The 124,297-nt window shown below is 43.7% G+C and overlaps 1 protein-coding gene and 2 pseudogenes across 8 annotated transcripts; 2 read left to right on the plus strand and 1 right to left on the minus strand.

Annotated features, from left to right (window-relative positions):
- The first annotated feature begins 5,972 nt into the window (after positions 1–5,972).
- LOC143964680 (U2 spliceosomal RNA) lies at positions 5,973–6,093 on the plus strand (annotated as a pseudogene).
- Positions 6,094–10,492: 4,399 nt separating this feature from the next.
- On the plus strand, positions 10,493–101,326 carry TNPO3 (transportin 3). Of its 8 annotated transcripts, none has more exons than XM_077469495.1 (24): positions 10,495–10,895; positions 26,534–26,734; positions 29,082–29,155; positions 29,288–29,444; positions 32,688–32,831; positions 39,028–39,203; positions 62,646–62,784; positions 65,273–65,419; positions 67,195–67,302; positions 71,809–71,900; positions 72,474–72,527; positions 76,408–76,547; positions 82,347–82,538; positions 83,572–83,663; positions 84,396–84,472; positions 84,944–85,019; positions 85,129–85,284; positions 86,583–86,699; positions 88,488–88,582; positions 96,482–96,638; positions 97,213–97,380; positions 97,984–98,096; positions 98,602–98,696; positions 100,622–101,326. In XM_077469495.1, exons 1-23 carry the CDS (start codon positions 10,767–10,769, stop codon positions 98,660–98,662), a joined length of 2,865 nt encoding a protein of 954 aa, XP_077325621.1. In that variant the 5' UTR covers positions 10,495–10,766; the 3' UTR covers positions 98,663–98,696; positions 100,622–101,326. The 8 variants fall into 8 exon arrangements, with proteins under 8 accessions (XP_077325628.1, XP_077325621.1, XP_077325623.1 ...); XM_077469497.1 differs by having other exon boundaries at positions 85,144–85,284; XM_077469496.1 differs by having other exon boundaries at positions 84,944–85,004.
- Positions 101,327–107,647: 6,321 nt separating this feature from the next.
- Positions 107,648–109,630, minus strand: LOC143961991 (CLOCK-interacting pacemaker-like; annotated as a pseudogene).
- Positions 109,631–124,297: the final 14,667 nt, after the last annotated feature.

A 124,297-nucleotide genomic window follows, 5' to 3' on the forward strand; every position in this document is an offset into this window, starting at 1 on the left:
TCAGTTAAAGCAACGCAGTGCCGCATCACAAAAAATGGTCTGGTCAGGAAGGGGGCAGATCCTTCTGGGGCTGAAGTGGTTAACCACTTGACCACTGGGCACTTAAACCCCCTTCCTAACCAGACCAATTTTCAGCTTTCGGTGCTCTCACACTTTGAATGACAATTACTCAGTCACGCAACACGGTACCCAAATTACATTTTTGTCCTTTTTTTCACACAAATAAAGCTTTCTTTTGGTGGTATTTACCGTATTTATTGGCGTATAACACGCACCTTTTTCCCCTTAAAATCAGGGGAAAATCGCGGGTGCGTGTTATACGCCGATACTCTGCGATTTCCACACAATTTTTGGGCTCTGGGCGGCTGAAAGTTGCCCAGAGCCCTTCTCATGGATTTCGGCCGCTCTCGTACCTTCTCGGCGGCTTTCGGCCGCTCTCGGACCTTCTCGGCGGCTTTCGGCTGCCGAGGTCCAAGAGCGGCCGAAAGCCTCCGAGAAGGGCCAAGGCGGCCGAAAGCCTCCGAGAGCGGCCGAAAGCCGCCAAGAACTTCCGGGTGCCGCAGAGATACGCGGGACATCTCGGCGGCGCCATTTTTAAAAACATAAGCGGACAATGCACTAAGACGGACAAGCTGCATGTCAAGGCTGCAATGAGGACAGGCTGCATGACAAGGCTGCAATGAGGACAGGCTGCATGACAAGGCTGCAATGAGGACAGGCTGCATGACAAGGCTGCAATGCGGACAGGCTGCATGACAAGGCTGCAAATGACGCTGACGAGGGTTCAGATGGACACTGATAAGGCTGCATTGATGGGCATTTAAATGTAAGGTTTTTTTCCTTAAATTTCCCTCCTAAAAGTTTTTTCCACAAAATTCCCTCCTAAACTTGGGGTGCGTGTTATACGCAGGCGCGTGTTATACGCCGATAAATACGGTAATCACCACTGGGGTTTTTTTTTTTTTGCACTATTAATCAAAAAAATAAATAAATAAATAATTTGTTTCTTTTAAAATGTATTGCAGAGTATTGGCAGAGTATTGACAGATTATTGCAGAGTATTGCAGAGTATTGCAGTGTATTGGCAGAGTATTGCACAGTGTTGCAGAGTATGGGCAAAGTATTGCACCGTGTTGCAGAGTATGGGCAGAGTACTGCACATTATTGTCACTGAGCAGCGCTGTGGGCACTACACATCCAGCCCACAGCGCTCGGTACAGAGAGGGGAGGGAGGAACCGGCGTCATGACGTGTTTGTTTACAAGTGATCGCTCCATCATTTGACGGAGCGATCACTTGGTAAACGGCCGCTATCAGTGGCCGTTTACCGTGATCAGTGATGTTCCCAGGTGCGTGCCCCAGGGAGCACGTGGGAGCAAGATTCTGGGAGGATGTCCATGGACGCCCTCCCAGAATAAGCTGACCGCGATGTAGCCATATTTTGGCTATGGCCTGGTCGGCATGTGGTTAATCTCTGTGTATCACCTGAGGCCAGTCACTTCGCTGGGTATACATGAGGGTTTACAACCACTTTAGGTGAACCTCCTATTATGTAGTATGGTGGCTGTTATCGTTGGCTTATTTTTGAAGATACAGGTTTCAGCGATATGGTATAATCTTGATACTTCTATATCTGGTGAGTCATGAACCTGAAACAATCACGCCTATTGCAGCTGTCTAGGCACGTACTAGTTTCTAGTTAATGACTTAGCAAATAATGAAGCAAAGATAAAGATAACTGACTCTTAGCCCTTGTACACACGGTCGATCGTTCCGACGGAAAATGTCCGATCGGACCGTGTTGTCGGATAATCCGTGTGTGGGCTCCATCGGACCAACAAAGTTTGAGAGCTGGATATAAAATTTTCCGACAACATGATCCGATTTGTAGAGAGTTCCGACAAAGTGCCACGCATGCTCAGATCAAATTACAAGACCAAAGCTATTGGCTACTAGCCTGAACATAGTCCCGTCGTAACGAACAAATGTCATCACATTCTGAACGATTGGATTTTCCGACAACTTTGTCCGACGGTGTGTATGCAACTCCGGTTTTGGACAAAATCCGTCAGAAAAAATCAGACGGATTATGTGGTCAGAATGTCCGCCGTGTGTACAAGGGCTTATAATTTTTTCAATTTCTTCAAAAATGTACTTAGTATTACTGTCTTACAGTCCCTAGTGCACCAGATCTCAGACCGGGAGAGGGACAGGCAGCATAAATAGTCAATCACACTATTATTAGAGAGTGAAGTAATAGAGAAACAAGCTGCTTCTCCTTCCACTGTCCAGTCACAAGTAAGCAAAGATCTGTATACTTACCTATTTTCAGCCCGCTCTGGTCTGGTCACGTGATTGGCTTCCCTCGATCAGCCGTAGGGGAGAAGATGGAGTACAGAAAACAGATGGGCCATTAAAGCCTATGGGAGACATCAAGGCTCAGGTATTAGCAGCCATTGTCAGTGCGCTCTATCCTCTCCCCTGCAGCCGGCGGACACAGGGGAAGTCACATGACCAGACTGGGCTGGCCTGAAAATAGGTAAGTATATACATATTTCTTACACAGGAATAGGTGTTTGTAGTGGGTGGGAGCATTTTTAAGATTAGTTAGGGTTTGACCAGAATTCTACTTTAACTACCCCAGGCCAATTTCTGTCATGCATGTAAGAATCAGCATTTTTTTTTTTTGCCATTTATTAGAAAATTATTTAGAACCCCCCAAACATTATATATATTTTTAAATTAGAGACCCAGAAGAATAAAATAATGGTTGTTGCAATTTTTTTTTTTTTTTGTGCATGATTTCTGCACAGCCATTTTTAAAACACAAATTTTTAGGAACAAAATACTGTACACGTTAGTGAATTATAGTGCACACAAATGCAATACAATACAATATAAAAGTTGATGTTACACCGTGTAAAAAGATACCTAACATGTCACGCTTTAAAAATACCTACGCCCCTAGAAGGACGACAAATGAGGGTACCTAAAAAAAATCTCCATAGGCGATACTAAGTCTTTACAGGTTACCAGTCTAGAGTTACACAGGAGCTCCAGAACTCTTGCTCTGACATTTGTGGCGATACCTCACATATGTGGCACGATCACTGTTTACATATGCATGCGGGACTTACGTAGGTGCTCGCCTTTTTTTACTTTTATTATTTATTTTAATTAAAACTTTTTTTGTACTCTGTCCCCTTCATTTTTTCTTAGCAAAGTTATAGCTTTAACAAGGAATGACCAACATCCCTTGCGATAGAAAAAGGCATGACAGGTTCTCTTTTTGGAGGGATCTTGCTGACGCATTCCTGTTTTGCTGGCGGGGAGTGTGGGGAGCCACCCCCCCATTGGCAGAATACAATGATCACAGCAGCGATCAGGTGAGGAAAACTTGACAGGCTGGATTAACTTTAGTACAACCAGCTTGCCAATAGACGGATCGAAATTTCTGGCTTTAGCCTTTAACTGTATGAGATTTAGGACCATGTCATATGATCTTGTCAATGGCTACAACTCAACAGCACCTGGATCACTAACAAACCCCCTGTTTTAATGGAGTCACTTCCTCGCTAGCCAGACCAGCAATATTACTTCTTCACTAGTGAGAGAGATTCAGCTGCATTCCAGCTTCTTCTTTTGCTAGCAGCAGCGATTCCCATGTGATGTCAGATTTATTTACTAATGCACTGTTTATTATAAAGATTTTTTTTCCAGAAATTACTAGCCTTGCTACTTTTTTGTCCTTTATTCCATCTCAATGTTGCTGATCTCCTTCGGTCTCGTGAGCTACTTCCTGTCTACCTGCATGTACTCCAGCAATGGCTGCATGGCATTTCTCAGGGCTGGTGTTCTGATGGTTGACACAGCCCCTTGTAGGCTCAATCACAAAGCCACATTACAAGATGACAAAGAAGTACAATTGGGACACAAGGACAGTGCTGTCACCTTATAACAGAAAGTGCCAGAAGCAGGACCTTGTGGAAGGAGCACCGGGCATTTTAGTAAAAGCTGCAGATATAAAAATATTGAAAATCATTTTTACAATTGAATTAACATTTTAGTGCAATCCTGTCAATATTGGGTCCAAAGTAAAGTAAGGGCAGCCAAGACAATGAGATCATATAATATAGAAACATAATAGAGAGATGACAGATAAGGACCAGGCGATCCATCGACTCTGCCCTCCTTTTTTTTGTATGCTTACCTTTCCAGGGGCCCGTGTCTTAAAACTCTGCCATGTTTCAGATCTCTGGCAGCTTCAGGTACGAGACTTTCAGTTGTGTTGAATACCTGCTTCCCTGCTGCATGCTGTGGTTTCTTCCACTGGCCCCTATATTTATACAAGAAGTATGATACAACAGAAATAACCATAGAGCTTAGCAGGGTAGCAAGTATTCACACCCCAGAGGTCTCAGATACTTGGAGTTGCTGGAGATCTGTAATGTAGTGAAGTTTAAGATGCTGGTAGCAGAAAAGTAAGTATAGATCAGGGGTGTCCAAACTTTCTAAGCAAAGGGACAATTTACTGTCCCTCAGTCTTTAGGGGGGCTGGACTTTGGCTATTAGGCATAGAAAATGCCCCAGCATCAGCGTCCCATCATTGGTTTTAATAGGAGAAATAGTTTCCCATTGAAGGTGTCAGTAGGGGGAATGGCGCCTCATCATTGGTATCAGTTGGTGGAATAGTGTCCCAAGGGCCAGATAAAGGCAAACACAGGGCCACATCTGGCCCCCCCGGCTGCAGTTTGGAAAACACTGGTATTGATCATCGCCTTTTACAGGCTGCCTTTACTGTGCACCCCCTATGACAGGGTCTTTTTTTAACATATTAGCTCCCATTCATGCATCAGATGATTTTTAAGCCTTCTTTGTGCATGAATGCAGTTTTTAATGTGTTTCAAGCATCAGGTATTTTTGTTTTTGTCAATGGAAAACAATATCATCTATGACATCGTCATCTTTGTATCTGCTTCACGTTTTTTCTGTGTGGTGTGTTTGCTCTGACAGGGCTCTTGAGCCATGTCCGCTATGCTTATCTTTTCCTCAGGACCTCTGCCCCTTCTTGCAATGGGCATCACTGGGGTCTGTAGAGATTCTTGTGGGCCCTTACCAGCATGGTCATTCCTAACTCCTCCATTTTGGTCTTATAGTGGCCATACATGCTTCAAAATTTTAAAACATCTTCGATTTGATCAAAACAATTGAGGCCAGGTTCACACCGGAGCGATGCGGGAACGCCGCGAATCCGCTGCGTTTTCCCGCATCGCATGCCTCCCGCCGGCAGTTCACACTGCCCTATGCGGACTGCTGGGAGTGTCAATGAAATCTTAATGACACCCCCAGATCAGTCCGCATGTCGCAGTGCGATCTGCAAACTCGGACAGGAATCGGATCGCATGGTGTGAACACCCATGCGATCTGATTCTGCTGCGGACCAAAAAAAGGGTCCTGTGCGAGTTTGTGGCGGGTGCGATGCGAATTCAGCCATACTATCTGTATGGCTGAACTCGCATCGCACAGAGATCGGATGTGATTTGCACTGCAGTGCCGTGCGAATCACATCCGGGTCTCCCACCCGCAGCGGTGTGAACCCAGCCTGAATCTGCAAAAAAGGAAATAGCCACAACTTCTCTTCCGATCGATTTAGGCTCAAACTGAATCGATGGACCAAGGCAGAAAATTGTCGATTGTTTTACATCTGCTGGCAGAAATGAAATACCTTGTTCATGCATACAATCATATTTTGATCAATCAGATTATGTGATTCTAATGGAAACAAAAATGCTACTGATGACTTATGATCACATCAAAAATATCAATCAACATCCACTTCCCCGTATGTGGTGCATGGATGAAATGGGTTGTCAACTACAGATCAATTATTCCAATCAGAAGAGATAAGTCCGAAAAGAAGTTGATCATTTATCAAAGTGTGTATGGGTACCTCATTTTCAGGTGCTCCAGTTGGCTGCTACTCTGCTTTTTGGCTAAGATCAAGTGTAGCATCTGTTCTTTTCAGTGTGCAGTAGGGGAGCTCCACTATAATTCTGCCCTTTGGGCTGAGATGGCTGGCTGTATAGTATCCTTGCTTGTATGATGGAGGTCCTGAGGGGCCCTCCTTGTGGGAAGGAATATGAACTGAGCACCTACCTCATTTTTGTACACTTCAAAGTTTTCTTTAAGAACAGTGTGGGTTCAAAAGTAAAATAAAAAATGCAAGTCTGTGGTGGCAAAAACATACATTTCTGCCATATACTTGTTTGCGCAACAAGCGGCAGCACGGAGCTCAGGCTAAATGGGAACCATTGAATATCATAGGAATCCTCATGCCTAACATCACAAAATTCATAACAAATGGCTCCGGGGGGAAATGGTAGCTTACTGATTGGGTGACAAAGAAAGCTTCTTTGGCCTCAGGCCGACCTGGGTAAACAGCTTGACCCGGAGGACTGGCAGGCCATGACCAAGGCGTTGTCTACATGCTCCAGAAATGTTCTCTTTCTGGAGAATGCGTATAAGGTATTCTATAGGTGGTATTACACCCCGTCGAGGCTGGCAACATTTATCCTGTCTTGCCCCCCCCTATGTTTTCGCGGATGCTCGCAGGAGGGCACTATGGCTCACATCTGGTGGACCTGCCCCAGGGTGACTAGACTATGGGTGAGAATATATGCTCTACTTCGTACACTCTTTCATGTGGATATTAGGAGAGACCCTTTTGAGGCCCTCTTGTGGAAACCGATTGCAGAGCTCCTGCGTCCGGAGCGTCAGCTAGCTGCGCATCTCTTTAATGCAACCAAGCTCACCATAGCAAGGGCCTGGAAGACTCCGGTTCTTAGCTATGAGGCAGTTAAGAACTGCATGAACGATATTATGGTGAACGAAAAACTGACGGCGATAACATCAGACACCCATGCTAAATTTCTTCGGGTCTGGCAGCCCTGGGTGGCTTATACCCGCCCATCCAGATTTGATCCGGTACTCCTCTCCCTTTGATCGTTGGATGTCCCCCCCGCTCCCCCCTCTTCCTCTCCCCCCGTCTTTACCCCATTTCTTTCTTTCTGCCCCCTTTTCTCTCTTTTCTATATCTCTATTGCTATCTCTTTTCTCATTTGCTCCCCTTTTTTTATTACATCTGTCTCGCAGTGCACTCAGGCTGCTCACTGGCATTTCTGACCAGTAGTGGGGGTTTCTTCTTATTCCCCTTTTGAAAGCAGCCCAACTCCATCTGTTCGCTGTGTAAGAGTTTTGCTTGCTTTTTTACCTGTTGTGTGGTTTTCAGATATTGGCACCTCATCGAATAAATGAACTCTGTCCGTCCCTACGCCCCATTAGCTTTGCTCTATGGGGTGCGGCTGCGTGTCGCGACCAGCTTAGATGCTCCTATATGATTATTTTAGGCCGGACACGAGTCCACCATTGTTATGTCCCTATGTAACTCTTCACAGGTCTTTGTAATATTTTTGGCAGATTTATGCTATCTTTGTAATGTCTCACTGATGTGAAATTTTTCAATAAACCTTTTGTAAAAGAAAGCTTCTATGGCCTCATGCACATTTGCAGGCATTTTATATGTAGTAAAATTCAAGATGTTTTCCTGTATCCAGGGGCCTCAGCTGGCATGTACATCCTGCCATACAAGTGAACAACTGTATGCAGCTGCAGCCATAGCCATGTAAATGCTGATGTCTACTCGTGCATAGGTTTTATTTCCCAAAAGCATAGCCTTTGTTCTGGGGAAATACCTTGAACATGCATGCACAGGTAAATGCCAATGTACAGAAGCATCGGCATTTACATGACTATGACTGCATACAACCATTCACTTGTATGGCAGGCTGTATGTCAGCTGTGGCTCTGGCCGGAGTCGGCAACTTGTAGATTGGACAGGTGACTGGTAGAATGTAGTCTGGTCTTGCTACCCGCCATCCCCAAGCACCAAACAGAGCAATGCAGAGGGACTACTCTACTTGTAAAGTTGGAGCTGTAGTAGGGAGCAAGAGCTGCATGAGACAATGCCTCCTCTGTAGGTCTGGCTCCTGTCCCATGAGGAGTGATACCAACTGCACTCCACCTCTTATCCTGGCTAGTGATCTCAAGAGTGGTGTCAGCAGCAGGAAAGAAGAGATCTTCAGATCAGTGTGAAGCAATACACTGGGCATAATAGTATAGGGCTGCTTTCACACTGATGTGTTGCTGTTTAACCACACCGCGGGTGCAGTGCACCTACAGCTTTGCCATAGACTTCAATTATATCCTGAAAGTTTGGTGCACTTTCTGAATGCGGGAGTTTTGGTGCGCTTTCAGAAAGTGCACCCCACATCTCCCGGATTTATTAGAAGTCTATGGCAAAGCGCAGCTAACCGGGTGCACCGCGCTGCACTCATGGTGCAGGTAAACTGCTGCACATCATTGTGAAAGAAGCCTTATAGGGATCTCAAAACAGTTTGGGGATGGCAAAACCCTATAGTTAAGATGTGCTTTTATCCTCCTCACCCCTACCGCACCCCCTTTAGCTGCAGTAGCCAGGGGTGTACACAGGTCGCAATCACAGCAGGAATTATACGCCTCATCATGGTTGGTGTAGCACCTGCCAAGTATGACCCATCCAAGTGAATAAGGCCATTCTGCAAGCGCCCTGCAACCTTGTACAGTACAGCAAACAATGGGTTAAAGCAAGCAGTGTTGTGTTGCTTTTTCACCACGTTCTACCCCTTGGACCCTGCAGAAGCATGCCATTGCAGGGCACATGCAGAGTGGCTCCATTTACCTGAATGGGTCATGATGGGCAGGCAGTAGCATCCACCAAAAGCAATAGGTGGCTTAAAGTGGAGCTCCAGACGCCTTCTGAAAAAAATAAAAGTCAGCAGCTGCAATTGCTGTAGCTGATGACTTTTAATATTAGGACACTAAAACCCCTTTTACACTGGGGCTGCGACTGCATTAGTGCTAAAGCTCTGCTTGCAGGGGCGCTGTAAGAGCGCTGAATACAGCCCTCTCAACCTGCCCCAGAGATGCTGCTTACAGGACTTTTTTTCCTGTCCCGCAAGCCCACTGCCCCAGTGTAACACTGGAATAAATGGGAGGCGTGTTTCAGGTGCTTAGGAGAGGCTATTTCCAGCGCTAAAGTGCCTGCAAACTGCCCCAGTGTGAAATGGGTCTTACTGGTCCACGAATCCAGCGGTGTCATCCCCTGAGCTAAAATTTGAATTGGCTATCGGATTCTGCCGCCACCATTTCCACTAGGAGAAACTGCCAGTGAACCTTTGCAGCCTGCTCCCTAATGCGCATGCATGAAGTGTGCTGCACTTTGTGAATAGTCCGGCGGAGGGGGAAAGAAGAGGGGAGCCGAACTTCTGTCTGATTTTGCTGCCGCTGGATCAGCCAGACGTGGGAGTGGGTACCTGCCAAACCAGGTACCTACTCCCCCTGGAAAGGTGCCAAATGTGGTGGCGGAGGGGGGAAGAGGTAAACAAGCAGAGATTCCCCTTTGGGAGGAGCTATTCCATGTGTACACCTTTGGCTGTTGGCTCAGCAGCTAAAGGGGGTATGGATTGGGAGTGGTAAAGCTGCGACACAGCCGCAGGGTTTTACCACCTCCAACTTTACATGTGAATGAACCCCAGGGGTGCCGCTGCCAATTGCAGCTAAGACCCCTTTCACAGAGGTGTTTTTCAGGCGCTAAAGGACAAAAAATAGCGCCTGTAAAACTCCTCCCCTACAACCCAAGTGTGAGAGCCCCACTGCTTTCACACTGGGGTGGTGCGCTTGCAGGTGATTGGAAAAAGTCCTGCAAGCAGCATCTTTGGAACAGTGACCACACCGCTCCTCCACCATCCCGCCTATTTGAAATGAATGGGCAGCGCTGCCAAATCGCTTACAAAGTGCTTTGGCAGCGGGACATTTAACCCTTTCTGTGACCGCGAGCAGGGGTTAAAAGCGCTGCTAAAATGATGGTAAAGCACTGCTAAAACTAGCAGCTCAGTGTGAAAGGGCTCATTCACAAGTGCAGCAGGCACTGCTGTTCCTCTGAAAAGGTGGCGACATGTTGCCTCCTCACCAACTGATTTAAACCCATGATTGCCATGCAATTCACCCGATTGTGACACAGTAGTAAGGCATTAGAAGTTTAAATCAGGAGTGAGGAGGCGACACTGTGCCCGGGGATCTTTGACTTCTGCCATGTTGTCCTGGGAGATCTCCACCTCCTACCCCTGCTCTATGGCATTGGAAAGTGGCAGGAATGTTAATGGCAGACATAGAAAATGTCTGCAGACTTCCACGTGCTTGAAGCCCATGAGTGCATGCCATGCAATGCTCCTGCTTATGTTAATGCCACTGGGGTTAGGTGTAGAACATTGACACTACAGGGTGCAGCACCATGCACCTTCCTCTGTGTATGACACACACTGAGTAGAGGAACCTCCCTGCCGCCCTCTCGTCACTCAGGGACCGGCAAGAAGCGCCGGATGACGTACTTCCTGCCCGGGAAGCAACCTCTTTCCTGGGCTGCCCCTGGAGAGGCGGGGAGGTTTGGTGTGACGGGAAAGGAGGCACACAGGAGCTGGACACTGAGTCTTCCGGTATCCCCCCCTCCCTGCACAACCCGGGGGGAGAGAGAGTGTGAGAGAGCATCCGGAACGCTGTACTGCAGAGCTGTGCTTCCCGCCCGGACCGAGTTTGCGGGTGCACAATCCCATTGCGGCCGAGGAGGAGGATGAAGCCTGGGGAGAGGCGGCTGTAAGACACACGGAGAGCAACATGCAGAGAACCATGGAGGGGAAGCCCGGCCTGCAGACCGTCTACCAGGCCGTGCAGGCCCTCTACCATGACCCGGATCCCAGCGGGAAGGAGAGAGCCTCGCTGTGGCTGGGAGAACTGCAGAGATCGGTAAGGGGCCTGTACACACATGTGGTAGGGGGAGGGCGGTGTATGAGGGGGATCTCCCACATGAAGGCCATGCTGGGCCTCCCAGACACGAAGGCTCCCCCTGGTGGTGGGGGGAAGGGGGGATCCGGATGTGTCACAATAGATGTGAGATCTGGTGTGTGTCTGCAGGGCTGGGCATGGACTGCTCATATAGGGAGGGTGCTGGATCTAATCTCACCTGCCAGATCGGTACTGCTCTCTCCCCCCCCCCAGTGTGTGATCATCATGTCACATGTAATCCTGCCCCAGATCCATGTGGGGGCACAGACAAAACTTTCCTATTTAGATGGGGCAGGGAAGGGTTACACCTTTTTAAAAGTTTTTTTTTTTTTTCTGGCAACTCATCAGGAAGTGAGAGGAAATCTCAGGGAGTGGTGACCCCATTGAAAGATCCCCCCCCCCCCCTCTATCATCATCCAGCACCAATTGCAACACTCTTTACTTTTTTTTTTTTTACTTTTTTTTTTTTTTTTAATTATTTTAACAACTTTATTGGAATGCCACACGTTGACATTTTATTAGGTTCCATTTGCCACGGCATGGTGCAAGGCGATGGATTACCTTGTGCTGCTGTGCAAAAAAGTAGTAGAAAAGGTGTTTTGCCTCGTCTTATGGTGGGAATTTGCTAGAGGAGCTGTCCTACCGCATCTGGTGTGAATGTACCCTAAGGGCTGATTCTCCCATGGATGTGTTGGGGCTACGCTGGTGGTAATTTCCAGTACGTTCCCAACCCGTAGACTAGGCACAATGACCTAAGGGGAGTTACTAAGACTGGAGCAGCTGTGGATTATAGCCAATCGGCATCTAGCTTTAATTTTCAAAGCTTAACGTAGCGTTAAAGGCAAATCATAGGATACAGTAGAGGAGGGTTGTAACCCCGTCAGGTTTTTTGTTTTTTCTTATATTGCGTGCACTATTGGAGAGATTTCTCTTCATTTCCTGCCCCGTAGCCAAAACAGGAAGTGAGGGGAAATCCATCTAAAGCAGTGTTTCTCCAACTGTGTGCCGCAGCAGAATTGCAGGTGTGCCGTTGGATCATTCATGTTGTTCGCTAGGCCCGGCGGTGGCTGTGCCAGCGCCGCACCACGAGGCATAGTGCTGACTGTCTCACTCACTGAGCAAGTGTGCAGGCCTCATACGGACACGGTCATCTGTGCTGCCTGGCTTGTGCGCAAATTTGATTGGTTGATGTTTGCAGCCACCAGACCCCGCCAATCCGCATCGCAGATATGATTAGGCTGCGGCCTGGCTGCCAGCTGTGTGCCAGGACAGGTGCCCGTATAAGGCGCTTCCAGCCAATGAGGTGCTGAGCGCGGCGCTCCTCAACGTGACATCATTCCCTCCTCCAGTCCTACCCACAACAGAGCATAGGAGCCCACAGTCCCTGGCTGTCCCACGTGGAGTGGAGCTGAGAAGGTATAACGAGAGAAGAGATGGGGATGGACCACCAGTGTGTGATTATATCAGCGGTAAATATAAGCAGATGTCTTTTGTGATCCTTGTTCCCCAATACTATATCAGCAGGAAAATACAAAAGCAGCAGCCTTGTGTGATCCCCAATATTATATAGCAGTGATATATAATATTGGGAATCAGACAAGGCTGATCCTTTTGTATATATTATATTTTTCTGCTGACTACAAAAATTGTTAAATCTTTTCAGGTGTGCCATGGAAAAGTTTTAGATACTTTCGGTGCTACGCAAGACAAAAATGTTTGAGAAACACTGCTCTAAAGTGTAGAAACCACTTGTTGAAGGTTTACCCTTTGGGCCTGTTCTGGCAACAATCCAAAATTTGTGACTCATCTCCCTAAACAGGAGAAACAGAGGTGGGCACAGACAGCAGTAAAAACTACCTGTTCTTTTTAAATAAAAAAACAAACAAAACAAGCATATTATACTTGCCTGCTCTGTGTGGTGGCCATGAACCTCCTCTTCTAAGGTCGCTGGCTCTATTGGCTCCTCCTCTTCTGAGTGTGCCACCGGAAGAAGCAACTTCCCATGGTGGCACACCTGCGGGCTCAACCCTGAATCGGGCTGTGTGTATTGACACACTCAGCGTATCTCAGCCCTGTTGTTTGCTCACTGGATTTTGACAGCAGAAGGAGCCAATGGCTCCCATTGCTGCCTCTGAGCAGAGAGAGAAGAGAGCCACTAGATTGAGTTAAAGCTCATGTAAGTATATGAGGGGATGATACAAACACCCTCTCAAGAAATTCATTAAGGAAGAAGTATAACCCAAACCATTTGGGCTATGTTTCTCCTGGGGATCACAGGAGTGCAGTTCATTCTGCACTTCTGTGACCAGTCTTTAGTCGACAGCGGTCTAAAGTTGGCTGATGTCACTCAGCTGTTCCAGGCTTGGGAAAAATCCCAACTTTTTTTGTCAGGCTCCAACCAGAAGCCTGGACCAGCAGCTGACTCAGCCTCTCAGCGAGCTGCAGAGTGCCCAAACCAGTCACCCCAACTCCACCACGCCCTGGCGCTCCAGTGAGTACTGGAGGGGCAGAGATATGCAGTGGTGACTGACAGTCACTGCTCTCTCTTCACTGAAGGCTGAGAACCGAGCGATCACCGGTCTTTGATCGCTCGGCTCTCAGTCTTAAAAGCAGCGGGGGACAGATGCAGCAGCAGATTGTTGCTTCATCCACCTAGGTGAGTATACATTTTATTTTTTTTATTTTTTACAAGCCAATATTTCACTCTAAGGCCCCTTTCACATGGACCATTCATTGCTAATCATTTCGCCTGTGTGAAAGGGGCCCTAAGGTATAAAATGTCCCGGCCTTGAACCTCTTTAACTGAACAATAAGAAGATATTTGTTGCTATGCACAACTGCTCCAGATTCTGTTAGCACCTGGTTTAGTAAACTCCCCTCTTGTTTCCTATGCTGTCAGTCTATAGCAGTGGTTCTCAACCTCAGTCTTCAAATACCCTCAACGGGCCATGTTTTGCGAACTTCCCTTAGATAAAATATCTCTTATGAATACCATATTATTGATTTAAAGCAGCTGCGCAAAGTAAAGGAAAAGGTACTTGAGGACTGAGGTTGAGGACCACTGGTTTATACCATAGCTGTGTGCTTAAAATAGTACTCCTCTTTTTAAGTACAGTGGATTGCAACACAAACCACCACATCGCAACACAAACCACCACATCACAACACCCCTACAGTGAAAGAAATTGTATTGAAATCTTACTTTTTTGACATCTCAACAAAGTTCTTTTGAAAAAAGTAAACTGCAATACAGCTGTGTGTCTCAGAGCACACAGCAGCACCCATGCTTTCAGTTTTACTATCTGGTGTAAAGGAACCCTAAAACTTTTCCCACCACATTGTCTCTTATTAAGTGGTCAGAAGGACAAATAGGGAAAGTGAATCTCTCTGAGGCACAGATCGTAATAAGAATCTGACAGATCCTCACCCTTACCTATTCAGAACATATTTTGTCTATGTGTACACTTTATACTGTAAGGGTGTGATCACACCATGTCTGTTCTGCACACCGCTGCATGTGTATGGTGTGAACAGGACCCATGGGAAACGTGTTTCTCCCGAAATGTGTCCACTGGTGTGCAGACATATGCAGCTCAGCAGACATGGTGTGATCACACCCTTACAGTATAACGTGCACACATAGACAAAGTGTTGTGTTCTGAGTAGGGAAGGGTGAGGATCTCGGTCGTGTTCTTGTTGCGATCTGTGTCTTGGCTGAGGAGATTCCCTATCCAAAAACATAATTTGTAATTTAGTTTACTAATTAAGGTTTTTTGTTATTGATGATACTGTATGTGCCTGGATTGAAAACTGGTTGCGGGAGCGTGTCCAGAGGATGAGTGATTTGACGTTTTTATGATTGGTCTATTGTTGTGAGTGGGGTACCCCGGGGCTCTGTCCTGGGACCAGTTCCCTCTTTCATTGGCTGGGCGGAGGTGACATTACTCCCAAGCATGCACGAGAGTGTAGTCGGCTTTGGCATTGCCAAATTTTCACAGTGAGCTTAGGCTGAGAAATTAAAAAAAAAAACATCCACCATTTGGAAGGGCCAGTGAGCTGCAATATAGAAAATGTTTGTTCTTGGTTTTAGGTATCCTTTATAAGACCCTCATTTAATCCAGTTATGTATTCATTAAAATCCTTAAAGTGGTGTTCTGTCCTCTTCCTCCAAAAATTAAGTCAACAGATACACATACTGGAGCTGCTAACTTTTATTATTGGGACACTTGCCTGTCATGGAAACCAGGGATGTTGGCACCGCAGCCAATGTTTCCATCGGATGCTGCTGCCGCTATTGCCAATAAGGGAACCTGATAGTAAAGCCTTGCAGCTTCATGGCCGGTTCCCTTCTTTCAGCTGCGCTGTCTTATTGGGCCAAACTTCTGATGTACCTTGTCGCAGCAATTTCTAATGGAAGTGGGGACAGGGTACCTGTCAAACTGGTACCCACTCCCTCCTGAAAGGTGCCAAATGTGGCACCGGAGGGGCGGAGGCGACGGATAAGCGGAAGTTCCACTTTTGGGTGGAACTCCGCTTTTAATGTAATTGTAAACCCAATCACTAAAATCTTATTTAAGTATTAATGTGTTGTAGTTAAAAAGTAATCAATATTTTTAAATCTTCACTTTCATTAAAGTTATCCCTGGGGATCCTGCTGTGAAGGTCCTTGTTCAGGCATTTCCTGTTAGGCTGACAACACTGTGTTCCTGTCTCCCAATTGTGTTCCTGTGTTGTCACCCTGTTACATAGACTTCTGACGGAAACCACAAGTGTCTGTTTTACCATACATTGTACTGCTATTTTCCACTGTTGTCACCACCAGGGGTCCAGGCCTGGGACATGCCATTGCTGGAGTGCTTGTTAAGGGGAAGTGTCTGCAGGAGATCAGCAACACTGAGATGTAAATGGGGGGGAAAAGTAAAAACAAATCGGTAGTTTAACCACCTCAATACCTCACATTCACCTTCTTCCAGTCTATGCCAGTTTTTAGGTTTCAGTGCTGTTAGTTTGACAATTACTCAGTCATGCAACAATGTACCCAAATTTTTTTTTATGACTGCTTTCTTTTGGTGGTATTTAATCACTGTATGCCATTGGCTCCTGCTAATGTCAGTCAAAGACAGGGAGCCAATGAGTAGAAAGTGGGGGCGGGGTCGAGCAGTGGCTCACTGGGGGGGGGGGGGCACTCTGCAGGAGGGAGGGGCCAAGAAGGCAAACGTGGTACACGAGATGCGGAGGATCCGGGTTGTTCTGTGCAAAACCAGTGCACAGAGCAGGTAAATATAACGTGTTTGTTATTTTTAAACAAAGCAAGACTTTACTATCACTTGAAATATCCCAATTGGAAAATGGACATCCCAAGCTATTGCATTTTTTGTTTTTTTGTCACTATTTTTTTGGAAAATTAAGAAATTAAAACTTTTTTTTTATTTTCTTTTTTGTATCAGTTCACCAGAGCAGTATAGCAAAGTCATACGATGTGTGTGGCAGATTCTGTGAATGAATGAGCTATACTGTCTTCCACTGCAGCAGAAGACTAGTAGCTCTCAATGAACTGTGAGGGCGCTAGTGAGCGCTCACATATTTCATTGACACTTTCTACAGCTTTCAAACACAAAGGCGTGGGCAGTATCTGCAGGTGTCTGACATAGCACCCACAATCTGCCGGCTGCAATGCTATGCAGACTCCTGAGGAGAAATGAATAAATGCACTTTTTTATTAACCTGCAAAAACGTGTTTTTTTTGTTTTGTTTTTTCTTTTTTTCACAAAATGACGCTTTTACAGGCTTTTGATAATATAAATAAATATATATATTTTTTTTCAGTCTGTGCCATGCACACATAGGCATTTGCAGGCACGTTTGAAGAGGAGTGTTTAGAGGCTGAAAAAAAGCGCGCTACCAGCATGTTCAGGAGAGGAGTTGAATGCACAAGACACATGTAAGCCCACCTAAGTGCTGTGTGCGTTTAGCGCTCGAGCATTCATTCCAATGCCCAGAATATTTTGGCCAATGGAATCAATGAATGCTTGACACGCCTAAACGTGTGCAAAACTCGGCTTTCAGTGCATTTTTTGAGCTGCTTCTTTCCTGCCAGGAGCAAAGGCATCCAGGGGAGGGGAAAAAAACCTCCCGTGGGCATGAGGCCTAAATCTTGTGATCATGAGGAGCGTGTACTCAACTTTCTACAGTGCAGCACTTGGTACCTGAGCAGCAAGTCATGTATCAGCCGAGAATCATGTACAGATCTGTGTACACTTCTGTTTGCTCAGTAAGTTGAAATGTACACAGGCTTCTCTAGTAGCCTGGTGATGGTGGTAAGTACTGTTACTGTAAGTAATATACTTTAGGGTCTCGTGTAAATTGAGCCTTGTACCTTTTTTGATCCTTTAGGTAAATTTGTGCAATAAACCTCAAGTGTGTGCATTTAATGTAACCATTCTGGTAAAATATTAGGGCTAGGTTCACAATCCTACAATACGATTTTTAATCCGACTTTCATAGCGATTATGTAGTGCTTTGATGCAATTTGCATGTTCTATGGGGCCCAAAATCGCACTAGAATCCCACCAAGTACAAGAACCGTTTTCAAAATGGCGCTGTGCTGAGTCAGACATCATTGAAAACAGTGATTTCCCCTGTCATCCGATTCTGTGTGACTCAAGCCAAATCTGAAATCGCACTAGTGTGGGTTATTTGCACTCTTTAGCCAGAGCACACCCAATGTACTGTTTTTGATGTTCCTGTTTGCTAGCTTCCAGGTTGGATTGACTGGTTTCTACATTATGTATTAAAGTGACACTGTTGTCTGTTAAGACAACAAAAAAAAAAATCTGATGACTGGTAAACAGTGCAGGTACCCCCATACCTGCATGCGCTTTCATGGTCTGCTTGCAACCAAATGCCAGACTATGCAAGAATGAAATGACTTTAGGGTCTACAAAAACCTGCTGCATCTTCTTTGAAAAGAAGAAGCTCTGCCTTACTCATGACTTGCTGTAATCTGATGTGCTGGCCTAAAGTATTTGTACAACGTGCAAATGATCTTTCAAGGGCTTTAGTTTCGCACAGAGAAAAAAAATAACTGGTATGGAAACCTGAACAATCAGTATCCATTACTTTCTAAATATACCATTACAAGCATATTGTTATATATTTTTGACATGTGCTGGAAATATATACTTGTCGATCTTGCCACGTAACTTCCTGTGTTCTCTGCCTGTGCTGCACACTCATCAGAAGGAAAGGTAATGTGTTCTGTTCTAGAGTTACAAAGCAGCTGCTCAATTGATACGTGCAGTGGGCATTGGCACTCTAGGACAGGAAGTGTTTTACTTGGTAAGATGAGCAGGTGAAAATAAAGGAAAAAAGCCTGGAAAAAAACCCCCAAAAACAAATGCATTATCGACATTTAAGGGCCAATAAGTTGCAATTTTGTTTGTTTTGGGTTTTAGATAAACATTATGTGACTTTTACCTTAAAACCCCTTTAGCGCTAAAAATAGCGCATGTAAAGCGCCTGGAAAATGCCCCATCTGCAGTCTCAGTGTGAAGGCCTGAGTGCTTTCACACTGGGGCACTGTGCTGGCAGGATTTAAAAAAGTCTTGTGAGCAGCATCTTTGGGGCACTTTATGAGCGGTGTACACACCACTCCTGAAGCATCCCTGCCCATTGAAATCAATTTGCAGTGGCGCTTTGCGAGTGCTTTTTAACCCTTTATTTGGCTGATAGCAGGGTTTAAAAGCGCCCCACTGGTGGCTGAAAACTCACTTTAAAACTACTAGTTTTAGCTGCGATTTACCGCTAACGTGGCCGCGCTGTCAGTGTGAAAGGGCTCTAAGGCTTCAACGGACGTTTAGGAGCAGTTGGGCATTTTTTTTTTTTTCAGCTGCCCCTGAACTCTCCTCTGTTATTCTATCAATACATGTACACAGGGCTGTTTATAGTCATTTCTAGGCAATTGAGTTTAGAAGCATTTTTTGGAAACCAAAAGCGTTCAGGACCGATGTTCAGAGCCATTTGAAACGCCAAATGCCTGTAAGGGCGTGTAAAAGTGGTAACTCGTGTTTAGCCACATTTGGTTTACAGGCATTTTTAATGGAGATACATTTTTAACTATTTGAAAATAAAATAAAAAACGCGGCATATAAATGTGGCAACAAAGACGGTTTTAAACGTTGGTTACTATCTGTCAAGTTAAATCACTCAGGAGAGGTTTCAAAACGTCCCGTGTACATTAAGCCTAACACCCCTTTCAGACCAGGGCGTTTTGCAGGTGCCATAGCGTTAGAAATAGCGCCTGCAATCCGCCCTGAGGAAGCTGCACCATTGTGTGTAGTGTGAAAGCCCCGAGGGCTTTCACAATGCAGCGGTGCGCTGGCAGAACGTCAGAAAAAAGTCCTGCCAGCAGCTTCTTTGGAGCGGTGAAGGAGTGGTGTGTTTACCGCTCTTCCACCGCTGCTCCCCATTGAAATCAATGGGGCAGCGCTGTATCACCGCCGGCAAAACACCGCTATTTCGGTGTATTGCCGGTGGTTTTAACTCTTTTGCGGCCGCTAGCGGGGGGTAAAAGCGCCCGCTAGTGGCCGAAATGCGCCGCAAATCCAGCGGTAAAACGCTGCTAAAAATAGTGGCGTTTTACCGCCGACGCAATGGGCGGTGTGGTGTGATAGGGGTCTAAAGGGATTGTAAAATCAGAAAGTTTATCTTAATGCATTAAGATAAAAAGCCTTCAGTGTGCAGCAAACCCCCCTCAACCCCACTAAAACTTATCCGATGTCCCAGAGTGTCTCAGCTGTCTGAGATTTTCCCTCCTGATTGGCTGAGATACAGCAGCGACGCTATTGGCTTGTGAGGCATCCCATCCTTGTTTACCAAAGGGTATGTGTGTGTATAAAGTGCAGTATCTGCACTTTATCTGCACTTCTTTTGTTCTTGTTAAAATGACTTGGCCACTTTAATTTATTCCTTTCATGGACTTTTAATACCCCCTATCAGCATTCACGTCCTTGCTGCTTAGTTAGAATCCAGCTACTTTAAAATAGAAGATGCAAGAATGAATCACTTGCTGCTAGACCACAGTACATTTAGTGTGTGCAGGCAGCATGGTCAGGATCGTGTTAATTTACATCAGCTGGTGGGCATGCAGCGTGCCATTCTTGCAACAGCTGTGTCTGCTGGATGCAGCTCCCAGTACCCAACTGCTTTGAGCTCTCAGGGCATGACTTGATTGCTCTGCAGTCGCATGATCACAATAGAAACACAACTGTTATGAATGGGTTTCATTCATAACATCTGTGCTTAGTATTGTGAAGTTGTGATCGGCCCACAGCACATGGTATCTGGGCCAACCACAGCACCCTGTACCATGTGTTAGCTGTGAGCCAGTCACAGCACACAATAGTAACCACGGCTGTTATGAATGTAACCCATTCATGACAGTTCAAAACATTACTGTTACAGTGATCAGAAGGTACTTTTCTGAATTTACAATGATTGCTTTCTTTTTGGATAAGAGATCCATTCCAATGTCAAATAGTAATGAGCTAGTTGTTGTACAGCAAACCAGCCTAACAAAGTTCTGCCGCTGTTGGTAATCTGGTGTTCTGGGAACCCCGGTTCCTGAGCCTACAGATACACATGCCAGGTTTTCTCACTTGTACCCATTGTAAAGGTCTTTTTGCCATCTCTCGGATAGAGAGATTACATGGCGGCACTGTATCATGCAATATACTCCTGTACTTCTACCCAGAAGCATATAGGTGAAGCTTTCATAATCTGTCTGCAGTGGTTTACATAAAACTGATTAAAATGAACAGACCTGCTGACTGCAGTGCAAGGTTCATGTTCCCTGGATAATGTCAGGACTCTGATTTCACTTGTTCCCTGCCGTCGCTAGTTTTTTTTTTTTGTGTGTGTTCAAAATAAGACTGTGGTGACATCTGTGAACACTTCTCTAATAAGATTTTCATCCTCACCTCTCGGGCTGATGTTTCTGCAGTAGCTCATTGTGCCGCCTTCTGATGGCATGCTGAGTAGAAACACTCAGAAGAGAAGTGGACGTGGAATATTCAGCAAGAAGTAGTCTCTCTTGGCTTTTTAAATGTTAGACCCCAGGTAGCTCTGCTTTTCAGCGTTTTCTGTCCTGGCACCATTTGGGCTGAGTTTCTCAAAGGGATAGTGTAATGAAATTTGTGTGAGCACATATTTTGAGTGATCACCCCCCCCCCCCCCTCTTCTTTTGCCACATTTGGAAATTTTTGGGGGGAGGCAGGTACCTGATTTTGGCAGGTACCTCGGTCAGATTGCCACGTTATCTGAGCAGAATTTCGGCCCCTTCTCCTTTCCCTACAGCCTTCTGGTACACATCGCAGGTCCCAGGAGACTGCGGGTCCTGTCACAAAGCGGAGCGTGGTGGGAAACTGTCTGAGAAAAGCCACAAGGCCTGTAACCGGGCCACAGTGATGCACTGCAGGAGGTGAGCGGCTGATAAACAAAGTGGCTTGATGTTTCTTTATAGCCACCCGCTGACACAGGATGGGGTGGCGGGGGAATTTGAACCCCCACCCCAGTGTCCCACCCAGCAGCTTCCATCCCTGGTGATTGTGGTACATCGGCTGAAGAGGATAGAGGCGGTCTGAAATTAGAGAGGAATTTGTAATCTCGTGGCTATGTGTCTTTCAGGACAGGGTATCGGCAAGACCGGGACAATGCCATGGCACCCTACTTAAATATTGCCTGTGCACAAATCGGCTCCAATATCGGCTAAAACTGGTGTAGGATAGGAGTGCTTCCTTTTCAGAAATAAAGTGCAATAAATGCTTACTCGGGCTCTCCACAAGCAAGCCAGCTCCCCACAAGGTCCTGAAATTCACCACCTTGCAGCTGCCACAGAGTGGCCTAGTCATGAATGTTATTAAACCTTTCTTCTTCACTAATGGGCTTTGAGTACCTGAAAAGGATATATCTCACTAGCTTTCAGGATGGTGGATCAGAAGCGCGAGGGTTGCTCCTCTGTCAGCCATGCTAGTTTAGGATCTTCTAACAATACTGGGGTGGCCAGCCGTAAGTTCCCTTTAATACTGACCACATGGGGCTTGGGGGGCCTTTAACTCTGTCAGGTGCGCTTCCTGCCTTTATTGGGGATGAATTCTTCTCCATCATTGTGCACTTCATGGGGAAAGTCATAGTTAAAGTGGTTGTAAAGTCATAACTTTTATATACTCTTTTCTCCTATAAGTACAGTGTATGTGTTTATTTTTTTATTTTTATTTTTTTATTATAATTCTAAATACCTTCTTTGCTCAGGACTGCTGTGTGATGACATGTTGCCCTCCCTTTGCTCTCCTTCCCAATCTTAACGGTGTACAGTGAGAGGGGCTGAGATTCCCCTCCGACGTATGCAAGCTAGCAGAGGGAAGACACGTGACCACACAGCAGTGCTGGCCAAAAAAGGTGTTTAGCATTATAATTTTAGAAAAACACAAGCACTGTACTCCAATATGTTCCTGAAACAGAGAGAATAAATGTATATAATTGATGTGAATTTATGACCACTTTATAAAAAGGGAGGAGCAGCAGAATACTCAATGAAGACAGGAAGGGAGGGACAGGGAGGAGTTTGGCTTTGCAACAGACTACGGAAATGACAGAGGGAGGTGGAGTGGGGGAGATGCTGAGGGGAGAGGAGGATGTCAAAGGCACGTAAACTGATCACGCTATCATCGATCAGCAGCCACGATTAGCGTACTCCGTTTATACAGGGGAATACAGAAACAGTCAGGATTAACCAGGTATTGTACAACATGGAAAGGGATAAATGACACTACAAAAGCACAATGCAATAAATCATACCTTAAAGGGACAGGAGCATTTTCTTAGGGTCTTAACCACTTTAATGATTGCTGACTCAGCGCAGGGGTTATATTATTTTGCACCTCCCAAGGCATTCTCTTTTTGGCCGCATTGGGGCTTGTGACATCATCCACCCGCTACTTCACCTTGGCCAATCGGAGAACACCTTGTATTCCTTGATAAATATACACATACAGTCACTTCCTGAATAGTTTATTTACCAAATGACTGACATTTCCTTCCAGTCACAGAAGGGAAGTGTGTAGGACTTGGAACAAGGGCACAGGTTATTCTATGTAGCCCAAGCTGTTGCACTGTTACAGCCTCCACAGCGGATGAAGTGTTTTTCTACAGTATTCATTTCAACCAATCTGACTTTTGAAGTCACAGGAAACTTGGAGTTCCGGTTTAACTTGTAAGGAACATTTTCTTTGTGCTGCAGAAGGACAAGGTTGTGTTGAGGCGCACGCCATCATTTTTGCCTAAGGTGGCTTCTTCTTCCACCTTGGGACAATTCCTTTTTACATTTGCGTCGTCATCTAGTCACAATTTTGCTAAGGAAAAACGAATAAATATGTGATTCGGGGTACATCAGTTTGTGTGTGTCTGTCTCTTCACTACGGTTCCTTTTCATTAGTTTACACATCAGTTTATGTCCACAAAGGTCCCGGCCGTGAATCATTGGCTGGGACTTACTGACATGCTCCTGCTGTGTACATTGGTGGTGGGTGGTGGCAGGGGGTGCGCATGTGCGTGCTCTAAACCTGAAGGAAGGCAGTGACATACGAGTACGCTGCTTTGCCTGTGCTGGCCGCCCGTTCGCAGTATATTGCTGGTGGTTTGCAAGTAGTTTTTTTTTCCAGGCAGAAAATGCTCCGGCCAAAAAAACACTGATAAAAAGCCTGTGTGTGCATGGACACCTAGAATACCATGCTGGGGAGATTACTGGTTGTAGAAAAAAATGCCTGAAGCCAAAAACAGCAGCTGTAAAAATGCCCAGTATGTATAAGGCCCAATAGCCAATATCTATGCTGTTATGCACAGATCTTGTTGGATAGGAGGTACCTTAAGCCTACATTCACACTGATGCAATGCGAGTTGAATCCATTTTGCAGTGAAATTTTAAAGCGTAACTTCACCCAATCAACATTGAATATTTTTACTCCTTATGCTGCTAGCATTAATAAATCAGAAAGTATATCACATTTACTTGTTTTAAACTTTTTTTATTTCTTCAGTTACTTCCTGGTTTCCATGCCTAAGCAAATGATGTCATACATCCAAAGAGTCTTCAGGAAGGTGGGAGGGATTTGGTTTTCTCAGCTAAGTACACCCTCCTGCCTGCATGCCTGAGCTAAGGGCATATGGATTCCAGGAAGTAAATGCTACATGACTCATCTGCCCTTACTCAAGGTGACCGCAGCCATAAAGATTGGGGGGGGGGGGTGTTTTTCTAAGTGATTTGTCAGAAAAATAAAGCATCAAGACTGATCTGAATATTAAAATGAATCAAATAGGGGTTTCGGTTAGTGGTGCTGAGATTCAGAGTAGTTCCACTTTAAAGCTAAACTCGGGGGAAATTTCTCAACAAAATAAAGCATGAAGACATGGATGGATGGGTGAAATTGCTTTGAAAACAAAGACTTGCAGAAAACATGCTGGAATCGTCTTAATCTAGAACAGATAAGCGATCTGCATGCAGTTTACTTTCAGGTATAGGGAGCTACAAATGCATTGCAACGCATTGCTGTAAAATCTCACAGGATCCTTTTTAAAATGTCCTCGGATTTGCGCTGCATATAGGTGAACAGCCTCCACTAGGGCTGAAACAACGAATCGATTAATTGACAAAGAATCGATTAATTGACAACGAATCGATTACTGTTTTCATAATCTATTAATCGGCCTGTAACATAATGGGGTTAAAAAAACTAAAATGAGCCCTTTATAGTACAAAAATATAATCACTACTGTAAATATTAATTTCACTATTCTACAGTAAAAATAATGAACCCCTTCCAGTAGTGATTATCTGCTTTTTTGTACTATAAAGGGCTAATTTTAGTCTTTTTAAGCGCATTATGTTACTAAACGTCTTAGACCTGATTCACATCTATGTGTTTAGTGGTGCTTTTTGCAGAAACGCACTACAGTTCATTTACATAGTTTCCTATGAGACACGTTCATATCTGTGCTTTTTTTTCAGCCGCTGCATATTTGGAAAGGGTCAGGGGCTTTTAACGCAAAACACTGCTTTTTTTGGTTCAATGTACTTCAATGGCGAAGCTGCAGAAAAGAATATAATGTGTTTTTGCAGCAATTTGTGTTTTTTAATCTGCCCCCGAAAAAAATGCAAATTGCAGTAAAATCACGTGCGCAAAAATCAAAACGCACAGCAAAAAGCACTGCAGAAACGGATAAAAAAAACTGCATAGGTGTGTACCGAGCCTTATGCTGGCCTCACGGATCAATTTTCAGGTGAGAATATTCAGATGAAAAATCTTTGTACATTCGCTGAATGAAAGAATTTTGTTTGAAATTTTCACTTCATTTCTGAACAAAAACCACATATGCTGTCTGAAAATTCCTTTGACTGAGAAGTTTTCTATTTCTAAATTTTCCCGTCACTGTGGTTGAAAATGAATGTCAATTTGATCCACTTCTTCTTTTTTTTTTTTTTTTTTTAAAGGTTATTAACCGGTTAATCGAAACAATAATCGGCCAACTAATCGATTATGAAAATAATGGTTAGTTGCAGCCCTAGCCTCCACACAAATTCATGTTGGTTCACTTGCCATGTGATTCCATGCATTTTGGAACACATCAGAAATCGCATGTGTGCACCAAGGCTTAAGAGTGCTTTTACCTCCTTTTTTTATGCAGGCGCTCGGGATGACTTTTTTGACCCTTGTTATTGCAGTAAAATTAAATAAAGAATTTCAAGGAATTAAACATAAGCAATATATAAAATAATTACATTTATACACACAATCACACCTAATTAGGATGCATAGATATACCCAAATACCTCTTGCGCTGCATGTTAAGTATCTTTGGAATCATTTTAGTGCCCGTTCACACAGGGGCGACGTGACTTGCAGCGCGTCTCACAGACGCGACCTGCACACGATTTCAGCGGCGACTTGCAAAATGACTTCTGTATAGAAGTCAATGCAAGTCGCCTGAAGTCGCCCCGAAAATACTACAGGAACCTTTTTCTAAGTCGGAGCGACTTGAGTCGCTCCTATTAGAACGGTTCCGTAGTACAGAACGGAGCGCGACTTGTCAGGCGGCTAAGTCGCCTGACAAGTCGCGGTAGTGTGAACCGGCACTTAGGGTGTTGTCTAATTATAATGTAACAAAATGCTTTAGTGCTTTTCTCCTTTTCAGTTTTACACAAATGTACATTTTAAACGTGTGCGTTTTTTGAAAACTTTGGAAGATTAGAAACCTTGTTATGTTTTATCAGTTAGCATTTTTGTGGGCTTATGGAATATATTATATTATGTTTTTTTATTTAAAAATTTGCTCAAGTCTATGGTATGTGTAAAATCAGTAGTACCATCTTTTATTTCCACAGATCCTGAGCTTAAAAAATAAAAAAATAAAAAACTCTTATGAATGTGTTCAATGTCAAACTTTGTTTTGCCCATTTGGAGGTGAAATTTAAGGATTGGAGTCGACCAGCTAAGGGGTTAACCTGTGGGTTAGTGCTGGCTAACACTTTTTTTCTTGTCGTTTCTTAGGTTTATGCATGGGAGATCTCTGACCAGTTGTTACAGATACATCAGGATGTCGAGTCCTGCTATTTTGCTGCACAAACCATGAAGATGAAAATTCAGACATCATTTTATGAGCTGCCCGCAGACTCCCATTCTTCCCTGCGGGACTCCTTGTTATCACATATCCAGAACTTGAAGGACATGTCTCCTGTTATTGTAACTCAGGTAAGGTTTGCTTTATTGCAACACTACTAAAGCTTTAGGCTGACAACTTTTTTTCAACCAGGGTTCCTTCAGGGGTTCCTTGGCAAAATGCCCAAAAATTGCCCAAAATTAAAATTTTTGAATTGTTTTTGGTTTGGAAGAATAAATCGCCTCAAATGTTGAGTGTCCCATGCTGCTGCAATATGTAAAACTATTAGTTTAGTTTTTTACATTTTAGAATGGGGTGCCTCGGGATTGTGCAGAGTTTGAAAGGGTGCCTTGACTAAAACACTGTGAAATAGCTTAAAATGATGCATTCTATGCATTAAAGCGGAGTTCCACCCAAAAGTGGAATTCTGCTTTTGATTCCTCCCCCTTCTGGTGCCACATTTGGCACCTTTTGGGGAGTGGAGCCACAGTGAAGTACGTCAGCAGCTAGGCCTCCCTCCCCTGTTCCCGGACCAGTGAGAGCGCAGCGCGCTTTTTGAAAGCACAATAAGGACCCGGCAGGGAAGCTGAAAGGCTACACTACAGGGTTCCCTTACCCGCAATGGCTGCAGCAGCACCCGACGGCTGCGGTGCCGACATCGCTGGACTCCAGAACAGGTAAGTGTCCTAATGTTAAAAGTCAGCAGCTACAGTATGTGTAGCTGCTGACTTTTAATTTTGAAAGGGTCAGGCGGAACATCTCTTTTAAGGTGAAAAACATTTTTTGTGCTGCAGACCCCCTCCCTCTTCTTACCTGAGCCTGATCCAGTGACGTGCACCAGAGCACCAGCTCCTGCCTTTGTCTCTCTTTCCTCTTTGGACAGATTGATGAACAAAAGCTGTGGGGGGGGGGGCTTGTTTGTGTCGATTTGACGCTTGGGACACAGAAGTAAACCTCCATGGAAAGCGGCTTTCTGTGGGGGCACCTGACAAAGAGGAGGGACCTGGAGCGCCAGCGGGGGACCCCAGAAGAACAGGATATAGCTATAACAGACCTAAAATAGTGGTCTTTGCAACTTTTATGTCACACAGTATTTGCACAGCAATTTTTCACGCGTTTTTACTTATTTTTTTGGAAAGAAACTGTTTCGCTTTTTTTTTTTTTTTTTTCATGAAACTAAAGTTAGCCAGATTTATTTTTTTGTATACTAGGAAAGATGTTACGCAGAGTAAATGGATACCTAACACGTCACGCTTTAAAATTGCGCACACTTGTGGAGTGGCACCAAACTTCATTACCGGTACCTAAAAATCTCCATAGGTGACTCTGTAAACATTTATTTTTATTTTTTTACAGGTTACATGTTTAGAGTTAGAGGTGGTCTAGTGCTAGAATTCTTTCTCTCGCTCTAATGATCCTGGCGTATGTAACCATTGTGTATCTGGCTCTGATACTAGCAAGTGCCTTACCAGCCACTGACCTCGCTGCACGTCCATAGATATAAAGATTATTATTATTATATAGGCAATGAATGATGCAAACAAAATCTGCTTTAAGGGCTTCCCAAAAAAGTGTAGTATATAAAATCTTCTGAATGTAGTGCAAAACATAGGTCAAAAAATTGCCAGCACTTACAAATGTGGCCGCTACTCGGTCCATGTAGCACTTGATGTCAACATTCTAAACTCTATTCAACGGGCTTTGCGATCCAGCACATCCTCATTTTGTTTGTTTTTTTTCACAATTCACACAAGTTGAATGAAGTTAAGGAGGAAGTTATGCAATATGTTAGGAATTGGTGGACTCATTATACACATTGATATATGGGCTTATTATTTGTTCTCTTATTTGTTTATCATTTTTTCACATTTTGTTTTTCTCATGAATTTGGTTCTATATAATAATTTTCATTTGCACTGAGTTCTTTTCACTGATATGTTATATATTTTTAGATGTTAAAGTTTGTTTAGCACTGCACACACACATTTTTATATACACTGAGGGGAATTTGGGCGTATTATTCTCTGGTGCTAGCTGCTTCATTTGTCCACCAAGTGCTGACTCAACTTTTTTACTCAGTATGATAGGTAATAGCAGTAAAACAGCGGATTGGTTCATGTGCTGACAGGAGGCTTGCTGATAAGAGCGCGCAGTGTGACAGAAATATGAGTCTCACTGTTCTGCTTCTCCTTTAAATCCTTTAAACCGAGAAGACTTAATACATCTAGTTCTATGTAATTTATTAATGGGCTATTCATTTGTTTTTCACTTTTGAGTAGAGCTCTGCTTTCTTAGCCAATTAATAGTAGTAGGGAAGAGCATGCACAAGATGTGCTGTGTGTGTGTGTGTGTGTGTGTGTGAATATGTATATATATTTCCAATTATTCTCTCATCAGGTGTGCTACAAAGGTTTAACAAAAAAATTTTGTTTTTTGTAGCTGGCTTTAGCAATAGCAGATCTTGCCCTGCAGATGGCTTCCTGGAAAGGCTGTGTACAAACGCTTGTAGAATCGTAAGTACTTACAGTATATGCTGAACCATCCAGACTTGTCTGCATGTTTTGTGTCACATGTGCCACTTCATTTGTGGGTTAGTGATTGTATCTTACATTTCCTGTCTGATGGTTTTTGTTTTTTCCTTCTAGCTATGGTAATGACCCAGCATCATTGTCCTTCCTCTTGGAGATTCTTACTGTGCTACCAGAAGAAGTCCATAGCCGATCTCTGCGTATTGGTGCTAACCGACGATCTGAGATCATTGAGGACTTGGCCTATTATTCTAGTACTGTAGTGTCTCTTCTGGTAAGAATCTGTGCAAAGTGTTTGCAGTATAAGTTTTGGCTATATGTTTTATTCTGACCATGGATTGTATTCGTACAGATCGTGCAGTGACAGAGTGGCTACTTCTTTAAAATTCTGTGGCAGGCAGAGGACTATCATGGCCATTATCCCTCCCGCAACCCCCCCCCCTTTTTTTTTTTTTTTTTTTTTTGACTATGGTTTGTAAAAATTTTATAGGTGACCAGACACCCCACCTGCCACACACTTCCTGGGCTTTCCTGGTGGGAATTTCCTAATTCAGAACTATCAGATCCTGACCCTCTGTGGATAGTTAAAAAAAACTGGTAGATTTCTGTCCCTGATTTGCTTACTCTCTGTGCAGGGAAGTTAAGGAACCCGTAAGTGCACAAAAATCACATGTCAGTCCCCTTGGGATAATAAAGTTAAGCAAAAATAATTGCTTAGATCAGTGGTCTGCAAACTTTGGCCCAGCGGTTGGACGTGGCCCTTTGCTTGCCTTTATCTGGTTCTTGGGGGCACTATTTCTCCCATTGATGCCAGTGATGGGGCACCATTCCTCCCAACGATGCCAACAATGGGTCATTATTCTTCCATTAAAACCAATGATGGGGTATTTATTCCTATTGAGATCATGGCATTTTCTACTCCCACGGGCCACAGTCCGGCCCCCCTAAAGCTCGAAGGCCAGTAAACTGGCCCTTTGTTTAGAGGTTATGGAGACCCCTGGCTTAGAGTAGTAATACATAAACTGTAGATACCAGCCCACACACATAGGTGAACACATGCAAACCTAGGAAGCACTTGGATACATAAATGCAGATCGCACAAAATATATTTGGTATCGCCATGGACACAAGAGTGAACTAAAAATTTGAAGGCCATCATTTATATCATGTACTCAATACCCTACCTAATGTGTTTTTTTTTTTTTTTCCCCCACTCATACCAGTAGTGCTGCTTTCTTTTCAAAATACATACTCATCCCCTCAGTGATTCGCTACAAATCCACTGTTCCGATGACACACACTGGGCCCCACTCTACAGTTTTGGTCCTCTTCAGTTGGCTGCTTCTTCCAAGTGCAAGCAGACAGCTACTTGATTACGCATTGGGCTTTTCTGTGTGCTCAGTCATGCAGCCTCCTGAGAGCAGAGTTAAGCTGGCCATACATTAAACAATTTTCTTCTTCAGTTTCCTTTTAACTTTTAACTAACTATGTAGTACAAGGGCCTGCCTGAGTGCATACAAATTGAAACTGTTTGGGTTTGACCTCGTATTATTTGGTTTTGGTAAATTAATGGAAAATTGTATAATGTATTGTCAGCCTTAAGTTCTGCTTAAAGTGGTTGTAAACCCTTACAGCACACTTTGACCTACAGGTAAGCCTAGATTAAGGCTTACCTGTAGGTCCAAGAAATATATCCTAAACCTACACGGTTTAGGAGATATTTGCCGAAAGACAGGCACTGCTGTCTACGACGCATTGAGCGCGGCATCGTCAATGACGAAGATGCCGCGCGTGTCGGCTCCCGTGCGAATGCGTGGGAGTGACGTCATCGCGGCTTCGCTGAATGATAGCGGCGGAGCTGCGAGACCCCACCGAGAAGTTGGATGCGCCGAACTACAAGGGACAGCGGTGACTTCGCTGGCTCATGTGTCAGGTAAGTGACACATAATGGACTACTATGCGATGCATATTAGTCCATTATGCTTTGCCTTTGCAGGGAATGAAAGAGGAAGTAAACTCATCAGGGTTTACTTCCTCTTTAAAGTTTAAATAGATGAGCTGAAAAGTAATGTATATTTTCTTTTTTGTCTGTGGACAGTTTTGGGCATAATTTAGTTTTGACCATTTCTACCTGAGTGCATGCAATTTTAAGGCTTAACATATTTTGATGTTTATTTACCCTGCACCATTGGAAATTGGAGATTATTTTGTGTTTTATGTGCACAAAAATTTTATTTTGAATGTATTTGCAACTGAATTGGCAACAACCATATTTTTTTCTATTTTACATGTTATGTATGTAATATATTATAATAATGATAAAGAATGGTGTTGCGCTCCACACAAAAACTAAATTAAATCCAATAATAGTGAATAAATAATCGCATACAAAATCTAAAAAGCACACCTATGCGATTATCACAAACAATTAATTTAAACTATATCAATATCCTATATACATAAAATCATTATAAAGTGACTAGTGAGATATTCAGGTAGTAAACATATTCCTAGTATCATTTATAAAGTGACCAGTATTGAAATTCAAGTAGTACATATATTCCTAATAAAGTGCAAGTGAAACAATAAGTAGCGGAATCGCAGGTAATAATCGATCGCTAGCTGCTGAATCCTTGTAATGCTTAACACACTTGTCACTTTGCAGCTGCTCTATAGTCTCTTCATCCAGTACAATGGTATGATTTAAAATGTAATACCCTTAGATTTAAAGTGGCTGAACAAGCTGAAGTTAGAGGCTGACCAATCAGATACGGATTGCTATTCTTTCGACAAATAGAGACACTTTAAGAATTTTTGGGATTGTGTTTTATATTTAGTTTTACTTTTTTGTTTATCTATTTGTTGGATCTTACTTTTATACAATTTTTTAACGTATATATATTTTTTTCACTCGGATGCACTTTTATGGATTGAGACACATTTTGGATTGCCTGCGATTACCTGCGATTCCGCTACTTATTGTTTCACTTGCACTTTATTAGGAATATATGTACTACTTGAATTTCTATACTGGTCACTTTATAAATGATACTAGGAATATGTTTACTACCTGAATATCTCACTTGTCACTTTATAATGATTTTATGTATATAGGATATTGATATAGTTTAAATTAATTGTGATAATCGCATAGGTGTGCTTTTTAGATTTTGTATGCGATTATTTATTCACTATTATTGGATTTAATTTAGTTTTTGTGTGGAGCGCAACACCATTCTTTATCATTATTATAATTTGAGGGGAGGGTTTGCACCTCTGTCGGTGTTTTGCTGCAACCATATTAGCTCTTTTGTCTAACCATTGTAGCGCGAGGATAACCAACAATTACCATGTAATATATTATGTTTAGGAGTTCTAAGTTTATTTTCAAGCCTGTAAATTGTGTTTTTTTTTTTTTTTTTTTTTTTTATGTGTATGAAAAATTGAAACATTGGTCCAACTGTGGAAGGGTTAAACCAGTAATATAATTTTGTACTGTTCTTTTATTTTTTCCAAGATGAATTGTGTGGAGAAAGCAATGGACAATGAAAAGATGCTGATTAAGACATTCAAATGTTTAGGCAGCTGGTTTAACTTGGGAGTCCTAGACAGCAACTTCATGGCTAACAACCGTCTCTTGATGCTGCTCTTCCAGGTCCTGGTAAGTTAAAGATCAATTGGATTGTGTGTCTAAAAATAGGCAGACAAAGACTAGTCAACAAAATTGCCTGTGATCCCCCCCCCAATTAACGACCTACCTTTCTTTTTGATCTGCACTGTGTTTCTTTGTGGAGGTGGCCATCTTGGTAGAGGCAGAGTCCTCTTGGCAGCTGTTGTCAGAGCCTGCAGCAGAGGAGTAACATAACAAAATCTCACTCTAGATCTCCTAGGAGTACCATTTAGACCTCACATTGCAGATACACAGGCGTGGCTAGGCACCCTCGTACCAGGAAATACACGGCTAATATTCAGGAATAATTGGAAACACAGGATACATTATTTAGGGCACTGCATAGGCACAATTCACATTTCTTATTGTTCCTTATAACTTAGAAAATCTTCTTCACTTTTTGAGTTCAGCTGGAGTTGTCTGCATAATGCCTCACTCAAAGACCTTCTCTTCAGTGACTACACAGGTTAATCACTCAACGCAGCACATATTTCTTTGTAGTTCTTTGTAGTTCTGTGTAGTTAATTTTCCAATAAATCTGTATTATCTTTTATGCATGGCATTCAGTTATGTAGTCAAAAGAAACCTGAAGAGAAGAAAACTTTGATGCTGCTGCTGTTTTTCTCCTGGGCACTCTGCCATAATTTTTTCATTAAACAATTGTGCCAATTCTACCAGTTTGAATCATCTCGGGTTTATACTACAGTATATCTGAGCCCAGAATAAGTACTTTTTGAACTTTGTATATGTAGCTTCCAAACTTGGGGTCCAGCAATTTATAGAAATTCCGTCCTTTGTGTTTAAGGGCAGCATCACCTGAGCCATTGTGCCCCATGTGGGTTTGTTTTATCTCCTCCAATCATGATCCATTGCTGAGTTGAGTCCCTCTTTGGAAGCTCTCCAAAGTTGCAGAAGAGTGCTGAAGGATTTTTTTTTTTTTTTTTTTGGATTGTTTAAATCACTGTCTGAGCTGATTTAACATCTGTTTCAGCTCTTTGGTCTTTTTATTTATGATATAGTACTTGTAAGCATGCGTTTTAACATTGTATATATGTTGGTCTTTAGTGACACATTGTAACATCCCCTGTTTTGTGATTATTTTTATGGTTTTGATTCAGTTGTATCAGTTAATCTTATTTGCCATCTCGAATATTATAAAAGAGGAACCTTTTTATTTTCCAGCTTTTTCAAGCAGATCTTGACTCCTCTCCCTTTTCTTATTCCCAGATTGAGACCCATAATATGATAACCATGTTTAGACCAACTTGAGCAGGTCTCTGATATACAGATCAAACACACTTAAGATTTAACTTTTCTCTAAAGATATCAATTAAGAAAATAGGTTTTAGGGGCCCATCTATGCCTTTCCTGAGAATTTGGAATATATAAAAAATCGGTTCAGCTTCTGGGATATGAAATTCCTAAAAATCATGAAGTTCTATAATCTAGAGATTACAGCATTAAGGCTGGGTTCACACTGCTGCGGGGGGAGATCCGGATGTGATTCGCACCGCAAATCACATCCGATCTCCGTAGCGATGTGAGTTCAGCCATACAGATAGTATGGCTGAATTCGCATCGCTCCCGCAGCAAACTCGCACAGGACCCTTTTTTTGGTCCGCAACAGAATCGGATCGCATGGGGGTTCACACCATGTGATCTGATTCCTGTGCGAGTCGGCAGATCGCACTGCGATATGCGGACGGATCTGGGGGTGTCATTAACATATAATTGACACTCCCAGCCGTCCGCATAGGGCAGTGTGAACTGCCGGCGGGAGTAATGCGATGCGGGAAAACGCCGCGGATTCGCGGCGTTCCCGCATCGCAGCGGTGTGAACCCGACCTAAAGCAGAATTCAAGGATAAAACTAGTTTTAAAAATGCTCCTCCTTTTCAGCACGAAGTGGGAATTGCACATGTAGACATTAAAGCAGAGCTCCACCCAAAAGGGGTAGTTCCGCTTTAAGGACTCATTTAAGGAAACCCCCCCCCAATCTTCTGGAAAACTGAAATTTCCCAGAAGACTTAAAGTCAGCAGCTACAGTTTTTGTAGATGCTGACTTTTATTTTTTCCACAGGGGACTGGAACTCCGCTTGAAGTCATACTTAAATTAGCGTGTGCTGTTAAATGCCTCCAGCATTGCTCCTGTTGTTTGCGGAGGCTGCCTTTTCTCTGAAGCCCAGAACCTCAACAGTATATCATAAAGCCAAACGAAATCCATTGCTTTAACACTTTCAAAAAACAGTTCCATTCCTGAAATGCCTAATTGCTAACTTGCTTTTGCTTATGTCTTCAAACAAACTGTCAAACCATCAAATGACTGGTGTTAAGACTGATCACACATGCAGGAACATGGCAGTTGCAGATCAAACAGAAGCAGCTTCAAATTATATATTTTATATTTACAAATTATTATATGAAATTTGAAAGTGCCCTCACACCCCCCTGTGCTTGCATGCAAATGGGAACACTCGTGTTGCTCCCACACGCATATGTAAACGGCGGTTGCACCACACATGTGAAGGATTGTTGCGAATGTCAGAGCGAGAGCAAGACCTCCTGTGGAAATATAAACTGGTAACCTATAAAGGCTTTTTAAAGTGTTGCCCATGTTCTGTGTTACTCTGCATTGCCTACTACAAAACCAAGGACTCTCAGAATGGGGTAGGGTTATATGGAATCGTCCAGAGGGCATGTACTTCAAAACTTTTCCATTGTCCAATCACCTGAATGTACATACCTATAGCCCAGGGTCTATAAATATCAAGCCCATGTCCTGTACTGCCAGATATGGAGTTTACAGGCAAGTCAAAATTCCCTTTTTATCCATTGACGGTACACTGGTTAAACTGCATTCAACAGGAGGATTTTACCCAACAAATAAAAGCTGTAGTTCAGCCCAGGATAATTCCTGTTCTTTAGCTCTTTAATTTAGCCTGGCTTCTGGAGTACTGCATCTATACCCTGCTTGATTGGACTTTGTGGGATAAGTGACCTCCAGGTACTGGGTTCCTTGTGGATGCTTTCCAGACTTCGTTCTGGCAAAAGTTATCTGCAGAGTCCTTTTCCAGGTCCAGAGCATTTGGTATTGCTTCAGTGTTTGTGCTGCCTATGAAAACTTAATGAGTGGGCCGGCTGTACTGAGCATCGAGAGCTACCTCATTTACATATGTCACTGCCACTCGCACACTCCACGCTCTTTCCTGTCATAGAGCATCAAGGAAGCCTCTCCCCACTGCTGCCCCTTCTTGCCAAGAGCCACATGGAACTTTTATCTGTTCCTACTGCCCACTTGCAAAATGCTTGGCTTCAGGAGGTGGACTCCAGAAATTTGACATGAAATCCACCAAATCTGTCGTCTCCCCTCACCAGGGTGACTCTCTGGCTTTTGTGGATGTTCACTTTCATGTTCTCCTTTTTTCCAGCGCATCAGGTCACTCTGCTGTAGGTACCTACACTACCAGTTTCTGACCCTTCCCATCAGCCTCCCATTTGCATCTCAGGCATTCATCAAGTTGCTGGCTTCAGTCTCCATTATTGTGAGACAATCTCCTATTACAGTTGTTTGGGATTATCTGTGTCTAGTCCTGGACATAGCTTAAGCCACGGTGTTCCTTCCACAGGCGAGGCTTCAGACTCTCTAGTTTCAGTTTTTGATTCCCTAGTCCAGGAGTCTTCTGCTTTTTCAAGAGCACCCCAGGTTTGATGGAAGGCTTTTCAAAGCAGTTCAATTTGCTATTATCGTGCCAGACCCCTACAACACAAAATTCTGTTGTGGGACAAACTTTGTTTTGTCCTTAAGGATCAGCCTGTTCCTTGCTTGGTGGTTCAGAAAATCCAGCTCTGTAGTCACGTGACCCAGATTCAGTTGGCGAACAACACATTGGTAAATGAATCCTCTCCTCCTTCCTTGGTCTATACCAGTGCTCTTAGAACTATCAAGGGTAGGGTTTCTTCTCTTTCTGTTTTAATTCGTATACCGTTGGCCTTTCATTCTTTGATCAAGACTTTTGTACAGGGGTCTTCCCAAGTAACTCTCGCTATGTAATTCCCTATGTATCGATGGATCTAAATCTTTCTCTCTGCACTTCAGAAACCACCATTTCAACCCATTAGATACATTCCTCTATCTACTGTTACCCACAAGGAAGTTTTCCTTTCTCTGTAGGGTGGGTGTCTGACCTTTTGGGGCTTTGTCTTGAAAAGTTTTTCATAGGGACAAGGTGGTATTGCAGCCAAGGGCATCTTGTCTATCGTAGTGTTTCACCTCACCCAGGACTTTGTCTTTCTGTTCCTGTGTCTGGCTCCAGTTCACCAAAAGGAAATTTTCTCCCTTTTGGATATGTTTAGGGCCGCCAGTCTCAAACTGGCAGCCCTCCAGCTGTTGCAAAGCTACAAGTCCCTTCATGCCTCGGCCCGTGGCAGTCATGCTTGTAACTGTCAGCCTTGCAATGCCTCATGAGACTTGTAGTTTTGCAACAGCTAGAGGATTGCCAGTTTGAGACCCCTTGTTTGTCATTTCATTAGTCCCTGCTTGTTTCAGGAAGACTGATTCCCTTTTTGTAATCCTGGATGGACCTGGAAGGGTGCATACGCTTCACAATCCACCATGTCTAGGTGGCTCAGGCAGATCATCCTCCAAGCTTATGGTTCCAAGTATTGGATTCCATCCAATGAACACAATAGTGTGTGTTCAGTGAGTGCTTCCTGGGCTTGTTGGCATCAAGCATTCCCCAAATTTCAAGACTGCCAGCTGATCTTCTGTTTACACATGCTTCTAGGTGGACATGTCAGGTTCATCCAATGCCACCTTCAAGCATAAAGTCCTTCAATAAGCTCTTTGAACTTCAGGCAATCTCCACTTTAAAGTCCTCGGTTGGACTGCTTTATGATGTTACAAAGGTTAAAAAGGAACTTCACTGTTATAGAAATTACAGCAAAGACCCCTTTTTGGAAATTTGTTAGTGGCAATCTGCAAACAATTATAGATAATTTAATTTTTTTTAATGAATTGGTTAGATGATTTTTCTTTTCAACCTCCATTCTTTTCATAGTGACTAATTTCATGAAGGACAGATAAATCCATTTCTTTTTACTTCCTGGAGCTCTTCCCTCTGGGACATGTGACAGCAACTTCACCAGTGCTGTATGCTGGTGTGTGCTTTTTTGTAGTTGCTGTACGATTCTTTTCTTGTAGTCTATTGAGGGACACCGGTCCCATCACTGTTTCCATACTCTCGATACTGCTTTTCTACAAAACTGAGGCATGCTGGTGGTAGGAGGGGTTTACCTGGGCTCATCTACAGTTTATTTTCAATGTCCAATCCCCCTGTAGGAGGTAGTATAACCTGAAGTTTAAAGACTTGTGTTGCTTTAATGGACTCCAATTATAGGATTTTACAGTGAGTATAATAATGCTATTAAAAAAAAAAAAAGGCACCTTTGAAAAGAGGAGAGCAAGATAATACCAATCCAATCACCCGTGCCTTTGATTTTTGCTCTTTTGTAGAGATACACTGGCCAAAGGAACTTGAGCATCTGACACATTCAGCAGAGCTGTACGACCACAGCAGGACATACAGGTGTCCACCGCTCCTGAAAGTGCTTCACATGCTGAACATTCTTTGGCTGGTGTGGGTCTTCAAGAGCGAATAGGCACAGGCAGTTCTTTATTACCTCTTGGTGACTTGCTTTAGAGTACAGTAAGCAGTAATGTTTCTGTTAACTTCTGTATTTAAATGTAAAGCTTTAACGATAAGTGGGAGCGGGCTATACATTCTGTCTTGGGTTTATGTGTGGTCACCTTCACATGAAGTGAAAGCAAGATTTTCCAATGGAGAATGCAATGGTGTAAAGGGATAGAACCTCCAATAGTCTAATTTATTACAGTATGTGTCCTTTTGTGAACATTCTGCTTCTTGCTTCCTTTGTGATCACTAGAAAGGAAAGTTAAAGGAAACCTCTCCAGGGGCATAGCAGTAAAAACTGAAGTTCAAACCCTTCTATACTATACGCTGAATTGAAGAATTCATTTTGGCTGGACTTGGGCTCTAAACTGTCATATCCCTGGAAAAAAAAATAGATTTTGTATATATCTACTAGTTTATGTTGTCACACATGAGGTATATGTAACCTGCCATGTACTAAATGTAAGCCCTTTTTTTTGTTGTTTTTATGTGTTTTAGCAACAGGACCAAACATCGTCCAATTTACATGAAGCTGCATCTGACTGTGTGTGTTCTGCACTCTATGCCATTGAAAATGTTGAGACTCACATTAACCTAGGAACACAGCTATTCCAGGGAGTACTCACACTTGAAGTGGCCTACCACATGGCAGTGGCACGAGAAGACATGGACAAGTAAGAATTAATTAAAACTTAAAGTTGGTAAGGTTGAATTAAGACAAGGATCCACCCAGATCAACATGTGCGCACACAAGTCACTATGATGTCCCATATCTCTGAATTTGTTCAGTGAGAAACACATCTAATAGCTTTTTGAAGTTATGTACACTCTGCTAAAACCACTAACCGCTTTAACTGTATAGAACCCCTAAGCAGTAAATGCTTCTTGTCAAACTTCTTTGCGTGGTTGGCTGTCTCTTTCAGAGACCTTAGATTAAACCGTTTTTGCCCCAACACTGCAGTCACCATTAAAAGATTTTGTATATTACAATCATATTCCCTCCTAAGTTCCTTCTCCTCAAGGCAGAAATTTACTTTTTGTCTTTAAATCTAAGGTCCTCCAGCCCCCTTTTATTAGTTTTGTTTCCTTTCTCTGGACTGTCTCTAGTTTAAAGCGGTAGTAAACCCGCACATTTTTTTTTTTTTTTTTAAACCTGCAAAGCAAAAGGCATAATGAGCTAGTATGCACCGCATACTAGCTCATTATGAAATACCTTAGAACGATGCCCCGACATCTGGCCCGATCCACGCCGAGGGAGCTGACATGCTCCCTCTGCGTTTCTTCCGGGTATCGTGGCTCCGGCGCTGTGAGTGGCCGGAGCCGCGATATCGTCACTCCCGTGCATGCGCGCGGGAGATTTCATTCCGGCTGCCGGATTTTCAGGCCGAGAATCCCCTTGTGCGCATGCGCCGCTTCAGTCAGCGGCGCATACCTAGGGGGATATCTCCTAAACCGTACAGGTTTAGGAGATATTTTTTTTACCTACAGGTAAGCCTTATTATAGGCTTTCCTGTAGGCAAAAGTTTAAAAATCGAGTATACAACCACTTTAAGGACATAGGTGACCTGAACTGCATATTCAAGATGAGGCCAAACTAGTGTTTTTTTTTTTTTTTTTAAGTGGTAGAATTATAGTTTTGAAATCTTGATTTAAAAAAAAAAAAAAAAACCCTTTTAATGCATGATACCAGTCTGCTAGCCTTGCTTGCTGCAGCTTTGCATTGTATGCAATTGCTGAGCATGTGGTCTACATTGATGGTCAGCTTTTTCAAACCTGGACTTTCCCATAGGGATCTCCCCCTATGGATATCTTGCATACATATTTTTGCTCAGGATAGAATCTACTTCCTAGACTGAGATGATGGATCACATGAAACAATCATGTAAAATAGTGCTTGTTCACTGGCTGTGTTCACCAATTTCCTATACACAGGGTTTCCAAAGTTTTTGGTATAAGAGCCACATCATATATTTTACAAATATTCACATGCTGAAAAAGAAAAATCAGTTTTATTAATCAAATTTAAATGAATTAATGGTTTCTTTTGAAGTTTATTTTTTATATTTACATTGAATAACAGGCAAAAATTTAAGCAAATCAAAGAAATTTCTCCTTGCATAAGTCCCCTCCTTACATTAGAGGGTTGCCAAAGATCTTGCAGCAGGTCACGGTATGGACCCCTTTTGATATAGGGGAATCGGGACCTTCTTATTCCTACTGGTTGATGACCCCTCTAGTGATGACTAAAGGCCTAAAGAGAGCAATCAAGACCTCCTTCCTCCTACTGGGGAGCCCTCTATTGACAACTAAAGACCTAGAGAGTACAATCGGGACCTCCTTCCTCATGTTGGCGAACCCTTTAGTGATATAAAGATCTATATAGACCAGACCTACGGTACATAATTAGTCCCATACTACTGCCTTCTGCCCGGTGAACTGCTTCAGTTAGTGTTTCAGTCTAATCACTGGGATAGAGGACACTAGAGAGATTCTTTCTGCTGCTGACAGAAGACATTACCTCGGCCTAGGCAAAGCCATCAAAGCCTATGATGGTGTGGCAACGATATGACCGCTTCTGAATTCAGAACAGTTGCCACTCTCAGTAGGGTTTGTTAGCTTGCACTACAGTTGGGTTAAAAAAAAAAAATGTTGCAGGGGGAGTGGCTATCGGCATCGTCATTGATTATACTTAAAGCGGAGTTCCACCGTAAAAAAATAAAAATTTAGCAGCTACAAATACTGCAGGTGCTGGCTTTTATAATAACACTTGCCTATCCAAGGCGCCTGCTATGTCCTCACCTGAAGCCGACACAGTCCCTTGGCTCTGGGTGCAGGTACTGGCATCTTCAGTAGGGGAATCGGAAAGTGAAGCTTTGCAGCTTCACAGCCTGGTTCCCTACTGCGCGTGCGCGAGTTGCGCTGCGTGTTCTGAATGGTCCTTGCTGTCTTCTGGGACCTGTCTCCCAGAAGACAGCTGGGGGGAGGAATTGCGGAGACGAAGGAGGGGCTGGACATGGTGTAGCTCGCTGCGGATTCTGCGGCACTCTTTTGCCGGATGTGGGAGCAAATACCTGTGTTAGACAGATCTATTCCCCCCCCTGAAAGGTGCCAAATGTGACACCGGAGAGGGGGAGGAACCGAATCAGCAGAAGTTCCATTTCTGGGTGTAACTCTGCTTTAAATCTGTAGCTTGTCAAGCATCACCACGCCACTCGTACCTGGTCCTGCCTGCTGCATTCTGGATTGAGATGACTGCGTCTGTTGTTGAAACTGTTCTTTGAGCTACAGTGTCCGATTGGGAAAATGTGTAAATCGTACATAAAGGAGGTCAGGGCACAGTCGAGGGAGGGTAAAGGAAGTTTTTTTTTTTTTTTTTTTTTTGTGTATCGCATAGAAACTGGATTTGGTATATAAACTTATACAGAACACTTTAAAAAAAATAAAAAATACACAAAGCTTTCAACCATCACTCCACTCTTCTTTCCGAACAACAGGAGTGGAAGAGACTTATGCATTTCAGCACTGGACTGGTTTCTGTATTTGGAGGTAGAGTTAAGCGACATCAGCCCAGTGATGAGAGGTGTAGGGGTTGTTAAACTAGCAGGAGGCTTTTGTGCTTACTGGTCCTTTTGCCTTTGGTATGCTACGTACACATGTGGGATGTCACTTACAGGGGCATGCAGTTTTTAAGCGTAATGTAAAAAAGTGTCTAAGCCTATAGAACGATAAATGCCAATAGAGCATATTTTACTTCAATATATTTTACTTCTGTGCACATAGACTGTGGCTACCTCTAGACTATCTGTCATTGAAAAAAATAAATCTTGCAAAATTGTCTGAAGTGTAGGTACCCTGCATGTAATATCAAAGCTTGCCAACTTCCTTTTACCTTCCACTCATTCCTTTTGGCCCATATTGGTTTCTACATCTTATCATGACTGTATTTATAAATCTAAATTACCATGGCAAATTTGTGCAGTTGTGTATGACGGTGGAAGATGCCCCACTTGGTTTGTGACTTAACCACTTTCAGACCGGACCAATTTGCTGGTCAAAGACCAGACCACTTTTTGCGATTCGGCACTGCGTCGCTTTAACTGACAATTGCGTGGTCGTGCGACGTGGCTCCCAAACAAAATTGACGTCCTTTTTTTCCCACAATTAGAGCTTTCTTTTGGTGGTATTTGATCACCTCTGCGGTTTTTATTTTTTGCGCTATAAACAAAAATAGAGCGACAATTTAGAAAAAAAACACATTATTTTTTACTTTTTGTTATAATAAATATCCCCCAAAAATATATAAAAAAACATTTTTTTCCCTCAGTTTAGGATGATACGTATTCTTCTACATATTTTTGGTAAAAAAATCGCGATTATTGATTGGTTTGCGCAAAAGTTATAGCGTTTACAAAATAGGGATAGTTTTATAGCATTTTTATTAATTTATTATTTTTTTTTTTTACTAGTAATGGCGGCGATCAGCGTTTTTTTTTTTTATAGTGACTGCGACATTGTGGGGGACCCATCGGACATTTTTGACACATTTTTGGGACCATTGTCATTTATACAGTAATCACTGCTATATAAATGCAGTGATTCCTGTGTAAATGACACTGGCAGTGAAGGGGTTAACCAGTGGGTGGCAGTGTAGTGGTTAAGTGTTCCTAGGGGCGTGTTACTAACTGTGGGGGGGTTGGGCTTTCATTTAGTGAACACTGATCTCTGCTCCAATCACATGGAGCAGAGATCAGCGTCACTAGTTGCTAGGCAGAATGGAGAAATGTTGTTTACAACGGCACTTCTCCATTCGGCCGCTCCGTGAGACGATCGCGGGGATGCCCGCGGCGATCGGGTCCCGCGACCGGACTCACGGGGGTCCCGACCAGCGCGGGAGCGCGCCGCCGCCGGCGCGCTCCCGATGGCAGGGCGGCAAACTTAAAGGGACGTACATGTACGCCCATTTGCCTGCCCGTGCCATTCTGTCGACGTACATCGTCGTGCGCTGGTCGGCAAGTGGTTAATAGGTAACTACTATATTTTCAATAAATACAAATTTCAAGATTTTGTACCAGCATCTATAATAATTCATAATGTGATTTTCACATGTTAAAGTGATTGCATAGCGGTGTTTCTCAAACTTTTGTCTTGTGGAGCACCAAAAATCTAAAAAAAAAATCACGGCACACCTGAAAAGATTTTAACAATTTTTGTGATGAAGAACTTCTTTATTAATGTGAAGGATGTTCCTGCTTTCGAGAGCAAATTAGATTGAAGTGAGGCTCCAAAGTCTGCAAACGGAACAAACAAATGGAACGGTCTCTGTTATTATAATATAATTGGAGCAACTGAGTTCTCCCGAGATTTTGCACAAGTCTTGCATTACAAAAGGAACCAATGAATGACAGACTGACAGATTGCTTTTTTATATATGTTACTTTTGCGACATTGATTTACCATTTAATTTTTCGATATGTTAAAGGTTTCAAAACGCTAGAAATTTCAAATATTTTTCTAAACTCCCACGGCACACCTGCAAATGTCAGTGTGCCGCGGCACACAGTTTGCAAATCACTGTTGTATAGGCTTAAGGTTTTTTACCTTCCTGCATTCTCTGCATTAAGGTAAAAAAACCTCTCAAGATTAGGTACCCCCCCCCCCAAATATTTACCTGAGCCCGATCTCGATCCAGCTCTGTTCCCAAGAGCAGCCGCCCCTCTCTCCCCCCCCTCTCCTTCTCTCTCCCCCTCTCTCGACAGCAGTTGGAGCCATTGGCCATGTAAATCAAATCCAATGAGAAAGGGGGCAGGGCCAAGCCACGCTATGTGTTTTTCTAGAGACACACACAGCCTGGCTTGAAAACTAGCTCACGTCTGCTTATGTAGAAAGCGCTTGCTAAGGGTGCAGACACTGAAGAGGAAGAGCAGACAGCGCTGGTGGTGGACCTGAGAGAGGAGGTTTAGGGCCGCTCTATGCGATATCATTGTACGGAGCAATTAAGTTTAACTTGTTTTAAGTTAAAAAAAAAAGGTTTTAGTAATGCTTTAACTTGCTTACTGTTCCATTTTGTGACAATTGCATTCTGTATGCAGATGTATAAAAAACTTTCTGTAATTTTCATCTGTATCAGCTGGGTTGCCTAATAACTGCCAAGATGAGTTCAGTTAGCCTTGCAAGTTATTAGGGCCAGTTAACATCATATAAACAGAACACACTGAAATTGGTAAGCACTGGTGTGAACTATGCCGTTAAAAACCATATGACCTACTTTGCATGTGTTTTTTGATGCAGAAAAAAACTGCATGTGGTATGAACTGGCCCTCAGACCATCTAGTTACTGTGCAGTCCCATGAAGCAAGAAGGGAAGGCACATGCGATCAGAAAATGGAGTTGGTTTTATGCTCACACATAGTTACAATAGTACTCACAGAAATGCTTCTAACTAGCCTATGTCTGTAATTTTCCTTTTAAGTTCATGGTGCTTACTGAATATGGTACTTGCTAATTAAAGATTGACCTAGGAGTTAATGTAATACTTTAGCCACTTGCCGACTGGCTTGCGCCAATATACGTTGGCAGAATGGCTCTGCTGTGTGAAAGCCCATATGGGTACATTGTACCCTTTAAGAGCTGCCAGGGGGTGCCTGCTGCACAGCAGGGTGACTTGATGTGCATGGTCAGTGGGCGCAATCGCCACCGGCTACCCGTGATCACGAGCGATCACCAACATGAGGATTTGTGCGTGTAAAGGCACAAATCCCTGTTCTGTTGTGAGAGGGGACATATCGTTTGATTCTACTAAGTAGGTACAACGATATGTCTCCTCCCCCAGTCAGTCCTATCCCCATACAGTTATAAACACTAACTAGGGAACACAGTTAACCCCTTGATTTCCTCCTAGTGTTGACCCCTTCCTGTGACAGTGATATTTACACAATAATCGGTGCATTTTTATAGCACTGATCGCTTTATAAATGTCAATTGTCCCAAAAATGTGTCAAAATCGGGCCCGGACTGGGACAAAAAATAGGCCCGGCATTTTGGAATGAGAAGCCCATGACATCTTTAAGCAACAGACAACATGGATTCATGAAAAACAGAAGTTGTCAGACAAACCTGATTTCTTTTTATGAGATGGTAAGTAAAACCTTGGACAGAGGGGTGGCAGTGGACTTGGATTTTGCAAAAGCATTCGATACAGTTACGCACACACGGCTCATGTGTAAAGTAAAGTCTACAGGTTTGGAAATATCAGTTTGTAAATGGATATAAAACTGGCTAAAAGACAGAATTCAGAGAGTAGTGGTTAATGATTCTTACTCTGAATGGTCTAAGGTTATCAGTGGTGTACCCCAAGGTTCAGTGCTGGGACCCTTACTTTTTAATATCTTTATAAATGATATTGGGTCTGGGATCAAAAGTAATATTTCCATCTTTGCAGATGACACCAAGCTATGCAGTGGAATAACGTCCTTACAGGATGTCTCCAATTTACAAACCAACCTCAATGCTCTATCTAATTGGGCGACTATGTGGCAGATGAGGTTTAATGTTGAGAAATTTAAAGTTATGCACTTGGGGGATAAGAATATGCATGCATCATACATGCTAGGGGGAGTACAACTGGGGGAATCCATAGTGAAGGATCTGGGGGTTTTGGTAGATCATAAGCTCAATAATAGCATGCAATGCCAAGCTGCGGGTTCCAAATCGAGCAAAGTATTTTCCTGTATTAAGAGAGGTATGGACTCCAGAGAGAGAGATATCATTTGCCCCTGTTCAAATCATTAGTAAGACCTCATCTGGAATATGCAGTTCAGTTTTGGGCACCAATTCTCAAAAAGGATATCGGGGAACTGGAGAAAGTGCAAAGAAGGGCAACCAAACTGATAAGAGGCATGGAGGAACTCAGCTATGAGGAAAGATTAGAGGAATTTAATTTATTCACTCTTGATAAGAGGAGATTAAGGGGGGATATGATCAACATGTACAAATATATAAGGGGTCCATATAGTGAACTTGGTGTTGAGTTATTCACTTTACAGTCAACAAAAAGGACAAGGGGGCACTCTTTACGTCTAGAGAAAAAGAGATTTCATCTCCAAATACGGAAAGGCTTCTTCACAGTAAGCTGTGAAAATGTGGAATAGACTCCCTGCAGAGGTGGTTCTGGCCAGCTCAGTGGATTGCTTTAAGAAATGCCTGGATTATTTTAAGTGTACATAATATAACTGGGTACTAACATTTATAGGTAAAGTTGATCCGGGGAAAATCTGATTGCCTCTCGGGGGATCAGGAAGGAATTTTTTTTCCCCTGCTTTAGCAAATTGGATCATGCTCTGCTGGGGTTTTTTGCCTTCCTCTGGATCAACTGTGGGTATAGAATTGGGTATATGGGATTGTTTGATATTATTATTATTATTATTTATTTTTTGTGGTTGAACTGGACGGACTTTGGTCTTTTTTCAACCTGACTAACTATGTAACATCTTAACTGGCCCCTTCCCCACTGTCCATCCTGACGGATCCCCGGGAGAGGGGAGGGGGAAATCTGGCAAAGGTGGGGGGGCAGGGTGAGGGGGACAGGGAAAGAGCAGAGGGGGGGGGGCGGGGGCAGAGAGGACGGGGAAGAATTGAGAACAGTGGGGCTAGAGAGCACGGTGAGGGGGGGGAGGCAGAGAGCACAGGGAGGAAGAGGAGAGCACAAGGGGGCTGGAGAGTATGGGGGGGGGGCTGGAGAGCACAGGGAGCGGGGGGTTGGAGAGCACAGGGTGAAGAAAAAACACAGGGGGGCGGTGTAGAGCGGGGGGGGGGGTGGCAGAGAGCACAGGGAAGAACCTTGAACACGGGGTAGGGCAAGAGCACAGAGGGGCTAGAGAGCACTGTGGGGAGGAGGCGGAGAGAATTTGGGGGGTGGGGGCAGAGAACACAGGGAGGAAGAGGAGAGCATGGGAAGGGCTGGAGAGCACAGGGGGAAGCAAAAACACAGGGTGGGGCGGAGAGCACAGGGGGGTGGTGGAGAGCAGAGGGGGGAGGTGGAGATCACTGGGGGGGGGGGGGGTGGAGGGCACAGTGGGGCAGCAGAGAGCATGGGAGCAGGTGGAGAACACAGGGGGTAGGCGGGGATCAATGGGGGGGCTGGAGAGCACTGGAGGAGAGGCGTAGGGCACAGGGGGGCAGCATAGAGCATGGGGGAGTTGGACATCACAGGAGAGGCAGAGGGCACAGGGGGCAGCATAGAGCATGGGGGAGGTGGAGATCACAGGGGGGGCTGGAGAGTACTGGGGGGGAGGGGCTAGTGATCACTGGAAGAGGCAGAGGGCACAGGGGACAGCATAGAGCATGGAGGTGGTGGAGATCACTGGGGGGGGGGGGAGCTGCAGAGCACTGGGGGAGAGGCAGGGGGCCAGCATAGAGCATGGGGGAGAGGCAGGGGGCCAGCATAGAGCATGGGGGAGAGGCAGAGGTCACGGGGCAGCATAGAGCATGGGGGAGGTGGAGAGCACAGGAGGGAGGAGGAGAGCATGGGGGGGCTGGCTAGCACTGGGGGGGGGGGGGAGAGCATGGGGCAGGTGGAGAGCACACGGAAAGAGGCAGACGGCACAGGGGGGCAGCAGAGATCATGTGAGAGGTAGAGAGCACTTTGGGGGCAGCAGATAGGAGCAGCAGTGGGGTGACTTCATATAGAAGAATTCTCTTCATCTTCCTCCAGTAGTATCTGAAGAGGAGAGGAGCAGAAACAGACATTCAGAGACTGTGGGAGGAAGTAAAAATAAAACAAAAATGCCATAAATCTTTTGCATAGTTTTTGGACGTTATAACTTTTGTGCAAACCAATGAATATACGCTTCTAGCGTTTGTTTATAGCGCAAAAAATAAAAACCATAGAGGTGATCAAATACCACCAAAAGAAAGCTCTATTTGTGGGGAAAAAAAGGAATGCGCCTTTTCGTTTGGGTACAGCATTGAATAACCGCACAATTGTCAGTTAAAACGACGCAGTGCCAAATTAAGTGCTTTTGTCAAGAAGGGGGTAAAATCTTCCGGGGCTGAAGCGGTTAAGGGTGTTTCTATATGAACACCACAAAGTCATTTCATTTTGGAAGTGTTTTCAGAGTCTGCCAGCTGACTCAGGTCACTTCTAAGCCTCAATTGTCATAGTTGAAATTATGCTGGCTGCCTGTACAGGGTATTCACGGATTCTGTGGGAGGATATAAATGGGAAAAGCTTGTCTGTAACTTTGCACTAGTCAGCAGTTTTATACAGTCAAAATACTCTGAATAGTGAAAGGCTTCGGGGACTTGATTAGATGGGCTCTGTCCTGGGCCCAATTCTGTTTAACCTTATAAACAATTTAGTGGTTGGAGTAGATTTTTGCTGATACAAAGCAGATAATTAAGTTCACGCCAGGATATACGGTAGTAACTTTACAAGAAGACACAGTTAAGAGATGGGTGTATGGCAGATGAAGTTTTAACCACTTGCCGACCGCCGCACGCCGATGTACGTCGGCAGAATGGCACGGGCAGGCATAAGGGCTTACATGTACGTCCCTTGCCTCCCGCGGGTCGGGGGCCCGATCGGGCCCCCGCCCGGTGCCTGCGGCGGTTGGTATTCGTTCGGGAGCGATCCCGGACGAGGGGACGGCCATTCATTCATGGCCACCCCCTCGCGATCGCTCCCGGCGAATGAAATTGTCCGGTGACATCACTTCCTCTCCTGTAATGTAAACACAGGAGAGGAAGTGATGTATTCTCTCCTCCGTGTCGGTAGTTTTCGTTCCGGCACCGAGGAGAGAGCATCGGTGAGTTGCACAAGCACTACACTACACAGTAGAACATGCCAGGCACACTCACACCCCCCCTTTACCCCCCGATCACCCCCCAATTACCCCTGCCCCCCCAGTCACAGTGACACCAATTGCTTTTTTTTTTTTTTTTGCATTGGTGTCATTTGTGACTGTAATAACTGTTAGGGCAGTTAGGGTTAGCCCCCTTTAGTTCTAATGTGCCCCCCTAACCCCCCCAATAAAGGTTTAACCCCGTGATCACCCCCCGTCGCCAGTGTCACTAAGGCAGGGTTCACATTGCAGCGGTTTATGAGAACGAATGTGATTCGCACCGCACTGCAGTGCAAATCACATCCGATCTCTGTGCGATTCGAGTTCAGCCATTCGCCACACCCGCCGCACCCGCCGCAAATTCGCACGGGACCCTTTTTTTGGCCCGCAGCAGAATCGGATCGCATGGGTGTTCACACCATGCGATCCGAGTTTGCAGATCGCACTGCGATATGCGAACTGATCTGGGGGTGTCAGTAACATTTCACTGACACTCCCAGCAGTTCGCATAGGGCAGTGTGAACTGCCGCCGGGAGGCATGCGATGCGGGAACCCGCCGCGGATTCGTGGCGTTTCCGCATCGCTCCAGTGTGAACCCAGCCTAATAAGCGATCATTTTTCTGATCGCCGTATTAGTGTCACAGGTGACGCTAGTTAGGCAGGTAGGTATTTAGGTTCGCCGCAGCTTTTTATAGCGCCAGGGACCCCCATATACTACCGCATAAAGCCCCCTGATTGCCCCCTAGTTAACCCTTTCACCAGTGATCACCATATAACTGTTACAGGTGACGCTGGTTGGTTAGTTATTTTTTTATAGTTTCAGGGCACCCGCCATTTATTACCTAATAAAGGTTTAACCCCCCGATCACCCGGCGGGTGTCATTTGTGACTGTAATAACTGTTAGGGCAGTTAGGGTTAGCCCCCTTTAGTTCTAAGGTACCCCCCTAACCCCCCCAATAAAGGTTTAACCCCGTGATCACCCCCCGTCGCCAGTGTCACTAAGGCTGGGTTCACATTGCAGCGGTTTATGAGAACGGATGTGATTCGCACCGCACTGCAGTGCAAATCACATCCGATCTCTGTGCGATTCGAGTTCAGCCATACAGATAGTATGGCTGAATTCGTGTCGCACCCGCCGCACCCGCCGCAAACTCGCACGGGACCCTTTTTTTGGTCCGCAGCAGAATCGGATCGCATGGGTGTTCACACCATGCGATCCGAGTTTGCAGATCGCACTGCGATATGCGAACTGATCTGGGGGTGTCATTAACATTTCACTGACACTCCCAGCAGTTCGCATAGGGCAGTGTGAACTGCCGCCGGGAGGCATGCGATGCGGGAACCCGCCGTGCATTCGTGGCGTTCCCGCATCGCTCCAGTGTGAACCCAGCCTAATAAGCGATCGTTTTTCTGATTGCTGTATTAGTGTCACAGGTGACGCTAGTTAGGCAGGTAGGTATTTAGGTTCGCCGCAGCTTTTTATAGCGCCAGGGACCCCCATATACTACCGCATAAAGCCCCCTGATTGCCCCCTAGTTAACCCTTTCACCAGTGATCAGTGAACTGTTACAGGTGACGCTGATTGGTTAGTTATTTTTTTTATAGTTTCAGGGCACCCGCCATTTATTACCTAGTCTCACTAGTGTACCCCTAAATTTAGGGGTGTCTACTTTCCAAAATGGGGTCATTTGGGGGGGGGGTTTGTGCCATCTTGTCATTTTATGGCCTTCAAAACTGTAACGCCCTTAGAAAGCCTGAAGGCGGTGCTTGGTTTTCGGGGCCCCGTACGCGGCTAGGCTCCCAAAAAGTCCCACATATGTGGTATCCCTGTACTCAGGAGAAGCAGCAGAATTTATTTTGGGGTGTCATTTCACATATGCCCATGGCATGCGTGAGCAATATATCATTTAGTGACAACTTTGTGAAAAAAAAAAAAAAAGTTTGTAATTTTCCCGCAACTTGTGGCAAAATATAAAATATTCCATGGACTCAACATGCCTCTCAGCAAATAGCTTGGGCTGTCTACTTTCTAAAATGGGGTCATTTGTGGGGGTTTTGTGCCATCTTGGCATTTTATGGCCTTCAAAACTGTAATAGGTAGTGAGGCGTGAAATCAAAAATTTACGCCCTTAGAAAGCCTGAAGGCGGTGCTTGGTTTTCGGGGCCCCGTACGTGGCTAGGCTCCCAAAAAGTCCCACATATGTGGTATCCCCATACTCAGGAGAAGCAGCAGAATTTATTTTGGGGTGTCATTTCACATATGCCCATAGCATGTGTGAGCAATATATCATTTAGTGACAACTTTGTGTAAAAAAAAAAAAAAAAATTTTTTTTGTCATTATTCAATCGCTTGAGGCAAAAAAATAAAATATTCAATGGGCTCAACATGCCACTTATCAATTTCCTCAGGGTGTCTACTTTCCAAAATGGGGTCATTTGGGGGGGTTTTGTACTGCCCTGCCATTTTAGCACCTCAAGAAATGAGATAGGCAGTCGTAAACTAAAAGCTGCGTAAATTCCAGAAAACGTACCTTAGTTTGTAGATGTGACAACTTTTGCGCAAACCAATAAATATACAGTTATTGACTTTTTTTTTACCAAAGACATGTGGCTGAATACATTTTGGCCTAAATGTATGACTAAAATTGAGTTTATTGGATTTTTCTAATAACAAAAAGTAGAAAATATCATTTTTTTTTCAAAATTTGCGGTCTTTTTACGTTTATATCGCAAAAAATAAAAATCGCAGAGGCAATCAAATACCATCAAAAGAAAGCTCTATTTGTGGGAAGAAAAGGACGCAAATTTTGTTTGGGTACAACATTGCATGACCGCGCAATTACCAGTTAAAGCAGCGCAGTGCCAAAGTGTAAAAAGACCTCTGGTCATTTACCAGCAAAATGGTCCGGTCTGAAGGTGGTTAATATTGAAAAATGTAAAGTAACTTACAATCTGAATGCAAGGTCATAGTAGGTGAGGCTCTGCTATGCAGCAAGCAAGGCTAAACAGGCTATTGGCATGCATTAAAAATGGGATTTACTTAACCACTTTCAGACCGGACCATTTTGCTGGTAAATGACCAGAGGTCTTTTTACACTTTGGCACTGCGCTGCTTTAACTGGTAATTGCGCGGTCATGCAATGTTGTACCCAAACAAAATTTGCGTCCTTTTCTTCCCACAAATAGAGCTTTCTTTTGATGGTATTTGATTGCCTCTGCGATTTTTATTTTTTGCGATATAAACGTAAAAAGACCGCAAATTTTGAAAAAAAATGATATTTTCTACTTTTTGTTATTAGAAAAATCCAATAAACTCAATTTTAGTCATACATTTAGGCCAAAATGTATTCAGCCACATGTCTTTGGTAAAAAAAAAGTCAATAACTGTATATTTATTGGTTTGCGCAAAAGTTGTCACATCTACAAACTAAGGTACGTTTTCTGGAATTTACGCAGCTTTTAGTTTACGACTGCCTATCTCATTTCTTGAGGTGCTAAAATGGCAGGGCAGTACAAAACCCCCCCAAATGACCCCATTTTGGAAAGTAGACACCCTGAGGAAATTGATAAGTGGCATGTTGAGCCCATTGAATATTTTATTTTTTTGCCTCAAGCGATTGAATAATGACAAAAAAAAAATTTTTTTTTTTTTTTACACAAAGTTGTCACTAAATGATATATTGCTCATGCATGCCATGGGCATATGTGAAATGACACCCCAAAATAAATTCTGCTGCTTCTCCTGAGTACGGGGATACCACATATGTGGGACTTTTTGGGAGCCTAGCCGCGTACGGGGCCCCGAAAACCAAGCACCGCCTTCAGGCTTTCTAAGGGCGTAAATTTTTGAGTTCACTTCTCACTACCTATTACAGTTTTGAAGGCCATAAAATGCCAAGATGGCACAAAACCCCCACAAATGACCCCATTTTAGAAAGTAGACACCCCAAGCTATTTGCTGAGGCATGTTGAGTCCATGGAATATTTTATATTTTGCCACAAGTTGCGGGAAAATTACAAACTTTTTTTTTTTTTTTTTTTTTTCACAAAGTTGTCACTAAATGATATATTGCTCACGCATGCCATGGGCATATGTGAAATGACACCCCAAAATAAATTCTGCTGCTTCTCCTGAGTACGGGGATACCACATATGTGGGACTTTTTGGGAGCCTAGCCGCGTACGGGGCCCCGAAAACCAAGCACCGCCTTCAGGCTTTCTAAGGGCGTTACAGTTTTGAAGGCCATAAAATGCCAAGATGGCACAAACCCCCCCCAAATGACCCCATTTTGGAAAGTAGACACCCCTAAATTTAGGGGTACACTAGTGAGACTAGGTAATAAATGAAGGGTGCCCTGAAACTATAAAAAAATAACTAACCAACCACCGTCACCTGTAACAGTTATATGGTGATCACTGGTGAAAGGGTTAACTAGGGGGCAATTAGGGGGCTTTATGCGGTAGTATATGGGGGTCCCTGGCGCTATAAAAAGCTGCAGCGAACCTAAATACCTACCTGCCTAACTAGCGTCACCTGTGACACTAATACAGCGATCAGAAAAACGATCGCTTATTAGGCTGGGTTCACACTGGAGCGATGCGGGAACGCCACGAATGCGCGGCGGGTTCCCGCATCGCATGCCTCCCGGCGGCAGTTCACACTGCCCTATGCGAACTGCTGGGAGTGTCAGTGAAATGTTACTGACACCCCCAGATCAGTTCGCATATCGCAGTGCGATCTGCAAACTCGGATCGCATGGTGTGAACACCCATGCGATCCGATTCTGCTGCGGGCCAAAAAAAGGGTCCCGTGCGAATTTGTGGCGGGTGCGGCGAATGGCTGAACTCGAATCGCACAGAGATCGGATGTGATTTGCACTGCAGTGCGGTGCGAATCACATCCGTTCTCATAAACCGCTGCAATGTGAACCCAGCCTTAGTGACACTGGCGACGGGGGGTGATCACGGGGTTAAACCTTTATTGGGGGGGTTAGGGGGGTACCTTAGAACTAAAGGGGGCTAACCCTAACTGCCCTAACAGTTATTAGTCACAAATGACACCCGCCGGGTGATCAGGGGGTTAAACCTTTATTAGGTAATAAATGGCGGGTGCCCTGAAACTATAAAAAAATAACTAACCAACCAGCGTCACCTGTAACAGTTATATGGTGATCACTGGTGAAAGGGTTAACTAGGGGGCAATCAGGGGGCTTTATGCGGTAGTATATGGGGGTCCCTGGCGCTATAAAAAGCTGCGGCGAACCTAAATACCTACCTGCCTAACTAGCGTCACCTGTGACACTAATACGGCGATCAGAAAAATTATCGCTTATTAGGCTGGGTTCACACTGGAGCAATGCGGAAACGCCGCGAATCCGCGGCGGGTTCCCGCATCGCATGCCTCCCGGCGGCAGTTCACACTGCCCTATGCGAACTGCTGGGAGTGTCAGTGAAATGTTACTGACACCCCCAGATCAGTTCGGATATCGCAGTGCGATCTGCAAACTCGGATCGCATGGTGTGAATACCCATGCGATCCGATTCTGCTGCGGGCCAAAAAAAGGGTCCCGTGCGAATTTGCGGCGGGTGCGGCGAATGGCTGAACTCGAATCGCACAGAGATCGGATGTGATTTGCACTGCAGTGCGGTGCGAATCACATTCGTTCTCATAAACCGCTGCAATGTGAACCCAGCCTTAGTGACACTGGCGACGGGGGGCGATCACGGGGTTAAACCTTTATTGGGGGGGTTAGGGGGGTACATTAGAACTAAAGGGGGCTAACTCTAACTGCCCTAACAGTTATTACAGTCACAAATGACACCAATGCAAAAAAAAAAAAAAAGACATTGGTGTCACTGTGACTGGGGGGCAGGGGTAATTGGGGGGGTGATCGGGGGGTAAAGGGGGGGGTGTGAGTGTGCCTGGCATGTTCTACTGTGTGTGTAGAGTGTTGGTGCAACTCACCGATCCGCTCTCCTCCGTGTCGGAACGAAAAATACCGACACGGAGGAGAGAATACATCACTTCCTCTCCTGTGTTTACATTACAGGAGAGGAAGTGATGTCACCGGGGATTTCTATTCGTCGGGAGCGATCGCGAGGGGGTGGCCATGAATGAATGGCCGCCCCCTCGTCCCGGATCGCTCCCGGACGAAAACCGACCGCCGCAGGCACCGGGCGGGGGCCCGATCGGGCCCCCGACCCGCGGGAGGCAAGGGACGTACATGTATGTCCTTATGCCTGCCCGTGCCATTCTACCGACGTACATCGGCGTGCGGCGGTCGGCAACTGGTTAAAATATAAAACTATAATTCTACAACTTTACCTGAATCTGTGGTTCCGCCATGTCTTAAGTGTGCCACCCCCCTTAAGGAATGGCTTGTGCATGTGGGCACCTCTTTATGAAATAAGTAGATCATCTATCAACACATTGGCTGCTTTGCCAAATTTGATACTGGCTTGACATTTCTGGTTTGGCTCTGGTTGACCTAGCAATGGACAGAATTTTGGGGTAGGTTGACATTTGCAATATTTTTATATTCACAGTCAAGGTATAATAGCCAGCTGTTAACACGCTGTGTTCTCATACCTGCCCCTTCTGCCAACTTAAGGGCTTGGGCTTGCCTTGGGCTGTATAGTGCTGGACATTATAAAGAGAATAATAATCTGCTAAAGGGCTCTTTACTTTTAGAGCGAGGAAGATGTGGAACTCCTTTCCACAGTTGATAGTGACAAATGTATTTAAAATAATTGAATAGTTTTGGATGTGTTCCGTGAACACAATGTACAAAGAGATTGAAAATAGTGACATAAACACACACAGGTTGAACTGGAAGGACCAGTGTCTTCATTCAACCTTAACTGTAACTGTATATATGTATTTATACATAGTCACATCTCTTCACTCTATCAGTATCAATATGATCTTGGTACAGGTTGCATGGCAGATTGATCCAGCAATCGCCCTATCCTATAATTGTTGGCAAGCTTTAAAGCCTTGATACAACAGTCACTTTGAATTACTGCAAGGGGTCATAGGGGCACAAAGTATTTAATTGTTGCACAGTTCTTCACGTGTTAACAATTCACTTGGGTGCTCCCAAAGCTTAAAGTGCAATTCCATTGATATTAGTTATGTGCTAATGCTGTCCAGCAAACATTACAACTGAGGTAATGTTAGAAACTCTGTTTAATTAAGATGGCCATATATGGATAAAATCTCGGCCAGTCCCCGCTGAACGAACCAAGATGCGATCCATCTATAGGCAGGCTGGTTGTACTGAAGTTGATCCATCGATCACCTTCAAGAGGGATTCCACCAAAAATACTACAGCTGCTGACTTAATAAATGGACACTCGCCTGTCCCGGGTTCCAGCGATGCCGAGGCCCATCGATCGCTCGGCTCTCGGCTGCTGGCGCCACCATTCTAGGTGAGGGAATCAGGAAGTGAAGCGAATCGGCTTCACTTCCTGGTTCCCTACTGCGCATGCGCGAGTCGTGCCGCGCAAAAGGAAATCTCCGCGCTGTCACTGGGACCCGTGTGTGTCCCAGCAGACAGCGCGGCAGGGCAGGAAATGGCGTAGACTCGCACGGGAGTCTATGCCCGGAAGTGGGTGTAAATACCTGTCTTTGACAGGTATCTCCACCCCCCTCCCCCCTGAAAGGTGTCAATTGTGACACCGGAGGGGGGGAGGGATCCGATCAGCGGAGGTTCCACTTTAGGGTGGAATCCCGCTTTCAGTACAACCAGCCTGTCCGATTTTTGTTTTTTTGCACACAATCATTGCCTGCTAACAGTGATTTTGTTCTGCTGCCAGGGAAGGCTCTCCGCCAGCAGAACACAGTAGCACTGTGGGAGGGATTCCCCCATCAACACTAACTGTTAATGGGGGAAATCAAACTTTTTTTTTTTTTTTTTTTTCTTTTCTTCTACCTTAGGTGAAAGGAAACAAAAATTGTATTGTCTATGTTGCTAAACTAATTTTTTTTATATTAAAATAAAAACCATGTTCTACTTACCTGCTCTGTGCAGTGTTATTGCACAAAGTGACCCCAATTCTCCTTTTCTGGGGTCCCTGTCAGTGATCTTGGGTCCTCTTCTTTTGAGGGACTACCATAGCCAGCCACTGGCTATAGGGAGAGGTAGAAGTTCTGTGCAGTCTGCTACAGCCTAGTTGCAGAAAGCTTCTGGCTCATGTTCTGTGTGAGCATGCTTCCTGAAGGTTGTGTTGTGTAACTTTTTTTTTCTTTCTCTTTGTAACTAGTCAAAATTCACACTTTCTAGGTAGCCTCTTTGTATGCAAGAGACTGCAAAAAAGAGAACCGATTGCCAGCAAAAGGAAATGTGGTGGGCCAGCATATTACCTGAATGAAAATACTCATTGGGGTCATACTTAAGTTTGAAAATATTCTAGAGGTTTCCGCATTCATTGAGAGCCTTTATATTTTGATGCTGCTTATCCATTGCGGAAAAGTTCTTTTGCACCCTCCTCCAGTTACCTGATTTCCCAGAGAAGGCAAAAGCGACTCTGAAGCTGCTTCCACTTAGTAATGCTGCTCAGCTTCTTTGGACACTATGGCCTGTCTTTAGAAAGCCATTGCAGGCTGTGTGACAGAGGTGCACTGCGACTCTCAAAATCCTATTTAAATCAAAATTGGCACAGACCTTGGCAAGTGATGGTAATCTTAGGCTCCCTTCACACTCCTATGGTGCTTGGACACACAGTACATTAATGTGTTACATAGCACATTTATTATATGTTGTGTTAGGGCAGCGTATGCATTCAAATGGCCTACATAGCACATTAAAACACACCTGTACTTTTTTGGGAAGAGCCCATGCCACAGCACTTTACTGTGTGTTGTAGTGCGCTAAAGCACGTGTGCGCTCAAGGTGCACTCCGGTGCCTTTAGGAATTAATGGCAGAACAGCACAGCCTTATACAGAGCTTAAGAGTTGATAAACAGCTCTGTGAAAAGTGCTAAGAACTAATGGCAATTATCACTTTCTGGAAATTTGCTTTACCTTCCCCAACATAAAATTTTCCTGACTTTTCAAGTCTCCTTTTTATAGGACTCCACTCAGAGGTGTGCTTTCTTGTGTTTCTTCTTCTTTTTATTTCTGTTCCATGCATTCCAGTAATGGCCATTATCTGACTGCACCTAAATATTTCTGTTCAGTTTCTATCTACTTTTTTTGTTTTTTTCTTTTTCAAGAAAAGCCAAATATATGATGACCTAATAAAACGGAGAGAATGAGCTTAAGTTTCAAACCCCTCCCTGTGCTGTCTAAAAAAAATGGTCTAGTTTACCATTTTTAAAATTACTTTTACTCGTCCTAACTAAATAGTTTTGGTTTTCTTTCTCATCTATTGAGGGACTCCTATATTGTCTGGCTATGCTAATGATTACAGTATAATCCAAATTGTAGGCCAGCCTGTGATACTCATCCTCTACTCAGCATGCCTCTGTGTTTGCTAGTGTCCTAGGAAGACAGACAACTTTTCTAGCCAACTTTTGGTAATTTTTTCTTTTTTTTCTTTTGAGTTTCATTATGGATTTCTTCTTCCATTGCCATTGATCAAAATTCTTTACTGAATTGCTGCTTGAGCTGGCCGCTCGATGGCAGCTACCAAGTTGGGCCTTTCCTCATCTTGACTTTGGACTGCCATACTTGGATCCCGCTGGACTGAATATTGTGGGGCTGGCCTGGAATGTAACCAGGCATCGGGTTCTGCTTGTGGTGCTTTCCAGGCATTGAGTACTGCTGCAGAATCATCTTCAGGTTCAGAAGTGTAGCATTGCTCAGTGCTTGCACTGTCTCTGAACTGTGAGTAGGTAGTCTCCTGTCATCACCTTGAAAATGTAATGGGTAATTTCAGCTCTTATTGCTGCAGTATGCATTACCTTTCATGTGAAGGAATTGGCCTAATGCCTCTAGCTTTTCAGGGTCCCTACAGCTGCAGGCCTCCCACCCCACCCACTATACAAGGTATTTCTCTGTGCGGACTTGATGCACGCTGTAGGGTCCTGGACCTCATCTGAGAGTGTGTTTTGTAACTGTTCTGCTTTGTGAGAGAATTTGTTGAAGGTGGATCTGCCAGCAATTTGCCTTCACAGAAAAAACAGTAAAATTGTAGAGTGTGCATGAATAAAAAAAAAATTCATTCTTGCCTACATGGCTTCAGCCCTGATCCCAGCTGCAGCTGTTCTCTGCCAGCTCTACATCGAGAACTGAGTGATCTATGACCGCTCATCGTTCAGGTCTCAGTATTCGGTCTGCAAAGAGCCGATGACTGAAAGTCACCGACTTTCTACTCTGCCCCTACAGCACTCGCTGGAGCTCTGGGCTGAGAAAAGGGCGGGAACGACTGGCTCAGTCTCCCAGCAGCATGAGACTTTTAGGGACTTGCCCTCATCAGGGGCATTCCTAAACCTTTGACTTAAGGTCCTGGATAGGCAGGATTGTTTTTCAGAAGAATCCCTATGGTATTTACCGAGAGGCACCTTTTGTTTATCAGAGGGATTGTATTGGCTTCCTCTTCAGTTCTGGTTGCTCCCATCTCAGGCCAAGTTCTAATTTTCATCTCCTGTCTACCCCTTTGGGGGTGATTTATTTGTGCCCTGTTCTTTCAGTGATATTGACTTCATGGGAAACCAATCCCGAATTCTTTTGCAGACTCGACAATCACTTCATACGTTTTGTAGACTTTTATTCTAGCTGTGTTTTTTTATTTTTTTTTGTTTTGTTTTTTAAGTCTAGTTAGATTTTCTTAGATTGGTTGCCTGGCCAAACATTCTCTTAGACTGGGTGGTCTTGTCCCTTGTTTGTGGGGCATCAGGGGTGTAAAGGTTTAGAGCCTTCCTTTTTAGATTGGCTTGTCTTTCTTGCAAGGACCTGTGTTTTTTTTTTTATTTTTTTTATTTTTTTTTTTTTTTGGCTTGGGTTCCTTCTCGGGACCTGCTCCCTTTTAAGGATTTTACCTGGTTTCTTGTTTATCACATCAGGTTGTGGGTCTTTTATTCCCTGCGTGAGAATTTGTTGTTCACCAGTTGTTGTTTTTTTGTGTTGTTTTTTTTATTTATTTATTTATTTTTTGTGGGTTCTGGTTGATCAGCTTCTCTTGTGGTCCAGGTTTTGGTGTTTTCATTTTGTGTGAAGTTATTCCCGTCTGGTGGTGACCACCTATCTTGGGTTTGAGAATCCGATTCTCTGCATCCTCGCTGTAGTTGTATGGAAGGGCTCCCCTATATGGTAGGAGGTCGGCCTTAATTGCCTCAGATTTGGGTGCTGGAGGTTGTCTCTATTTTTGTCTCTGAAATTACTTAACACCCCCAGAATGTTATATATTTTCTAAACGCCTAGGCCAGTGATGGCGAACCTTGGCACTCCAGATGTTTTGGAACTACATTTCCCATGATGCTCAACTACACTGCAGAGTGCATGGGCATCATGGGAAATGTAGTTCAAAGGTTCAAAAACATCTGGGGTGCCAAGGTTCGCCATCTTTGGCCTAGGCTCTGTAGAATAAAAAGATGGTTGTTCCAATTTATGTTGCCTGATATATGCGCAACTCTTAATTTTATATTTTCAGTAAAAAAAATAGACTTCAATTATTTTAATGCACAGTCTCCCCCCCCCCCCCTTTAATTTTTTTTTATTATAAAATATAAGATGGGGTGAAATTGAGTGAATAGTTACCAAATAAGTCAAACTTCAAAACAAACTGCGCTTGTAAAAATTTAAAAATGATGGTACACAAAATTACTAGACAATGCTTTGAATACATTTACAGCTCATCTATTTAGAGTAAACTGTACATTTTAGAAACCTAGTACCTGTTCCTTCTCTTTTTTTTTTTTTTTTTTTTTGTAGACCTACAATTAGTGCTCTCACTCCAACATGTGGGGCTATATATAGCATGTGTTGCTCAATAACTATTTACATACCTGTGCGCACCCTATGCATGCGTTAGCATTTATAGGTGTATGCAGGGTCATGGGGGCACTTTTAAATTGTTTTGGTGTTTTTTCATAGACAGCAAGTAGTGTAAGCATACTGCAAGTGCTGTGAAAGTGATCGTGTGGCTATACAGCTGCTTGGATCACATTTACATTACATTTAGGAGTCGGCTGAACAAAAAAGCAATGAGCTTGTTTTAAACCCTTTTTGACTCTGGTCCTACTATGGACATCCAGAAACCTGAAGTAGTTTGACTAAAGTAAATGAAATGTATAGTTATTTAGACTACTCGTTTCAAAAAGATTTTGACATATATACTGTATGAGTTTATATGTTTGACCATCATGTGAGTGTTTGCATTGAGCTCCAGAAAGTTGGTTATGGATCTGAATACCCAGATATTCAGTTCAATTTTAACATTAGTCCCACTTCTGTTCCAGCTCTAAAACGTATCTAAAACGTATTTTTTGCAAGTTAAAATGATCTAGTCTATATTTATGCTATGGAACCATCTTCTGGGCTCCGCTGCCTGAGACATGCCAAGCCCTAAAGCAAAATGTATGGAAACAGAATGTGAATGACCTCTAGCTCTTTCACTCCTGTTAATGCCCTGTACACACGGTCAGACTTTCCAATGGAAAATGTGCAATCGGATCTTGTTGGAAATTCCGATCGTGTGTGGGCTCCATCTGACTTTTTCCGTCGGAATTTTAGACACACAAAAGTTTGAGATCTGAATCTAAAATTTTCCGACAACAAAATCCAACCATTTAAATTTCTTATCGTGTGTAGAGGATTCCGACGCACAAAGTTCCACGCATGCTCAGGATAAATTACGAGAGGAAAGCTATTGGCTACTGGCCTCTTCTATAGTCCCGTCGTACGTTGCCTCATTCTGAACGATCAAATTTTCCGACATCTTTGTTGCAACCGTGTGTATGCAAGACGAGTTCGGGCCAAAATCTGTCGTAAAAAATCAGATGGATTTTGTCGTCGGAATGTCCGGCATTACTGTTTAGGAAGACAAATGGTATAGGAGCACATCAGGCTTTCTGTCTTCATTAGCTCCCTCCTTCACAGCTTTGAAGTATACGGTTATTTAAACTGCAGTAAATACATGCTTTGTGGAGAAATTAAGAGGGGAAAATGAGGTGCAGGACTTTTATTTTCCCTTGAAGTTAGCAGTGAGATTTGTCTTATGTGAAGACATGTAATAGTTCTTAGGATCGGACGCTTGGTGATAAGTGGTGACAGTGAACTTTTTATGTAATATGGTGCACTTACCGTAACTGTATTCTGTTTTTATCTTTTCAGGGTGTTAAATTACTGTAGGATGTTTACGGAACTGTGTGAAACCTTTTTGGAGAAAATTGTGTCGACTCCAGGGCATGATCTTGGAAACCTGCGAACCCTGGAACTTCTCCTAATCTGTGCTGGCCACCCACAGTATGAGGTAATCTGATTTACTCTCAAATTTGGCAGAAAATATTAAAGTGGTTCTATATTATTATTATTAGTATTATTATTATTATTCAAGATTTATATAGCGCCAACAGTTTACGCAGCGCTTTACAATGTATAGGAGGGACAACACAATTACAGTATAATACAAAAGGTACAGGAGGGCCCAGCTCGTAGAGCTTACATTCTAAAGGGAGGGGGTGGTGATACAAAAGGTAATAGCTGCAGAGAATGATTTGATGGATGAGTTTTCAGGGAACTCCTAAAGGTGGACAGGGTAGGGGCTGATCGGACAGACTGGAGCAGGGAGTTCCAGAGGATGGGAGAGGCTCTGGAGAAGTCTTGAAGGGGAACATGAGAGGAGTTAACAAGGGAGCTAGAAAGCAGAAGGTCCTCGGAGGAGCAGAGGGGACAATTTGGGCGATATCTGCAGATGAGGTTGGTGATGTAGATGGGGGCAATGTTGTGGATGACTTTGTATTTTATGGATAGCATTTTGAATTTTACATGGTGGGTTAGACACAGGAAGGATATAGATAGAGAGATATATCTCTATCTCTCTCTATCTCTCTCTCTATCTATATCCTTCCTGTGTCTACCCCACCATGTAAAATTCAAAATGCTATCCATAAAATAAAATAAGAGAGAGATAGAGAGATCTATCTATCTATCTATCTATCTATCTATCTATCTATCTATCTATCTATCTATCTATCTATCTATCTATCTATCTATCTATCTATCTATCTATCTATCTATCTATCTATCTATCTATCTATATATATATATATATATATATAATATGTGTGTGTGTGCTACTAGGAGGGGGTACGGCAGGTAAAATTGGTTTAGAAAAAACTTGAACTGCAAGGATGTAGAGTTTTTAACCACTTCAATACCAGGCACTTCCTGCCCAGGACAATTTTCCGCTTTCATTGCTGTTGCAATTTGACAATTGCGTGGTCATACAACACTGCATCCAAACTAAATTTTTATTATTTTCTTCCCACAAATAGAGCCTTCTTTTGGTGGTATTTGATCACCTCTGTGGTTTTTATTTTTGGCTAAACAAACAAAAAAAAATTATTTTTTGAATAAAAATTTTTTTTCTTAGTTTCTGTCATAAAATTTTGTTTTCTCCTTCGCTGATGAGGCAGCACTGATGAGGAGACACTGATATGTAGAATTGATGGGCACTGATAGCACTGATGGGCAGCACTGATGATGAGGTACTGACAGGTTTTACTGCTGGGCATTGATTTGCACTGTGGTGGGCACTGAGACTGAGGGGCACTGATTAGCCGCTGTTGGGGACTGATTGGCACATCTGATGGGGGGGCTGTGCTGATAGTTAATCTGCTGATTATCAGCACAAGACACCCCCTCTGACAGGAAGAGCTGCCGTCAGCTGCCTCTTTGTGCTCTCCCTGTCAGCACAAACCGAGGAATGCCGTTTAACAGCACTTCCTGGTTCACACGATGATCAGCTGTGATTGGGCACAGCTGATTACTTGGTAAGATCAGCTGTGATTGGGCACAGCTGATTACTTGGTAAGAAGCCTCTGTCAGAGGCCCCTTACCATGATCGGAGATGCGGCGTGTCAGAATGACACGCTGCAACCACCGCTCTGCGGGCGCGTGCCGGCATGTTATTTTGCTGGACGTCATATGACACCCAGTCAGGATAACAGAACCTCTTCCCGACGGTCAATCTGCTATAGGCTGGGCGGGAAGTGGTTAAAGGATAAGTTCACTCCACAGAAAAATAATAAATGCATATATTTATGAGCATTTATTATTGGTTCCTGAAAAACAATGCACCCACTATCAGTAGATCACGGATGCAATGTGGGCTCCTGCAAGACAAACTTCCAGCCCATACCTTTTTGTATTGGCTTTCTGTTTGAATGATGGAGGACATATCAGTGGACTAAGAGTGCTCATCAGTGCACCTGCAGCTTATTGAAATCACCAATTCTGTCTGCTGCCGTGCCAGATGGTACTTTGTAGTTTATTCATTCAGAGGAATCTGTGAATGAATGATACGGCTGTGTAGACGGAGTGACAATGGGTGTGGGGAGAAGAACCCCTGCCTGTTGTCACAGGAGGTGGGGGGATTGGGAGGAGAGGGGTCAGGAGCTGGAACATGTTACATGTTCCTCACTAAATACAGCTGGAGTATGTAACATGTTCCAAAGCTGAACTTGGCCTTTAAGGGAATTTTCACGTAGATAAACTTCATGCTAATTGGCAAGACTTTTAATGCATGTTTTCCAGCATAAGAGAACCAGAGTCTGAAAATGTGAGTTTGTTTATATATTTAGGATTTTTTTTATTTTATAGCCCCCCCCCCTTATTTGTATTTATTTTTTATTCATTTATTTGTGTTTGTTTTATGCACCTCTTTGTGCATGTTGACTTTTTGGTTCTACTACCTTCATAAACTATTTTTTATTTTTTTTTGTCTACTCTTTTAACAGGTGGTTGAAATCTCCTTTAACTTTTGGTACAGACTTGGAGAACATCTTTATAAAATAAATGATGCCGTGCTGAATAGTATCTTTAAACCATATATACAACGGCTTCTCCATGCCTTAGCTAGGCACTGTCAGCTCGAACCAGACCATGTAAGTTGTCATGACATGTTATTCCTCATCTCCTTTTTCAATTTCAATATTTTTATTAGAATTTTGTGGAAAAAGAGTAGTGTACAACGCTTACACCAACAGTAGTATTGGAAAAGATATAGAAGATATAGTCCCACAGCTCAGGTGGGTGATATAAACGTGTCAATGGCAGGCAGAGCCAACAAAATAAAATATCGTAATATCAGCTTCTATCGATAACTGAACCCAAAAAGCATGTCTGACACACAAAGATAAACCAGCCTATCAGGGCACTGAGATAAACCCACGCAAGGGACATGGGGGGGGGGGGGGGAGCCGGCATGGGTCGCAAACGCTTCCAGATATTTCATATCACATAGCAAATATGAAAATCTTGAAGAGAGCCCACAACCCCAACCCACGCTCTTTAAATGTCTGAAGGTTAGAGGTATTTTAGCCAAGGGTCCCAAACGCGATAAAACCTAGCAGATCTGTCTTTCAGTATGCTGACCAGCTTTTCATGTAACATGATCCAGGTCAGCTTACTTTTCATAACTGACAAGTCTACTATCGGTTTCTTCCAGGCAGTTGCTATAGCAACTAGTAAGCACTAGCTTTAGTGTGAAACGCGTCAGCTGTTAGCATCTTTCGCTGTGATGTCATTTGCTGTGTCCTAAATATTGTTTGAATAAAGCATAATTTTAGCATTGGAGTGCGGCCGTCCAGAGTTCTGTCATTATCCACGTTATCTGCATGCTGTGGCTCGCACCCGGATCCCTTCACCTGGAGCAATTATCTGAGTTCCCATCACCTGCCTTTGAGCGGTGGTGTATATCTCTCCTATACACATAATATATATATTATAAATTTATCACGCTAAAAAGTTAACTCTAATTACCATTGGCACATCAATTACTGACCAATCGTCTTACAGATCCAAATTCATCCAATTGTACATTAAATGATTGAAATGTGTCCAAAAATATTATGAATCCCCCGGTCCTATTATATACCATCCAGTCATATAACAGTTTCTTCTAGACGTTACATCATTCCCTATGTCACATGGAATGACCAGATGCATCAGGAAAGATAAGATTAGACTTTCCATTACATAGCGGACATAGCCCATAGTTTAATTAAATTTATCTTAAGATGCCCGCTGGCATTGTACCAACATAGATGACTTGCTCTCTGATTTCAGATGAACAAGTGATAAACAGTCTAGAACAGTGTTTCTCAACTCCAGTCCTCAAGGTACCCAAACAGGTCATGTTTTCAGGATTTCCCTCAGCTGAAACAGCTGTGGTAATTACTAAGGCAGTGAAACTGATCAAATCAACTGTGTAAAATAGCCTGAAAACATGACTTGTTGGGGCGCCTTGAGCACTGGAGTTGAGAAACACTGGTCTAGAACATGCCTGGACATGTTTCTATAGTATATGTATAAAAGAATATACAGCTCGTTGTGGGGGCACTCAGCAGGAGGGAGGAGCCAGGAGCGCCAGTGAAGGACCTGAGAAGAGCAGGATCGGGGCTCCTCTGTGCAAAACTACTGCACAGAGCAGGTCGGTATAACATGTTTGTTAGTAAAGTCGTGTTTTTTTTTTTTGTTTTGTTTAGTATCACTTTAAAGTATTCTGATGTCTTGTTTAATAATTATTAAAATGTATAAAATTTGGTGGTAAGTGTGTGTGTGTGTGTGTGTGTGTGTGTATATGTATGTATGTATGTATGTATGTGTATATATAGTGTGTGTGTTTTTATATATATTCTTGTTAACTATTTTTTTACAGGAAGGGGTTCCTGAAGAAACAGATGACTTTGGAGAGTTCCGTATGCGAGTTTCAGACCTGGTAAAGGACCTGATCTTTCTGGTGGGCTCCATAGAATGTTTTTCTCAGGTATATCAGTTATTAAACCATAACAATATCTCTGTAATTTGTATATTCCTGTGGTGAACCGTAAACCTATTTGATCGCAGTGGTTCAGGGCTGCCTTTTTAACCACTAAGTACAGACACTTCCACCCCCTTCCTGTCCAGGCCATTTTTTAGATCTCGGAGCTGTCTGAATGACAGCACTGTACCAAAATAAACATTTTTATAATTTTTTTTTTGAGACAGCTCTTTCTTTTGGCGGTGTTTAACCACTTTAGCCCCGGAAAAATGTACCCCCTTCCTGACCAGAGCACTTTTTGCGATTCGGCACTGCGACGTTTTAACTGACAATTGCGCGGTTGTGCGACGTGGCTCCCAAACAAAATTGATGTCCTTTTTTTCCCACAAATAGAGCTTTCTTTTGGTGGTATTTGATCACCTCTGCAGTTTTTATTTTTTTGCGCTATAAACAAAAAAGAGCGACAATTTCGAAAAAAAGTATTTTTTACGTTTTGCTATAATATATAATATTATATAATATAATTTTTTTTTTCCTCAGTTTAGGCTGATACATATTCTTCTACATATTTTTGGTAAAATAATCTCAAGCGATTGGTTTGTGCAAAAATGATAGCTTTCAGAAAATAGGGGATAGTTTTATGGCTTTTTTATTTATTTTTTTTAAATGGGGGCGATCAGCGGTTTTTATCGTGACTGCAACATGGCAGACACTTTGGAAATTTTTTACACATTTTTGGGACCATTATCATTTATACAGCAATCAGTGCTATACAAATGGACTGATTCCTGTGTAAATGACACGCAGTGAAGGGGTTAACCACTAGGTGGCAATGTAGCGGTTAAGTGTGTCCTGGGGCATGTTTCTAACTGGGGGGGCGTGGCTGTGTGTTTCACTGATCTCTGCTCCGATCACAGGGAGCAGAGATCGGTGACTCTGTCACTAGGCAGCATGGGGAAATGCCTGTTTGCATTGGCATCTCCACGTTCTTCCTTCCCGTGAGGCCGCGGGACTTGCAACCCCGACTCACGGAGCTTGACGCGGGTGCGCGCACCCGCTGGCTGCCTCTTAAAGGGCAACGTACAGGTACATGATTCTGCCTGTACGAGCCCTAGTGCCGACGTATATTGGCGTGAGGCGGTCGCCAAGCGGTTAAACACCACTGGCCCCCCCCCCCCCCCCTAAATTTAACAAATACAGAAAATTTTGAAAAAAAACGAATTTTTCTTAGTTACTGTTATGAAATTTTGCAAATAACCTTTCTTCATAAATCTTGGTCAACATGTATTTTGCTACATTTCTTTGGTAAAAATAACTCAAGTGTGTGTGTGTGTGTGTGTGTGTGTGTTATATAGTTTGTGTAAAGGTTCTAGATTCTACAAGCAATGGTGTATGTATGCACGCGTGTGTGTATGTATGTATGTATATATATTTGAAAATTTATCATTCCTGATGTACTGACTGCCTATCGTTTCTTGAGGCCCTAAAATGCTACGACAATACAAATACCCCTCAGATTTTTGAAAGTAGATAGCCCAAGGTATTGGGCTTGGTGAGTTTTTTTGAAGTTATAATTTGTTCCAATTTTTGGGAAAATTAAGAAATCAAATACAATTTTTTTTTTTTCCCCCACAAAGTTGGTATTTTAAGTTACCGTATATACTCGAGTATAGGTCGATCTGAATATAAGCCGAGGCCCCTAATTTACCACAAAAACCTGGGAAAACTTATTGACACGAGTATAAGCCGGGGGTGGGAAATGCAGCAGCTACTGTAAGTGGCAAAGAGGGTCAACAATGCCCATCTGCAGCTGCATGTCTCACTGTGTTTATTGCATGCCTCCCTGTGTCCTGTGCAGATCTGCCTACTTCACTGTGTCCTGTGCAGATCTGCCTACTTCACTGTGTCCTGTGCAGATCTGCCTACTTCACTGTGTCCTGTGTAGATCTGCCTACCTCACTGTGTCCTGTGTATGCCTCCCTGTGTCTTGTGCAGATCTGCCTACCTCACTGTGTCCATTGCAGCCTACCTGTGCTAATCTTCATCCTTTGTGTCCTGTGCATGCCTCCGTGTGCCCATCTGCAGCCACCGATCAGCGTGTCATAAAAACATACGGCGGCCATTCCAGTATTCAAAAGCCGCGCCTCCTCTTCGTCTGTGATAGGTAGAACACTCAATTTCCCAGCAGTCAGTTTTCAGTCTATCACGGACATCCCCTCATCCTCGTCTGAGGTATGAGGATGAGGTGATGTCCGTGATAGGCTGAAAACTGACTGCTGGGAAATTGAGTGTTCTGCCTATCGGACGAGGAGGAGGCGCGGCTTTTAAATACTGGAATGGCCGCTGTATGTTTTTATGACATGCTGGCCACCGTCTGTCTACATGACATAATCAGGTAGGCAGACGGCGGTGACTCGAGTATAAGCCGAGGGGGGCACTTTCAGCCTAAAAAAAGGGCTGAAAATCTCGGCTTATACTCGAGTATATAACGTATTTCTCACATGCTCTGTGTGAGTTTTGGGGTGTAATTCTAAGTATGCCTATGCTATTCGTCCCGAGTATAAGGATTCCACATGTTTGAGACCCTTTCACAGCCCGAATGCATAAAGGGGCTCAAAATCATGGTAGCACCTAAATTATGCATCCTAATTTCCTGACTACCTATCATGTTTTTGGAGGCACTGGGACATTGGAAACACCCATAAAAATGACCCAATTTTGGAAAGAAAACACTCCAAGGTATCTTTTACCGAACTGCATAGTGAGTCTTTTAAAAATGTAATTTTTGCCACAAGTTTGTGGAAAATGCAGGAAAGGAAATAAACATATTTTATTAACAACTTAAAAAAAAATAAAAATACATGTCTAACGCACATTATAGACATACTTAGAATTACACCCCAAAACACCTCCTGCTACTCCTGAGTATGACGATATTACATTGGTGAGACTTTTTCACAGCCTAGTCAACACAGAGGGGCCCTAAATCCAAGGAGCACCTTCAGGCTTTATAGGGGCATAAATTACGCATCTCACAATCCTGGCTACCAATCACATTTTTGGAGGCCCTGGAGCACCAGGACAGTGGAAATGCCCATAAAATTACCACATTTTGAAAAGTATTTTCTAAGAGGCATGTGAGTGTTTTGAAGACTTCATTTTTTTCCCCACAAGTTGTGGAAGTTCTCTGCAGGGGATGGCTGGGACTGTTGTCTTGCAGGAACATAGCCAGTTGGACCTGCACCAAGGATGCTGGGACTAGTGCGGCATTGACCAGGGATGCTGAGACTGGTGTAGTAATCAGGGATGGTGTAACTGATGTGGAAGTGATTACGAACAATTTGACTGGTGTGGCGGTGATTAGGGAAAGTGGTGAAAGTTGCTGTTTTTTTTTGTTTTGTTTTTTTATATATATTTATATACAGTGTGTGTGTATATTTATATTTTATTTTTAACACATTACTCGAGCAATGCAGTGTCACTCTGGGGGGTTGATCAGGGATTTATTTTTATTTTTTTTACACACTTTTGCTTACTGATTGGCTGTGGTAAAACCTTGTGGTTGAACCACAGTTTTACTGGCCCTCAACCACAATCACTTAAAGCTGCAGAGGCAGCAGCTGGGGGTGTACACATGCCATGATGCTATGCTTTGGTGTTGAGCAGGGACACTAGGACTGGTGTGGTGTTGACGAGGGACACTGCCCTACTGACTGAGAGTGTCCACTTTTAAGGTAGGCTAAGTTTATTTTTTATTTTTACAGTGACATTTTTTTTTATTATTTATTTTGTTTTTACTAATTTGTTAAATCTTGCTTGTTAAGGTGGATGTAAAGGCTGAAGGTTTTTTCTTACCCTTTTTACCTTTACACCTGAAGGTAAAAAAAAAACATTCAGTGTGCAGCTCCCCCCTCAACCCTCCCCTAATGCTTAACTAAGCCTGATCTCTGTCCAGTAATGTGCACGAGACCCGAGGCTCTCCTGGGTCTCTCCCTAGTGATTGGCTGAGATGCAGGAGCTATTGGCTCCCACTGCTGTCAATCGCAGGCAGCGGGAGTGGGGGCGGGGCTGAGCCACACTGGGTGTCTTATTAACACAGTCTGCTCAGGAGTGACCATGCACGAGTGCCCACACAGAAAGAGGCTTGCTATGGGGGCACTCGGCAAGAGGGAGGGGCCCAGAGAAGAGGAGAATTGGGGCTACTCTGCAAAACCACTGCTCAGAGCAGGTAAGTTTTTTTATTTTTTTATTTATTTTTATTTTTTTATCATTTTTCCTTTACAATCGCCTTCGTTTCTTACACTTCTTTTTTTAAAAGGGCACTGAAACTCCGGTGATCTTTGATCTTTCATGTTGTTCAGGTAGATCTCCACTTCTCAAAGGTTGCCTACCCCTGCTCACAAAGAATGTATAGAGACAAAGAATGTCTTGTAACATAAATGTTCAGCGGTTATCTTTATTGTTATGATGTTGATTTTTCATTTATATATTTTTTTTTTCTTTTCTATGCAGTTGTATTCCACTCTGAAAGATGGAAATCCACCTTGGGAAGTCACAGAGGCTGTGCTGTTTATAATGGCTTCCATTGCTAAAAGTGTAGATCCGTAAGCATTACTGTACATTTTTTTTTTCCCTTCAAAAGTATCTAGTTTGATCATCTGTTGTTTGCCCTTCTTATAGAAAAAAAAAAAAAAAAACTTTTAAATGTATATAGCTTTGAGACCTTTTAAGTAAAATCTGCTCAGCCTACTTTTGGCAGTGGATACTAAATATGTACCAAGAAAGATTCCTTTAGCTTGGTTTATACTTCTGTGTTATAAAATGGAATGCTTTACTTTTTTCTTTCTTTTTTTTTTGTCAAACTCTGACCTGCATATGTATTGTGCTGTTGCATTATTTACATTCATTTTGGCTTTTCTGTGGGTATACAATTTAAAAAAATATATATATATTCTTTAGATAGTGGGGGGAAGTTTAGGAACCTTTGTCAGGCTTTTTTTGTTTTTAACTATTTCTTTAAATCAGCTGGGAGAAAGTTAGTTAGTTCATTTTTGTGTTTGTCCTGGTGAATATAGTCATGACTGTAAATAGAAGGGAAGTTTTCTGTTGACCAATGTCTAAGAATGGGTTTCCCATACTTTAGAGCGATTTCCTTTCACTTCCTGTTGTATTTACAGGACAGGAAGTAGAGGTAAATCTCCCCAACGGAACATAAGCCAAAAATCTGACAGGTATTTAAACTATTCCCTACTCTGTTCGAAACTATATAGTTGTTTTTGTTTTGTTTTTGTTGTTTTTTATTTTTATTTTGTGTTTTTTATTTTTTTAATTTTTTTTTATACCGCACACACAAAAACACAGATTTGTGGACTTTACCAAGCGCAGTTTGCTTGTGTGGGCAAATGTGATGTCTGTAAGTCCAGTTCCCAGGGTATTTGTGTACAAAATAGATCCTCATCAGTAAATATAAAGTAGTTTAATAAAGTACACATATCCTCATCAGTAAGTATGGAGATGACTGGGGTATAGTAATAGAAATATTAGAAACAAAGTATAAAATTTCACTCACATGATGGAAGAAGTAAATGGGCATGTCATCCAACTCCGAGTGGAGCCATCTGGGCAGCCATCAGGATATTGCAGAGATCGGAAGGGAATGCTGCTGGACTAGAGGCAGAGCTGCTACAGGAAGGTGCTGTCGCGTGGGTGCTGGCAACCAATCTGGAGTGCAAAGTGAGGTGATGCAAAGGTTTCCGGCTTCTGGGTAGTCTGCCAGTTGTTCCTCGGCTGGGGTTGGATGAGTCCATATGTAATATCATGTGAGATGGGCATGGTAACACGTTTCAGGGCTGAAAGGACTGCCCCTTTCTTAAACCAACAGGAGACTCCTATTCAGGGGGAATAAAGAGGACCCAAAGGCAGTGTTGGAGGCCACAGTAGATTTCTCGCCCTCAGGCTCCTATACACCTAGTCATGGCTTTATGATGTATACTTGACATCATTGATATGCTCACTGCTGGTGTGCACAAAAGCCTTGGCATTGTTTCTCTTGATTCTCCTCTGTCTCGCCTTGCCCCTTTGGGTACTAAGACACCCGCCAAGCCTAAAAAAGACTTTTCCTGTTAGAAATGGAATGGAAAATCTGACTATTGGGTAAAAATCTTTTTTTTGACTAACTCAATCGAGAGTCGTTGCCAAATTATTCGTTGGAAAGCATTTCACAAAAGTACCAGAAATTGGTAGAACCTGCTGTCTTTTCTCAGTTTTAAAGTGGTTGTAAAGGCAAAAGGTTTTTTCTTAATGCAAGCTATGCATTGAGGTAGTAAAAAAACCTTCTGTGTGCAGCAGCCCCCTTAATACTTACAAAGTAATATAGTGAAGCACTGATGAAAGATTAAATAATGAGATTATTTCCAATAAAAATTAATACAGTATATAAATGTGCAGATACACAACAAATTAAGATTGCCCAACAATAATGAAAAATGTAAGAAAACCAACAGTGTTGGTGCATATAAAGTGCTTATAGTCCATATAATATGGCAAAGAATAATGTGACACTGAATCTGGGAGAACTGGTTGTCTATAGATAATCCATCATCGTAAGGAAAGAGGCTTACCAGACAGGTTGAACCCAGCTAGGCGTTTGCCTGATGGGTCAACCAAGCTTTTGGTGCAACACACCCAAGGCAAGGTACAGCAACCACGACTTCCAATATAGACCAATCTGGGATCCGTTAAAGTAGTGACATCAATAGGTATCCACCAAAGGTATAATGATCTAAATTCATAAGCGGTCCCTCTCAATATGATATATGGCAAAAGGAGAAAAATTAGGCCACGTAGTTTTGATTCCGTTTTAAATGTAAAACCTTTATTGAAAAAAATGGTCACTTACATTGGAGAAGACATTAAAAGAATATGGATAAAACCAAGTAACGCAGTGGACGCATCAGGAGAGCCCGTCCCCTTAATACTTACCTGAGCCCATCTAGATCCAGCGGTGTTGCACGAGACTCGGTTGCCCGGGACTCACCCTCCCCTCTGGCTGAGACAGCAGCTCCCGCTATTGTCAGTCAGTGAGCCAATGAGGAGAGAGGGGGCAGGGCCAGGCCACGGCTTCATGTCTGAATGGACACAGGGAGCTGCGGCTCAGCTTGGGTGCCCCCACAGCAAGCCGTTCCTTCATTTAAAGGTCCTGCCTACAGCAGCCCAGTTATTTTTTGAAATCTACATTTGTCAAACCACAATTCATTCAAATTGGGCAATGAACAACCAACCCAATCCTGTATTCCTGGCCCATACTTAGAGCAGTTACCTTTTGCTTTGCTCTTTTGTGTGATGCCATAGAACAAGTCATGGCACAAATCTCCAGAATGGCTCCGATTTGGGTGTGGGTACATTTGCAGAATCTTGTTACTCAAAGTATGGCCACCTAAGGTTTCCTGTTAAAGATCTCACATGTATGCCCTTTGAAGGAGGACGTCTCTTTGGTTAGGCACTTGACAAATTCATCATGGATGTTGCAGGAGGACAGGCCGTTCCACAGTACATCCTCTGTGCTAGAGGGTGGTAGGCCCTTACCAAGGATTGCTTGTTGTCTGAAAGACTGTCAGAAGTGACTCGGGCATAGCAGAGGAAGGATCCACACCAAGTGCTATGGACTGTGACACGTACACCCTATATACATTTTCGTTTTAAAATGTTTACAATCTCAAAATATGTAGGCTAAGGACACCACTTTACCATGCCCCCATGAGGAATTAATATGTAAAACATTATTGTGTTATCGTAAACATGCTTTTTCACCTCTAGTTTTCTGTTATACATGCTTTTTAAAATTTGTGCAATAATTTAATGTTGGATGAAGGGACTAGTGCAGTAAACAATTTTAATAGTGTGCACTTTTTTTGGTCTGATGTATAGACCTATATTTAAAGTTGTAAAGGCAGAATGTTTTTTCACCTTCAGTTATTCTGCACATGTAGGTAAAAAAAAAAAAACTTTAGCGTGCAGCTCTCTTTATCAACCCCATCCCCCCCGATCCAGCGATGTGCACGAGAGACAAGATTCTTAGCTCTCTCATTGGCTTAGATATAGCAGCAGGAGCTATTGGCTCCTGCTACTGTCAATCACAGCCAGTGGGGAGGTGGCGGGGCCGAACTATGCTCTGTGTGACCAGAGATCGTACGATTTTCCTTTTAATCAGTACAGTTTTCGACCAAAAATACAATACAGATGCACTACATCACTTCCTAAGTGTTTTTTTTTTTCTTTTTTTTTTCTGTCATACGAGAATTTTCGTAAATTTAGTAGTTGTCCGATAATCTCATCCTGTGTACCAGGCTTTAAGGACACATAGGGCCAGCTTGGGAGCTAGCACTCACAAATGCCTCCATAGCAAGTGGCTTGCTATGGTGGCACTTGGTGCAAGTAAGTATAACATGTTTGTTATTTCAAAGACAAAAAAAACAAACGTTTAGTATTACTGTAAATTCTGGGGAGGAAAGAGACAAGTTTTTTGTAAAAAGGGACAGCTCCTCCAAACAAGGGATGGCTGAGCTACATTACTTTATAGCAAGTCACAAGATGAGACACCCACCTGTACCTGTAGATTACAGATGTGTGAGACATTTGTGAACACATCCAAGAACTTCAAAGGCACCAGAATGTATATGACTGTATCATCTCTGATCCAAGAAAACCTTGACCCCTGATAATGTCTAAATAAAGATGTCTTTGTCATTCTGGGAAAAACATCACATGAAGGCATTGTTAGAGGGACAGCTTTGTTCTGGGGGGGGGGGGGCAGTAATAAAATGTAAATATTACTTTTACACGTTAGCTTGCATAAAATAATGGCTGATGCTAGAACCAGATTTAATTTCTAATCAGTTTGCAAACCTTGCCATTACCTGTGCCCACACTGCTATCTTGGTTTCATCTGAACAATATCACTAATTTGAATATCCAATATATATGTAAAGCACTGCATAAATTGATGACGCTATATAAGTAACTGTAATAAATATTTCCACATATGTAAATGCATTTCAGGGTGTGCATGTATGCATATGAACATTGTCAATCTCTCCATTCTTTTATTTGCAGAGAGAACAATCCAACTTTGCTAGAAGTCCTAGATGCAGTAGTCCGACTTCCCGAGTCTGTTCACATTGCTGTGCGCTACACAAGCATAGAGCTGGTAGGGGAGATGAGTGAGGCGATTGACCGAAACCCTCAATTTCTTGGTAAGTTCTTAACCTTAAAGTAAAACTATAGGCAAAACTTTTGTTTTTTTCATTTTGGCTAGAGCAAGGGAGGGTTGTAACCCCTGGCTTTTTTTTTTCCTCCTCCAATCTGTGTCCCCTTTGGGGAGTTTTCTCTTCACTTCCGGTACCATAGCCAAAACAGGAAGTGAGAGGAAATCCCTGCACATTAAGAAAATTCCTTAGGAATAACCAGAACTAGTATTCCCTATGGCAGATTTCCCCTTTATTACTTTTCTGGGGACAACCCAAAATTTTGGGATTTTCTTTTACATTCACTTTTGATAATGGTAAACAGGTCAAATAGAGAGGATGAATCTCTTTAACAGGCGCACAGGCAGCAATAAAAATCAATGTTTTGTGCTCTATGACTTCTAATAAATACAATGATACTCAAAAAGAGCAAGCTGCTACAGGCACCTTATAGCTTACCCGCAGCCAATAAAGTGCATAAACTATTCAAGTGGTTCGCTGCTTGAATATGTGCAAAATATTCCTGTAAATATTGTGCAAAATCAGATACTAAGACCCCATTCACACCTGAGCGTTTTGTCGCTTGAAGCCTGATGCTACAAAACGCTGGAGGGGGAAAAAAATCCATTATTCTCAATGGAGATGGTTCACATCTCCACTCCAAGGCGCCTGAAGCCCTACGCCTGAAGCTCAAACAAGTTCCGTACCCTTTTTTGTCGCACGAATCGGGCTGATTTGGGCGTTTTTATTCCCATAGAAACTAATGGAAACGCTCGATTCAAGCGACAAGAGCGTTTCTATGGGCGTTTTGTCACTGTATCTGCTCAGGAGAAAATATAATTTACATAAGGAAATGACAGATGAAAAGCAGAAGCAAAAAAGGAAGCAGATGAAAAAAGAGATGAATATTTTTCCTATTGGCTGAAAAAAAAACGCAGAAGTTAAAAAACGCTGAAAAACGCTGTATGTAAACGCACGAATACGCGTGACAAAACGCCGGTAAAAAAAAAGCTACGCTGAGGTGTGAATGCAGCCTAAGACCCCTTTCACACTGATGCAGTTTTCAGAAGTTTTATCGCTAGAAACAGCCTATGAAAAGCACATGAAAACTGTCTCCCATTTATTGCAATGTGTGCTTTCACACTCGGGCAGTGTGCTTGCGGAGCTTTAGAAAAAGTCCTGGAAGCAGCATAGTTGGGGCAGGTTTGGAGCGCTATAAATTAGTGCTCCCAAAATGCCCTTGCCCATTGACATGAATAGACAATGCTCCCAAAGCTCCTTAAAATCAGTTGAAGGTGCCGCAAAATGGGTCTAACATAGTTCATGTGTTTTAAACCTCTTGCCACCGAGCGTGAGCATGTGCGTACTCGGCTTTCGGGGGTTATACCGGGATGATGCCCGCAGCTGCAGGCATCATCCCGGTACTGTTTTTTTTAGAGCCAGCAATCGGCTTTCCAGCAATAACAACCAATGCGGCTAAAAGCCACTCGGCTGTTATAAAGGAGGAGCAGGAGGGAAATCGACACCCCCCCCCTTCAGCAGCTAGGGACAGACTGGAATGAAGCTGTAAGCGGCTTCATTCCAGTCTCCTTATTGTAAACACGGAAGCAACGGCATGACGTCGCTTCCCGTTTACTCGGCTGCCAATGGCGCCAGTTTAAAAAAAAATATACAGTATTCAGAATCTCGGAAAACAGCGATCTGAATACTTTGAAGTGCAAAGGAGGGATTGGAGTTCTTTTAGACCCCCGATCCCTCCATAAAGCGTACCTGTCACCACCTATTACTGTCACAAGGAATGTTTACATTCCTTGTGAAAGCAATAAAAGTGATCACATTTTTTATTTTAAAACAATTTATTAATATTAAAATACTTTTTTAAGCGCCCTCGTTGCCGCGATCGTCCGAGCGAGAGCAATAATTCTAGCACTAGACCTCCTCTAACTCTAACCTGGTAACTATAAAAAAAATATATATTAAAACGTCGCCTATGGAGTTTCTTACATACCGTAGTTTGTCGCCATTCCATGAGTGCGTGCAATTATAAAGCGTGACATGTTTGGTATCTATTTATTCGGCGTAACATTATCTTTCACATTATACAAAAAAATTGGGCTAACTTTACTGTTTCATTTTTTTAAAATTCATGAAAGTGTCCCTTTTCCCAAAAAGTTGCGTTTTAAAACACCTCTGCACAAATACCGTGTGACATAAAATATTGCAACAATTTATTCTGTAGATTCTCTGCTAAAAAATGATATATAATGTTTGGGGGTTCTAAGTAATTTTCCAGCAAAAAATACGGATTTTAACTTGTAAACACCAAATGTCAAAAATAGGCTTAGTCGTGAAAGGGTTAAAACAGTCTCTTATATTGTATATATCCTGTCACCCTCAGTGCGAGCTAAAAACTTCTGTGTCTTCTCTAAAATGGTGCTGTGACACAGTTGTGCTTTCTGGATTCTCATCTATTTACTACTTGAGGCATATAGGAATATTTTTCCAATGTGGTGGTCCCCCCTATCCTATCCCCTCTTTCCACTAGGGGCTCTCTATTTGTTCTCCTCTGAATTCCGGGTCTCTTTGGTGAGTAGGACCCTCCTCCAATAGTACTCTTGTATCGGTTTTTAGCCTTGCCCAGGGTATGCAAAAATTTGGAAAAGGCTTCCCATAGCGTGATATCGTTTTAAATAAAAGATTTATTTAAGCTTCACTCATATTTAAAGAACTTTAAAATAGCAGAACATCCATGAGTACAGGACTCCTACATCCATTTACATCAATTCTGGTATGCCTCTGCTCACGCTCTATGCGTTATGTCACAGACACATGACTTCTTTAGGGGATCAATAAAAACAAGCGTTCTAATCCCCCTCTGCAGTCTATCCAAAAGTTAAAAAAAAGTTTTGCTTTTAGTTCTTCTTTAAGCTTTGGTTTTTAGATGGCATTTATTTTTGTTTGAGTAGAATAACACCACATTGATGCAAGCATTGTTTCTTGGGCTGCTCTCGCATTAGCGCATCTTTAAAGTCGCACAATTTCCTGTGCGACTTTGATATGGTGTGCGATTCGCCATGCGACTAATGTCCAAAGTCGCATGACAAATCGCACACGTGTGAATGGACTCTTATTCTATACAGTGTGCATTTCATTTATTTTTAGCTTAAAGTCTTCCGGATAAGTAGCTGCAAACCAGATTGTAAAAGTGGGACTTATGGCAGATATATTATTATTTATATTTTTATTTTTTTTGTCCACGGAGTCTCATGTCCTGTATGCTGCTTTCAGCAATACACACACGAAAGTCCGGTAGCTTGAAAATGTTTTATTTTAAGCCCATGGCAACCTTTTGGGTATGTGTGACAGGTTAAGTACCCTGAAGAATATTCAAGCTCTGTGAAACTTGTAGGATTTCCTAGCTTTGCTGTAATAAGACCTCGTTCATACGAGTGTAATTAGTGTTACTAAACCCAGGACCCTGCATTCGCTATATCTGGTCTCCCATGGTACACAGAACATGGAAATCCAATTATTTTAGTAAATTTAAACTCCTAAATACCTTTTCTCATCAGCAGTCTTGTGACTTCTCTTAATGTCTGGCTGAGCACTGGTTAAAGATTATAGGAGGAGTTTTCATTCTCCTCTCGCTGCCCTATGATGATGCAATACACCTGACCCTCTGTCTGGACAGTGCTGATCGGGGCCCTGTGCTAATCACATGCACCCTCCCACAAAAAACTCTAGCAATACATACCAAACTGAGCATGTGCAGAGTGCCTTCTAGGGCTCTGTTCTATTAGATGGATTGGGGATAGGAGTAGTCAGGATCAAACAGCCGTTTTACACAATGCAGGGGCTTAACAAACAAGCCTCTGCATTGTGGAACAAGCATGCTTTGCTGCAAATACAGACTGATTTTACTGTTGTGGGTTTAATAACACTTTTTAAGCAAAGGGCTCCGTTTGCCCATACAGGTGTGCAGGCAGTCCCATTCATGTCTATTCGGATGCAATAGCATCCAATTTGGCATTTGCGAGGGTTCAGGCGTTTACAGGTGCGTGACCCTGAACTCGCAAAGCCTGCCTTCGGGGACATGCTCACACACTCGCATAGATGTCATATTGGGAGCAGTAACACTGTCCATGTAGCTGCTGCTGCTTTGTCCCGGTTGACATGAATGGAACACATGCATCCTGTGCAGACAGTCACAGCCCTCCACATGCGTCTATGTCTATGTGAGTAAAGCCCCGATTTGTACAGCAGTATCTTCTGATGTCTGAGTGCTCTAGGCAACTTTTTGAAGCCTATATACTGTAACTGTTGGTTATTTCCTGTACTTTATCTACAAAATCTGGTGCAGCTCTGCATAGAAACCAGTCAGCTTTCAGGTCCTAGCCCAGGTTCACACTGAGCTGCAGAATTGAAGCCGTGCGAGTTCAGCTGTATGTAAATTACAGCCCGAAATTGCAAAAAGTAGTACAGAAGCTACTTTTTGAAATTGGTACAGCGCTGCAGGTGCGGCATCACACTGATTAGGATGGTGTCATTAACGGCAATTGCCGCTGATTTGACATGTCAAAACGCTCCAGTGTGAACCAGGACTTGGGCTGGATTCACGCTAATGCGTTTTTTTTAATGCATTTTGCAGAAATGCAGGGATTTTTTTTTAACATGGGTTCCTATGGAACATGTTCACTTTAATATATTTTTGTGCCTCTCCATTTTTGGAAAGGGTCGGGGATTTTTTTCCCTGCAAAAATGCAGCGTTTTGCATGTAATAGAATTCAATGGACCTGCATCCAAAACGCAAGTACCACATATTTACCACAATTTTACCACATTTTGCGGTTTTTTTTTCTCTTTCCCCTACACTGTATATAGCTGGTTGCTAAGAGGAGGGCCGGGAAGCTGGCCGCCACGTCCTTAACAACTGATGGGTCAACAGTTGTAAGCTGGCTTCCAGCTCAATGTTAAAAAAATAAATAAAAAAAAGTGAAAAAAAAAAAGCATTTACATTGAAGAGGAAGCCAGCTGATGACTCATTGGTTGTTAAGGACATGGCGGCCAGCTTCCTGGCCCCCTCCTTAGCAACCAGCTATAAACAGTGTAAAAAAAATAATACACAAATCGTGGTAAAAACGTGTGTCCAAAAACGTGGCAGGCACCGTAAAAAGCACTGCAGAAACGATCAAAAGCAACATGCATAGCTGTGAATCGAGCCTAACTGTCAAAGCTTAATTGAACAAGCGGAAGTTTGATGCAGCTGTGCATGGTAGTCAATCAGCTTCTAATTGTGCACTCTTCAGTTTTAGTAAATCAATTCCAATGTGTGAGCCCCCATTCACACTTATGCGAATTAGATGTGCGTTTCCCCACATCTAATTCGCATAGTAGGAGATTGTGACTGGCTCCCTATGGAGCCGGTTCACATATCTCCGGGGCGGCTGCGGAGCGCACTGCAGAAAAAACGCGTGCGTCTTTGGCTCCATTTCAGGGCCAAATTCAGGCATAGAATCGGCTCTCATTAGTCCCTGAAAACGTTCCGCAGTGTGTTATAGTGTGGACCTGGGCTTAAGCTAGAGGGATTTCTTGTTTAGTCTTTCAGTATTCCAAAATAACAAACCTGCAGTAAAAGGAATGAACTGGTGAACCATCTTTCTTATTGCAGTCATCTTGGTTCCTTTTTTTTTTTTTTGTGGTGGAAAGAGAATCTACAGTTGTCAGCAAATATTCTCAGTCATATGTATGGAGCGCCTTTTTCTTTTTCCTCCCTAAATTGTGTTCTATCTTTGTCTCTGATATCATTAGATCCTGTGTTGTCCTACCTAATGAAGGGCTTGTGCCAGACAACCTTGGCTACGCCTTCTGCCAAAGCCATTCAGAACATTTGTTGCGTCTGCCGGGACCACATGGCACATCACTTTAATGGGCTTCTGGAAATCGCTCGGTCTTTGGACTCCTTCTCATTGCCACCAGAGGCTTCTGTAGGACTTCTAAAAGGTTTGCGCTTTAGTATTATTTACATTAAAATTCCATGGAATCTGTAGAATACTTTTATCACACAGATCTTTTAACAATGTCCGACAATGTGTAGCACAAATATAAATTCTTATGTAGTAGACACCTCAATGAGCCTTCCTGTTATGTGGCAGAGATGGACATTTTAAGCTTATTTACTATTGCCTTACTGCATTATTAAATAATGAGGTTTAAAGGATGTAAGTGTAGTCGGAAGCATTTGACTGTGCCTATTCCACAGAAGAATTTTAGTTCTGGCATAATGTATGATTTAGGACCCCGGCCAATGGCAGAGAAGGTCAGTTTCAGTTACTCTAGGCCTAAGACATCCCCAGATATATTTTAAATTTGCTTCTGTAGAGCCTTTAACATTTTAAAAGGAAGGTAGAGCAGTTCAGGTGTCATCTTTTTGCCATAATGTGGCCAAGCCATGGCATGTGATGGCAGTTCTCCAAGAGACTTCGCACAGCCACAACTCAAAGTTGGGTAGTTGGTTGCAAACAGGCCAGAAAGTTGGTTGAGTAAATCCCTAGAATGGTATGAGTGTGTGCTTCAATTGAAAGTCAAAGGCACGCCTAATGTCTTGCACATTTTTAAGATGGGGGGGGGGAGGGGTTAGTGATTTTGAGCATTTTGAATCCTCGCTCTGTACTTGCAGGACTGAAACACCTGCAAAGTCTTTTAGAATATAGATCTGTTGGAAAGTGTAAGGCATCATCAGCAAAATGTTGTTGTGAAACATACCTAGTTCAATGCCTGTAAATCAGAGGTCAGTCTTCTATGAGGGTGGATATTGAAGCTTATAGGATTGTATATTTAAATAAGCAAAAACACGTTGCTGCAAATAGAGATAATGCACACAGATAAAGAAATCGGTAGAATTCAAGCTGCAACCTTCCCAAAATTTGAGCCTTTAGTGTTTGCACACAGTGCCAAATAATGTTCATTTTTCCTGAATCTTGGGATTTATGCAGCCCTGCTAATGTTTCACTGACCCATTTTCCCCCCACATCAGGCACTGCACTGGTCCTTGCACGTCTACCTCTGGACAAGATCTCCGAATGCTTGAGCGAGCTGTGTGCTGTCCAGGTTGAAGCTCTCAAGAAAGTGAGAAAATGTTGATGCATGCAAGATTGGCTCCTCCTAGATCTACTGTCTTAATCGATATATTTAAAGTAGACCTATGCTTAACTAGTTTAACTGTCACACCCGTACACCCTCTATAGGCCTGAGTAATTTACAAAATGTATGCCATCAGCCTATTAACTCTGCAGTAACTTTGCTGATAGTTAAAGCAGAGCTCCACCCAAAAGCGGAAGTTTTGCTTTAAGGCTGCCATCTGCTTTTGGGGAAGGGGGTGCGGGTACCTGATTTTTGACAAGTACCCTCTCCCATTTGAGCTCCAACAGCCTATGTAAAAGGAATCTGAAGTTCTCCAGAAATGTTTTTTTGTTTGTGCATATCGGGTTCCTTCACTTGACATCATATGCAGATCAAAGCCCATCCTTTGAAAATAAATGAAATAGTGGATACAAAAGTAACAATTTTACTTTGTATTTCTCTATCTTGTAGCTGTAGGCAAAGTGTTTGTGAACGTCTTGTCAAACCGTTTTATGACAGCAGCTGCTAAGCCCCTCCTATATAGGATCATTTTTAGCAACTTTAATTTTCTTCCACCACTGCCCTATAATAAAATCTTTTTCCTAGTTTATCTTGTGTAAAAAGCTTTTTGTATGGGGTTTCTCTTCTGGCTAATGTCAAGGTAAACTGCAGTTCCCAGTGGTTGTATGCATTTATTTTTAATATGTCAAGAAACCTATTCCCTACTTCTCTGTTCAGCTCCTCTCCCAAGACCCTAATAATGGCTTGTCCTCTGACCCCACGCTATTTCTGGACCGACTGGCAGTCATCTTCAGGTATGTGTCATACCACTAGCAGTGCTGCAATGCATCCGTTATAACATCATGAAATACAATGTACTGCTATTTTGATAGTAGCTGGTTATAACCGTTTTTGATCAGTACTGTCTCTGCATTGCACACAATCAGCAAATCAGAATTTAATCTGCACTTAAAAGTGAATTTTTTTTATTTTGTGGCCATTTTATTGCTATGAACTAAACATTGTCAAGTATTCCTGTATACCTGTGCTCAACTAGTCCTGCTGTAAATGCATCATGTAAGCAGTAAACACATTGTGTATGTGGTTGGTGGTTGTTGGGCAACGCAGAGTGCTTTTAAAGGCCTTTCGATAAAGGAATATGGCCAACTGATAAAGCCTGTTATTGCCATTTGGTGAATGCAGTTTACAACTGTGTGTGCTCTTTTTGTTTTTGATTTATACAGTGGTGTAATGCATGCTCTTGATGGATTGTGTTTTATTTTAAGGCACACCATTCCCTCAGTAGAAAATGGACAGACCCACCCATGCCAAAAAGTCATCCAAGAAGTAAGTAATCAAAAGGTGGGCTTGCCCTTTTTGTGTAAGATTGTGTATGTGTGTAACGTCTGTGGTTGCCGGTAATCTTGTAAAATTTTTAATGACTACACTGTCCGTTTGTTGGTGATAATAGCAGTTTCAATCTCAGATATGGCCCGTCATGTCAGAGACCTTGAACAAGCATCGTGCTGACAACAGAGTTGTGGAACGATGTTGCCGATGTCTTCGCTTTGCTGTGCGCTGTGTTGGAAAAGGATCTGCTGCACTCCTACAGCCTCTTGTCACACAGGTATTTTACATTATCTTCTTAAACAAAAAGTAGAAGCTCAAATGATTTATCTAATTCGGTTGTGTTAAACATAATAAAGGGCAGGCTGATATACTTTGAATGCAAAGTTTGTCAACCCGTTATATAAGTTCCTTACAGTTTCTTTTAGTAGTAAGTTTATCCTAATCGAACAGTACAGGACACAGGATCTGTAGTTATAGACCACGGGTTATATGCGGACGCCCCCCACCCCCCGTACTCTGGGTCAGTTTCCTTTGATGTATGTGTTGGAATGGAAACTGTCCCAGACCCATGGTTACTTTCAGCCACTGGATCGTTTATAGCCTTAGTACAATTAGCCCCATTTTTCTCAGCTCCTCTGTGCCTTACCTCTTCCATTGATAAGTAAGGTGATCCCCTGTGGCGTACTCACAAAATGTATGGTGAGTTGCGATGACCAGACATGCTTTTTTATGTTCTTGGCTTCCTCATGAGGGTTCTGGGATCATGGTTTGCCTCTATCGAGGCAGTTCTGTTTGTTCATTTCCACTCCAGCCCTTTTGGAACCCAACATTCTCATGATGTGGAAAAACAAATCCCTTGATCGCCCACTGCTTCCTTTCAGCTAGGCAAAAAACAATCTCCCTGGCATGGTGGATTTCAACGCACCAATCCATCTGGAAAGGTGTTCCTCTTCTCTACCTGGGAGATAGTAACAGACACCATCCTTTTAGACTGGCCCGAGATTTACTATTTAACTGTCCAGGACACCTGGTCCCCTCAGGAGCTGTCCGGGAATGTTCCGCAACTGAGAGCTAAAAGTCTCTCCTACACTGGACCCCCCTCACCTACATGGTCACCCTGGGGGATGTCAGAAGTCGGACAGCTCTGAAGGAGGCAAGCTTGTTTCTCTTTTGGGTGGAGAACCACATTCCAACATTCGCGGCCATCTGCATACTAGGAGTAAAAAAAATTGACAGGCAAACTTCCCCAGTCTCACAAATGCCTGTACAAGGGAGTTGTCCCCCTCCAGCCGCTGCCTTTTTAACAGTGCCATTGGGAAGCCCAGGAAGGATGCCACTGGGCCTCTGCTAAAAAAAAAAAAAAATGCAGATTTTACATGAATGACAAAAATGTCAGAATTGTCCTGCACTGGAAGTTTGTTTATATTTTAAATGTTTTGAATTTTTACCATAAGTTATCAAATATATTTATAACAAATGACTTGCTTTGACTTCAAATGCAACTTTCAATGTGTGTGTACTTGGGAAGATGTCTCTGTTTATTGTTTATAACAGTTGTCTGGTAATATTTTTCAGATGGTTAATGTCTACCAGATTCACCAACATTCATGTTTCCTATATCTGGGTAGCATCTTGGTGGATGAGTATGGGATGGAGGAAGGTTGCCAACAAGGATTGCTTGAAATGTTGCAGGTGAGTTTCTGCCAGCACTTTCAGTTCACTTGTGCTGATATGTTCAACATATATTTTCTTGTCCTTTGAAGGACACAAGAAGTCTAGAAACTTTGGGTTATAGCACTGCTTACAGGAGGATTTTATGCTAGCAAAAAGCTGTAGGTCAATCCTGGCTTAACCCCCCCTACTACCAACTTGTGTTAGTTTTTTTTTGCTAGTGCCTTAGGACAGTGGATGTCTCTTCTGCAGCTCTGCAGCCTAACCTTCCATCTTCAATCAGATGTGATGGCTGCATTAGTTTTTCTTTTTAGGCTTTCTTTCGTCTATTTTCACCTGGTGATCTGGCCAGTAAATCTTGTTTTTCAAAAGAACAAGCTCGCTTGATGATTTATCAGTTACAGGGATAAATCTGCTTTCCAGGGAGAAGAAACTGTACACGCAGTTCTGTGTTTTTGTAATTGTGATTGGCCGCAGCCGATTGGCTGAAGTCATCTGCTAAAATCATGCTGTGTCATGCACATGCACTCCCCAAACCTGGAGGAAAGGCTGCAGGGTACCAGTACAACTACTGTGGGCAGAAGACAAGCAGTTAATTTCTTTCCGAAGAACAATTTGAATTGCTCTGATTTATGTTCCAGGTCTTTTGCCTAAATATATTTCCTCCAAGTCTGTGTGAAATATTTTCTTAAATGACGTGTTTGAGACTTTCCAGCCTATTTTTTCTTTTGTTTTCTTTTTTTTTTACAACGCAACTTTACTATTAAGGTAAAGACGGTCACACTTTCTTTTTGTAACATCAACATTGTAATAATACAAACAATAGTTATTTTCGACAACCCAATATAGGCTTGCATGAAGAATTTTTTTTCATGTCCTGAGCACTGCCTGTCTGCAGTCTATCCCTTTCCACAGGTTCTTGGATTCCCTGCATGCTTTGCATCTTCCTGTGTATTTACATTCAAGTTCTATGGACTACATATCCCATGGTACCTTGATGCATACAAGCTGTGATCCTCTACTGCGTGAGTGCTCAATCTGTGGCCCTCCAGCTTTTGCAGAACTACAAGTACAAAGAGCATGACTCCCAAAGGCAGAAGCATGATGGGACTTGTAGTTCTGCAACAGCTGGAGGGCCACAAGTTGAGCACCCATGCTCTACTGAATCTGCCTCCTGAAACTTCTCAGCACTTCTTTAGTTGAGAAGGCAGGCTCTGTAAATTGTGACCTAGCACTGCCTTTAAACAGGTGATGGTAAATAAGTGTCATAGAATTCAAAGGAAGTAAATTTGTGGGGATCTTTACAAAGTAAGTTTACAAACTTCAAGATTTTTCAGATTAATAGGAGTATGCTAGAAATAAAATACAGTGTGAAAATATACAATGTTACATTTTGATCATAGATGCACTTTAAATGATGATAGAGTGGCTGATACCAAGGTTTTCCTTAATATTAATATTTTAATCTCTAGCTTGTTTAAGATTCGCTTTTTCAGAAGAACATAGGTTCAAGCTGAGGCTAGACATTTACTTGTCCCATAAGATCTTGCAAGTTACACCAGTCAATTTTAAGGTGGTTAAAATCTCATATTATGGCCACTTTTCCAACTTACGCAGTGATTTCTATTTGTGTAATGAGTCTCTACCCAATCATTTATTGTTGAGATGGTATAATACTCTCCAAGTTTATATGCTCAGTACCCATAATACCTCAGCAGTTTTAGACTCCCCTTACAAATGCCAATATTTTAAATTATTTAACCTATGTAGGCCTAGTTTTTACATTAATGTTTGTTTTTGCTGGCGCAGGCTCTCTGTGTTCCTACATTTCAACTCTTGGAGCAGCAAAATGGACTTCGTAATCACCCAGACACTGTTGATGACCTTTTCAGGCTCTTTACCAGGTAAATAGGTTTTCCACATCTGCACTGTTATCACTCCTCAGCTATTCCTATTTGGATATGGCTGCCTATTTTAGTTACCTTGCTGCAAATGACCTCTGTTTCTTAATCGTACATCACAGGATGCAGGGCATCTTCATATACATGATTTGTGCTATGCTGCTACCATCTGGTGAAAAGACTGGAAAAGAAAGGCTTCACTGCCCAAGCATAACCCTTCCCATCACAGATTACCCTCAGATTTTTGCTAGCATCCTTAGATGGCGGATGAATTTGCGTAGTCTCTCTGCAGAATTTCCTTATGTAGACGTTATCCTATGGATTTTTACTGCCTACTTCAGCACTCCCCTGATGGGGAAAGGAAGAGCTTTAACTGATCGGTTGCCTACAGCAATGAGGCCCAGAAATATGGTATCTGAACCCTGCTCAGGAAGAACAGAGATGATCTTTAATGTTGCCAGTCAACTCTGGATCCTTTGAGCATCACTATCTGGGTTACCTGGTATCCGATGAATGCTGGCAGGATGATTTACAGGTCCAGGGCAGCGACCCCCTGAAGGGGAAGTTGAGTCTCTGAAAGCACGTTGGGCATGCCGACTGTAATAGGTGAAGATATGGGGATTTGCATAAGCCCTGCAGCCTGGATTGTTAATTGCCTGTGTTGAGTGGAAATCCCTTTAGGCCTGGTTCACATCTTTGTATTTTTGTGCATTTTGGAACACACAAAAATACACGTGTCCTAAAATGACATTGAATCCAGTGAGCCCATTCACATCTATGCGCTGGTTGCAGTGCGTTGGTTAAAATTAGACATGTGCGATTTTCTGTACTACTTTTTGTACCTCATGGGGCAGGGGGCACAGAGTGTTTGTTTTTTCTTTCATATAGTCATAGAAAATCCCCTGGGGTATTAGTGCACTGGTGCTTTTCAGTTCGATGCTCTCTCAGCTTTCCAGGACCAGTGTTCTCAGCAAGGGTACCTATATACCCATCAGCAAACCAATGTCTTCCCAACAACAGAGGTTGGGGGGGGGGGGGGTGTATTTTGTGGGGTCCTACAATACTTTCCTCAGGTAGGTAGGAACCTGCATGGAAGTCCCACAGTACAAAGTATGCCTTGGGGGTCATTTTTTTTCCATGCAAATCTGTCTTCCACCTGCCTAGTGTTGAGCTACCTCCAGGGCACTTTTTCTATCAGTTCCTTGAGACAAGGGAGGAACTCTCACACGCTGTCACTGAGTTTCAGCAACAGCTTTCAGAATACTTGCCAGTTTGGACCATCTTGGTCACAAATGAATGTGTTGCCCTTCTAACCAGGGTCTGATTATTTTGCTTGTGTCTTGTACTGTACTCTAACATCTAGAATTGACAAATTAAAATTCTTGTTTTTTGGTTTACCTGTAAAATGCTTTTCTTGGAGTACATCACAGGAAATTGGGATCTCTTCCCCTCTGTGTTTCTCATTGCTTGCTCCAAAATGAGGCTAGGGTGTGATGGGAAAGTTTATGCCTGGGTCGAGAAGTCTGCCTTTTTTCTCTGTGTCCATTTCTGAAGGCTGCAGTACAACCCAATGAGTCATGAATATACCATGTATTCCGTGATGTGCTCCAAAAAAAGGATTTTATAGGTAATCCAAAAATCTCACTTTTGCATCTACTATAATTAAAACCCATTATCTCTGCATGTTATGAGTGCTAAAGACCTCATGTTTATTTTAATATTCAGTGCTTGCTTGAACATTGGCATAAAAGGAAACCTGTACAGAGAAAAATACACTGGCTGCCTTGGCTGAACTGTTTTCTCTTATATTCACCGACCGACATAGCTCCTCTCTGTAACTAAATGGGTTTGTTAGCCTGCCACTAGGAGAACTAGGCAAAATTGTAACACAATACACAGAACTGTCAGTACCGCCCAGGGGGCTGACCCTGTGCTAACAACCCTCCCTGCTGCCCCAGCAGACTGTTTTATTTTGCCTAGTGAAGGAGAATGACCCAAGGAACCCTGCGGGCCCTTTGGTCCATTTTTTTTTGATGCAGGATTTATACTTTTGCGCAAGATGAAAGATCCTGGGATCTTGTATCAACTGCCGGCTGGGTGACAGGCTGGTTGAGTTATCCTTGTAGTCCCCCCATTCCTGCCATCGAGCGTGTGCAGGTTGCAGCTAAGGCTCGGCAGGCCACGACAAACCTCAGCTCCAGAGGTGGTCGGCGAGCTTCAATGCTCCGGGTTATACATATGACCGGGCTACTGATGTCTGGATCACAGTATACCCGGGCCAGCAGCCACCCTGTAACTGCGCGGGAGTGGGTCTGTAATGGAATGTCTCCCAGCTCTTCAGGACTGGTAAGTACGGCTCTCCCTTCCCCGGGGGGATGAGCAGCTGGGCATTCCCTGGGAGGTCGATTCAGGAGCCACCTCACCTCCTTCTCTTCTTTTCCACGTCCCTATCTTCCCTGCGTGTGCTGCAGGCGGTGTGTGTATGGGGATCGCTGGGTCTCTCACCTGTAGGGGGTCTGTGCGGCTAGTGATGGTCCTGATCCCAGTGTGGGGGGGTTCCCAAAAGGTGTCTGTGGAGGTATTTTTGCTGGTGAAGGCAGCGCTGTTATGGGATTTTTCTTGTCACCACATGGCACTGTCTGTCAGGCAGTGCATGGAAGGAAAGGTGCGCGTAAAAGGGCCCCCCCCCCCCCGTCCTCTGGGGAGAGCTCTGATGCAGACTCGGGCCTTGCTGTGGCTGGTGACCCCTGCTCTGACCTATCAGACAACGCTGACCAGGACCATTCGTACAGCGAGGATGATTCCGGGTCCAGGCGTGACAAAACGCTTGTTGGAGCACTTATCACAGCTGTGCGTGATACCCTGAAGATCCAGGAGCCAGCGAATCCCTCTGCTGATGTATCTCCCTTTTGGGTTCCGCAAGCCAGCACTTTCACCTAAGGTGTTTCCGTATTTGACTTATTTTGACAAGTTCATCTACAGGGAATGGGGTTGGCCGCAAAGGACCTTTTCGGTCCCCAAAAACATGGCGGTGCGTTACCCCTTTGAGGAAAGCCTTCTCAAGAAGTGGTTCCTTGTTTACGGTTGTGGGGTCAGCCATTCGACCTGTACTGGCATCCGCACTGGTGTCGCAGACACTGACTGAGTGGGCAAAACTTTTCCACCGTGAATTGGGAGAGCAACAGGCCTCCCCTGTCTGTGTGGAACTAGCAGACCAACTAGTGCAAGGCCTTAAGTACGTTTGTGACGTGGCACCTGGATAGTCTCCCTCTGTTATCCAGGGCTTCAGTGTCAGCTGTGGTGCTAAGGCGCCTGATTTGGTTAAAATGCTGGTCTGCTGACCAGGCATCTAAAAAAGCCCTAACGGATCTTCCCTTCCTTGGCGACTGGCTCTATGGAGCTTCGTTGGATGACATTATTAAAAATGCCACGGATGGTAAGAGTACACTACTCCCACAGGCCAGGAAGGCTAAGGAGCCACACCGCAGGCAAGGGCCCTCTTTTTCCGCTCACAAGCGGCTTTGTCATCCGCCCAGTGCTTCGACAAAATGTTCCCAGCCCGACAGGACGTTCCCGGGCGGTCAGAAGAGTCTCTGGAACCGCAAGCCTAACAAGCCTGCAAACAAAAATGCTACCACATGAAGGTTTGCACCCACCCACATCTCGGGTGGGGGGTCGCCTTCGGGAGTTTGCAGCCCGGTGGACCTCCCGATTATCCGAACAATGGGTCTGCGACCTGATTTCCACAGGCTACAAGATAGTTTCTCTTGGCCGGCAAACAGATTCTTCCCCTCCAGCATACCTGCATCCCTGGTTCGCCGGGAGGCCCTGTTAGGGACGGTGAGGGACTGGCTGAATCAGGGGGTGATTGTACCTGTTTCCCGGAATCGGAACGCTTCCAGGGGTTCTACTCAAATCTGTTTGTGGTTCCCAAGAAGGAAGGGGTATGTCCAATCTTGGACTTAAAAGCCCTCAATCACTTTGTAAAAGTACAGAGGTTTTGAATGGAATCAGTTCGCTCAGTAGTCGCTGCACTCCAAGGGGACTCCCTGGCGTCCTCTGACATCCAGAATGCGTACCTGCACATACCCATATGCCTTCGGCATCAAAAATGTCTGCGCTTGGCAGTCGGGGACACCCACTACTAATTTGTGGCTCTCTTTTGGCCTGGCATTAGCCCCCCGAGTCTTTACCAAAGTACTGGCTCCAGTGTTGGCGTTGTTGCAATAACGCGGGATCGCGATCGTGGGTTATCTAGACAATCTCCTCCTGAGAGCATCTTCCGCCTCAGAATTAGAGGAGGATGTGGCGATCACCATGCATACCCTGCGAGAATTTGGGTGGCTGTTGAACCTAAAGAAGTCGGGGATTGTACCGACCCAGTGTCTGGAGAACATAGGTTTACTATTGGAATCCAGGGAAGCGAGGGTTTTTCTCCCTTCAGACAAATTGCAGACTCTCAGATCTGCGGTCAAACTACTGATGAACCGCAAGTGGTCGTCGCTCCGCTTTTGCATGCAAGTACTGGGGCTCATGGTAGCCTCCTTCGAGGCAGTACCTCATGCCCAGTTCCACACCAGAGTCCTGCAGAAGGAGATCTTGACAAAATGGGACAAATCTCCATTGTCCCTGGATCGGCAGATCCAGGTGAGCCAGCCAGCCAGGGACTCCCTGATCGGGTGGTTGAGGTCCCCGGTGATTCAGTCTGGAAAATCGTTCCTTCCTCTGAAATGGGCGGTGATCACTACGGACGCCCGTCTATCCGGTTGGGGTGGAGTGATGGGGATTCAGTCGGCTCGGGGCCTCTGGTCGAAGGAAGAATCCAAGTTGCCAATTAATCTGCTCGAATTGAGAGCGATCAGGCTGTGTCTCCACACATGGTCGATGTGTCTCCAGGGGCGTCTGACCAGGATACAGTCAGACAATGCCACGGCTGTGGCGTACATAAATCACTAAGGGGGAACAAGAAGGTCAGCCGCTGCTCGGGAGGTCGATCACATACTTCGGTGGGCAGAGCGTCACGTTCCGGCCCTGTCGGCCATTTACACCCCGGGGGTGAAAAATTGGCAGGCGGACTATCTGAGTCGACAGATGCTGGACCCAGGAGAATGGGCATTGCATCCGGAGATATTCAGGCGGTTGTGCCTGAAATGGGGCACACCAGATGTGGATCTATTGGCCTCCCGCCTCAATCAGAAGGTGCCGAGATTCGTGTCCAGGACAAGAGATCTGTGGGCATATGCCCTGGTGGCTCCATGGGATCAGTACCAGCTGATCTACGCCTTTCCTCCGCTAAAGCTGTTGCCCCGTCTGCTGCGCAGAGTAGAAGCCGAGGGGATCCCAGTAATCCTGGTGGCCCCAGATTGGCCTCAGCGGCCCTGGTACGTAGACATGGTGCGTCTGGTGGCGGATGCTCCCTGACGGCTGCCGCTGCGTGAGGACCTCCTAACTCGAGGTCCAATCTTTCACCTGCTTTACCATCGCTGGTTTTAATGGCATGGCTATTGAGAGCCAGGTGCTGAGGAACTGGGGTCTGTCAGACTCGGTGATCCCGACTATGTTGAGGGCGCGGAAATCTTCTTCACGGAAGATATATCATTGTACCTGGAAGGCCTATATCTCCATGTGTGAGGAGAAAAGGTGGCATCTGCGCTCTTTTCTATATCCAAGATCCTGCTGTTTCTTCAGCAAGGTGTAAACCAGAAGTTGGCGTTGAGCACCGTTAAGGGTCAAACTTTAGCTCTGGCTGTCTTTTTTTTTTTTTTTTTTTCAGCGACCCCTGGCTTCTCATTCATTAGTGAGCATCTTTGTTCAGGGGGTACGACATGTAGTCCCTCCGGTGCGTCCACCGTTACCTCCGTGGGATTTGAACCTGGTGTTTTTTCGGGGCTTCAAAAGCCACCGTTTGAGAATATCAGGGAGATTCCCTTATTGACCCTTTCAAAGAAGGTGGTTTTCCTAGTGGCCATAACATTGGCCAGGAGGGTTTCGGAATTGGCAACCTTGTCCTGCAAGTCGCCTTATATGGTCATCCACAGGGATAAGGTGGTGTTGCGTCCGTAACCGTCCTTTCTACTGAAGGTGGTCTCGGCCTTTCATCTCAATGATGACATTGTATTGCCATTGTTGTGTCTTAAGCCGAAGCACCCCAAAGAGGTGGCCCTTCACACTCTCGACGTGGTTAGGGCTCTAAAAGTGTATTTGTCTGCCACAGCTCCCTTTCGGAAGTCAGACTCGCTGTTTGTTTTGGTGGCTGGTCCAAAGAAGGCTATGGCGGTCTTGTCTGCCACCATTTCTAGGTGCTTTAGACAGATTGTAGTGCAAGCCTATGCCTTGAAGGGGCAGACACCCCCCCTTTCCGGTCACGGCTCACTCTACAAGGGCAATCGGAACGTCTTGGGCCTTCCGTCACCAAGTGTCGGTTGCTCAGATGTGTAAAGCGACGACCTAGTCGTCTGTCCATACGTTACCAAGTTTTACAAGGTAGACTTCAGTGCATCGGCTGATGCCTGTTTTGGCCGCAAAGTCTTGCAGGCGGCCGTGTAGTTGCAATTGAGATTTTTTCCTGGATTTTCGATAAAAACGCAGTACTGTTAATGCACTGTTGCATTACTTCTGCAAAAAGGTTGCGGTGTTGGGGATCTATCCTGTTGAGAATACCCGGTTATATGGCGGTGTGTTTTTCCGTACACTGATGTTTTTTTGTGGGTTTAGTTTCAATAGTTCCCACTTGCCATGGTGGATGAAGTTTTAATGCTGTTTTTTCCCACCCCACTGCTTTGGGACATCCCATTTAGTTACAGAGAGGAGCGGTCTGTGAATATAAGAGAAAATAGGATTTTTGTGCTCACTGTAAAATCCCTTTCTCTGTCATTCACCGACCGACAGCACCCACCCCTCCTTTCTCTACGTTATACTGCTTGTTGACACACTGAGTCGGCTGGGGCAGCAGGGAGGGTTGTTAGCACAGGGTCTGCCCCCTGGGCGGTACTGACAGTTCTGTGTATTGTTACAATTTTGCCTAGTTCTCCTAGTGGAAGGCTAACAAACCCATTTAGTTATAGAGAGGAGCTGTGTCGGTCGGTGAATTACAGAGAGAAGGATTTTACGGTGAGTACAAAAATCCTATTTTTGTAAATCCCAGTTGCCTGACTGCTTCCAGTCGCTGACTGGAAACAAGACTCCAGCCAAAGAAGTCAACATCCATCTGCATATTTTGCTATAGATTAATGACTCGGACTATACCACTGTATCAGTAAGGCCCCTTTCACACTGATGGACCGATTGTGTCCACCTGTCAGTTTTTCAGGCGGACCAGATCAGACCATCCATTGCTCTCTATGGATCCATTGACACTCGCCGACATCCGATCCTGTCTGTTAAAAACAGACAGATGATGGATTTGATCGAATGGCATTCCAATGGAAACGGACAGGCAGTTCGTTTCCATCCGACAGCCCATTGAGGTCAGCAGGCTGTGTCCGTGTCCACTCTGTATCAGCAGAGCAGGCACAGACTTGTCATCCATAGTCTCAGCATAGAGACCCCCTGCTGATTGGGCGGACCCACTGGGGGACTCCGCCAGTGTGATAGATGCCTAGGGCACCAAGGTCTGCAGTGGCAGCCTAGGTATTCCCCTCTGCATGCTATGCATAGTCATGTTGAAAGAAGGCACATGCTAAAACACACAGCCTGTATATTTCATACCCTAAAACCTAATGCAGAGTAAGTGCATGATCAAATTTGCTCTAATAGGGAATAAATTCCTTCATGATCCCCCTAACCTTTCGATACTCCTGGATCAGCAACATGCAGTCTGTAGTTTATTAGTAATCTTAATAACCTGGTAAAATTTGCTTATTTAAGTGTGCACAAGTGCTGATTTTCTATTTTCTTTCTCAGATTCGTACAGCGATGTCCCATTGTCCTTCTGAGAAGTCAGGTGCTAGGGCATGTCTTGCAGTGGGCAATTGCTTCCACTACATTAGACCACCGAGATGCCAACTGTAGTGTCATGAAGTTTCTGCGTGATCTTATACACACTGGGATATCCAATGATGTAAGACTTCAAGTGTGGAAACTACTACTACATGTTTTTTGTGTTGATTTTGTATGTTTGAAAGAATTGCTTAAGACACAAATTAGTATTAGATAGGTAAGACCTATTACTACTACCTAATTCATGGCAAAGAGAGGATAGTTGGCCTGCTCCCTTCACTGCAGACAGATCAGGCCTTCTTATATCTTAATAAACGTAACACTGAATGTTGACATCCCAGGGTGTGGGGGTGGGGGGGGGGGGAGGAGGAGGAGTCTTCGTTCCTTGTTTGTAAATTTTTGACTGGTTTTGGAAAAAAGAAAAAAAAAAAGCGCATATATACTGAGATATAGGGGTAGGCTTAGTGTCCCGAATGGCACACTTAGGTTACAGAGATATTTGCAAACTAATGCTGTGTTTATGGAGATATAAGTGTTGATGTAACCCCTATCTGATGTACTGTATGTTTATTCCCTGTGTGCACAATAAAAATCTTTAAAAGGGGAAAAAAAAAAGACACAAATTATTATTGTGTTATGGTCTATATATGTGTAGCTGATCTTTTTATTTATTTATTTATTTTTTCTTAACACAGCACGAGGAGAACTTTGAAGTACGGAAGGATCTGATTCAGCAAGTAATGAATCAGTTTGGGCAACAGCTGGTCAGCCAGATTCTCCATGCTTGTTGTTTCTGTCTCCCTCCCTATACGTTGCCTGACGTGGCTGAAGTTGTGTGGGAAATGATGATATTTGACAGGCCGGTAAGGAAATCATAGATTCAGTGTATAATTTAAAAATTTGCCATAGTAGGTTTGCAGTTTAATGCATATGTCCTCAACCTTTGATAGCTGTGTGCCACATTCAAACACAACAATGTTTAGGTACGAAGTATAAAAAAATCAGGAATCCTCTGCTAACCATGCATTTAGAGGCTCTGTCACTGGGAAAGGAAATGTTCCTAGCAGTGTTTCTTCTGGCATGTACAATACACAGCGTGTGCTAAGCTCACTCCTGGTATGCTGACAACATAGGGTGCATAGACAATGAAACTTTTGTGCACATAGCAGTTACAACATCACTGGCTGTTCAGTGGCCAAAAGAGTTGCAAGAGGTGAAAGCAGTGGAGGAGTTTGAATGAAGTGTTGAGGACAGCTTTGAGCAGTCAGTGCTGGGGGAGTGCCCACAAAGGGGTAAGTGAGCCATAATTTGCTTTCTTATGGTGAAAGTGCACCCACCCACCATATATTTCCTGTTTAAGAACCACTAATGTTATGATAACATGTTTGGGTCGTTTTTGCCATGGCAGATTTTTACGTTCTGATTTTCTGTAAATTTGTAACAAATTTCTCCTTATCCCTTTTCAGATGTTTTGTAGATGGCTGGAAACGGCATTGAAGGGTTTACCAAAGGAGACATCGGGAGGAGCAATTACAGTAACACATAAGCAGTTAACAGATTTCCACAAACAAGTAACAAGGTAAAGCCAGCTCATTTTAATGTGCTGTTGTCTTTCTGACATTAGTAATAGGGCAGCTGATCTCTGTAAAGTCTACCATACATTGCTCACTTTTCTCCTATTCAGCCAGTGGGCTGAATTAGGGAAAATCAGGTGGTTTCTCCATTCCTGCTAACTGTGGATAAAGGAATCTGCAGTGCTGACTATTGTATTCAGGCAGCCGTGGTATCCATGGCTGCCAAACAGGGACTGTATCTGATAAGTTTCTGGCATTGTTTAGCCTATAATTTTCCATCCAGCTTGGACATTTTTTTTTATTAACCTTTCTCAAGCTGAGTGGTGCTTGTGTGGGACCCATGTCTTGAACATTGAATGATTCAATGGGAATTGACTGAACTTTGAAATATTTATGGGGGCCATAAGATACAGAGTACAGTTTAGCTGATTGTGTTAAACATTTTTCATATATAAACATGTACACAAAAACTAGTGAAATAATGGTAATATCCCCATTTGTCTTTTACAGTGCTGAGGAATGTAAGCAAGTGTGTTGGGCTCTCAGAGATTTCACCAGGTTATTCCGATAGCTGCGCTCCTAAACCACCTTGCCTGTCCTCTTTGGTAAGTAGTGTTCTGTACTATATTTCTGCCTGAAAGGTCTGGGTGGGTGTCACAGAAGAGAAAATAGAGCTTAAAGTAGAGCATATCTATGAAACTCTACTATAACAGCCCTTGATTTTTTTTTTTTTTTTGTGGAGCAGTGCCATGGCAGGTCAAAAAACAATGCATTTTTGTCCGTGTTTTAGTAAGGCCGATATCAGATTTTTAAAAAAAAATCATTAGCAAACTAGACTGATATTACTGATATTGCTTCAAGGAGTTTTGCCGGGGAGAAGCCTGCAGGCATCACCCCAGTACTGTTCTTTACATCGGCGGTCGGCTTCATTGTAATAACAACCGATGAGACTCAGCAGCCACTTGACTTTTATAATAAGCAGATCTAGGGGACACCCCCCCCTTCGCCACTTGCCCGGCTCTCCCGTCCCACTCTCGGCTGGCCAAGGACCCGAACAAAGCCGATGCTTCATTGGGGTTTTGGATCTAGTAACCCTGAAGCGGTGTCATAAAGTCCCTTCCTGGATCACTGGCATCTTAAAGGCGCCAGTTTTTAGAAAAAAAAGTATTCAAAAACGCCCATCTTGACATAGTGCAGAGGAGGGTTTTGGGGTCTTATAGAGCCCAAATCCCTCCATGAAGATTACCTGTCACTGCCTATTACTGTCATAAGGGATGTTTACATTCCTTGTGACAGCAATAACAGTGATAAAAAAAGTGTAAAAATAAAAATGTTAAATGTGCAGAATTTGGGCACATAATATCGGCTATTGGCCTGATAGGTGGCTGAAATATCGGTATCATATCAGCAGTGAAAAAGCGATATTGGTCGATCCCTACTGTACAACTGCCTGTGCCTGCTCTCCTCTATTCCTGATCTCACAAGAGATATTGGGGGCAGTGAGAGCCATGTTCTGTCACAGAATACCAAATGGAAATGGTAGACATTGACAACCAGTACTTATAGTAAACATGTACTGTATGTATTTGTTTCAACCAACAAAAACTCTTGTATTGCCCCCATAGCCACCTGTCAAATTCATGCAAGCACTGGGAAAAAAGACACAGGAAAAAGGATTTAAACATTTGATGACTCAGTTAAAGCGGAAGTAAACCCATCAATCTTTTTCAGTTTGAAAAAACAGTTACATTCCCGGCATGCCGGAAATGTTAATGGTCACGTTGGTTGTGCTCTCAACCAAACTGTCAAACCATCCAATGGCTGGTGTCATAACTGATCACATGTGCAGCTCCATGGCAGTTAGATTAAAGGGAGGCCAAGATGGCAGCTTCCTTGGCTGAAAACGATAGGAGGGTTTACTTCCACTTTAAAGAAGACTTTTTGAAAAAGGCTTTGTGTGAGTGCATAAAGTCAATTGTCAAATCACAAAAAAAAAGACCGTTTGGCTGGTTTCCTTCCGGTGTAAGTTTACACTACTTTGTCACAGTGGTGCGGCAGAAAAAAGTATGGCTTGCAGTGCCTTTTTTTTTTTTTTTCCCTCCAGTGTAGCTGCAAAAATTCACCACGTTACAGTGCTGACTTGATGAATTCAACTAAATTAAGTTTCACTTGTGACAAAAAAAGTGTGATGCGCCAAGAATGGCACATCAGTGTTTTTTCCTCCCAGTACACAACAGCAGCCATGGGATCTGCATGGCTGCAGATGTGAACAAGCCCTGAAGGGTTTTAAATTTTGAACCCTTTAATGAATAAGTGTAGAGGGGGATACCCTTCCTGTGGTATTCTAGTCAAAAAACAAAGCCAGAGAGCACTAGTGTACATGGAACAGTTTTTTTAGGTTTTGGCTTCATCTTGTGTGTCCCCCCACCCACAGAGTTTTCAGGAACTGTAGATTATGGCACAGTGGTAGGTCAGTGGAGGACTTATTACTAATGAACGGTTTGTTCTACACACATCTTTTACTCTACAGTGAAGACAGGTTACCAGCTCACTCAGACAGCACCTCCAGAACCGAGAACCATTGTGGATTGGCTTCTATAACCCCCAAGCGTGTGATGCCAAAAGGGGGGACGCAGAGTGAAAGAAACGGCTGGCAGGCGAGTTTGAGGACAGCGTCCCTGTGTGTAGCGTGCTGAAGATGATGTAACAAAACTGGGAAGAAAGAGTGTGAAAACTCAACCCCTTCACTTCTGAGCGGGGGCAAATGTTCTATAAGAGCTGTGTAAAAGGTTTGTCTAAAAGGTCTAACCCACAGCAATAAGGCACTCGGTGAACAGGTGGTGCCAGATGTGTCCCAACATCCCAATCCCCCTACAGTGCCACATTGTCTAAGTCTAGACCTCGGGGGTGAAGGGGTTCTAACGGCAATGCCCAAGCATAAAATATGCATTTTGTTATGGGAAGGATCGGGAATTGGGAGGTGGTGTCGACGGGTTTAGAGCTTTCCTTGATGGACTCATTTTAAAATAAAAAAAAAAAATTGAAAAATATGAAAAAAAAACTGCAATTACAAAAAAAAATATAAAAAAAAAAAAGAAACTAAAAGCCGTCAGATAAAATCACTGGTTGGCGGAGTTTAAATTTGCGTGGATGCAAACTGAGAAAATATGCAGCTAAACTTTCTGTGAAATGAAAAAAAGTAAAATGTGCAAAATAAAACGAAGTAAAAACAGGATTTTTCATTGTTTCGTTTTTGGTTGTGAAAAGGTGTAGCAGTTCTTAGTTTTGTGATCGATTATCACACAAATGATTGCATCTGTCTATAGCACTTCTTAATTCAAAAGGCACTGCAAAAAAAAAAGAAAAAAAAAAGCTCAACAACATGAATGATTTTGATCACTTGATAGAAACACAGTGCCACTTGTGGTTCATCTTTCAGGATGAATGGCACTGTTTAGACGCATCGCTTATAGGAGGGAGGATCAACACTAGACATGAGCTTGACATAACAGAAGTCCAGGCAAAAATATGAAAAACCCACCAGAGTACAACTCCCATGTAATAAGTGACCTATGTCAGTGGCTGCAATACTGATAAAGTAATGTAGTGCAGCGCTGATGAAAATTGAAATAAACAATGAGATTATTTCCAATAAAACTTGATACAATATATAAATGTGCAAATACATACACAACAAATTAAGATTGCCCAACAATAATGAAAAATGTAAGCAAACCAACCGTGTTAGTGCATATAGTCCATATACTATGGCAAAGAATATTGTGACTGAATATGGGAGAACTGGTTGTCTATAGATAATCCACCACTGTAAGGAAAGAGGCTTGCCACACAGGTTGAACCCAGCTAGGCGTATGCCTGATGGGTCAACCAAGCTTTTGGTGTAACACACCCAAGTAAAGGTACAGCGACCACGACTTCCAATATAGACCAATCTGGTAGGGATCCATTAAAGTAATGACATCAATAGGTATCCACCATAGGTATGATGACCGAAATTCATAAGCGGTTCCTTTCAATATGACATACTGCTGCAATACTGACCCAGCCCAAAAATGTGAACTAGGAAAGTCAAAGTAGAATCAGATGTCCTGATCTGCATACCTCAACTTGGTCATTGACTGAGAAAGGTATTGCATCACCATTTTTAAAGCTTCATGCATAAAAAATACACACATTAATGTAGCTCTGTGTTCATAACAACATACTTAACCACTTGCCTACTTGGCACTTACACCCCCCCTCCTGCCCAGACCAATTTTCAGCGTTCGGTGCTCTCACACTTTGAATGACAATTACTCAGTTATGTAACACTGTACCCAAATAGAGCTTTCATTTGGTGGTATTTGATCACCTCTGGGTTTTTTATTTTTTGCGCTATGAATGAAAAAAGACCGAAGATTTTGAAAAAACAAAAACAAAATTTTCTTTGTTTCTATGATAAAATTTTGCAAATTATAATTTATTTTTTTCATGAATTTTGGCCACAATTTATACTGCTACATATCTTTGGTAAAAATAACCCAAATTAGTGGATATTATTTGGTCTTTGTGAAAGTTAGAGTCTACAAGTTGTGGTGCAAATCATAAAAAATTTATCACGCCTGATGTACTGATGGCCTATCATTTCTTGCGACCCGAACAAGCCAGGAAAGTACAAATACCCCCCATATTACCCCTTTTTGGAAAGTAGACATTCCAAGGTATTTAGTCGAGGCATAGTGATGTTTTTGGTGTTGTCATTTTTCCCCCCACAATTCTTTGTAAAATGAAGATTTTTTTTTATTTTTTTCCCCACAAAATTGTCATTGTAATAGGTCATTTCTCTCACATGGCATGTGTATACCACAAATGACACCCCAAAATACATTCTGCTACTTCTCCTGAGTATTACGATACCACATGTGGGACTTTTTCACAGCCTGGCCACTTAGAGAGGCCCAACATACAGGGAGCTCAATCACATGTTCTAGGAGCATAAATTACACATCTAACTTGTTGACTACCTATTACACTTTTGAAGGCTCTGGAGCACCAGGACACTGACACGTGGCACTGACTGACAGATGGCACTAATACATGGCACTGACACGTGGCACTGATGACACATGGCACTGGGGACAGGTGTGTGTGTGTGTGTGTGTGCTTACTCGCTGGTGGCAGCCGTTCATCTCTCCCTCCTTACACGTCTCTGTGTGAGGAGGGAGAGCCAGCGATGAGAGATGATCTCATATGTTTACATATGAGATCACCTCATTGGACACTGCGATCGAGTGCTAAATGGCCGCTGTGATTGGCCATTTAGCACGATCTGTGATTGCCTGTGTCCGAGGGACACTGCCAACACAGAACTTCCCAGATGCTCGCCCGTGGCGGCACGCAGAGAGGAAGTAAACAGGAGGACATCCAGGGACACCCTCCGGGCAGTTAGCGGCCACGCTGTAGCCGTCTTTTGGCTATAGCGTGGGCGCGAAGTGGTTAAGTGTGTTTTTTTTTTTTTATATTCTAATACATGTCATGCATCACATTAAGTCTATCACCTGCTGGCCAACTGGCACATATCGTATCTTTACATTTACATAGAGATGGTTCAAATTCAGCACAAGTAACACGCTGACAAGAGAAGGCAGCAGAGTGATGGAGAAACTCTGGTCTGCTACTTATCTTTTCACTAACCAGTCACAGAGTTGACACTCCCCTTCTAAAAATATAAAAAAATTAAATTTTGTTGCTTTTCAGCCTGAAAGGAAGACCAACGCAGGTTTTTTTTTTGTTTGTTTTGTTTTTTTATCCAGCTTTATTTAGAGCAACTTATAACATCAAAGTGAAAGGGATAATGCCAACATGTCAGAAAAAACAAAACAAAATCACTGATTTGGAAAAAGGATCACCCCCTCCAAAGTATGACGTGTAAACTCAATCAGGTGTAGCTAATCACCTTCTCAATCGCACACAAAGCAATTTGACATTTAACTGTGATCAGCTGTGGTTATTTTGATTGGCTCAGCTTGAAAATAACTTTCCTGGAGCATTTTAGTCCCTAGTAGTGCAATTGACGCAAACAATCAACTATGGCTGGCAAGGCACTGTCCAAAGATCTCCGGGATAGTTGTGGACAGGCACAAGTCAGGAGCTGGTTACAAAAAAATGTCAAAGGCTTTATCATTACCTAGAAGCACAGTGAAGTCTATTATAATTAAGACGTTGAAGGTATTTGGTATAACAGACATCTCTCCAAACTGGATGAAAGAGCCAGGGGCAAACTAGTCAGGCTACCAAGAGGCCTACAGCAACTCTGAAGCAGTTACAGCCATTTATGATAAAAAGTGGTCATTGTGTGCATTTGACAACAATATCACAAATTCTCCAGAAATGTGGCTTGTATGGGAAGGTTGCAAGAGAAAATCCACTCCTTTAAGAGAGGCCGCAAGCAAGTCATGACTGAGCTTTGCCAAAATGCACCTTGAAGATTCTGAGGCCACATGGGAAAAGTTGTTCTGGTCAGGTGAGACTAAAATTGAATTCTTGGGCTTCAACTCAACAGCAAACAATATTTCTGGCAGGAATCCAATACAGCTGACCAACCAAATAACCCCATTTCTATAGTAAAGCATGGAGGTGGTAATATCATGTTTATGTAGGATGTTTCTCTGCAGCAGGGACTGGAGCTCTTGTCAGGATAGAAGAAAAACGGATGGGTACTGTCATATTCATGAGGAAAATCTGCCTCTCTCTGCCACAAAGTTGTCAATGGGAAGAAGGTTTATCTTCCAACATGACAATGACCCAAGAAAGAAAAAGGTGAATGTCCTTGCATGGCCTAGTCAGAACCCAGACTTAAACCCCATTGAAAATCCGTGGAAAGACTTGAAGACTGCAGTCCATAAACAGTCACCATCAAATTTAACTGAATTTGAGCAGCTCTGCAAAGTAGATGTGCAAAGTTAGTAGCGACCCATCGCAATAAACTAAAGGCTGTAATTAAAGCAAAAGGTGGTTCAACAAAATACTGACACAAGGGGGTGATCCTTTTTCCAATTTGGCAACTGTTATTTTTTACTGACATGTTGGTGTTTTATCTTTCACTTTGATTTTATAAGTTGCACTGGGTAAATACAGATGGATAATACAAAAACTGTCTTCATTTCCGGCTGCAAAGCAACAAAATGTGATTTTGTTTTAAGGTGGGGGTATGCCATTTATAATGTGATTCTTCTACCAGGGTTGTGTGGCACAACTGTAAATCGGTGAGATGCTGAGTCCTGGAACGTGCTTGGTACGACCTGTGTGGCTAAGTGATCCCTTGCCTGACTGTCATAATAAAGTTTTAGCCTGATGTTGAAGAAATGGGCATGTAGGAGATTGTATTCAAGTAACCACTGCACCCACTGGCATCGGTGAAGAGGGGGTGCTATCGTTCTACCCAATGACACCAATGAAAGAGGATTATTATTGCTGAACCAAATGAAGAAAGAGTTTTACTGTTCTTGACACCGATGTAAGGAGGGAAGCTTTAATAATGCTGCAACAGACACAAGTGAAGTGGATTTGTTATTGCTGCCCCTGCTCTAATCTGCCATTTTCCATGTCAGGCAGTGCGCCTCTTCTATACAGGCTGGGGTGAGAAGGTGGCAGTACACAGATGAGCAGATAGGACCACCTGGAAGGCTGCTATCCCCGTTTATACATTAACAATCCTAGATTTATTACAGTGCTATGACTGTTGCCTGATATTTTGGAATTACAAATTGTAAGATGCAGAACGCCTGAGATCCAGGCGAGGCGTTCCCAAGAGGGGTACAATTAGGGATATGCCTGAGTAAAATAAATGCCTGCAGTATTTCACAATGAAAACGGAGCAAACAAAAAACATAACAAAAACCGCTGAAGTAAGTAGTTCACTGATGGTCTGAGCAAAACATTAAGGAGCTGTAAAAAATGAGGGGGGGTGAGAATGCGGAAGGTAAAGGGAGGGGCAGGAGAAATAATAGGGGGGGGTGATAAATAGCCCCTACATGAACGTACCCGAGTCAAGTGTTCACAAAACTAGGTATAGTACAAATGCAATCGACCAAGTAACATCGGACAATGCCATAAAAGCTAGTTTATGCCAATTGAGCATTACCCTGACCCCAACTGCGCTATCCAGAGAGTATGTATATATCTACACCGGGACATGCACACACCAGAGGAGGCACAGGCCATATTCCCCCTAAGAGGCGGCCCACCACAGGGATAACACTGCAAGGGGGAGTGCATCGGGGGTGCAGAGCCTAGCCCACATGCTGATACTACCAACTGTTCCACATCCTTACCGCTCTAACAGTAAAGAACCCCTTACGTAATTTAAGGTTAAACCGCTTCCTGTCCAACACACATTTCAGCACTTTTCACTGAAAACTTATGGCCATCTTTTGCACTTTCATTTCTTGTGTTCAGCAGACACAAAAACAGAGGCTTACATCATGTGAAAAGGGGCCAGTTAAGGTTAATTAAAAAAAAAAAATTGGCTGCTTGTGAGCAACACAAACAGTTCTGCTTTAATAGGGCAACCGATGTTAGCAGTGTGGTTGGCCTCTCATAGTGTGATGCTGGACCTATCTGACTGGCTAACCTACCTACATTTAGTCCCCAAGTGTACAGTTAAAGAGGAAGTAAACCCTGATGAGTTTACTTCCTCTTTCATTCCCTGCAAAGGCAAAGCATAATGGACTACTATGCATCGCATAGTAGTCCATTATGTGTCACTTACCTGACAAAGGAGCCAGCGAAGTCGCCGCTGTCCCCTGTAGTCCGCCGCATCCATCTTCTTGGGGTCTCGCAGCTCCTCCGCTGTCATTCGGCGAAGCCGCGATGACGTCACTCCCGCGCATTCGCACACGTGCGGCAGCTCCGTTTTTGAGAATGCCGCGCTCAGTGCGCCTGCGCGTGGCTGTCTACGGCGCATGTGCCGTAGACAGCGGTGCCTGTTTTCGGGCAAATATCTCCTAAACCATATAGGTTTGGGAGATATTTCTTGGACCTACAGGTAAGCCTTAATCTAGGCTTACCTGTAGGTAAAAGTGGTTTGTAAGGGTTTACAACCACTTTAAGGAACCCTCCCTTCTCCTGGGCACAGCTGACTACTCACTACTGTGCTTGGACTAGCTACATGGCTGTCACAGTGACTGGTCAGGGCCTTGCAAATGTCCCACTGTATTACTGCTGCACTTAGTAACTTGAAATAAATGGCTCTATAGCATCGGGCTATGTTTGCCTTATACAGCAGCAATTCTGGATGTGGCTCATAGAGCATAAAGGAATGACTTCCATGGCCCCATCCACTGTCCTGAAATTAGGTGTAATTCTCTTATTTTTGGGATATGCGATGGAATGAGGCATGTGAATACCTTCTGTTCTAAGAAGGCTTACTTTTGCTACGCATGGATTCAGTTGGAGGGCTTCGCAATTCCTTTAGTTCCTTCCCACCTTAACCTGTATGGTTAAACTATCTCACTGCTAGGATTACAATGCCTTCCATTGTAAGAACAGGCCGAAGTCACATGCGGATCTCTTTCAAGAGCCCACTAGGCTCAAGCAATGATTACTGCAGATTCTGGCAGTCTTCTGTGCTATTACTGCTGATAGCTTTAGTGTACAGGCTCACCTGCTTCTCCAGCTGGGTTCGGGTGGCCTGGTTAAGCCAGGGCAGTTCTTTAGTGTTTATAGCAATGCTCAGCACGGTGTAAATCATTCAGAGTGTTCTGAAACCTGCGACTTTTCTTCTGTTGAGAGGGCACTAAAAGGTGAGTCTTATTAGAGGTATCTGAAAATGGACCTGCCTGGAGATCAGTGCCATCTGTGCCCATGCTGTCTTTGGTCTGATTCTGTGTGGTGGCCAGGCCCAGTTCACAGTCTGGAGCCGCATCACTGAGCACTGGCTCCTCCAGGCTATTCAAGGAATTTGCCTTCTCCCCAACACTTGAGTGCAGCGTTCCCGGAAGCTGCTTTTTTGTTTGGTTTTGGTGCCACGTGTTGGCTTCTCTTGTGTCCCCGCAGAGGTAGCTGTGATGGGTGTAGTGTGATCTTGGGGTAGGAGTTCAGAATAGGCAAGTATTTGGTGGACTTTCCACTGGATGACTGAGGTTTTGCCAGATTTATCGATAAGGGGAAAACCAAGATCTGTGAAGTGGTAGGAAGCAGCTGAAAGGAGCGATGGGCGGTCCAGGAGTGCCCATGTGGGTCAGAGCTGTACCCCTGAGGAGAATAAAATTACAGTCAAAATGGATAATGGTGTCACAGCTGCTTGTCACTGTGATCTGAGGTCCATGCAATTGCTTCTCAATGATTTCTGGGGCCCCTGCAATTACCGCACCATTCAGTACACTATTCTGGTCAACGTGATTTCTGGGGCCCATGCAATTACCTCTCTGTAGTTTCAGGGGTGCATGCTCTCACCCCTATGCTCTGAACTATACTGGTTGGTGTGATCTCGGGTCCCTGCCATCTCCCCTCTGCTCAGTGGACTATACTGGTTGGTGTAATCTCTGGGACCCCTGCAAATTACCCTCTGCTCAGTACACTATACAGGTCCGCGTAATCTGTAGTGTCTATGCTCAATGCCCTATACTGGAAAAAGCATCTTTCTGTAAAGCTTGAGAGGGTCAAATTAAAGCTGACAGAGCATTTTACCCACAGGTAGAATACATGCATGTAAAGCACAGTAGGAGGGTCTTATCGAAAGGGGGGGTAGTATGTAGACCAAGAGAGGCCCAGGATGCTGCCTTGTGACTTTATACCTTTCTGTCTGTAACCCAGCTATTTGTAGGAAAAAACTATACTTCTCTGAACCAGCCTTACTACGGTTTGCTAAATCGTCCAATAACAACTGGAGTTGAATGACTTTGTTACAAAGATCTGTCTGTGAGGACTATAGACTCTGGCCAGATTGGGACATGGCGCCATGCTCTTTCCACATCAGACACCCTAGTGTCGAACGCTGCTACTTCATGCAGCGTTTAGACACTTCCCTGTAACTCTCCTCTCAGGGCAGTCTCCACCCTGTTCGCCAGGGTGTCAGAATCAGCTCTTGTGGACAGATGCTGCAAAAAGGACCACAGAGTTTGCTCTGAAGTGGATGCAAACACAAGATCCATAGGTGGCATTGGTACTGTCAGTGGGTACTCACTATGCTCCAGGGAGATATAAATATAGAGAGAGAGCAGGTGCTTAGAGGCAGAGGCTTGGATGAAGCTGAGGCAGCCACGTGAAACAAACTTCGCCAGAGGAGGACTGTGATCTGTACTGTGAAAGCAGACATCGCTGTCGGGACTGTCAGTGAGAGGGGGGGAGAGATATCACTCCTCGTGAAAAGAGGCAGCAGGATGGTATCCACACCTGGGAGCAAGAGCTCCCTGGCTCTGGTGTCAGCAGCTACAGCGGAACTCACAGGGTGAATTGGCGCCATCTTGGAGAGATCCAACGTAGAGGCTTGTACCAAGGGGCTAAATCCTGTGTTACATTTATTCATAAGTTCATTCATATATTTACCCTTTCAGATATGTGGTCAGTAAATGCAAGGATTAAAACACAACAACACACAAAGAATGTAATAAAAAGATTTACTTAGCTTTGATTAAAGATGTATACAGATGATACAATACAGGATAAATTCAGCATATTCAATCCAAGGGAGTCACTAGCTCATTATAAATGAGCTACCTGGAGAAGATAGTCAACAACATGGTTCAGACTCTTAGTCTTGAAGCAAACCTCAAACCCCGGTCTGGTCTCCCAGTCATATTTATATGGTAGTGAAGTCAATAGCTACAACTGATGAAAATAAAAGGTCAAAGGTTCCCAACTTCCCATAGCATAATGAAGCAGATTTCTCATGCATTAAACATGTTGTATATAGATATAAGTAATCACTTTTAACTATTGTAATTCAATAACTAAAGTTATGTATGAATGTAGACCCATACTACAAGGCTGCAGGCTGTATCAGCCTCAGGAATTGCTCCATACCAGCAGGGATAGTTGAGGAGTAATGCACAGGCAGCTACTACTCACGGAGCACCTGGGAAAGCCAGAAATGCACCAGGGCAAGTCTGTAAGGGAGTCGCGATCCTGGAGCTTTGCCGATACTCCACTTCACTCAGCCATGCTGAGACCACGCCCCACCGGAATGCCCAAAATCTTTTTCATCTTCCCATGCCCCTTTAGGTACTAAGAGGCCTGCAAAGTCTAAAAACACATTCTTGAACAAATAGAATAGGCAATTTATGACAATTGGGGTTCTCCTAAAAACATTTTCACCCCTCCGAGTATCTGCAACTCCCACCATCTACTTGCTGTTACTGAAACCTAGCTCCAGGAATCTGACACTGCCTCTTCAGCTGCCCTCTCCCATGGTGGCCTCCTCTGGACTCACCCTGACTCAGCAGAGGAAAAGGAAGCTGGGTTGGACTTATCCACATAAAATACCTCCCAGGTTCTTACATCTCCCCCTATTTTGAAGTGCACTGCATTTGTCTTTTTTCCTCCAGTTTGAGGATTGCAGAAATTTACCGGCCTCCCAGCCCAGTATCACGATTTCTCGATGGCTTCTATACATGGCTACCCTACTTTCTCACCTCTGACGTACCCGCTCCTGCAACTTTAACATTCCACTCAATGTTAACACCTTAGCCACTTCAACTTAACCTCCTCTTTTTAATCTTACACAATGGACACAAACCACCACTCTCACGCCAATGGCAACACTCAACATCATATTCTCCCTTCTATGCACTCCCTGCAACCTCTCTAACACCACTTTTCCTCTCTTCGATCACAACCTTATCAGATTCACACTCCTACTTCCCATGCCTCCAACATGCAAACAGTTACCCGCAAGAACCTTCGTCGCCTCACCCCTCCCCTTCTTCAATCTGCTATTGACTGCCTTTACAATAAAATCGTACTCCTGTCCTACCCAAACCTGGCCACTTCTGTCTACAACAACATTGTCATCATCCATGCACACACTCACTCCTCTCTCTCTACATGCAGAACCAGGCCTCACCTGCTACAACCCTGGCAAAAGAACAACAGCAAAAGTCTCAAGAGACGCAGCCATGCTCTTGAGCGAGCATGGCGTAAAGCTAAATCCCTGCAAGACTTCACCCTCTACAAATCTGCCCTTCTCAAATACAACTCCTGCCTCCATGCTGCTAAACAAGCCTACACCATTCTCCTCAAAACCATCTCGCTCAAACCTTGTCACCTCTTTTCTACCCTTAATTCCTTACTTCATCCCACACTGCCTCCACCCACAAACTTGCTTACTGCCAAGGAGATTGGCAATCATTTCAAAAACAAAATTCACACTATTCGCAATCAGATATCCAGCTTTCTCGCCCAGCCAACATCACACTCAATACTTTCCTCCTTCAACCCTGTTACTACTTAGGAAGTTGCTTAACTCCTTTCCGTGGCCCACCTCACCACCTGTCCCCTCATAATTACTGTGACCACCACCTTCCTGCTCTATCTCCTAAAACGTTCTAACCCACATCTTCAACCTTTCCCTCCCCACTCAAACATGCACCTGTTACCCCCATACTTAACCATCACTGGACCCCACCTGTTTCAATAACTTAAGACCCATCTCCCTTCTCTTGTTTGACTCCAAGCTTGTCTACAATCATATGAATTGTTACTTCACTGACAACAGCCTTCTCGATCCCCTACAGTCCGGCCTCCACCCACAACATTCCACTGAATCTGCCCTACTAAAATCTACCAATGACCTAACTGCTAAAACCAATGGCCAGTATTCCATTCTTAGAACTTTCTGCTTCCTTTGACACAGTTGATCACCCACTCCTCTATAAACTCTACCTTGACCTTTTGTTTTCTGATTCTCCTCCTACCTATCTCAATCTCAATGGTAAAGTCACTGAACATGCGCTAACGGTACAACCATTGGTCCCTCCACACACGGTGCTGGGTGACTCTAACCTTTCCTTCAGCCCCCACATCCAACCATTAGCTAGATCTTGCCGCCTTAATCTCTACAACATTTCCACAATTCACCCCTTCCTAACAACACCACAAAACAACTTATTCATGCGTTTCCTGCTTTGACTATTGCAACTCCCTCCTCACTGGCCTACCTTTACATAAGGCAAGGCTGTTCCCCCTTCAGTCTATTACTAATGCTGCTGTTAGACTAATACACCTTACTGTGAAACAAAAAATTGTAGCGCTAAGAAGGTGAGTAGAAACACACTAGATACAATTTATGAGCAAATGTGAACCACCTGTGTTAAACCACAGAGGAGTTACACACTTGTTGTGAAATCAGTGTAAACAACACTGTGTGCTCTATTATCCTTAAAGGAATATACATACAACTTGTATATGAACAAAATATAATACAATAACGTGATATGAATCGAAAAAAATAAAAGTTGAGTAGTATTCAATATATCAGTCTGTGCAAAAATCCTCATATATTATTAGAGCAAAGTCAGCCAATTTTCTCTTGGAAACCTTGAATTGGGATGGCAGAAAAATCCACGACAGAAATCTGCTTGTCTGGTGATATCTGAAGACACCGCACTTAATAGAAATAAAGTGGACACCCTTACCAGAAATGTTGTACCCACCTGCCGTTCGACAGTGGGTCTACCAGGCGTATCGTTCCAAAGGCACTGTGCTCCAATTCCTCATGGAATAGGTCCCAGCATCCGGTCCACCCATAGACGTCCTCAGTCACAAGTGGAGGTGGGTGATCCAAGCTGTTGCCAACCGATGTTTCCCACAATCGAGGGCAGTAGTATTTCCAGGGCCAGGTATATCCAGGCTCTAGTTTCGGATGGAAACTCAAGCGGAATAAAAAAGAAAAAGAGAAGGGGGCTCCGGATAGTGTAGGTCAAAATAAACCAGATTGGTTTTATTAAAATTATACGTGTTTTGACAAGTATAAAAAGTGATCACAAAAGACAAAAATCGAATAAAAAAGCAATGTAGGGTGCAAGTAATGCTGCAGCATTACTTGCACCCTACATTGCTTTTTTATTCGATTTTGTGTGTAACTCCTTTGTGGTTTAACACAGGTGGTTCACATTTGCTCATTAATTGTATCTAGTGTGTTTCCACTCACCTGCTTAGCGCTACACTTTTTTGTTTCACATTCTTTGTAACTTTGAGTGTTAGCTGCTAGTTGTATTATAGTTGTATTATAGTAGCGCGTTGTTTTCCTTTTTGCTTATAATACACCTTACTAACTGATCCATGACTGCTGCCAAGCTCTTCGCTAGCTTCCCCTACCCCATTGTATAAAATTCAAAATACTAACCACAACATACAAGGCTCATCCACAACATCGCCCCCAGCCCTGCATCATCAACCTCACCTGCAGATATCTCCCAATTAATCCTCTGCACCCCTCCCAAGAATTCCTGCTCTCTAGCTCCCTTGTTACCCCATCCCGCGCTCACCTCCAGGACTTCTCAACAGCCTCTTCCATCCTCTGGAACTCCCTGCCCCAGTATGTCTGGTCAGCTCCTATCCACCTTTAGGTGATTCTTAAAAAAATTATGCAGGAAAGCCTACCCCACCTAAGAACAGATCATCCCCTGCAGCTATTACCTTTTGTACCACCACCCCCTCCCTTTAGATTGTAAGCTCCATGAGCAGGGCCCTCCTCTTCCTTCTGTATTTAAAGTGGAAGCAAACGCTCTCCCATTGCTTTAGCACATATAATTCGGCATTAAAAGCACTATTGATCTCTGTCCTCAGATGTCACCCTACTTGCTCGGTTTGCTAGTAATCCATCCCGTTATCTGTAATGACATCACCGGCGCATGCACATCTCTCTCTCCTGTCAGTCCCAGCATGCTCTTTGCGCTATTAGTCCATTGAGCAGTGTGCCATGACTGTCATTTCCGTTCCCTGCAGCACTGTGCTCCAATACCGCGAGACTACATTCTCAGCCTCGGGAACTAGAAGGAGGCTTGGCTGAGAAACGATTGTGCATGCGAGAGATTAAAGCAAGGACTACATGAAAGGGCAGAAGTATTTTCCACTGCAGACACAGAAACAACACTTAATATGGCGCTGCTTATCCCGAGAGGAACACATTTAGAAACTTCTTCAAATACAGTAAGGAACATGCGATTGGGGTTTAATTATATTGTATGTGTTAGAAGAATTAAATATAATTGTCTAATTGAAAATCAGCATGGGACTGGGTGTCCCAACTTATCAGGACACTCACTCCCCTGGAGTACACAGAGTACGTAGAGTGAAACTGAAGCGGATATACCCGAGGGCCAAAGCTGGGTGTTGGATCAGGTAAAAAAGGAGTCTCTTGCAAACATACAATATTGACCCCTGTAAACTTGAGGTGTCTGAGGACTGCCAGTCTCTTCACCAGGTTGCCAAGTCCTCTCACATTCCACGAGACTATTTTAACTTTATCCACCATTTAATGTGGTAAAAAATGCTGACGTGGCCTTGCCATGTCTGAGAAAGCGGTGTATAAACACCCATCATTTTGAGCCCATAAAATGTGCAGGAGACATACCTGTCAGGAGTGTTACCTGTGGCCCATGTGGTTGGGTTGATATTGTCCGTTGGTATGGAAGTCAATGGTTGGAATCCTGGTGGGTCAGATAGTGAATACATATTGGAACATATGCTTAAAGAAGAAAGAGAAAACAAAAATGTCAATGATATATTAGAGCAGGGGTGGCCAACCAGACGAAGACCAAGAGCCACATTTTTTACAGAGTTACCGCAAAGAGCCACATCATACGCATGGGCACACATGAACATCACCCCATCCATTCCTCATACACACATACTTTTGCTCAGCTGGATTTATTGTAAATGTCACACACTGTTTTAACACTACAAAGACCACAGGCCAGTCATTTTCATCAAGTCAGTAATCTTCCTTTGAAAGTACATCCATGTGACAGAAGACAGCAGCTCATCTAATTTCCAAAATACAAATTGTCTTACAAACAGTGAACTGGTCAGGATAACAATAAATAGTTAATGGGTCTTCTAGCCTGAACTAGCAGTAAATTCTTCCAAAAAACATCACAGAAAGCATGCAGCACACACAGAGCTCTGGATAAATAAGTGAAAAGAAGCTGAAATGGTTAACAGCCAGCCGTGTGTCACACTATCAACAGACCGAGAATGTGCTGAGCAGATCTTATCAGTGTTCAGGTGAAACAGTTATTAAAAAAAAAAAAAAAAGTACAGAGCAAGCCAGAGGGAGAAGGGAGGACAGATCAGTAACCTGCACACTTGTGGTCATACCTTTTTGTATCTCATCGGCTTCAGATACAGCGTGTGTCTCCTTCCTCTGCCCCCCTTCAGCCTCACTCCAGCGCCTATGTATTCAAATGTGGCGGGCTGGGGACACTACATGCTGATTGGCTGTTGATGTGTGGGAGGAGCGGAGGAGTGCAGAGACTCGGGCTGCCTGTCACTAAACCAGCCCACTGAACCATCGGCCCAGTCCGAACACTGGGGGCCGCAATGAACCAGCCCGAACGCAAGAGCCGCAGGAAACCGATCAAAGAGCCGCGGGTTGGCCACCCCTGTATTAGAGAGTAGAGCAAACAGGGCTGAAGTGTGTTTTTCCCCCGACATACTTTCCGGGGGTGGGGGGGGTATGCTTTGGAAACACCCGCAGAGGAACAAAACTCTCAATGGTGTTTGGAGTTTCACTATTGCAGTGTGAGTATTGTGAGTCATACTGTAAAAAAGTGCATTGTTCTCCCTTTGGTCGCCTGGTCTAGAAGAGATGATAGGTGACAAGGAGGGGGAGGGGGGGGGGGGTGGGGAAATAAACCGATTTAAACCTCCAAACACCCTGTGTAGCAGGATCAACAACGCCCAGCCCCTCATGCTGGGGCTGGGCGTTGTCATCTTGCAGCTTTAAGTGCTCTATCCTCGCGGTCTAGCCATTATGCCGCTGCTGTAGTATGATCAAAGAAATGCACTTCTCCGAGTGTGACCACTCTAAGACGTGCAGGGTATAGCATTGCATATTGTAGATCATATTCTCTGAGCCTATTTTTCATGTCAATGAAGTTTGCATGTTGTTTTTGCAGTTCTGCAGAGAAGTCTGGAAAAGAGGACACTTTAGAGTTATCTATTTTTTTTTATTTTTTTATTTTTTTTCCGCTCATGGTTCTGGCCTTAGATAGGATTGCATCCCTATCTTTATAATTTAGCAGCTTGAATAAAAAGGCACGGGGGGTGGTTGCCTGGTGGTAGAGGGTGGGAAGGCACCCTATGTGCCCTCTCAACGGCAAACAACGGGGAGAAGGCTTCTTTACCAAACGTGGAGACAAGCCATTGCTCTATGAAGTCTATAGGAACGCACATTATTATGCCTCATTCGATTTTCCAAATCATCTAAATGTGCAGCATGTTGTTCAGTGAGATGGCAGTTGTCTCTTTGCATAGGAGCCATGCCATCCTCTACTGTGCTTATTCTATCTTCAAGTGCAGATGTCCTCTCTCAGTTTTTGCATGTCATGGTGCACATAAGAGATTTCTGCCTTCACCCCTTAAATCTCATCAGAGAGTGCTGTGACAGATTGGTTGCATGAAGTTACGGCTGAGAAATTTACCCTAAGACTGGGTTCAGGCTCCTCACTATTAGAGGGGGAGGATGATTTAGGCCCAGTAAAAATGTCTCTAGGGGAACTCACTGTGTTCCACTCTGGGGACAATCCGTCTGCATCCTCCAAAGGTACAGTGTCATCCGCCTCTCCGGAGCTCTCATGTGTTCCCCCTGTATCAGGTGTTGCAGCCAAGGCGTCCTTGTACGATTTTCCCCGATAAGCTTCTGAGCGGCCTCCTTGTATATGTCTTTGGAAGTGCGTTGCAGGCCAGCGCCATCTTGGCTCACCTCATCTCCAGCTCCCTTCGCCTCCCTGTGCCATCTAGATATTGCAGCAATGGGCAAAAGAGGGGTTGTTCATGTGGTTCTGTCCCCAGGGTGCTGATGTTCCATTTTGCAGGTCAGGTTCAGTCTGATGCTGTATTTTTCAGGATCAGTGTCATGATATTCGGTGGAGCGAGACAAACACATCCTGTTACATCCGCTGCTTAGCCAAGCCCCCTTTTGTTTTAATTTTTATTAGCCATGTGTTAAACTGGACTCAATTATGGATTGTTTTTATTAGTATTTTTTATTAGTAAATCCACTGAGCAATGAGGGGTTAATGATAGTGGTTTGATTTATCTCCCCCCTAGCCCAGTTAATTTCCTACCCTCTTTAGACTATTTAAACCCCCTTGGTTGCCCTCCTCGACTGTGACAAAGTGCATGAGCGTAAAATCCGTTGTCAAGGCAACACTAATACAGCTTACGGAGTAGTCTCCACGTCCCACTTTTTACCATCTTTTGGGATTTCCATCTCCGGCAACCATCCTAGTCTGTCAGCTCAGGCTCTCCAGCAGTGGGTCATACATTTCCACAGTAGTGACCTAGTACTGGACTGCACCGCGTGCAGAGGAGAGAGTAACAGCAGATCCATCACAGCACCGCCGGGCTTTTCCCGCGTCAGTGTCTCAGCTGGACTGACGTCACTGAGCCGGTGAGCACATCTTCTTGTGGCTACACCAAAACCCAGCAGGGGTTCAGATGGCCGCCTCTTCCTCCATTCCTTCTCTCCCCCCCTGCTGTGGGTGAACGGATCTGACTGGGACACTGTTCAGCTCCTCGTTGCTCAGTGGACTAGAGGTGACCATGTAAGCTTTTTTTCTCTTAATTTCCTTGTGATCGAACAGGACTGGTTTTTGTCATCTACAAGTTGGAATAAAATTATTCATCGCTTGGGGAGGAGTGAGAAGCGAGCCATCAGCGATGTTCCGTGGCTCGGTTCTCAGTGCAGGGGCACAGTTGCAGGATCAGTCTGATGCGTCATCCACCAAGGTAATTATGAATTAAAAAAAACAAAAAAACAACCCATACTTCTCTTACAAGGTTTTCAACTTGGTTCTGTCGCCCTGCCGAAAACACCATTTGAACCAATTAAGTACTTTGGGTAATATCTCCTGCAAAGTTGCCTTGGTGGCTATCGCGTCTGTCAATTGTGCCTAGGAATTAGCAGCTCTCTTGTAGGAGCCCTTCCCAATTCTTGCCTTTAGTCTTTGTTTGTGTAGAAACTGGCATGGTGCAAAAACACCATGACATTTCCCTATGACTGAGGTTTTAAAAAAGGTACAGGGATCTTTTTTCTGCAGATACAGCACCCAACCCAAGTGAATGGACTGCTGTGTACACGCAAATGCAGGCTGCACGCAACGCATAAGTGTGAACCAAGCCTAAAGTCATATTGCATGGAGAGCACTTTAAGGACTGGCTTCACAATAAAATATATTAATACAACAAATGAACAGCTGGCTGTGACTAAGGGCCCCATTCACACCTGACCTACTTGTAGCTTAAAGCCTGAAGCTACAAAACGCTTGAGGGGAAAAAAAATCCATTATTCTCTATGGAGATGGTTCACATCTCCACTCCAAGTCACCTGAAGCTCAGACAAGTTCTGGACCCATTTTTGTTGCTCGATTCGGGCAGATTTGGGCATTTTTGGGGCAGGAAGCAGATGAAAATCTAAAAACATAGCAACAACTGATGAAACAGATGATCATTTGTCCTATTGGCTAATAAAAAAAATGTCAAAGCTCAAAAACGGTACATGGAAACAAATCCGCGCAACAAAATGCAGAAAAAAAACGCTCAAAACTGCTATGCTCAGGGGCGAATGGGGTCTTAGAGTGTAGTGTCATGACTGTTCGATTCTCCTATATCCATGCATTGGTCCAACTACCTTGTCCCTATTCACCAGAAGAACAAGCAACTTCATTCCGGATCATGTGCATGCCAAGCCATTTTTCTGTTACATTACAAACGTTTTATGAAGCAAACACATCTCTTGCAGCATGGTAGGCTCTATTAATTGCTTTCACCTGCTCTCTCATTAAACTGAGAGACCCAGAGATTGAGCGATATGTAGTTTCTTCATAAGAAAATGCAGTTCCCAGTCTAAAGACACGTTATGCATTAACCTGTGCAGTGCTATTCTGCATGTTTCAAACACATTTTCGACACAGGAATGTGAAGCTATTACTAATATAGACTGTTTGTACAGATCAACAAATGACACCATGAAACTACATCAATGCAATCTTATGCATGTGAAAAACAGAAAGTGATGGTAGAAAGGTTTAAAATGCCTTTAAAAGAAGCCAATACTGACAAGAGCTTTGAGGCCGCCATTTTAAAATGCTAGTTGCCTGGCTTTTAATGGCAATACATTGGTTTTGGTACTTGAAGGAACTGACTTTTCTGTTTTGCATGCTTGTTTTGTATCACTGAGAAGGCAACGAAAACAGTTGGACAACCAGAATTTTTAGATGGAGGTCAGCAATTTCTCTACAGATTCACACAATTGCACAATAAGATTTACTTATTCTTTTTGCTTTGTATGCCATATCTCCAGAAGATAGGCATCTACAGCATTAAGAAAACCCAGGGCAATACCAGCCATTGAAAAAAATGTAATAGAAAGTTGCTGTTTTTTAAAATATAGAAACAGTTAAAAAGTATAGACACTGAGCACTTCTGCTTATTTGTCTAATTTTTTATTGCATAAATGAATAGAAGATTGGTACTGTGATGTAAATTCTATATGTGCTGAAAGACTGAAAATAATCCACAGAAATTCACCCATAATCTAGAATATGGAAGTGAGAGCAGAAACTGCATTCAAAAGTGGTTCCTGTATTTTTCTTTATTTGCAACGCTACACCTTTGTGTCATGTGTAAGTTACTAATATATATATGCTGCTTGTAACCAGCACCTGGGTGTAAAATAAGCTGCCTGCTATGTTCCATATTGCACTTGACTACTACCAACCCCCTCCTTTTCTAGGTAGGACTGGGGAAGTAGGCATTACACATCTCCCTGATAGATAGCAAGGGGAATATGAGGCTAAACTCTGCCCCCAGCCTCTGTCTGGGCAGTAAAAGAGAAGCAGCACATGGACGAGCTGATCTTTCTTCCATTCTGCTCTCTATTCCTATCTACAGGTTTCTTGTTAGAGCCCTGCAACACAACTGATTGTCTCCTTTTGCCGATTTTCCTTTTCCTAGTTTGAGTACTGCTGTACAGGGGATAGCAATAGGTTGAATTCAAGGTAAATTCAGGCACTTGTGCCGTTTGTCTGTACTGCAATCCATTTAATGATACATCAATTATTAGTACATGAGAACTGCATTAGTATGGGTCTTTTGTATCCACCTGAAATTGGACTTCAATACAGAGTACATCTACTCTCTGCAAAAGAGAGAATGGTAGTATGGACTACACACACTGAATACATCTGGTTTTGTCCATTTGATATTTCTTTTCTGTACTGTAAAATGTTTCTTTGGGTCCATTGAGGGGCACAGGAATTCAGAAACAGTCAGGTTATACTACCACCTGCAGGAGGTTGGGCCACTGGCAAGTAGAAAAAGGTTGTACACCCCCCCCCCCCCCAGTATATTTTTGTGAGCAAGCAGTACGCAGGACCTGTCTTCTTCAATGGACTCAAAGAAAAATATTTTTCTCTTACAATCACCGACCAACACAGCTCCTCTCTTAGCCATTGGTTGTTAGCCTTATCACTAGGAGAATACTAGGCATTAGTTGTAACACAACACTCAGATCTCTTAGTTCCGCCCAGGGGGGCGGTCCCTTGGGTAACAACCCTCCCGTCTGCAGACAGACCTCAGTTTTATTTTGCCTAGTGAAGGAGAAGGACCTAGGAACCCTGCGGGCCCATCGGTCTGTGCTTTTGTTATGCAGAAGCTTGTCTTTTTGCGCAAGATGAATGATCCTGTGATCTGCTAGCAACAGCCAGCTGGGTGACAGGCTGGATACCCTATTCGGGGTCCTTCACCTCCCCCTCTTCTCTCCCCTGTCCCTATCTTCGCTCCCCCCCTCCCTGGGGGGGATGCTGTATGTGGCTGCTGAGCGGTGTATGTGTGCATATACAGGGAATCTCTGTGGGCTCTCACCTGGGATGGGGGGTAGCTGGCTGGCTAGCGGTGTCCTGGGTCCTGTGTTTTATGCCCGTGGAAGGTGCCTGTGAGAGTCTTCTGTGGTATGGTGTGGCGCTGTCTCTGCCATAGTTTTTCCTTTCTGTACCTCATGGAGCTGCTGGTGGCCATTTTAGGTGTGGTCGAGGGCAGCATGCCTTCCTGGGCTTCAGCGGCCATTTTCCAAGTGATCTCAGCGACCCCTGGCATGTCACTCCTTAGTGAGTACCTTCGTTCAGGGGGTACGACATGTAGTCCCTCCAGTGCGTCCACCGTTACCCCCTTGGCATTTGAACCTGGTGTTGTCGGCGCTTCAAAAACCACCGTTTGAAAATATCAGGGAGATTCCCCTGTTGACTCTTTCCCAGAAAGTGGTCTTCCTAGTGACCATCACATCGGCCAGGAGGGTTTCGGAACTGGCGGCCTTGTCTTGCAAGTCGCCCTATGTGATTATCCACAAGGATAAGGTGGTGTTGCGTCTGCAACCGTCTTTTCTGCCGAAAGTGGTCTCGGCTTTTCATATCAATGAGGACATTAAGGAGGTGGCCCTTTATGCTCTGGATGTGGTTCGGGCTCTAAATGTGTATTTGTCTGCCACGGCTCCTTTTCGGAAGTCCGACTCACTGTTTGTTTCGATGGCTGGTCCAAAGAAAGGCATGGCGGTCTCGGCCACCATTTCCAGGTAAATCAGACAGATTGTAGTACAAGCCTATGCCTTGAAAGCCTAGGCCAGTGATGGCGAACCTTGGCACTCCAGATGTTTTGAAACTAAATTTCCCATGATGCTTAGGCACTCTGCAGTGTAGTTGAGCATCATGGGAAATGTAGTTCCAAAACATCTGGAGTGCCAAGGTTCGCCATCACCGGCCTAGGCCCACTCCACAAGGGCAATCTGAACGTCTTGGGCCTTTCAACACCAAGCGTCTGTCGCTCAGGTGTGTAAAGCGGCGACCTGGTCATCTGTCCACACGTTTACCAAGTTCTAAGGTAGACGTCAGTGCATTGACTGAAGCCTGTTTTGGCCGCAAAGTTTTGCAGGCGGCCATGTAGTTGCAATTGAATATGCAATATATATTTTCAGTTTTTTCCTGGTTTTTCGATAAAAACACAGTACTGTTATGCTAATGCACGGTTGCATTACTTCCGCAGTTTGGTGCGTTTTTTGGGTGATCACTCCTGTTGAGGATACCCTGATTTTTGTGGTGGTTTTTCCACGCACTGTTGTTTTTTTGTGGGTAAAGTTTCACTAGTTCCCACTTGTCATGGTGGATGAAGTTTTTATGCTGTTTTTCCCCACCCCTCGTTTGGTACTGCTTGGGGACATCCCAATGGCTAAGACAGCAGCTGTGTCGGGTCGGTAAATATAAGAGAAAATAGGATTTTTTTGTACTCACCGTAAAATCCTTTTCTCTGTAATTCACCGTCCGACACAGCACCCACCCTTCCTTTTATGTTTACGTTATACTGCTTGTTGATGTACTGAGGTCTGTCTGCAGACGGGAGGGTTGTTACCCAAGGGACCGTCCCCCTGGGTGGAACTAAGAGTTCTGAGTGTTGTGTTACAACTAATGCCTAGTATTCTCTTAGTGATAAGGCTAACAACCCAATGGCTAAGAGAGGAGCTGTGTCGGTCGGTGAATTACAGAGAAAAGGATTTATGGTGAGTACAAAAAATCCTATTTTTATGGAAAGTACAAAAGTCAAAAAGGAGGTCAAATTGAGTCATGCGCAACAGCTATTGACAAGACTAAAAGGAATTCAAGAGCCAGCTACATTTCAGAGGAATCTAGAGCAGTGTTTCTCAACTCTAGTCCTCAAGGCGCCCCAACAGGTCATGTTTTCAGGATTTCCCTCAGATGAAACGGCTGTGGTAATTACTAAGGCAGTGAAACTGATCAAATCACCTGTGCAAAATATTGGAAAGCATGAAAACATGACCTGTTGGGGAGCCTTGAGGACTGGAGTTGAGAAACACTGATCTAGAGGACCAATGTTCAAATCAAGTTTAGATGAGGTGAATCCCTCTGCAAAACTGGGAAACTGCCATGACCAGGGGAGTGCACTGAGGATCAATATTGTGCTCTAAACCAGGACAAGGAAAAATAAATAAAAAAACACCAAAGGAAAGCAGCCACCTGAAGAAACAATGGGCCAGAGTCAGCAAATTACTAAAGTGCCAAACAATCCACCACAATCATGTGGAATAAAGAACTCTTACTGAACACGAGAAAACCAGACCCAACAACTAGAAGTGGTCAGCGGTAAATATTCAATGAGCCTAGTCCCAGAAAAAAACAAACATGTTTTCGGAGGGAAGGCCCAATCCCTGCACTACTGACAAACCCCAAGCTTACCTACCAAACTTAAAGCTCAAAAGGAGAGTGTAAGGTGTGTGAGCGGCACCCGTGTTAGGGGTAGGCAGGTATGAGGGTATACTGAGGCCCAAACTGGTACACATGAGTATCATAAGCAAGAGAAGTGAGACCTACCATTCAAAGTCCTGAAGGTGTTCCTAAGGTTTGGCAAGCAAGCCTGCCTTAACCTCGCTTTAACACAGGATTCTAAAAATCAACCAGCCTGCCCCAGAGTAGTACTGCTCTCTCTGCCAATGGGCAGGAATCTTAGTCCCACTATTGAAAACATCAACCTGATTGGGGCAGTCCCAAAAGGAGGAGTACACAACCATCCAGGAAGTCCTACCAGGATGGAGGAAAAGGAACCACTCCATCCCTTGCGGAAAGCTGACAGGTTACTCCTGGGACTTCTTGGTCCAAAGAGACTGAGGAGAGGTCTTGCGGAATCCAGGCTACCAGACATGAAGGGGAAGGCAGTATACTGATTTAGGAGGGTACTCCCTAAATATGCTAGGAGCCTTGAAAAGGGGAAAAAGGGGCATTTCCTTGATCAACACAGAAGGAATAAAAAATCCACAGCTAGTAAGCATCCCTAGTGAGGACTGAAGTTGAACCACCTCACATATTGATAACTCAAAGTTATCCAGTCAAGGCCCGCAAGTGCCAGGTCCAGCAGACTACAACAGACTAGAAATCACACCCTTTTCATGGGAGATCTCCTAAGCATTCCACAATGGGAATGC

The sequence above is a fragment of the Lithobates pipiens genome, unplaced genomic scaffold, assembly GCF_037356315.1.
Source record: "Lithobates pipiens isolate NorthernLeopardFrog02 unplaced genomic scaffold, aLitPip1_a1.2 Scaffold_8, whole genome shotgun sequence".
NCBI lineage: Eukaryota > Metazoa > Chordata > Amphibia > Anura > Ranidae > Lithobates > Lithobates pipiens.

What these genes read in the sequence shown, in the direction of transcription:
- TNPO3 (XM_077469495.1), top strand. Translation starts at nt 10,767, where the DNA reads ATGCAGAGAACCATGGAGGGGAAGCCCGGCCTGCAGACCGTCTACCAG. An exon ending in ATAAGCCAAAAATCTGACAG is followed by an intron (nt 72,528 to 76,407) that starts GTATTTAAACTA and finishes TTTTATTTGCAG; the next exon opens with AGAGAACAATCCAACTTTGC. An exon ending in CGACTGGCAGTCATCTTCAG is followed by an intron (nt 84,473 to 84,943) that starts GTATGTGTCATA and finishes TTTTATTTTAAG; the next exon opens with GCACACCATTCCCTCAGTAG.